The sequence below is a fragment of the Biomphalaria glabrata genome, chromosome 8, assembly GCF_947242115.1.
Source record: "Biomphalaria glabrata chromosome 8, xgBioGlab47.1, whole genome shotgun sequence".
NCBI lineage: Eukaryota > Metazoa > Mollusca > Gastropoda > Planorbidae > Biomphalaria > Biomphalaria glabrata.
Genome location: NC_074718.1, coordinates 34,365,439 through 34,509,617, shown reverse-complemented (window position 1 = coordinate 34,509,617; position 144,179 = coordinate 34,365,439). Strand labels below are relative to the sequence as shown.

The following is a 144,179-nucleotide window of genomic DNA, read 5'->3' as shown; positions in this document are numbered from 1 at the left end:
CTAGTACTGTTTAATTTGAATAAAGTGGAAAATCTCATTATGTTTACATAAAGTTATGTTTGCATAAAGTTTACAGATACGTGGACAAATGACCTTTTTAGTTGTTGTTATTATGAAGTCTTGTTGTTTTAAGGCACGTTCGTTGGGAAAGAAAAGCGATACATTATTGGAAATGAATTTGCTTGGTATAAATCTGTTATGACTGACCTTATTTTTAATCAGCATCAAGCAAAGGAATTGATTAATACTTTATAGCAGCAAACTACTTAAAATGTATGTACTCATGCAGGGCTCTCACCACTGCCGGACCCAAGAATACGCCAGTGTCTGTGGTCCCTATAGTTACGCCACTGTTTCCCTCATGTCCAGTCCTATAATTACACTAATTCATTTCGCTGATGAACTTTCCTTCTAATGTCCACATTTCCCATTGTCCGCTGACCCCCTACCCCATTCCTTGGTTTGCCCACAGATGGCCCAAACGTTGTCCGGCCGAGGACCTTTTTCCTCTCGTATTGTATAGATTCCTCGATGACCACTGCCCACGTGATTCAATAAAGAATTGTTTACGGAAGTCATTTATGACGTTTGTACAGATTACGGGAACACGGAGACGATCTGCTGTGGGAGTAAATCAAATTACAAACACACACGGCGGGAGTGAGTGGCAGCCTAGTATAAGTGTGTGTGTGTGTGTGTGTGTGAATGTGCAAATCATGTGTGTGAGGAGAGGGAGGGTTGCAAACCGTCGACTACACTATATGGGGATTAGGAACTCTGGGAATTGCATGCAGTGTGACTTCAAGTCTCGTGAACAATCGAAGGTCTCTCTTCAGACGAAACTGAAGAACTGCTCTGAAGAATTCAGAAGTAAATAGCAGGATGAGGACTCGCTTAATTGGTAGTGCCAGAGATGAGCTTATGTTTACGATGATAGTAATGTGATGAAGAATATGATTCTACTGACCAGTAAGAGGGCAATACTGCTGCAGGCTCAGTAGATCATAAGGACATTCTTCATCTGACAATAAAAAAAAGTAAGTAAACTTACCCTCACAGACCATGCGGTCTATAGGGCAGATGATGTAAAGGTCTTCTATTTCTTTGGCCTACGGTTAACTAGCAGGGTGTCATGTGACCAGCACAACGACCAATCGCCTTTACTTTTCCCCATCTAATGTCAGGTACCCAGTAGAGCTGTGCGAGTCAGAGGCGCACTAAAGATTCAGAAATGAAAAAAAAAACAGGATTTGAACCCGGGACCCTCCTTTTCGGAAGCCAACCGCTTTTCCACCCAGCCACTGCGCATCCCCGACTTTCAAAAAGCTATAGATGAATGGAAAGAGATGGTTGTCAGGTCATGCGTGGTGCCCCAATGGTTCAACAGACTAAGAGACACGTGAAGCTGGTTATGAAATTTACTTTCTTTGATGAATCTCGATGCTGGTAGTGCCAGAGATAGAGAATGAATGAATGTTTACCCTAACACAGAGATGAAGAACCAAGTCCTTCTATCCATCTGGATGTCAGAAGTGGTTGTCCTCGATAGCGATAGACTGACTTAGTTCTTATCATCCAGAAAAAAAAATATTTTCACCAAAATTTAAAGAAATTAATAAGAATGAATAACCAAATGCACGAGTAACATGTACATCCATGCATATCCACAAATATAATTGTAGACTTGTTGGAATGGACAAACTTGGATTTGATGTAATTCTGAAAATGAGAAAAAAATATGAAGCATACACGACCGAATGCACGGGCAACATGTACACCCATGCATATCCACAAATATAATTGTAGTCTTTCAGTAGGATATCTGAAACACAGTACAAGGGGAAATAATTGAATAAATTACCTAATGTGAGTTCTTCAGTCAGCTTGTGTCTGCTAAGTAAATGTATTTGTCTTATTTCACTTCCAATCTTCACATGACTCTCGGGGTAGCTGTGACGGTAAAAGCCATTAAAGGGTGATTGGCCTTGAAGACTGTATTGCGGGATTTCGAGAATGAAATAAGATTGATATCAATATGTACTAATTATGTTTGCTTTTATAATAACAACAGGGGTATACGTAGCAAAGAGTAAATTAAGGCTTTTAAAAATGAATCCATAGTCTCCAGGAAAAAAAATCTGAACCCCCTCCCTTTAGATTTTTTATTCACACACAAAAAATAATTAAATAAGTTGCCAATCTTTTCCTCCAAAACATTCCCCTTCACCCTTCTGGTCTTTCTCTTTCTCATGCTCTCTAATCTTTTTTTGCTCCTTGTTGTTTTTTTCTCTCTGTTTTTCTTCAATTTTTCTTTTTTCGCTCTATACTCTCTAACACACTCTATCCTCAATATTTTTCAAGCTCTCTCTCTCTCTCTCTCTCTCTCTGTCTCTCGGAATATGACGGGCGAAGATAGAACTGTTAGGGAAAAAAAAAGAAATAGTTTGCCCTTAAATAAACACGAGGTCATTCTAGTCATTTCGTGTGTAAACAGTGGACACAAACTGGACGCTGGAGTGCAGGCAGGTGGACGTGTGTGGACGGCTGGACACTCAAATAGTTGCCACAAATGGCAAGTATTTTTTTTTTTTGAATATTAAAAAAAATGGCTTCTCTTTTCGTCCTTGATGACCGGGTTCAAATAGATCTCCTTTTTTTTTTTTTTGTTGATTAGAAAGACTCAATGGAATGGACAAACTTGGATTGGATTTAATTCTGAAAAATATTCATTTATTTTGTTTACCCTGTCTTATAACAGAACATAAAATAACAACATATGCAAAGTATTTTAAAATTACAAACTAATCTACACATTCTCAAATTACTATTGTAAAACCATAGCTAATATTTGCCATTGGATGGTTGTGACATTATTCTTATCTTCTTATATAATACAGACGTTACTTCAAAAAAGAAGATGATTACGTCCTACGCGTCATGCATTTAGTCATGCATATTAACCAATGACTTAAATTCTGCCAAGTCACTGGTTTTCCTGGCTAGCTCAGGCAACCCATTCTATGCTCTAATAGCATTAGGGAAGAAGGAGTATTTGTACAAATTTGTCCTAGCATATGGAACGAGGAGTGTGCCTTTATCTTTGTGTCTTTCTGAGTATTTTATTAAATTTTGTTTTTGTATTTGAAGATTATGGTTCAGTGTTTTATGTATAATTGCTACTTTACTTTTGAGCCTTCTGTCCTGAAGGCTTTCTAAATTTAGTGATTTTACTAAAGGTGTTACTCTAGTCAAATGTGAATATTCGTTTGTTATGAATCTCACTGCTCTATTTTGTGTCTGTTCCAGTTTCTTAATGTTTTCTTGAGTTGAGGGGTCCCAGACAGAGGATGCATATTCTATTATTGGCCTAACCAAGGTTAAATAACATTTTAATTTTATGTATTTTTGGGTCTAGGCGTTTAGTTGTAGGCCTATACATCGTTTATCAATGCATTACATTTCCAATCTGACCTACTTACTGGCTCGAGCTCTTCAAAGACATACAGTTTATGTAGTACAGTTCATTTACACTAAAATAATAGTGTCCTCAATGTGCAATGTTTACATCTAAGTGAACTATCCCAATGTCACAACCTATAATAGTCAAGTGACTTAAAGCCATATTGTAAATTTTCAATACAACATGCTATTAGAAATAGTAAACTCTGTTCTTTTAGTAAGTAAACTTAACTGCCTCTGTCTAGAGCAGGATCCCAACTTTCTGTATTTGATTAGACTTGATCTGTTCTTTAAATAGTTAACACACTTATTTAATGTAAACTCCTTTTATACAATATAAATAAAATACAAGCGTGGTTTATTTTTTACCAATCTCATAGAAGCCGCACCTGCTAACTGGTGTAAATGTAAAAAAACGTAAGCTAAGACCCTTCTTCAGGGAACAGTACCAGGAAAAAGAAGAGGAGACAGACAGAGAATGGAAGACAACATAAAAGAATGGACTGGCCTGCCATTAGAAAAAGGTTCTATCCAAGGCGAAAGACAGAGAGGAATGGAAAAAGACGGTCGAAAAATCTTGTGTGGTGCCCCAACGGTTCTTCCCCTTAGATATTTTTTTCAAATTATTAAAAAAAAATATTTTGCTTGTTATTTATTGAAAACGCTCGTGGCAGGGGCATGTCGGGAGACTTAAATAAATGTATTTGGAGGGGACTGGGGGGGGATATAAAACAATGGAAAGAAATACAAATGTTTATGAAGTTTTATTTTTAAAACCCATATCATGAGATCCTATCGAAAATGGGGTGGGGGGTGGCATTTCCTCACTATCTCTCTATAACACGACAAGAGAGATCTTTGATTTTCAATTCTTCCTTTGGGCGCTCAGCAAACACAACTCTGCTCGAGTCAAAGCCATTCAAATTTCAATTTTAAAATCCTGGTTGAAATATGGATTCAAACTTCCATCCTCTTGTTAGCTAACCAAACCTCACACCGAAACATCCTACTCTTCTTAAAATAAATACTTTCCACAAATGTTTCCCAATAGAAGCCTTTATCTTGATTATTTAGTAGGCGATGTATTCAGTCTGATAGTTTAATGTATACTATCTGCTGGCTTCAATTTAAATACTTTAACTGCCAATAGAAATGTCGCCAACAGCCGGAGGCAGTTAATGTCGAGGATTATCATTTTGCAAGATAGGAACAATCCTTGTCAGAAAGTTCTTTGAGTTTGATAACTAACCAACCTTCGTGGCTTCAAAGAACTAACATGTGACATAAAGAGGACTAGCTGGTCAGAGTGAGCTTTTATAACAAGATCACTCCCCATTCTTTCCATGACAATAGTCTTATTACAGTGGCCGTCGTTCTCCGCCTAGAGGGGGTCCTACGGACTGCATTCACTGCACTAGGAGGTCACCCTTTTTGGTCAGTCTGCGAAAAACTGTTATTTTAGATGGGCTTTGTTTCCGTCCTCTTGACCGTGATAATAACATAGGGGGCCCCCAGGCTTACAGGGGCGTGCGTGTGAGTGTGTTAGTATAGGCCATAGGGGGGTAACGAGGGTTTGAAATAAAAACTAAAATATTCAAGAGGAGATAATTTCGATGAAAGTGAGCAGACGCCTCGGTATCAGCTAATGAAGATAGCTCGTGATTGGAACGACTATTCGAGAGAAACAATGAAACCGATGACGATAAACGCTTTGGGTATTGATCCTCTGGTCACGGCTGCTCAGTTAACGGTGCATAACGCTCAACACAATGAGAGCTGACCAACTGAGAAGGGAACCAAAAAAATGGTCACTTCAGAATTTTGCTAAAAATGCCCTAGGCAACAGAAAGAATGAGATTGTCTCTTCCCCTCTTGCATAAAGAGCTCTTTGGAAATTGTAATTTCAAAAATATTTCGGAACTATTCAAAACTTGTTTAAAGTAAAAGGGAAAAAAAGAACAATGAAATATTTGTAAAAAATTTTATGTTGAGTGAAAATTTTTAAACTGTCTAGAATATTGTTATGTATTTCTGAATCTTCTGGCTAACTGTATTAGTAGGCACACAAATAAAAACACTGCAAAGAACTTGACGACTCAACTTTCAGCTTCATATAACTTTATTGACTATTAACTCTAACAATTCGCCATGTAGCGTAGAAGACTACAATATCTGACAGTTTATAGTTAGCTATACTTCGTTGCAATTCATCTCTTGTCAACTTGCATCGAGCCGTATTCCACAGAACAGACCAACGACACACTTCCCAGTGTCGCTCCAGGTCTCACAAAGCTGAACCAAGTCGTACTCAAGTCTACCGAATCAGAGCCGCACACGTCTTACATCGACTGTATCGACTGTAACGGCTCAAGTCCACTGTAGTTCGCTGTATAGACTTTAACGACAGTAGTCCACTCCAGTTAACTCTACCCTAGTTAACTTGCATCGAGTCGTACACATCTCTCTTCTACTGTCTCGCACAGTAGACAACAGTAACGACGATTCTACCTATGACTTCCTACGACTCCATACGACTGACTCACATTAACTCTCTGGCTTATATAGAGTCCCTAATCGCTCCTCCAAATTTGCACAAACAGTGCTAGTATCTTCTGGAACAACACGCGAGGAAACGTCACATCCTGTCTTTATTTATACATGTAGATTCCAGAAAACACCCGCTGCAGTGTCATCAAGCCGAGGTCACTATCTGTCACTGTTCATTAGTAAGAGATCACCTTAGCTTATCTTAGCTTATCCTAGATATTATCAAAAACAGACGTTACTTCAAAAAAGAAGACGATTACGTTGTTCGTGTGTCTATCTAGTCAAGCATGTTAATCAATGACTTAAACTTTAAACTCATTCCGTGCTCTAATAGTACTAGGGACGAAGGAGTATATGTATACATTCTTACTAGCATACGAAATAAGGGATCTGCCTTTATCTGTGTCTTTCTGAGCAATTTATTTGGCTTTATGTTGTACTTTAAATTCAGTGTCTTATTTTATTCTTTCATTGTACCATTGCTGTTATACGGTGTAGTCTTTTATCCCGGAACGTTTCAATATTTAATATGTTAAAATCTTACTCTATTCAAATGTGAATATATGTTTTTATATAGATCACAAGGTCTAAAAGAGGAAATTTACTTTATAAATACATAAATAAATAAATATATAAATATGTATATTAGAATGTAAGGAGTATGTTTGTATGTCCCGCATAGAAATCATAACCGTTTTTATATATTTATAATTGTATATATATATATAATTGTTTCCCCTGGTTCAAAGGAAAGTACCCAGGCAGATCTCACATAATAGCTCTGCAGGGGTGACGAGAGTTCTTGTCAAGCCACAGTACACCAGGTATGTCAACTATGCGGCTCGCGGGCTGTGCGACTTTCTTTATGAGCACAGAACCGGCACGCTACGAGAATTATGTATTAGCTAATTAACAGAAAAATCAAGTTTTTTTGTTGTTTTTTTTCATTTTAAAATAAGTAACTTTAATATTGATGTTTGTTTAAAGAAAATTTGAAGTCAATGAAAAGATAGAATATTTTTTCCAGTTTGGGGGGGGGGGGGAATTTAAAAAGAACAACAACAATTATTTAGAAAGTACAAAAAAAGTTTTACAAGATTGCAAATCACGTCCATGTGTCACAAACTCAAATGAGGCCCAAACCAAAGTTCCGACCATATAGTTAAAACAAAAAAACAAACAGTTTGAATTCAGAAGATTGACATTCAAAACATTAAAAAAATATTATTTATATTATTATTATGTTGTGTGGCTTAAATTTCATTTAGGTTTCTTTATTTTGTAACAAATATTCTTTCTGTTTGAAACATAGATAGTGTGGTATCCAGTGAATAAATTCTAATGTCCAAGACTTTAAAGATAAAATAATGAAACTCGTCTACTTCATGTAGTTCAATAAAAATACAAAAAACAACTGAAAAAAAAAACTTCATATTCTGTGTTCATTCAAACATTTTTGTCTTTCAAACGCATTTCATTAATTACTTTCCCACCGAATCAGGGGCGTAGCTAGGAATTTTCCATCATTTTGGAGGCCCGGGGGCTTGAATTCTTTGGGGGCCCCTGCATTTTGCGTATTATTTAATATTTATTGTAAAAAAATACTAATCCCAGGGGGGATTTTCAAATTCTCTCACTCCCTCACTCCCACTCTCCTCCCTCCACCCTAGCTACGCCACTGCACTGAAGTTCTTTACTGAATTTAAATATGGCTAGAGAAAAAAATATAAATATGTTAAAACATTGTAAGTTTTTTTAAAGGAACTACAAACACAGCGACAGAACACACAACAACACACACACAGATACACACACACACACACAAACATGGTCATCTTTTTAAATTCATGAAAGTAACTTTTTTTTTTTTATTTGAAGTCGTTGTGAATCTAAACCCACGACCTAACAGTTTTGCCTCTTTGACTCACTGAGATTTTTAGTCTTTAGTTTGTCGGAAATTCAAACAACAATAGTACGAGTCAAAATGTTCAGTTCCTCTGTTTCATTTTCAATCCTATCACCTCACGGCATCGCTACTAAACCCTCATAAAGTTAAACTTTCGCATCATCCCAGATGTCAGAGGACAAAGCCGGAGATAGGCCGTGTATGACAAGCCGATGACGGGCGAGGCTCCAAACGTGTAGACGCACGCCCGTCGCCTCAATAGTTGAATATATCATTACCACGTCGAGGGCTCAGCCAGGGACGCTGAGGCTCACGGGGGGCGTAGGACACCCCCTTTAAACATATATTTAGCGAACGTTTAAAGCGTTCAATGTTTCCAAACTTTGTGGTAATTGTTGCTTTCAGAGCGAGCAAAACTAGCCAACTGTTGAGAACAGGTGGGTCTTTGAGGGCTGACTGACGACAGATGGGTGCTGAAGGAAGACGAGGAACCAAACCATAGTGTAAATAACACAGTCAACTAAAAACTGCTGAGATCAGTGAGAGAGACAATTCAAGGGCGTTAATATGATCAACATTATATATATATATATATATATACAATTTAATTAACGACAAGTAGTATACATTTTAAAAAATAAAACAACTCCAGCATTACGCATATTTAATTTCCTTTGCATAGGTTTAAAAAAAAAGGACAGGAAAGAATATTGTTAACAATGAGGAAAGTGCGAACTAATTATTAGTAGTAATTAAAAATATGCAGTAAGGTTCTTAAAATGTTTTGATTACTTTTAAAAACATTATTTTGTATGTTGCCTCTTTTTTCTTGTGCCATCAAAATCAAATTTCAACACAGATACTCTGCACTTTAAAGCACACGCACACACAAAGCCATACACACACCCCTTGTTTTATTCTCTAGTGATTTAAATAGGTGGTCACAAGGAAAGGGCCCTACAATTTAGCATTGTCCAGCTCTTCTCGCAACTGACCATCCCGACAGCGAGATAAAATCAGATAAGAGCCTAATGACCGGTTTCCCTACCGCTTTCTTTACAAAATGTGTTTTAGCTACCTTCGACGTCTGGTCCCCCAGATGTAATCGCCAACAATTTAGCCGAGTCTTTGTTTGTTTCGTTGTCTTTCAAACCATTCTTCCTTTTTTTTCCTCTCTCTCTCTCTCTCGCCATCCTTGGATATTGAAAAAGTTGAAGCTGTTTCGTTGATCGTAAAGATGAGGTGAAGTGATAGAGGCTCCTTAGTTGATCTTCTGCTGGGAAGACAGTCTTTACGACTTCCTTCATTAGAAGATGTCGGGACAAGGGAGTTAAGCAATCGACTGAGATCTTCGTCCTTTTAACTTCCGGTGCTAGATTGATATTCTTTTTCAAAGCATCTGAAGAGGTTTGGAGCTAATTTATAGAGCCCACTCGTAGCGGATTTATGGAAGCTTTAAATCTTCAATTAAAACCTCGAGGCTGAGCCAAACATATTTAAAAGAAAATTTGGGAGATTAGGCTCTTCCTTATATATTTTTAGTTTTTTCGGAGCCCATTAAAGAATTTCATAGCATTTTTTGTACATTCACTATTTAGCAATTTTATATTACAGTAATTGAAAAAGACCGTCAATTTTGTCCTTTTGGTGAATATAAACTCTGTGATGTTAAATTATTTTTTTTTAGGTATGTTGAAACTATTTAACTATGCTTAAAAAGAATACAGGTAAACAAGTCATTCCATTTTTGTAACATTTGAAAAAGTGCCATATAACTAGTTCAAACATATGCAGGGCCGGTTTGACCGCTTGTCGAATTTGGGCCCCGAGCCTGGCTAGGGCCCAGCAATATTAAATTTATCATAACACTATCAGCCATATCTCTCCATTGAATTCCCCCCCCCCACCCCACCACCACCACCTTTCGTAAGACAGGCTCTGATTACGAATGCTTAGTATTAATCGCCGTGTGAAGTTAATTAATAACATTTGATACTCATTGATGAAATCTATTTAAGTGATTTTCTGATAGATTTAGTTTACAATTTTATTTCATAAAATGTTTTTCTTTTTGAAAATATTTTCAAATTTGATAAAATCTATAGATAGATCAACCTTTTTTTTTTAATTTAATGTTTGTATATCTGAAAGACAAAATTATTGAAGATGTAATCACTTTTAAAAGGAGAAGTTTTCTGCCCTGGTCTATGTTTATTTCTGAGACAATTATATTATTGTCATAACAACATGGGCATCTCAATATCACAATCATATCAAAGTTACATAAGAGAGCAGAATTATTGGATGGCGTAACAACTAGGTGTTCTGGTTTATCATATTAGATCTACACTAGATCACTAATTTCATAATTTTATTATTACTAGTTTTTAGTATGCCATGCAAAACAACAAACATACAGAATTGTATACCCTGCCTAATAGAATGCCTACATTTCCAAAGTTATGTGCAATTTTAAAACCTACTATATATAAATTGTGTCCAATGTGCTTACTCTATATTTACAATTGCAGTTTTTTAGTTATTTGTACAGGAATTACTTCTTTCTTGTCTATTATTCAGAATGAGCATTTAAAAATGGGTAACTCATTTGTAACCCACTCCTCTTTCTCTTTATTGTTATAAAAAAGTAAAGTAAAGTTTCCCCTTTCAGACCTTTGCGGTCTATGGGCAGATGATGTTAAAGGTCATCTGTTTCTTTAGCAAACGGTTAACGAGCAGGGTGTCATGTGGCCATCACAACGACCTACCGCCTTGACTTTCCCGACTAAAATTCAGGCACCTATTAGAGTTGGGTGAACTCAGGGGCGCTCTAAAAAATCCCGAAATTCAAAATCCCACTCTTCACCGAGATTCGAACCTAGGTCCCCAGGTTCGGAAGCCAAGCTCTTAACCACTCAGCCACCGCGCCCCCTTTATTGTTATAGTTTTCATATCAATTATTCTTGTTAGAGGTCTACACCCATAAAGTCCACCCCCCCCCCTTTTTTTTTTATATTTCCACCAGAAAATCATTAAATCTTTACTTTTCTTTTCCTATTCATATGACATTTTTAATATTTCATTTCTTAGGGGGGACAATTTTATACGAGCTTTTATTTGAAACTAAACACCGTAACATGTGTCGCTGACTACAGCCAACGAGCGTCCAGTTGATCTTTGTGGTCAGTTAAATGATCGTCAGATTGATTCAAACTGTCAGCTAATAGATATTTAATAAAGAAAGTCTGTTATAATTCAGCCTTGTCATTTTTTTTTTTACATCCCCATGTGGTCAGTTGTCGTTGATATTTTTTTTTGGGGGGGGGGCTTGTTTCTTTCAGATTGACAACTAAATCCAAATTACACCCGTCATTTTCCAGCGTGCGGTCCAGTCAGCTGTCGTCTGACCACGAGTATCCATTTCGCAAAACAACCGCCCTCAAGGGCTCCCTTTCTTTACTTTCACGTGTGCCCCTATAGTCGAGCACTCCGGGTCTTCACCTCCCCCCCCCTCCACACTAGGCTCGGTATTTAACAGGTAGACATGAATGTCCCGGGTCAACAGGTGGTAAGTAGGACACAGAGTGTCAGTTTACATATGTCACCCAACTGACGCGAGACTCACACTGACTCTATGGCTTCCCGAGCTGTTGAAAGTAACAGTTCTCAAAAGGGTAGGTGTCGGACGCCACGCCCCCCCCCCACCCGTTACCCATCTTGGTTCAGCAGGTGACAAGTTCGAGTATATTATCCTAGAGTTTCAAAAAAAAAGAGGGAAAGGTTTCATTTAAAAGAAAGTTTCCGAAAAAAAAAATTGAAGTGTCAGATAGTAGTAGAGAAAAGGAGCCACATGGAGCTTCAAGTAGGCAGCATGAGGCATAAAAGAAGACCTGATTACTTGGTGGTATTACAGGGGAAAGTGTGCTACAATAAGCTATCATGCTGTTTAAATTTAACCATTTCTCTACAAAAATAAATAAAATAAAATAAAGATAATAATATAAGGGAGTTTGTGTTAACTCGTTGGCGAGCCCTGTGGGTCTGTCGTGCTCATAATGACTAAACCTATTTACTCACAGATGGGTAAAAGATAAAGTCTCAGATTAGTAGGCACTACTTGGACAATTTCCTTCAGAAATGTAGATTATTACTTCCATGCCCAAACCTGCAAGGCTGCAGGGGCTGACAAGACAAAGAGCAGGGTTCAAACTCGGGCCCATTGTGACGAGAGTTGCAAGACGATAACTTTCGTTTCGCTTCAATAGGTGAATCGTACTTTTTTAAACGTTGTGTTTATAATCACAACGAAACTATTTATTCAATGTTAATTATTATCATAATCTATAATCTACACTAAACAGTCGTTCAAGCCCTAAACACTCAGCAAGCTCTAAAACATTTAAATAAAATGCAATTTGTAAACCTTGAAAACGAAACAATTTCTTAAAACCTTGAAACTATTTCTTAAACACTATGTAATATTAAAACTATTTCTTCATTAAAGCCAAAAAGTAGAGAAATAAGATTCATAGTGAGACATTTGATTAAATCAATGACTTTTATCATTCCACTAGGTTCTCTCTCTCTATTTATTTATGTCTATATCGTTTCTCCTTTAATCTGCCTAGAGATTCTGTCACAACGTAAAAAACCTGTAATTAGCATTTTATTCAACCATCCTTAATGAATGCAGAATCCGTAGAAACTTGCCTACCAACGATCCAGTGTCGTTGCAGATAGGGTCTACTATTGTGACTATTGTTTTCCAGTAAATCTTGGTTAGAGCATCCACACTGCAAGAAGCAAGGTTGTACAATGTGTGAGCAGCCGTAGCTTACGTTTAATTGTAGGTAACTTCCGGATTCTCTTGGTCAACTCTACCCCCAACTGACCATAACTCCACATTCAGGTAATGTTTTCATAAGGACAAATGTACTGGTCTGGATTGAAAGATTGCATTGATTTAGATGGGTTTAAGGTTAGCACAAGGATTGGGATGTGCAGCAGACAAGGTTTCTTATTCTGGAATTTTCTTAATTGTAGCTAGCGTTTTGCTGGGTTTTTTTAAATTCAGTAGTTCAAAAAGTTTTACATTGTCAAAAACAAAGACATTTGCTTTTCAGTACATTGCCAACAACACATAAGACAAAACGCAAATTCTCGGTTTACACAAGAAATAAGGCTAACATTGTTCCAAAACTGTCCAAACTTGACGATCCCTAAGTTGTCCATTGCCCTCTGTTGTAGACACATGTACACGAACGAACTCCTTCACATGTTGTTGTTTTTTTCCGGTAGGATCTATTTTTTTTTTTTTTAAAGGAAACCTCAGAATTTGCGCTATTCAGTTTTAGCTTTAACATCATAGGAATCCTTGGGCCTTAGGCCTGTTTTCTTTGCCTCTTTTTTGGGCTTTATGTGCCTCTTTTATGGGCCATCTTGCCTCTTTTGTGGGCTTTTTTTTTCTTTTTAATATGTTTTTATTTGTAAGTTATCATAATTCACAAGTATTAAATCATAAACAATTGAAAAGTGATTAACCTAAAAATATAATGATAGTAATAGAAATATTATTTAATATCAAAGACATACTACCTAACCAATGAACCCCCTAAAGACAGAAAAATGATACAAGTATCCTCTACTCCAGAACAATCAACACAATATCAGATATCCCTGACCCCCAACACCCTATTTCTGGAAAACTACATGAGCATTGTACAGGTATATGAAAATCAAACTAGATAATTCTCTACCCTAAAGTCCATTATTTTCCTAAATGTTAATTCCAAGTGATTAGGATCAAACACCTTATTATTATGTAGACATTTGAGCCAGCTAGCCCAAACAAGATTCCTGTATTCGGAAACAATAATCAAGTTAAAGTTATGTATCATTTTATTTTTTAGTTTTGGCAGCTTGTTTAAAATAATAGACAAGTTAACATTTACATAATTGCCACAGTTTGCTTCCAATAGGTCCTTTACAGTACTTCTAACTTGAAGGAATAATGGACATTCCAAATACATATGTTTCTCCTTATCAGCATTTTCAAGGTGGCATAATATACATTCACAGTAGGATCTAACTTTACTTTCAAGTATGACTAAGTATGGCAATATTAAATTGTCAATGTTTGATTTTATTAGTTTGTTTTATTTAAACTTAAAATGTGGTGCACATAATCTGCATTATATTTATGATATTGTTTTTAAATAAAACATTTTTTGCCTCAATACTGCAGAAAATTACAATGTTAAGGAGCATTGTACATTTCAAAAGTAGAATCACAAAACACATCAACAAATACTTACTGTTTTTTTTTTTTTTTTTTGTTATTGACCAGTGCAATCAACTTCATAAAAAATTTGTTTGAATCACTAGTTATATATTTTCAGCCTGAGTCAGCTACAAGAAATAATTCGGAAAAATATAACAATCAAGCTGAAACAATCGCAAGTCACAATCAAACTTCAGTTAATTTCTGAAACACTATAAGTTAGTGATGTCTGGGTCTTTATCGATACTAAATATCTTTTTTATATTCCATTTGAGCTGTGGATTATTGGGGCCCTAAGGATTTAGAATAAGAACAGTAAGATAACATGGGCTCTAAACTTGTATAAATCTTTTTTTAAAAATGTCATCTCTATGTTCAGAGTATCATAATTATTTCGTGGATATCTCAAGCTGCTAAAAGGGGGCATGATGGCTGAGAAGGTAGAACACTTGTTTTCCAAACTTATAGGTCTCGGGTTCAAATCCTGGTGAATATTTATCATCTTCAGGACTTTATCTGCCTCCATTATAAATGGTTTGTGTCCTGGCATCTCAATGTCCAGTTCGGCAAGTATTTGGTTGACATTGTCGTCCAGCCTGGGTGATGGATATCAAGATCTTTAGGTGTCATGTTTCAAGTAGTAGGCTAGTGGTCAGACAAGATGCCGGAGGAGTTGAACAAGTAAGTCGTCATCAGTTGTAAAATCTTCTAGAGGCGGAGACATGTGCTAGACAGGAGAACTATTGAAAAAAAAATCAAACTAATTTAGTTAGTGGAGGGAGAGGGGAGACACAGGTAATAGTCCAGCCCAATGGAACTGAGCGTCTGTGACTTAACTATGCACTGCGGACAGGAATTTACGAGGGCCGGATAGCACTGCACCAAACATAATCCGCTGGACGTAATATGGGCGCCATTGGTCTCTATAGAGTATGTATTCGAATCAGTCGATTAAGAAAGCGTGCGTTAATTTATATGGTACTGAAGACCTAAACATGACCTACTTAATTTACTACGTCTTAGGAAGACGAAGAGATTATTAGCTTTAAGTTGACCCTTATTTTTACTTAATTGTTTGTTTTATTTTAATTGTTTCCGGTGTTGCTTTAGAATTAAATTATTTCTTCTTACCAAAATTTTCAACACATCGGTGGGGGGGGGGCGGTGACCAGGGTTCGAACTAAGACCATTGGATTACAGTCTATACGGTTCTTCGATAACTTTTTTTTTTGCTCAGAGATAACGGACAAAGAACAAGTTGGGCTACATTTTCTGTGACACAGTTAGAACAGGCCTGATTTTACATGGCGTCTTTCAGTGATTCATTAAGAGAAGTAACTCTATTTGATTTATATCATATACAGACTTCAGCAGATTATAGAATGCTTATATTCCTTTACAATGGTGATTAACAAATTTAAGTCATTACTACACACTTAAGTAGTGATTTATTATTTATAAATAAATCATTACTTTGTCGTGTGGATATGATGAAGGTAAAAAAAAAAATGTGATCTATTAAATAATATTTTATTTCATTTGGTAGATCTACATTCTTTTTCTACATAATTGTCAGACACAGTGATTGCTTGTAACTTGTAACTCTACATTGTTGCTTGTAACTTGTAACGGGCTTCAATTTTTACTTTTTTTTTAAAAAAATATGCTCTTTTATTTTCTTTTTATTTGACCTTTTTCCTTTTCTGAACTAAATAAACTAGTTTTTTTTTTTTTTTTTACTGCTGTAGACTGACATGTTTATATCTCATTAATTTACTTGTACGAAAATACAACCTAATAAAATACTCTAAAAACAAAAGTGCACATTTCTTGTTCCATATGGCATATTCGAAGTCAAATTCACACAAGGGCTTTTTTTTTCTTAGTGTCATTAGAGCATTAACGGGTTGCCTGAATCAGCCAGGAAAACCAATGACTTAGTTGTGTTTGCCTCTAATTAACATGCATGACTAAATTATCACATGGATAGGAATAGAACGTAATTAAACAAAAGTCGGTAACTTATAATATTATGGTAAACAAATAACCATGTTGCAAAACTTAACACTGTTAATAAATCACAAGAAAGTGAAATATAAGGCCGTGGTTTGACTACTGGTTTGACAGAGCCCTGTGTCTACATACCAGAGCAGCAGGTTAGCGGTCATTTCATGACTTTTGTACGGCGGCAAACTGACACCTATAGAAAACTAGTCAAGTGGAAGCAACTTGTTCGCCTGAGTGACCAACATGGCGATGAAATTGGACAACGGGAAAGACCAAATTGAGCCATAGAGTTAATAGCTCGGACTTCACTGTCTTTCGAGATGTCAAAAAGATCTTCTGTAGCAAGAGTCTGTTAAGGAGTCTGCTGTAGGGAAAGGTTATATGCGAAATTTGTACCGGAACTTGCAATAAACTTGCTACAGAAAACAACTTATCATTCCCATCATACATCGGCGTTGAGGAAATGAAACTTTTCGTTAGATCCATGTTCGCAATTTTTCTCTAAAAAATAATACATAGAGAGTCCAGTGCGAGGCCCAAACCAATCAAAGGTCCTAGGCTGTCTAGAGCGGCTGTGGCTTCTAAATCAGGTTTCCCGGGTTCGAGCACTGGTGAAGATTGGGATTTTAAATTTCTGGATCTTTGGGCGTCCCTGAGTCCACCCAGCTCTAATGGGTACCTGACATTAGTTGGGAAAAAGAAAAGGCGGTTGGTCGGTTTGCTGGTCACAGGACACCCTCATAAATTTAACCGTAGGACACAGAAACAGATGACCTTTACATCATCTGCCCCATAGATCATAAAATAGGCGGCTGCCTAATTTGTCTATGCCCAAGGCCGGCCCTGTCCACAAAAGAGATTAGAGCATAGTGGACGATGTACTAAAGGAAGACAGAATAGGTAAATAAACAAAATAATAATAAAACTTGTGCTTTTATTGCCTATAATATTAGAAAGATAAATTGTGTGTTTGCATCAATGAAGACTTACAAGCTAAACAAAAGAATAATAATACTAAAATTTGTGACTTGTAAATGATTATTTTAAATATTTTTGTTTTGGCTGATAACTCAAGAATTTTGTTTAAAATGAGTTGGAGAAAAAAAAAAGAAGGAGTCAACATGCAAGGCACTTGCTCTAATAAATGTACTAGTTATTAAATAAAAATACCAACTAGATAGAAATATTTAGATCTATATCTAAACATACGAGTGTAGATCTATGTATGAATGTGTGAGTGTTTTTATTGACAGTCAACCCAGAGTCTCTGATCACTCATCTCTAATCTTCCCCTAGAGGGCGCTGCTCCCAAGGGCTCCGCGATCCCACGTCTGTCTTTCTTCTCTCACCGAAAGAGCGTCAAAAGAGCAGGCCGCTCACGTGACCAACATCGCTTCCGCATTTGTTTCTGACTGACGTCCCTCTCATCTCCTTCTCCTCTTCCAATGTCTCCTCCTTTTCTTTGGTCACTCTTTCCGATTTCTTTTCTTCCCTCTTCCCTCCCTCTTTTCATCTTATGGTCGCCCCCTAAACGTATGTAATTAGAGGCTACACGTCCCGAATTATCTCAGCACGACCTCGGACAGTGTTCCCCCTCCGGCTACGCTCCTGAGCCTCCCGCATCTTGGCAACGTCCAATCTTTTTTTTTTCCCCTGAGTGAAGAAAGCAAGGGTGCCTTACTTTTACGACTGATTAGAAAATAAAAACTTTTTAACCCTGGGCAAAGAAAGACAAAAAAAAGAGAGAGGAAATTATTGGACGTTGATAATGATCCAATCAAGTCAAGCTACAGGCTGCTGAATCCAAAGTTTTACGAATTTTTCAAATTTAATTAATCCTACTACATCAAGAAAAAAATATATTTCCAGGAATAAAAAAAAAAATCAAAAGTACCTTTTTTTAAAAAAAGTTTAAGCTTTTAACATTTTTAGCTAATAAAAACATTTTTTTAAAAATAGCATACGATTAAAAAAAAAAGGATTTACAATTTTGCAATAAATGTGCAAGATGAAAAAGTGTAAATATTTGGTTTGGCAAATTAAGTGATTAGAATCTTATTTGATATTGTTTGTGTAGCTTGTGTAGTCATATTGAAAGGATCTACCACACCTAGCTTAGTATTTTATTTTTAAAATAAGCTTTGATAAACGAATAGTTCTACCATAAGACATCTTTACTTCTGCTTCTGTTCAATGAAGCATGAAATAATTAGTATTGAGCACAATGCAAAATCGCTCTTCCAAAGGAAGATAAATCTCTCTGATCCAGCAGACGATATGTTAGTTTTATCAATAGCGTCCCCTTGGGAGAGACCTTGAACAACTTCCGGCCATAAATCCTCTCTTCGTACTAATCAGAAGCCTGACTGATAGATTAAACATCTTTAAGTCCAATCTCTCCATATAATCTGGTCAAGATGTGTTGGTCAGTCAGATCACAGTGGAAAGGCAATACATTGATCTAAGATGACCTCTTTTAGAGCTTCCGCACGTGACACCAGCAGACGAGCGCCCCAGGGAGAAACGTAGCATCAAAGACGCTGAAGATAAAAGAAAGAGAAAAAAAAATATCCTAAATACTTTTAAAAGTAAAAAGCATTCGATATTTGCGATCACTTTACATTTAAGTAAGTATCAAGATAATATTACTAGGCGGCCGGCAAATAAAAGACATGTCTTCCTCTTTATGGTCGCGTCCTCCGTCCGGCAGGTGTTGGCATAAAATGTGAAAATTTCCGGCTGATTAAGAAAAATACTCCTCCTTACTGCAAATAGGTCTACTCACTACAGGAGGTTCTCAAGTCAAACTATTAAATACTATATTGAGATATACCTATTTTAACTAGCAAGACAGATGATTTCAATCGAAAAGTCTGCAATTGTCATTGACATCGCAGTAGGCGACCACTCTGACAACTTTAAAAAAACCAACAAGGTTACAAAGACAGTTTGTATGGTAACACGAACTCGAAGTGGTCCACCAGGCAGGTAAAAAGGCAGGTATCAATATTTTCAAAAAGAATATCAGAATGAAATTCTATCAAAGGCAAATGACAGAGAAAAATGGAGAAAGTTGACAGATCTTGTTTGGTGTCCCAGCGCATCCAGCAGACCAAGGGATAGGTGAAAGTGAAGGTGAAGTTATATGTGAACCTGGCCTAACTGATGTCATATAATGGTTATCTAAATGATCTAATTGTTTGTAAAGGGTCATTGTCTTATTCAAAGCCTCAAGAAAAAAAAAATTTTTGTAAAGAAAAAAATGAAACTAAATATTTCCTTATTTTCCTTTTAGCAAAGTGTTTCATGACAATACAATGTCACTGAGATTCACACGATAATATGAAAAACTACTTATTAATTGTTGTTTTAAATTATGTTCTACTTATATGTATACTAAATAGATTTTTTTCTCTTTAAAAATAAAAGTAAACATTTTGTGTAAACGTAATAGTTAGTATAAAAGAACTTACTTAACTTAGCAATACAATTGTAAAATAAAATGACAAAAATTTTAAACTGTTTGTATAAATGTGTTAAAATATGATATGGGTTTATTGCCCTTACTACATAGGCTACCGTTTTTTGTTACTGTTAGTAGTGAATAGTTGTAAAAATGGTGTACTTTTATGAAAACCTTACATGCATAGTTGATTTTAAAAATTAAATTTTTGGCTTTCAGAAAAGAAAAAAATCATATCATATCATAATGTCGGATTTTCAATATCTTTTCTAGTTCACGAACAGACAGACCACACAAAACTAATAGCGTCTATTCCCCTTTCGGGGGTCGCTAAAAAATAACAAAAAAACATCCTGAAAGTGAAAAAAGAACAAAATATGAAAACATATTTGAACGACTATGAAAGTTAACAAAGGGAAAAGATGCTTCCACTGCTGAGGGCTACAGGCCCATCTCACTCACATCTTGTGTGGGAAAGATGGCTGAAAAAATGGTAAATGAGCGTCTGGTTTGGTACCTTGAGAGTGCCCGTCTTATAGCTCCAGAACAGGCTGGTTTCAGGGCTGGAATGTCCGCTATAGACCAAGTCAACATCTTTGTGCAGAGCGTAGCAGATGGATTCCAAAGGACCGAAAGCACATACGCAGTCTTCATTGACTTAAAACAGGCATATGCTTCATAAGATAAGAGCCGTGGGGGTGCGGGGACGGATATATTACTGAATTAGAGACTTCCTACAAGAGCGTACAATAAGAACAAGGATGTACAGAGAAGTCTCAGGGGAAATGACCCTCGAGCACGGCCTCCCCCAGGGCTCCGTCCTGTCATGCGCCCTTTTCACGGCCTTCATAAATGACCTACCGGCTCAGCTAAAATGCCAAAAGCTGCTATATGCTGATGATATTGTCCTTTGGAAATCCGGAAGGAGCGCATCCTCTATACAAAAAGTGCTACAGGAGGACCTCCATACGCTCTGCTCATACACACAAAAATGGAGGCTAGAAATAAACACCTCCAAGACGGTCTATTCTCTGTTCACTCTTGGGACTGGCATTCTCGGGCAACCTTTCCAGCTCTCCCTCAACGTAGTGGCTCTCAGCATGGAAAAGCTACCCAAGTACCTTGGTGTAACTTTAGATCGCAAACTAAAAATGTGTGAGCACATCCAGGATGTTGTAAGAAAGGCCTCAGGGAAACTTTGCATTGTGCGGAAGCTGGCATCCACGAAGTGGGGAGCCCGAGCAGACATGCTTCGATCCCTGTATTTAGGAGCAGTCCGATCACATATAGACTACAGCCTACCTGTGCAAATTTATGGCTCTAGGACTGCTCTTGAACAACTTGATAAAATACAGTCCCAAGCACTAAGATTTGTCTGTGGAACCTTTAGGACAAGTCCAGTGAATGCGGCTGAAATAATGGCTAATATAGCTCCACTAACACTTAGGAGGGAAAGGTCAGTACTGACCTGCTATGAGCGGTATAAAAGGCTGGATGAATACCTCCCAGCTAGAAAACTAGTGGATGGTTGGAGATGCAGAAGACGTATCCAGATGCAGTCTTTTATGCATCATGCCACTAGACTATCTGATGAAGCTGGCCTCTCCACCAACCGACAAAACATTCAACGCTTTCATCCCCTTCCCCCTTGGTGTCGCCCAACAACCCCAGACATACGCTTGAAATTAGTAGACCCCAATGCCACTCAGCAAAGCCGTTCATCTAACGACCTTCAAATCCTAGCTCTGGAAACCATTAATACCTTCAAGCCCAGTGCTATTTTTGCATACACTGATGGATCGGCATCAATAGATTCTGGAAGAGCAGGCTATGGAGCCTACATCGACTTTCTTGGCTCTCACACAGTCAAAATCTTTGGACCATGTGGTAGTGTTTGCAGTTTTGATGCGGAGACCATGGCAGTCTGTGAAGCCTTAAAAGTCATTGACTCTCAACTCGGCGAGGGAAATTTGAAGCCAACACAGATTGTTGTGGTCACTGACTCAAAATCTGTACTACATGCTTTGCAAAGCCCCGGACCATGGCCCACCAATATCAACACTGTCATCATGGCTTCACATAACATCAAACAACGTTATGGCACCCCTGTAATAATGCAGTGGGTACCGAGTCACATAGGTGTGACTGGCAACACAATCGCAGACTCCTTGGCCCACCAGGGAGGGCAAATTCCACCCACTGATCAGGCTGTAAGCTTTCATCAAGCCCTGGCTATAATACAAAAAACAGAAATGGAAAAGTGGTTTGAGTGCTGGGACAAGTCCCAAAAAGCCCGTGGAGTCTGGGAGCGCATGAGGCGCCCTGACCGCACTTCCCCGTGGTGGAGGCTGTCCAGGCCTGAGCAAGCTATTATAGCACAGTGCAGGACAGGCCACTGTCCTGTTGGCTCATATTTCTCGCGGCTATGGCCAAATTTCGATTCACGGTGCCCTCGCTGCGGGGAAGAAGAGGAAACCGTGCCTCATATTCTGTTTGACTGCCCCAGACTTGCTGATCTCCGTCTCGACAGGTCTGGGAAACCCAAAATTCTCGACCTGTATGGCGACATTCATGCACTACGCAAGACAGCAGGGTTTCTGTCCAGGGCTTTTGCAAGAGAGGATTTGAGCCTCTCAAGCCCTCACTCTAATGGAGTTTGATGATGATGATGATGATGAAAGTTAACAAAAACAATATTATACCCTGCTCTTTTAATAACCGAAGGACAGTGACAACTACCTTGCAAACAATTTTGAGGCCCTAGACATCCCTTGTTGATCGTCCAAGAGCTGAGCCGAAGGCTCTTCGAGCTCAAAGTTTGAAAAAAACAACCTGTTTGAGCGTCAAACATTAAAAAAAACAACAACAACCTGTCTGAACCACCGTTCTGGCTGGGAGAGACCCAAGTCAATGCCTATATAAGGCATTGCTGTTTCCGATGCCTTTGGTCCCGGACGCATGCTTGGCTGGACATGGCCGAGAGCACCGGGAGCCTCCACCATTTTCCTTCGCTATACCAAGCTAACGTGGGGGACTCGCCATTCATGTAACGGCCCCTTGAGGAACGGCGCATGGATTTGTGACAGGGTCGTTGGGACTTTTGTGCAACTCCGCCCGTGCAAGAGGTGGACTCTCGTCTACCCGTGGGCATCCCCACGGGAGTTATGTTTCGCCATTCATTTAGCCTAGTTACCCCCCACACGAGCGCCACGATGAGGCAGAACAGCGTAGCCGGGCCTAGACATCCCTGAGAAGGTTCTCGTTACCCGTCAGAAGGTGGCACAGCGGCACACACACACACACACACTGCCACATCAAAAGAAAATTCCTCGGTGGATACCATTAAGAGGACTGCAATGAAGACCTGGTAGTGTCAAAAAATGAGAATTAGTTAACTTTTAGAATAATAGTAATAATTATATTTCTATAGCGCTGTTAACAAAAAATAATTTTCTCGAGGTGCTTTGATCAAACAGCATAAGAAAACTAAAGGTTAATTACTCTAAATGTTTTAAAACATGTAGGTCTTAATGATCTTGAATGTGGTCAAGCATGTGGTTTTTCTGACCCATGAACTTCGCCAAGACCCTTTTTCGGAAGGGGATTAAGAGAGGGAAGGGTCTCCTAAGGTTTTTTTTTTTTTTTCTTCTGGTCAATATGGGAAGTATTTTCTATCAGTGGAAGGGTGGGCCTCCAAACTTTTCACTGGTTAAGCCCATGGTGTGACCTCAGTGCTGAGCGAACTCTACAACTTTGGTCGATGGACTGAATAACTTCGTAAATCTTATTTTATTTTATTTATCTGACTTAGCCAATATACCTCCAATTTTTTTTTCTTTACATAAATGTTTACAAAAGGGAGAGTAATAAAGAAAAAAATGCTAATTCTTTTCCAACTAAACTTTAACTATAGTAACGTTTTTTTTAAAATAAGAACATTAAACTAAGTTAAAAATATTAATATAAACATTTACAATTTGCTTTCTATAACTCGTAATTATAGTTTAAATATAATTCTTTCCGTAAATATTTATGTTTTTTAAAGCTAGTAATGAGTTACGTCATTATTTTGACCAGGACGACAATTTATACGCTTATCATATTAACTGAAAGAAGGAATGACAACAAAATCTAAATATTTGACAGTGTCTAATTAAATAAGGCACTAATACTTTCTTTAGATGTAGTTAATATAATCGTCTTCTGCCTCTAAGGATTAAAAACCATCATGCCGCCCCATTAAGCCAAGCAAATATTTATTTTAAAAAATGTAAGATCTCTTACCTTTCTTTCAGCTCTCTATTACGTTTGAAAGTTTTACTTTCATGGTTGTATCATATTTTTACAAAGCTATATCAAATCACGCTTGTCTGTCTGTCTGGTAAAAAGTGTGCACGTTAATTCTCCCACACCCATCATCGGATCAAGTTGAAAATTTACAAAATTATTTATTGGCATAGACAAAACATGAATCCATTTAAAAAATTATCAAATTATTAAATTAATTACTGGTAATTAATTATTTTGTTTGATACCACCAAGGGAAATTAATCCTTCATTATTCACAGGTACGACTAAATATGTAAGGTTTTGTCCCCTTAGATAATTGAACACATTATTTCTCCCACACCCAATGGCATCACTAGGCGGGTGCGGGGGTGCGGTTCGCACTAGGTGACACCCGTTAGGAAAGGGGGGGGGGAGGTTGACACCCAAGTAAAAAAGTGTAGCAGATATATTTGAAGCGATCCAACCAAAAATTCTTTTGTTCAACAACCGATGAATTATTGTAGATCTCAGTTTAAAAATATAATGATTTTCCAAAACAGAAATACCATGACTGAGAAAAGATCTAAAGGAAGTAAAGGTTATTCTTGAAAAAAAAAATTGACAGTGCATAATTCATAAGCCAATAAAAGCTTAAAGAATATCTCTGAACCGTTTAATAAAGTCTTCAAACTTTGTTAATAGACGGGGCTATTTATCTTAAAATACGAAAAAGGTTTTTTAATATTAAAATTAGGAACTTTTTTGAGTTATAAGAACAGACGATACTTTCACAAGGGGAAATTTGATTAAAAATGAAATCATTAAAGACATTAACTTCGATCAAGCTAATGATATTTCTTCAAGAATGAAATCCAGGAAAAAAAAAACGATTCCAAAGATTAAGGATGAGTGCAGGGGGGCGACACCCTGAGCTGACCCACCGGGTGACACCCACCCTAGTGACGCCACTGCACACACCTACTCTTGGATAAAGTTGAAACCTTAAAAAAAATGTTCATGTTACGTAACAGAACATGAATCCATTTAAAAATTAACCAATTAATTAATTATTGGTAATTTATTAGTTTGTTTGATATCGAATAAGGGAAATATTTTCTACATTTTTGATATATACAGTTGTAAGTGCGGAGTGCTTCCCCTTAGATAAGCTTAGTTTTGTCTTTTTTTTAAAGATTTTTTTTCTTTTGCTTGTTTTAGTTTAAACCCAAACCAATGATATCGTTAATCAGATTGGTTTTATCCATATCTCAAAAGTCTTTTAGCCCCCGCGTGTATTCACTATACGTTCCATGCTTTGTAATGCACGACATAGTAACGGAGAAAGTTTGCTATTAATCCTTTTCATTTTGGAAGTATTCAGGCGCTGATTGAAACACTCAAGGAGTGCCAATGTAGCCAACCAATCCTCAAGGGACCAGGCATACCATACATACTAAAAGTTGTCAACAGATTTATTTGAAAATTCTCAGTCTCACGACAGCGTCAAAAACTTTTGTCCCCTGAACAGATTTTTTTTTTTACTATCCGGCTACAACAGTCATATGGAAGGTCATTTTCAAGTGGTGTCAATGGTCAACCTATTTTACAGGACAATGGTCAAAGTGGTACAGACCCTTTAACGTTCGTTAATGATCATTTAAAGACCACACACCGAGAATCAGATCAGGGAGCACTGAAATATTTTTAAAAAAGGGGAAATAAAAAATACTAAACTTTGTAGTTTTCTAAGTTGACATGTCTTAGGTGCCAACTTCATCAATTTTATATCCTTCAAAAGAAACATTTGTTTCATTCAAGATTGTCGTCAGTTTAGGGGGTGACATTTGACAAACTGGCATTTCATGACGGCTGCAAATTGCAATTTACATAGTAATGCAATCGATTAGGAATGATTAATGAAGAAAGATTACCTGGCCAAGAGAAATTATTGGGAGACATCATATGCTGCATTAGCATAAATTAGCATGTGGGGGGGGGGGGAGGGGGTAAATTTTAATTGGCTGATCTTTTTTAATTAGAGTTTTTGTTGTAGAGTCTCTATGTCTCAGATATAAGGATGTTCCAGCAGGACGTCAGGGTATGGCAGAGTTCATACTGGGGACCATAGTAATGACAGTCCTAAGCGCATACCTCACGACTAGATAGCTGTCATCTAGGCACTCACAGTCATTGATCTTGAAGCACTTGCCTCATTTGGGTATGTATTGTTATGGTAAGATTAGAAATTAGTTATTTGTTTCATAGAAAGGGAAAGTTTTGACACATAGACAATGATGTGACTTGTAAAAAAAAGGCTATGATTTTAGGAGGAATAGAGAAATATAAACAGACTTCTTTTGACGGCTTTAGAAAGAGGCAGTTTTTTTTTTATGGACGTAGACATTTAGCTTGACGACATTCGACGATTACCTTCATTATTATTAATTTTCTAGTTCAACCTTAACTATCACCGTCGACTTATATTGTTGGCCTTTCGCTTGTGTTATTTGAGCTCGTTATTTAAGTGTTACCTCGTTGGACTTATCAGTATAAGACACATGTGTGTGTATGGCTGAATATCAGTGTAAGCATGCTAGAATTACACTGATTAAAAATAATATTGATAAATTTTCTTTTTGATTATAAATACTGAAAGGTTAAAATGCTAAGCTATTGAATGATAAATATCATGAATGAAAGTATATGCCTGGAAGGAATGCCAGAAAGGGCGGAAGTGTTGAAGAGTTGTTTTGAGAGTTTGAGGTCTGAGGTACATTGGCTTAGAGTGGAATCTAAATGTCAGAATCAAAAATGTTTTTATTCATTATTTTGGCCATCGAAGTTTAGTTCTAGGTTGACCTGGACCAGTTTGGGGTGAGTTGATCACCAGATTTAAGTAACATTATGTCAAAGTGGACCGAGAGATACAGAAAGATTTTTGGACATTTTCATCTCAAGATAAATGTCATCATTTGGATTTAGTTGGTGTATCCGGACAAGTTATGTAACTTACAAGATAGACGACTCATTTCTTTTAGCGCAGTAAAATCAAATGTCTAAGTCTTAATTTGACATGCTCGTTGACATGGTTTAGAATTGATCCATCCAATGGAAGTGTCCCTTCTAATAAAACAAAAATGGCGTTCACGATGTAAATCTAGCAGAACTGACGATACTCGGTGAGAAAGCAAGGATCAACTTCTGTCCCATTTCAATCTTTTTTTTTTTTAATTAAAATTAACGGGCAAATACCTTCGAGCATGCTTCTTTGTGAAGCAAATTTTGTCATGGCCAATTTAGATTCTGTCTTGAGCTCTTGGAAACATCAAATATTGTAGGTTTAGAAAGTAAGCCAAACTCTTTATTTAGAGTTGTAAAAATGAGAGATGCGCCACTTCGGAGTCCTGCATAGACCTAAATAAAGTAATATTGTTTGACATTAAAAACCAAAAAAAAAAAAAAAAACCAGCACGTCCAGTGTATTATGGGATGTCTCATGATCTCTAGGGAAACACCAAAGCTTGATAACTTGGTGACTGTTGGATTCTGCTGCACCTGCTCTGCGGAATGTACATGGTATAAAGCCTGCATTGTTTCTTTGCGCCATTGACACGGGCAGTGGACGTACTTGTGTAAGGTGGGTATTTTGTGAAAAATAGGTCTTACTCAACAGAAACATCTGTACCAGAATAGCGGGTGATTGGGTCATTTCGGAGCTAACGAATCTCTTCATCCGCTATTCTCCCACCCCGCAGTATAGTAAGACTGACCCCGTCTCCTCCCACCCGTTCTAGTGTGCAGTCCTAATGAGGCATATGTAACCAGATACTTTAACGTTTCAACTGACCACTGGTCACCACCAGAGCGATGACAGGATTGAAATCCCCCAAGGCTATCCACCGCCCATTTGATTTTTGGTTTTCTCTAGCCTCCCCCCTCCCAATACTGAAAGGACCCCCACAAAAATTGCTTTTGCCTCCACCACTGCCCTCACCCCCACTTCCCCTCCTGCCGGTCCTTTTAGAAATATGCATTTGACTCCGAGAATGATAAAGTCCGGTCGGGTGTCTAACTAGGCGAGAAATTGCGCCGATATTACAGGTCCCAGGAGGGCTTCATTCAAACTTTATTGACCACGGACGGTCAGTTGAAAAGGTTTTCGGTGTCTAATTTTCACCTTTATGCAATTATAAATATCACCGGACGTTCAAAGGTAGTCATTTTGGCCCCCGCTCGACCCACGCCCCTGTTTATAATGTTATCGTACGACCGCCACTAGGCGTAATGAAACTATTATTGAACGCACGGAAATGGTAGGCCCTATCTCCGGTGTTTCAATCAGAATGGGAAGAGCGGGCGACTTGGCAGGGGAAGCCTAGATTTTCCCCCCACATACAAATGGACAAGAAATGGGTTTCGTACAAATATGAGCTTTTTGTTGCAGACACGAGTGTGTCACTTGGATGAATCTCACTACGACAATCTCTTTTTGGTTGTGTGGTGGCTGCATAGGGGCTGGAGAAGGAAGACTAGGTCCAAACTGAAGAATTTGTTTACATGATGAATAGGGCCGTTTAAAGCAGGCAACGAAAAAATGGGTCGCAACTTAAACATTTCATCAGAAATGAAGGCTATTACGTCACAGCACAGACATGCCATGGGAGGGGGTGAATGAAAGCGGAAGGGTTTGAACTCGGGGCTATCGTGTAGACAGTTGGGAACACATACCAAACTACTAACCAACCATCAATAAAAAAAAAAAAAAAAAAAAAAAAAATGTAATGGGCATAAAGATTAAAAAAAAAAAGATTTGTCTAATTACCATTGTAAAAATAAATACACATTGTGTAATTCATTATTTTTCCCTTTTTGGTGCAATTTTATAGATAAAATATAAATGACAACTAGGCTAGTTTAAACAAACAAACCGCTAAACAAGTAACACATTTTTTTTTAAATTAATACATTTTTCCTTCATGTAGCCAACAGCAAATTTCTTTCCATAATTCTTGCGATGCAAAGAGTCTTTCCAGTGAGCTCAAGAAAGTTCTGCTATTAAAAGTTCATCGACTTTGTACATGATCGAAAATGTCCATGAACTTCTAGTTATGTAGTCAACACTTTCACTGAATTCACAGAAACATTCGAGTCGAGTTCGGAAATATCCGTTAAATGTGTGTTCAAAAAAATAAATAAAAAAGCCAAATTTAATTTTAAGATAATTATATTTTGAAATTATATAACTGTCACATCAGAGTTTTCTACGTGTAGACAATTAGCTAGTCATTGTTTCCCGAAAGATATACATTAACTGTCAAATTTCTAGGAAAATCATTACAGCTATTTTCGAAATCTGAGTAGTAAAAAATTGTGAAAAAATGTTTAATGTGAATACTCATATGTTGCGGATCTCATAATGCTATAATATAACTATTGTTACATGTTAATCGATAAATGTTTCTTTTTTTTTTTTTCTACAAGAAAACGATTTTATTTTTAATTTTGGTATAGACATTGATACAAATAATAATTGATGTCGCAGTGGACAGTTGTTTTTTTTCCTGCACCCTTGTAACGTACCGATTTTCCAAAGTCACATTTTATAACAAACTACTCATTTTGATTTTTCTCTCATTAATACGCCCATTTTTTTTTTCAGGAAAGAGAAAATTGAAGGAATCCTTTCAACCTTTTGTCCCCCCGTCATTCGTATTGCTACGCCCCCCTTTTTCCCTTCGGGTGCATGTTCATTTTCTTTAGCCAACTGCGCACCAACTGTGCATTTTTCTAACACCTTTTTTTTTCTTTCCTTTTCCGTTTACTTCCCCTTTCCTCTCATCAAAAGATCTTCATTAGGACCATTTTTCTTAAGGTTAACACAGAGCAATGAGGGTTCTCTCCCCTCTGACAGGCGCAGTTACAGACAAGTTATCCTTCTTGAATTCCCCTTGAGAGCAAAATCAATAAATTGTGATGTGGAGGTGGGGGGGGGGGGGGAGGGGGTTGAGATGGAAAGAAAAAGAAATGAAACTCAAAGAAAAGAAATGGGGAAAAATGCAGACTTTACTGCAGAAGTTTTCAGATGTCTGTCATTCAGAAGACAAAGATGTTTCCTAGTTGTCTTTTCATCACTCTACTCTTTTATTTTTTTCGTTTCTAATAGGGACGAGAGTGGGCTACATAGGGAGGAGGGAGCTGAAAAGAAGAGGTTTGGGGAGGAGGAGTGAGGAGGTGTCAGTTTCGAAATGATCTGCTAACATTCTTCGAGCGGTTCTGCCACTCCTGCCGCCTGTCTATCCGGAGGCTTTAGAACGCGAAGGCACCCGGCTGTTAGCTGGGAGCCAGGAGTTGTCATTTGTCGCAGAATTGCACCGGTTGATGATGTTACAGCCGAGGAGCCTCACTCATCGCTTGTCACAGCTGACGCCATTAGCGGCCCGCTCAACATGGGGCAGTCTCACTCGAGCCTTCGCACATTTCCTCCTTGCATTCTCTCACTCTCTATTCTCTTTTCTCTAACAAAAAAAAAGTGGGAGAAAGAGAAAGAGAGGAAAGGAGTGGGGAAAAAATAACATGGCACAGAGAATTTGAATGCATTTCAACTGACCCCATCTCTTGGGGGGTGGGGAGGTGAGAGTCTTAGAGAAATGGTCAGAGTGTGCCCTTATTGGTCACCCATGTCCATTTGAATGAGCTTTGCAGTGCCATTCATCTGACAGTGATAATCATGGCTCAATAGTGAGAAAACATATTTTTCATTTTATTATTATTCATATATTATTTCCCCTGACTCACGACCGCAAATCATGACTTGTTTCCCTTTGCGATAAGTTCGAATGTTAATGTAAAATTTGTTTTATTCACATGCACTAATTAAAGTTCACCTTTCAGATCTTGCGATCTATAGGGCAGATGATGTTAAGTTCGTCAGTTTCTTTGGCCAACGGTTAACGAGCAGTGTGTCATGTGGCCAGCACAACGACCAACCGCCTTAAGTCGGATACCTATTAGAGTCGACTCAACGGCCTAAAAATCCTGATATTCAAAACCAAAGTCTTCAAAACCATGACCCCAGATTCGAAAGCCAAGCGCTAAACCACTCAGTCACATACGCAAATTTAGTACATTAAAAACCTTTACCTGTGTGCTTTGATTTCATCCAGGTGTGATTTTTAAATGACCAAAATGTGAATAAGACATCATAAAAAATAGTAATAATATTACAGATATCTATAAGGCTCTAAACATACCTAAGAATATTATTATTCCTTGTACTACTGCAGACCTGACACATTGTCAGAACATTCCTAAATGACCCAGTTAATACCTATCAGTGTCAGACAAGGTCTAGTATTAGTTCAGGATTTTCAAATACTAATAAACGAAGGGGGTATAGAAAAAAAAGATTTTTCCTCAATTTTTGCTACTCATTGTAGTGTAGAAATGAAAACCTTTTTTGTAATATCACTAAGTTCAATTCTTTCGTTGTATAGATATAGCTCTTCGAAATTTGATTAAATTATTTCAAACTTGATTAAATCATTAGTCTTTTTCGAGTGATGTCATTTCTATTACTTTGAACATCCTTTTTGTTCTCTGCTTAGCATCTCATCACACCAGGACGCTGCTGCAGTTAGCTCCAGCCGCCTACAATCCAGAGCTCTTATGTTCCCTTCTAGTTTTGTGCAATGCTTACACCCCTGCTTACATGGTCGTTGTGACAAAGCGTCGGCGTTCTAATCTGTTTTTTCACTTCCGGTGTTGTGTTTCAAAACTAAGTCTGTAACCATTCTAACCATCTCATGATCTTGCTACTTGTCCTTCCAGATTCTTGAAGGAAAATAGCCATTGGAGGGCCGCATTGTCTGTTCTCAAATTAAATCTTAGTCCATAGAGTTACTTGTGAAAAGGCTTAATGCATCCAACAGCTCACGCTTTGTCACACAATAATTCCGTTCTGCTTCTGAAGCAGGCTACGACTTTCTCACTTTTAACCACTTTTAAACAACACCGATCCCTGTATTGCTGGCATTCGTATAAAGTTGAAACACACACACAATACCTGGTATAGGATACGACATAGTCTAATAGTCTTTCTATTGACTTAAGACTGGAGACTATATAATATGTGTGCCAACTAAAAGTTTATTTCAGATTATGCCGGAATTTTGGAACTGTATTGGTTTTCGATGCATGAAAGAGACACACACTGCGTAACCCAACTACACACACTCTCTCTCACACACACAACTACACACTGTCACACACACACACAACTACACACACTCTCTCGCACACAAAGGAGGGAGAGTGAGTTAATCTATCTTGATAGAATGTCTAAATAGGCCTCGTCCACTGGCGTCTACTCACAGAGTTGTCAATTATGGATCTCGAGATACGGATTCAAAGATAAAAGATGGCCTGCGAATGGACCAAAATGGTAGGGTTGATGAACACAGGGCTCGCTCTTCTCTGGCCCAGTTTCCCCTTGGCCAACCCTCCTATCTTTACACATCTTTGCACACACAAAATATATATCACATGGTGTGCTGATGTTTAATAGAGAAGTGTGTAAAAACAAACATGGATCTATGTCTTCAATGTTCTCCTAGGCTAGATCTTCTAACATGTTCTGATATAGTTGTGACTAAATAAAACATTTTGTCATCTAAAAAAAATGTAACTACTTTATTTCTTATTTAAACCCTTCCATGAATTGACTATATCAAACTGTATTACAATCGTACACTGCACTCTGTTCGTGTTTGTTTGTTTTTAAGCATACTCGCAGGTCTAGTAAAAATTGAAGCACAGTTTCAGTGACTTTTGTTCCTATCTAATTCTGTTGTTTTCTTTTCTTTTATGTGCTCTATAGATTTGTAAAATATCTCCTTATAAAACATAGTGAATTACCGGTACTCCTTTCAGAGAATCGAGAATCGATTACAAGGTCGCCACACTTTGTCATCAGTGTATATATAACAATGAGATGCCCTTGTACCTTAGCGAACTGATTACTCCATATGTCCCCCAGAGAGCCCTGCGCTCAATGGACTCAACGCTTTTAGTAGTGCCACGTTTCTCCCTCAAAAGCTACGGTCTGCGTGCTTTTTCAGTTCACGGACCAAAGGTTTGGAACTCACTCCCCATTGATCTCAGACAGACAACATGCTACACCACTTTTAAGAAGAACATTAAGACCTATCTGTTTAAAACTTTTTTAGATTAACTGTCATTTTAGCTCTCGTGTTTTTGTTTGTAGGCTAATGTTGTTACAGCGCCTTGAGCCTACATTTTGTTTGTTAACAGCGCTTTATAAATAAAATTATTATTATTATTATCTTATGAAATATAGGGCAGATGATGTAAAGGTCAACTTTTAATAAGGCCCTTTACTTTCCCAACTATTGTCGGGGTGCCCTTCGGTTCGAACGCAGAAGCACTTTATCTCTAAGCCACCACGCCCCACCTCCTTATATGACTTTGTAATTTTTTTTTATGTGTTGTGAATTTTGAACTAAGGAGGCTAAATTGTTTTTTATTTCTTTTTAAAGGACAGATTTTTGTCAATAAATTGACTCTAGAGTAGTCTCATCCTGATCCCACGGATATATTTAGCACCTGGTGTATTTTGTAATCCCGTCCATTTCTCACGTCATGTATTCAGTCAAAGAAACTTTCAGTATTTACTTGCTTTCGTACAAAGAAGACAGACAAATTTCTCGAGAACAAAACTCTTTCAATTCATCCAATCTTTAAAGATAGTTCATTTCATATGCTATTAATAGCGCACACCTACCTTCTCTGGCTTTGTCTTCTACTTTTCAAGTGAACATTATCACTCATTAATATTAATTGATATAATCTCTCTTTTGTATAAGAGGAGAAGAAGAAATTTTAAAAAAAGTCAGCATGGCCCAACGACCACACGACTTTACAAATCTAGGTAGAGAAAAGGGCAACGCAAGATGTCAAAGCTATTGCCGACAATAGGTAAGCATCTGAGCGTTAAGTATCAAGTAGTCATAAAATGAACAATTTCCTATGTGAACGAGATGCGATTTGTGTGTTTAAAAAAAAATCTGTCTTGCTTTTACTTTCAGCTGAGACTGGGAGCAAAACGCATAATTTGGCAGCTTTCATCAGTGAAGCAGGTTACGAGGCTATTCAACTGTCTCGCATGAGTAACCAAACCACATTCTATTCACACGTTCGTCGTGTTCAGTTTAAATCTATTAAAGTTTGACGTTCGCTCAGCAAAGTGACTCCGCCTCATTATATTTAAGTACTGAACCGCAGGGTTTCAAAGACTTAAAAAAAAAAGGGGGGGGGGGGAGTGCTAGGATCATTTATTTTACTTATATTTCTAAATAATACAGTCCTCGAATTACTGACTATAAAGATCTTGAAAGAAACCAATTGGTAAAGAAATTAACTTCAGCAAATGTCTGATCTTAATAAAACTTCAAAACATCAAACTTTAGTTTGGAAATGAAAAAGTATTGACTTAAAAGAGCAGTACAATAGAATGGAAGGAATAGGTAGAGATTTAATTCTTTTTGACTGATTGGCTCGTTGCCAGCTAACATTGACAGTAGCAAAGCCATATATATATATGGGGGGGGCCTACATATTTTCTATATATATATATATATATATATATAGTCTGTCGTCTGTATGGTCCGGATTCGAACCACACCCACTACCATCCTCCTTCGTCCTGCGGGAGATTTGGGCTTTCAGAACATTCGTAACATGTAAAACAAACAAACTATAAAGAGATAATTACTGTTTAAAACGTTAATAGAAAATAACTTTAACAAAATATTATAATGTACCTTATTTTTTATTTAAGGTAGCTGCAGAGGCGTATCTAAGGTTGGTGTCACCTGATGAAATTATCTAAAGGTGTCAGCACTTTCCAAGGGAAACTTTTCAATACAATCTTTCCTTGCATTTTTTTTTGGTACAACATAATGATGCAAGGAGCTAGTTATCTACATGTATTTATTAGTACACAACTGTGAAAGGTCCGCACATCGGATATACCGCTTAACTTGAAGTTAACCCCCTGATGTGTGTCGCCCTGTGCGATCTGCACCTGTCGACCTCTCTAGTAACACCTCTGGACTGATACTTTTCTTGGTGGTAGATAGACGCCATTCCAGCATGAAACAAGTTGGCCGAGTCATTCCACAATATCTATGACTTCATAGAATTGAAAGCTCTTATGTATATCTAGCATGGGCGTAGCCAGGGGGGGGGTTCTTGGGGTTCAAACCCCCCCCGAAATGAAACCCCCCCCCCGGGGGGACGGAATTAAGTGACTGATTTTTGCTTTCATTTTGTTTATTTTAGGTGAGATTTTAATAATAATTCATCACTTACCACAGCACAGCCGAGGCAGTTTTGAGTTAAAAACCCTCTACCAGGGGGTTTTGAGTTTAAATCCCCCTACCAGGGGGTTTTGAGATTTAAAAAACCCCTATCAGGGGGTTTTGAGATACAAATCCCTCTACCAGGGGGCGATGAGTTTAAAACTCCCTACAGGGGGTTTTGAATTTTAACCCCCCCTACCAGAGGTTTTTGCAGTTAAATCCCCCTCTTCTAGAAAACAAACAAAAAAATGCAAACAACAATCACCAAATTCCAACAGCACAGTTGAGGAAGATTTGGATTTTAAAACCCCCTCCAAAATTTACGATAAACCCCATCTTCAATATAAAAAAAGCAAATTACACACTCAAAATTCTATGAGCGTAGCCAAAGGGGTTTTGAGTTTAACCCCCTCCCCCCCTCCAGTTGGGGTTTGAAGCTAAAAAGTACCTCTTCAATATAAAAAAAAAGCAAATTACACACTATAAAATCTATGAGCGTAGCCAAAGGGGTTTTGAGTTTAAATCCCCCTCCTCCAGATGGCTTTTTCTTTAAAGTTTAAAACCCCTCCAGATGGTTTTGAGTTTAAAGTTCCCCTACAGAGCGTTTAGAGTTGAAAACCTCTCCCTTCAATATTATTTTAAAGCAAACTACAGTCACCAAATTCTAAGATCGTAGCTAAATGGGGTTTTGAATTAAAAACAAAAAAAAAAAAAAAACTCCAGAGATTTCTTAGTTTAAAACCCCTCAACAGATGATTTGACGAAAAAACTTTCCTTTTCGATATAAAATCTAAAGCGAAATACAGGCATGTAATTCCAAGAGCGTAGTCAAGAAAGGTTACAAATTTCTACCAGTGGCTTGGGCTCCATTAATAAAGTGTGAATAGTCTTCTGCCGAAATTGAAAATCATTAAATGTGTCTCAACAAAGATGGCTAAGACAGATTTTAGGAGTCAGTCATAGAGATCGGGTCTAAATCAAAGAAATCATATGCCGAACTGGGAGTCGAATCCTTAGTAAGGTTGTGACAGAGCGTCGCATGAGGTTTTGCGGGACATGTTCTCACACAAAATAAATTACGCAAAATAAGAGTTGCGGAAACAGCTTGCCGGAAAATGCGCCGAACGGCGCGAGAGGGTCTAAGTCAGTAAGAATAGCACATTAGGTTTTTGAAATAAAACTTTTTAATAGCAAGATAATGCACTGTAGATACCTCAGAATATGCATTTTGTTGGCTTTCAATACCAGAAATAGTGCTCGGCGGCGGGGCTTCGCCCCGCGCTGTGGGAGCGCTGCGAACTCCCCCAGACCCCCTTGCTAGCAAGGGCGGGGAGTCTACAATAAACAATAAACGTCTTCCGAAGGGGGTCAGAATGTAATAAAGATTAATTATGTACACATACACACACACACACACACACACATATATATATATATATATATATATATATATATATATATATATATATATATATATATATATATATATATATATATAATTTTTTTCCCGGGGGGGAGGGGTCGGGGGGGATCCCCCCCCCCCCCAAAACCCTCCCCGAAAAAAAATCCTGGCTACGCCCATGATATCTAGTGTTATAAAAGTTCTATTCATTTTAGTTCACAAAAGAGATGTGTTCAAGCTATTTCAAGCTCTGCAAATAAAATTATAAAACATCCGTTTAGTTGTAATAGCAATTAGACGTCTAGGTGCTACAAGTCAACGACCGACCATCAACAACATGGTCCTCAGAGTTCGCAAAGTTCTTTCTGTACGGAAAAGAAGAAGAGGCAGACAGACAAAGCGAATGGAAGATAACATCAAAGGATGGGTCGGTCTACCAAGGAACATATATGAATGGAGAGAGACTGTTGACAGACAGTTTTGTTTGTTTGTTTGTAAAATGTTTTATTTATTTCGGATGTTCCTTCAGAGTTGAAGATAATTACTTCCTAGTCCAAACCTCCCGCAGGACGGCGGGGGATGGGAGCGGGCAGGGTTTGAACCCGGGACCATCGATAAGTCCGAACAACAGTCCAACGTGCAAACCGCACGACCAGGCAGCCATCCATAAGTAAATGTGAAATGTTGGACAATATTATAATTTTAAAGTTTTGATGTGTAAAAAAATGCTTTATTAAGTGACTAGATAAACATATTGGAAAGCGGATGATGCATAACAAAACGAATTTACTTCGGCCTCTAGGTAGAGAAACTAGAGCTTTAACTACCGTCAAGAAAAGACTGTTTACTTTTGGAAATTTTATGAACAGCGAATAGTTTTCTTTTGAAGTCGTCCCCTGCTGAAGCAAATGTCACGTGCTGGTCTGTACATGACCACACCTCCTCACGATATCAGTTTTGCCTGGGGGAGGTCAGGTTCAACTCTAATTGGTAGGTTCTGTAAGTGTACGTGACGTCCAACTGGGACGACTTCTGACTTTCTGTTAGTACTTTGTGGGGTCAACAAGCAATAAGACCCCCCGCCTTCCATCTCTTTTTTTTCCAATGCTGACTTAATGGAGACTTCACAAATGAGTTCTTGAGGAAAACTTGAAAGAGAACGCGGGTAATGCTCGACACTAACAACTAGATTTATCGGTTACAAAGTCACTTGACTACCACAAGATGTAGTTTGTGTACTTTTTGTTTTCTTTTTACTGCTTAATTTGATTTTTTTTTTTTAATTGAAGTTTCTTGGACATGTGCTTACTTTAATTTGAATAATTTCATGCCCAGACCTACTTGTGTTATGAACTGATTAGGAATTGTTCTTTTGCTGATCTCTCTTGAGGGCGCGGTGGCTGAGTGGTTTGGGGCTTGGCTCCCGAAACTGGAGTCCTGGATTTGAATCTCGTTGAAGACTGGGGTTTTGAATTTTGATATTTCTAGGGCGCCCCTGAGTCCACCCAACTCAAGTGGGTGCCCGACTTTAGTTGGGGAAAGTAAAGGAGGTTGGTCGTTGTCATAGTCACATGACATCCTGCTCGTTAACCGTTGGCCAAAGAAGCAGCTGACCTTTAACATCTATAGTATAGATCGCAAGGTCTGAATGGGGAACTTTACTTTTTATCTTTTTTTTTATTCTCTCCTGGCCTACATTAACACCTCTCTCCATTCTGATCTATCCTGGTCTTTACGTCTCCAGACCCGGACTTTTAGCTGTTGTAGATCTGCCTCTGCGTCATCAAGCCACCGTGCTCGTGGTCTGCCTTTGGGGCGACTGCCTTTTGGTTTTTGCTGGTGACCAATCTTTGCTCCTCTGTTCGCTGACTTTCTTTCGAGGTGACCTGACACAACGTGATTTGTTCCCTTTTATTTCCGTCACTATGGAGGTGTCTTCATACAGCGGATTTTTTAATACTTTGGACAATATTTTTTAAAGTAAATGTCTTATTCATATAAGATTCGACGTAGAGCTGGTCTCTCCATGTGATGTAATTATTGTATGAGAGTTGGTTCCCTTAGCGGATTAGGAAGTGTGTATTGTTCGTTATTCAGTATGGTTTATTAAAGCTTGTGTGTGTTTTATCTATTTCTACTAATAGAGTATAGTATTTTAACAATGGACAGTGGCGTGGCTAGGAATTTGCCATCATTTGGGGGACCCTGCTTTTCGCGTAATATTTGATGTGAAAGGCAAGGTGGAGGACTGGGAGAGTTTCAGATTTTTCTCCTCCCTCACCATGCCTCCGATTGCTTTCTGCCAACATTATGTCATCTATTTCTCGTTGATATATACTAAGGAATGTTAGTTTTATAAAAGGTTTGAATAAAAAGTTGTGATTACGACAAGGAGGGCACAGATTTTGAAAACAAGTTCACACTTTGCACGTTAGTCTCTAATAGTCCTCTATAGATGTAAGTCCGAGAGAACACAAAGCTACTAAATCCAGTGACCAAATCAGTCGGACCCATACTTCTATTTAAACAACCTTAGCTCATCACAAAAGCTCATATTATCAACCTATAATGAACATAGGACTAAGTTAAAAAAAAAAAAAAAAGAACCCCTTGCGTTCCCTGCATGACGTTCGATCAATGATCGCTCCAGAATGATGTCAACTTGACTGATTTCTCAGAAAAATGTAATACTCCGCCGAGCTCCTAAAATTTCCTCCACAAACCCTTTATCTGACCCCTGGCATGTCGAGATCTATTTCCAGCCTCCCCACGAGCGCACAATTATTCAAATCCGGGACGTCTTGTGGTATTTGATCGTCTAAGGGTGAGCTTGTTAAGATCAATAACAGTTCGTATAAAAAAAAAAGAAGAGCACTAAGACTTAAACTCTGTTCTACTCTCTGGCTGCCATGTTTTATTCTTGCACGTCCCCACCACCCCCATCACTTCACGGCACATCCGGTTACTTCTTTTGTTGTCGTCAAGCGATGTCTTTTCTTTTTAACCCCTCGTTTCCGTCAAAGGACCCCCCCCCCCATTTTTTTTCACCATGTCGCTACAATAAAAGCTTTTAGTGTATGTGTGATAGTGTTTCCGTGTCGTGGTGACCCATACTAAACTCCTCCAGGCTATTTTCCAAGACAAGCGTCTCGTTATGTTCCAATGAACTCACCTACGGGGTGGCCACGCTCTGAATGGAGTGTGAGCAGACGATAAAGTCGCCCTGCACTCAGCTCCACGCCATGCTGACAGGTAACAAACGTTTGCGTATTGTTAGGTCACAATGGTCCTCGCCCTGGCGGGTATTTGCTTTGCAGCGGACACAAAGGGCGCAAAGAAGTTGTTTGGTGCATGGGGTGGGGGGCGTAAAGGGTAGACGGAGTGGGGTGGGGTAAGTAAGGTGCCAGCCCTCGACATAGAGCAAAGTGTGAGTAATTGGACACACATTGGCATTCAGCGCATTGGTAAACAGTGTCTAACTCGCCGCAGATATTGGCGAACTAGAAAAGCATTCAATCTTGTTGGCAGACTTTTATTTTTTATTGAACACATTAACGCATTCTATACAACAGAAAAATTGGGAACTCAATTGTCTATGAACCGTTTGGTAAATTGTTGGCCTACTATATTTCTATATATATACTATATTACACAAAATAATGTTTTCTTTGTTTTTGAATGCACGACATTTGTATATACGAACAATATTCATAGTATTAAGCTTATGGACAGCCTCATAATGCTGCTCTAACATAACTTTTAGGAACCTTGTGGGAACATTTTAAAAAGAGTTTTCTATAATTTTTGTTTTTGGTCAGTTGTGTGACCAAAACATATTTATTAACTTTCTCCAATGATAGATGAACCTTTTCAATGAAGTATTTCTAACCTCAATACTGAATCTATTTAGGTCTAGGTCTCAAGGCTATATCTGATTTTTTTAACTTCTCGTTCTAGACCTAATATTACAGAGGCGTAGTGAGCAAAACGTGCGCCCGGGACAAGAAAATCTATTTTCAATGAACATCCCATAGAAATATAGGCTTACAAATAAAAAATATTTAATAATAATATAATACAAATAACCTTAGAATCTATTACCTAACAAAAATATCTACAATATTTTTTTTGCGCCTCTCTTCGTGTGACGCCCAGGGCATCATTCCCCCTTGCTCCCGCCACTACGCCTCTGCCTAATAAGGTCTACAAACTACATCATTTTGTAAAATAATATTAATTTCTTTGTTTTGAATAATACTAGAGTAGATATCTATAATCGTGTGAAATAAATGTAATTCTAATAACTTATATAGAGTAGATCAACATTTTATAGATGTATAGATTTAGATCTAGACCTATATAACTGTTCACTTAGATTGACTTAGATCTACTTACAGTACTTGGTAGATATAACAATCCTATCACGTGACCGTTCGTTAATGGTCAACGAGTTCCGTATACGAAAATTGCGTTTGATTACATCAGCGGCTTGTCCACTCCTCTCTTATATATTAAAGAAGTTACTTCAAAAAAGAAGATTATTACGTCATATTCTCTTTCCATATAGGTATATGATTATGCCCTGAACCAAGCTTGTCTTACAAAATTAAAAAAAAAATGTACCCACTGACCTATATAGATAATACATAGACTGGAAAACGATCGTACGTAACTCTTTTTCAAGCTATAAGGGAATTCGCCCTGAATCTGGGAAACTCGCTCTTTTCTGTCTTAGAAAAGTCATGATCTTTAGTTATCAAAGTTTATAAATAATGCAACTCTATTTTGCGGATTTTAAATAGAATGGGCTATCAATCACAGAACTAAATATTTACGCAAATCTATGATATAAAGCCATTTCCTTTTAGTTTCCATGGAGATGACTACATATGTCGCCGTATCATCAATCCTAGATTTGGATTCTAATTATTCTAATTATACTTGTTGTTTTTAAATCATTTTTTTATATTGTACATTTAAATAAAAATAGATTATTGTCTGCCCTCCATATAATTGAACATTATTATAATTTAGACCGTGTATATATTATATGTTACATAGGTTAGGTTTGGAAAATTACTTCTTATAACTACTTTACAAAACAACGTCTTCTTTCAGCTTTTTGACGTTTTTTCATGACATTTTTATGTAGTGCAAAGAAATCTCCTTGTCCAGTCTAGGTTTGATATATATATATATATATATATATATAGGTCTGTTGATATACCATACTGCATATGACGTCATTGATTTTTGCTAGAATTTCCGATTCAACGTACAAGTCTTGGATGCGCATAAATAATTTCAGCTCTTCAATTCATTTGTGTCCCGCCGTTTGCCAACTCGATCATAAAACCGTTTTACAGCTCTCCTTTTCTTTACCCCCCCCCTCTCACCCATACTCCAGTTATTCTTTTCTTTAATTTTTTTCCCCCTGACCTCTCACCCCGCCCCCCTCCACCCGATTGATTCCCTTCATCGCAGAGTTTGATGATTCGACACACAGATCACTGGCCATTTGCTCTGTTCTCATCTCGGACGGGCCAGTGCTCACTCAACGACGATGCTTTGTGACGGGCCTCCCCCGTGCACCCCCTCCCCCACTTTCTAGAAACAGCTCTCCATAAAGCATGGCGGGAAAAGGGGTTACAAATTGGATAAAATATGCCAATGCGCGCTGACGTGCAAACAGAAAGACGAGTAGAGTACCCGGGGAGACCGGAAACAAACTAAATAAATGTCCACCATATTGGAATATTTCTGTGAATCGCTCAAGAGTTCTTGTCAGGCTTCGCTTATGCAAATTATGGATCTCTGCTTTTTTATTACAATCCCTTTCATAGTCTTTCCTTTTAGTGCTCTAAAATGTAGAATAATACATATTATGATCTCATATAGATCTTAGTATGTAACATTTACTAAGCATCAGAAGCGGAGTGGGGGGGGGGTAAGCGGTTTAGTGGGACGCCAAGAATAAAATAAAAAAAAAAAGTAAAAATAAAAAATAAAAAAAAAACTGGTTTAAACCTGCGCTTTTTTTTTTCTTACTCTGAAAAATAGATTGCTGTAGACCAGGGGTAGGCAAATTACGTCCCGCGGGACACATGCGGTCCGCCCGAGTCTTATATGTGGCCCACGAACACCAAAAGAAATCAGGTGTGCCCACAGGTTATACATATAAAAATGCAAATATATTTTAAACAAATAAATAATTCTAAATATCTATATACATTTTAGAAATTTCTGATTCTTATCACTAATGAGGAAGAGGCTAAAGAAACATTGTCTCTACATGTCCTTCTGAAAAGTTTAAAGTAAACGAAGACTATTCTTATTGGAAATATTTCAATACAGTCAAAGGCACAAACTTAGGCCAGTATTTATTCAATGTTATGAAGAACTGTGTTGAAAGTGTTGAGTTGGCTTGGAACAAAATGCCAAGTGTAACAACTGATAGAGCCCATGCTCTGAGAAAATTATAACAATATCCCAACCATTAACTCTTAACCGGAAAGTTTGCGCAAAGTTGCATTGAATATCAAACATATTGCACAGATTGCGGTAGAAATCAAACCAATGTGCGCAATGGGATTTAATAACAAGCAGTTCCTAGAAGTACTTAAACATTTGTTAACAAAACATTCCGATGTTCGGTACCACAGTATTATCCACTGGCCTAGCATATGCAAGATGGTATTGAGAAGAGTACGGAATCTCAAGGAAGAAACTATGTTCTTTGAAAGACATTGACTGTGACTAATATTTCTAATGAAGAGTGGAAGACAGACTTCACTTTTTCCATCGGGAATATTGCAGTGGGTTGTTCCCACATGAAACGTATGTGCATGTAAAATCTTTTCGAACATAGCTATCCCATTTCTCCAGGCTACTAATTGAAAACAGGTTTAGTCACTTTCCTTTGTTGAAAGGTGAAACTATCTCTAGTGAAATGGCTCAAAAGTGCAAGACTTATTTAGATTCCTTGATTGTGAATTCGAAATAAAAGTTTAATACGTCAAGAGCTTGGATTAAGTTTTCAACACCCTCAACTCACCATTTCGTTCAGAAGCAGTTTCAGCTCCAAAGGACATATCTTCAAACAAATTACGACCTAAAAGAGAAGTTCCAGTCAGTTCTTCCGCGGGAGTTTTATGGGTGCCAGAAGCTGTATTTTCACCTTTTAAAAAACTTTGCTGCTAAACTTTCATATTATTTGGGTCCACATACATCAGTGAACAATTTTTTTTTCTTGTTTGAAAAATATAAAAGTCTAATGACAGGTTGATGCTGACTAACTGAAATTTGACTGCAGTGACGAGGATAACAACTAGTAAGCTAGTTCCACAGTTCTGGAACTTTATGCACGAGTGTAAACAGTTAAATACTTCACATTAATTACGACTATACATTTGTGGTAGAATTTTGTGATGTAGAGTGAGCTGTACTTATATTTAAAAAAAATATATTCGTAATAAATTCGTTTTTTAAATTACTCTTATTGTAATTCCTCAATTGAGAGTGTAACAAAAAATGAAATGTAAATGTATAAAACAGTATACGTGTGAATTAAGAGATATAATATACATTTTGCTAGCGTATTTTTCTGATTTGTAATTACATATTTCATATACATATATGCGCCACACCCCCATTCCACAAATTTTTTTAAACGGCCCTCGATGGAAAAAGGTTGCCCACCCCTGCTGTAGACCATTGTTGTGGAGTGTGTTTGTGTGTTTCTATGGTGACGGTGGGAAGAGGTCGGCGATTAGTTGTGAACATAGGCAGTATTGTCGTCTCTTGGTCTTAGGGGAGACGACTCCAAAACGTGAGACTGAAATGTTTTGTTATTGCAGTGAGTTAAAGAATATCATATTACTAAAGTGTACTTTATACATATGAACTTGAATTTGTCTATATTATAAATAAATGTATATTTAGTTGTTCTCACAGAGAAGTTATGCAAGTTATTTGAAGTTTTATTAGTTAAGATATAGATCTATTACGCCTACAACTGTTTAGTTGTCTACCACCAGTTGGGTGTTATGAGTCAACTACGATAATAACAACCATCTACCTTGCTGTTGAACGTGAAAATATACAATACACATACTCCCGAAAGTTTTCATCTTTTCATTAAAAAAAAAGTGTATAACTTTTTGTAAAGTTTCCCCTTTCAGACCTGACCATCTATGACCAGATGATGTAAAGGTCATCTGTTTCTATGACCAGCGGTTAACGAGCAGGGTGTCATGTGGCCAGCACAACGACCAACCGCCTTTACTTTCCCCAGCTTAATTCCCATTAGAGTTGGGTGGACTCAGGGGGGGGGGGGGCTAAAAATTACGAAATTCAAAACACCAGTCAAGCGCTTAACACTCAGCCACAGTGCCACCATAATTTTTTTTTTCTTTAAGATTTCCGGGTAAATCCTGGCCTAATATGGCCGACGTGTCAACATTGCATCTAATTGCTATATTTAAATTTAAGCCAAAATCTTATTGTAAATTTGGTTGTTTTTTTTTTCCAAATACATCTAGTTTTTTATAACTGATAGTAGTACGGCTCAAGGAAACGTTTCTATGGCGACGATTATAATTAGCGTTCACGTCAAAGCATTAATATTGTAAATATTGTATGTGCGCTGTATGACTTCATTTCTAGCATTCTTTATCTTTAAGTCGGGACTGACTCGGGACCAACCTCGTGAAATCATATGTTTTGTTACCCACATACTCAGGACGGTTGTTTAAATACTCTCATAATGTTCATACAATATGAGAACCACTATCAGCTTTGGCGTGTCTGTCATAGATGTTTACTAGTTGTCAGAAACAAGGGCTGATTAGCATAACTCTCCTATTAATCACTCTTGGAAAGCTGCTTTCTCTCCCTTTTCTCTTTCGCTTTTTGTCTTTCCGCTTATTTTGGTGAGGGACTGTTAGGAGTGTGAGACTTAGAAGTCTCCCCGGTGAGACCTCTATGCTAATGGGAGGTAAGATTAAATCAATCGAGCACCTCTCAGCTACAATCCCATTTGATCCGTTAGATTTACCTCGTTTGATAAACAACAGATTCATCTATCCCCTTGTCACATTGAGTCGCCGCGATGGTTCTCAACTGTATCGCAGTCCCTCCCCATTGTTTTGGAGTAAGTAAACAACTTTAATGTGTTACCACCTACGTTTTGAGATTCACCAGCTCTCTAGCATCTAGTCTTAATATTGAAACATTAACTTCATGTTATCATGTTCCATGATTTCTGACACTTTAAATCCTCCCAGATTTTTTTTTTTTTGGTAAAATTATAAGCCCAAAACAATATTTGTTAAATCGTAACATTGTTAATGGGACTTCGTGTTCCAGGGCTGTATTTTGTGTACACCAGTTATTTGTCAGTTTAAAACAAAAAAAAAAAAAAACTTAATGTGAACATACTATGAATGAACAGTTAAATATTATTAGCTATCAAATCAGAACAGGATTTAGAACAAATAAAGCCCCGAGCTGTTTATGAACGACTTCATTGTGAACTTTGGCAGAAGTATTTTTTAGCGGCCCCCGAAAGGGGAAAAGACGCTATTAGTTTTGTGCGAAATGTCTGTCCGTCTGTCCGTCCGTCCCATTTAGATCTCGTAAACTAGAAAAGATATTGAAAATCCGACATCACAATATTTTAGACCATTCAAAGTTCTGATTCAACGGCTACTTTTTTTTTCTGAAAGCGAAAAATCTAATTTTTAAAATCAGTTATGCAAGCAGTTTTTTAAAGAGAAAAAGCTAATTAGTATGCATTATAAGTTAGACCTAATTTAAAACGAATAGTAATCTTGTAAACTTCATTTTCCTGAACTTATTATTAAGGATGCAAATGAAACACGAATTCAAATAAGAGATGAGCCTTTTCAAAACAATTAGATCAATTATAAGACATCAGTTAGGCCAGGGGAGGCGCGGAGGCTAAGTGGTAAAGCGCTTGGCTTCCGAACCGGGAGTCCAGGGTTCGAATCCTGGTGAAGACGTGGAAGACTGGGATTTTCAACTTTGGAAACTTTGGGCGCCTCTGAGTCCACTCAGCTCTAATGGGTACCTGACATTAGTTGGAGAAAAGTAAAGGCGGTTGGTCGTTGTGCTGGCTACATGACACCCTCGTTAACCGTAGACCACAAAAACAGATGAACTTTACATCATCTGCCCTATAGACCACAAGGTCTGAAAGGGGAACTAGTTAGGCCAGGTTCACATCTAAATTTACATTTACTTTTACCTATCCTTTGATCTGCGGGTCCGTTGGGGCACTACACAAGGCCGGCAAACGCCGGCGGTAACTGTGAAATCGTTAGGTTTTATGAACTGATCAGATTAAGATTAGATAACTTCACTAAAAGAGGGAACAAAATCTTTGTAGTCCCTTTAACATTGTCTACACAGACAGAAGAACCGTAATACGTGTCTTTCTTCTTAATCATAAATCTAAACTATGAACAGACAAATGACTACTATATAGTATTAAAAAAATTGAATCGATTTATGTGTTTGTTTAAGCGTGTGTGTGTGTGTGTGCAGTTTGGTGGTTGTGTGTAAAACTATGACAGTGTCCAGAAAGGGAGTCTATTTCATGACCACTCGTGGGAGCCATGACGTAGAGAGTCTCAATTATCTCGATAAAGGATGCTAGTTGGCAGGAGGTCAGTATAATTTGACTTGAAATGCCAACTCAAGTGATTTGTCATTTTCTCTCTAAGTGTATGACCGTTCCGGCTAGTTTGGGCACCACAGCACAACACATGTGCAGCGGAAAGGAAACTATTCGGACTGGTGCCCTTACCTTATCCTTACAGGTGCGAAGGGGCCCATTGTTGGTGGTCAGCAGGGGCGCCACGTCTAACGACATGGGGTCGAATTCAGGTGAGCCAGATTTGAGTGTTCGTGACATTCAGGGACACTGGCATGTGGGGGGGGGGGAGGGGCATTGAAGGGAGGAGTCTGGCGGAGGGATTACACTCTTACGCCACTGAGAGGGGCTATTATAACCCCTTTTATTTTTCACAAGTGGCCTCCCTTACATACTTCGTCGTCTCCCCCCCCCCCCCCTCAGGATATTTTCAGTGGAATTATGGGACGGAGCACATGAAATCAGTGTCATAACGGTATCATGGGTCTACAAGGTCACGTGCTATCGAGATCTGAAGTATGCAAATAATAGAAGGAATACAATGACTCAGAGCACTATTTAGACATAGCATGGACTTAGCAAAAAATTCAGACAAATTAAAGTTAAAGGTACCTCTTTCCGACCTTACGATCTAGAGGGCAGATGACGTAAAGCACATCTGTTATAGGGCCGACAGTTAATAGTGGTGTCATGAGGCCAGTTTAAATAGACTTGCATTGTAATTTGTTTTTAAAGAAAGCGTGCTGACATTTCGAAGTAAGAAAACATACGTGAAGTTTGGAAGATTGAGTGTTGAAACAAGGTATGAATGGACATGACATGTACTGTAATATATAAAAAAGTACCTTGCAATCTATGGGGCAGATGATGTAAAGGTCATCTGTTTCTGTGGCCCACAGTCAACGAGGGTTTCACTTCTCCCAACTAATGTACCCATTAGAGCTGGGTGGACTCAGAGGCGCCTTAAGATTCTGAAATTAAAATAATTAATAATTAAAGTAATATTTTGTTTATGTACAGTAACATATCATATATTCAATAAACTGTTGTTGTTTTTAATCATCTAGGTCTGTGCTTCCCAAACTTATCTTTAACAGAACACTTTGCACATTCTGAGAATTTAGCGGAATACTTTACATATTTTTTTAGAGAGATTAATTCACGTGGTGGCCTACTAGTTAATTTTTCCAGTGGTTCTTGGAACACCTATTCAGGCCTCGCGGAACACTAGGGTTCGTGGAACACAGTTTTGGAAACACTGATCTAGGGTTACTGTCTGTAAGCGCTTTGCACTGTTGATCCAAAAATATTTTTTAAAATCACTTTTATACAGTGCAGCTTTGATGCTTATAGCATGCTCACTGCGCTATGGTCCATTCTCGTTGGTATATCAGTGGTGGGGCTGGGGGGTGGTATCTAAGAGAAGGTTTCCGTGCTGCGTTTAGGTGCTCAGCAAACACAACTCTGATCGAGTCCGGATTGGAACTTGAGCCCCCTTGTTAGGTAGCCAAGCAGTAGCTAAGCGATTTCTGACTCTCGGCTACACATCCACTCGGTTCTGGATTTCGAACCCCTATACGCCGCCACCACCTACCATTTTACCAGACGTTTTGAGGCTAAAAATATATCCCTTATAATGTTGAAGACTATATACAACAAAACCTTGTTTTAAAGTTTATACGGAGACCACCGCTCACAACAGTCCACAACAGACACCGCTCACAACAGTTCTATGGTAATATTCTATGTTAGTTTTTTTACAGTGTGGGCAGACCTTTTTCGGCCGAGGGTCATATAGATTTCCGACACCCGTGACATGAGCTGTATTAGCTTAAAAAGTCGTCCTGTGAACCGAGCCTGGGAGTCTTCATTAGAATTTGTGGGCCAAAAACTTAAGGGGCCGGATATCACCATATCAGGGCAGGAAATGGACTGCGGGTCGTAGTTTTGGCACAACTGAAATCTGGTGCTTCTCAGTTTTATCTGACCTTGTTAAATACGCCCCTGATCCAATCGAGTTCAACTTCACCATTAGTCTGTTAAAGCACTGGGGCTCAACACATGATCTGTCGACCGTTTTTCTCCACTTCTCACCGACTCTGGCATTGGATAGTAACTTACAGTGTCAGGCCCGTCAATTCTTATATGTTGTCTTTCCATCGCTTTCTCTGTCTGCCTCTTCTTTACCTGGCACTGTTCCCCAATGGAAGGTCTTTGTGAGCCCTGAGAACCTTTTGATATGGACATTAAGGTTTCAGTTTGTCGTTGTGATTCTGTTTCTAATCTCTTGGTTTTTATTGCGGTCTTTGTAGGTGATCTAGTTCTGCGGTTAGCGTTTCCAGATTCGCAAGCATACAAGAATGTGGCCAAGACCTTAAATACCTCGGAACTACTGTTTCAGGAGAAGGAACCACACCTGAACTACTGGCCGAGATTGCACAGCCTTTCAAACCAATCTGGAAAGACAAAAGCATTACCCTCGACACTAACATCAGACTGATGCGCTCCTTGGTCATGGCCAAACGAGCTAGCCGACATTTCTCCACCGACATCTCACCTTCCCTTATTATTTTTTGTCCATCACTATTTATAATGAATCTTATAAAAAATGTGAATCTAAGGACAAAAAAGAAACAGAAATATTCAATACCCTGAGAGCCTAGCATGGGATATGGAGACATCGAATAATGTTCTCTTTAGGGCTCTTGATATTTTTTCTGTCTTTTCTAAAAACACTTTCGCCCCTCACTTCTTGTTGTCATTCATTGATTGATGTTTTACCTGGGGAAACTCTCCCGCCTCTCGAGTGTACCTGGCCAAGACAGCTATCTCGGTCTCCACGTGAGCGTGTCAAACTGGCAACCGGTTCACCCTCTCACGACTCCATACTAAATTAACACTTGCCAGGACTGGAGAAAAAATAGAGGAGAAGCAAGGAGAAAAAAATATAATTTGGAAGGTTCTCGAAATATTTTTTTAATTAGAAGTTCAGACTCAAAGTTATTCAAAGTTTCACTGTTCTCTTTTTTTTTTTGTTGTTAATTTTTTATTTTTAATTTGATTTTACAGTGCTAAAACAAAGTAAACAAATTAATACACAATTTCAAAAACTATCACGACTTCCGTACACCGGATACACCAAAAGGATTGCTATTTATGGATTCGCTGACATTTTTGAAAATATAAGTTTATCATGCTTCAAACTTTTGACTCATTTGAATGAAGCGAGAAAAAAAATGAAATTAATTTTAAAAGTTCACTTACAGTAGGGCTTACAAAAGTGGTACCCATTCTTTTTCAGACCGATGCCCTGTGGCCATGTAAATTTTTGACGCTAGTGTCAATGGTTATTTCAGAGACAAAAAAATAATTTAGAAATAAGTGCAAAATGGCTTCATTTTGTAAAGTGAAATTATATGGGGCCCGATAGCTAAGCGTGTCGGGAGCGTAAGCTGAACATAGTCAGTGCACTTAACTTCCAAAAAAAAACAAACTTTGAACTAACTCCCCCTGAACATACAGACTAATTCAGAGTAACAAGTGACATCCCTTGTCCAGCACAGTAGTCTCCCACAACATTATTTATAATCAAATAGGCTGGAATTAATTAAACCTCAACTTTAGTGAGTGGCCTAGCTATGGCCATATTACAAGGTCTTCAGGGCTCGCAAAGACCTTCCTTTCTTAGTGCCAGAAAAAAAAAAGAAGAGGCAGACGGAGAAAGCGATGGGAAGACAACATAAAAGAATGGACTGGCCTGCCATTGAAAGAGGTTCTATTCAAGGCAAGATGGAGAAAGACGGTCGACAAATCTTGTGTGGTGCCCCAACGGTACAACAGACTTAGGGATAGGTGAAGGTTAGCCAGTGGTAGAGGCAATTTAGAAGTAGTTCCGGTCATTGTAGAGTAAGCCGGTATGTAAAAGTCAGTTTACTTTATAATTGCATTCCTTTGAAGGGGTGGTCGACTGTAATAACTAGCTAACCGGCGTCTTTGGTGAAATGGGTGAGGGGGGGGGGTCCTACTTACATTTTTGATTCAATTGAAACTAGACACTGAAATATCTCATGGACATGTCAGTGTGTGTTTAGTGCTGCCGTGCGAACTCTCGATCTCATGTCAAGCTCTAATACGATCTAGACCTATGTAGGTAATAGTTCTGATTCAATCTAGACTGTGTGATTAAGCGAGAGTGTCTCAGAGTAAAGCTTCGTGACTGAAGAGGGGGGGGGGGCACTAGACGGGAGGGAGGGAGGGCAGAAACACTGAATGGGAGTGGCGAATGGAAAAACGATAAATGATAAAAAGAGTTGACAATTAAGGAGGAGGGGGGTAAATTCGAACTTATCTAAAATAGCATCGTTACTTTCAGGGATGAGAGTGTAAGTGACGAGATGTGTGTGTGTGTGTTTATGGGTGGGGGAGCGTGTGTTTGTGAATTAGTGCGTGAGTGTTGTGTGTCTGGATGTGTGTGTGATTAGGTGTCAATGGATCGTGTGTGTTTTTGTGAGTTTTAATGCCACGCTATTGTTAAGAGATTGCATATTCGAGCAACTCTTTCACTGTTAATGTGCGGGCTAAACCAAAACAATTCTCTTTATAAAAGCAGCGACTGCCAACTAGGAAACGAGACTTGAATTAACTACACCAAGCATGCCCTAACATCCAGGATGTATATTAGCGAGTATAATGTATTGGCTATTATTAAATATCAATGATTGCAGGGGTGAAACAAATATATTTAAAGTTAGCAACATTTCTTTAGGCATATTTTTAAATAAAAAGGAAGGATTTTTTTAGATTAAAATGTTGCCTTCCATTTCTTTAAATTAAATTTTTATTATAGTAATTAGCAGTTATTTCCCTTAGAAAAGCTTTGGTTTTAAAAAATATGCTTTTTTGGCGGTCCCGCAAGGGGAAAAAGCCCTATTAGTTTTGTGTGGAATGTCTGTCCGTCCGTCCGTCCCGTTTAGATCTAAGAAACTAGAAAAGATAGTGAAAATCCGACAACATAATATTTTAGACCATTCAAAGTTCTGATGCAACGGCTACTTTTTTCTTTTCTGAAAGTGAAAACCATAATTTTTTAAATCATTTATGCAAGCAGTTTTTTTCATAAAAATACACCACTTTAATAAATATTCACTATTAAAAGTAACAAACACGGGAGTCTCTTTAGTAGGGGAGATGACCATTTACCATAGCTTTAACACATTTATGCAAATGGTTTGAGATTTTTTGTCAAATTTTTTTTTTACAAATGTATTGCTAAGTTAAGCAATACTGTCATATTAATTACTATATTTACACACAAACAAAATTCTTTTTTTTTAAAAGAGAAAAAATCTATTTAGTATGCATATAAGTTGGACATATTTTAAAACAATTATTAAGTTCTTTTTTTATATTATGGCGTGAATTGCTGACATGTTGTAACTATACTACATGTAACTAAAGTAATTTTATTCTTGAAGATCTGAATAAGAGATAGACCTTTTACAAAACAATTAGATCAATTAGATATTCATTATAAGACATAAGTTAGGCCAGGTTCATATGTAACGTCACATTCACTTTCACCTATCTCTGTTTGTTTGTTTTTTCTTTGATAGAATTTCATTCTGATATTCTTTCTGAAAATATTGAAACCTGCCTTTTTACCTGACTGGTGGATCACTTATGAGTTTGTGTTTCCATACAAACTCTCTTTGTAACCTTTTTTTTTCTCTATTGCTTGTTAGGTATTAATATTAAGCTTCACTAAAAGTTGTTCGCCCCTGCAAGCCTCTCAATGTTCTTCAACCACCAAGCCTCCACTCACATCCCCAGCTCTTTTATTTTTCCCTACTAGTGTATGTCTATATCACAGACCTATATATACTATTTGAACAGATCCTTCTCGGTTTAGCACGTCACGACAGTCTGATGTGAAGTCCGTAATTATAGAAACAAAGTCAAAGATCAAATAGAAATACACATGGGCAAACTTTGTTTTCATTTTTCGTTTCGTTTTTATCCACATTTTCACATTTTAAATAAAGTTTTGAACCAAAACATATCTCTTCCCTGTCCACGTTAAACCAATACACGATCCATGAAGACAGGAGGGTATGAGTTAAAGTTATGCACGTAAAAATATTTGTAGCCAACAGAAAATGGATTATGATCCGCCCCCCCCCCCCCGTCTGGCTGTTAAAAACAATTTGTTAGGGAAACTCCACGGCTCCCACCGGAGGGCTTTGTTGATTTTACGTGAAGTTAACATTTTCAATTAACCCTGGCAACCATGGCGGCAACTCTGCGGTGTTGGCCTGCGTGCAACGCTCTCCTGGTGTCTCATGTGGTTTTAACCCCACTTGGAGTATATCAATATTTTTCTTAGTTAAACCGAGAGCAGTTCTGCATTTCACCACCACCCCCCTTCCCCAACCCAGCTTTTCCCGTTAGCAATGTCACTAACTCCCTTCTAATTCTGTTTTGTATTTCCGAGTGTACTTTTGAGTTTATGAATAATAAGTCATTGTCTTCTAGTCTGTAGATTAACGTTAGTGGTGTATTTTATGCGATAACGCAGTCTCAGTTGCGACCTGTATATTTTGACAATATGATGCAGACAAAACCTTTGTCCTCCGATGGCTCTGTCTTCGCCGTCTGCCCCTATTTTGGGTAGAGGCTTTTTCTTTCGGGTCTCAAATTTTTGTCCCGCTATCTTTGTTAAAGCTCTTTTTTTTTGGAAGCCATTAGCTGCATCAGGTTAAGTTGATCAATAGCTAGATTGTTATGTAATGCTCATTAAAATACAATAACGTGGCATTGATTTTAGCTTTTTATTTTGTTTACCATTCTAGAAAGGAGGCAGATATTGAAGACTGCTCTACAAATTACCGCCGGAGATCACCTACGCCCCCTCCCCTTCCCGCACCTCCCCCCCCTCCCCCCCCAAAAAAGATTGATTTCTAGACAATCTGAATGTATGGGGGCACTTGCCGATCCGCATGCAATAAGTTGCTTCCTAAGACTGAGAAAAAAGAGTTTTTATAAATGCGTGTAGCCGAAAGGTGATAACCAATCCTAACTCTATTGGTGTCTTCATGTTAACTGCTCTCTGTGGGTGTAGTCTTCTGAAGGTTCTGGGAAGTCGGAATAAAATGTTTGGCCATTATTGGCATTTTTCACTTTCTCTTTCTCTCTGTCTGTGTCTGTCACAGACTCACTCCATACACACATGTGAATACAGTCTTACAATACAAAACCATTGACTTTCTCTATAGAGAGAAAATCTTTTTAAAAAATGTCCGCCAGAAGATACCAATCAAAGATCAAGAGATCTGAAGAGATAGGCGATCACCGGCATCTTCTTTCATTTCATGAGTATTTCTGTGGATGTTCAAATAAACAACACAGTGAGGAAGTATATAAAGACATTGATTTAATTTTGATACGTAAATTGAAAATCATTAAAATAAACTGGACTTTTGTTAGTTGAATAAGAAATTGTTTAGTCCAAATTGGGAAAAAATGAGTTTAAATAAGAAAATGTAATTAATGTTAAATAACTCATGTTGTACTAAATAACCCATTTTATTTAACACATACTATATAATCCGAGTTACCAACACATATTTAAAATAATCTTATTAAACTATGCTAAGTAAGAGATGTAGGTGTTGTGTGATACTGTAGTAGTGAATACGAATTTATTCTGCATCTCTCTCTTTCTCTCTCTCCCTCTCTCTCTCACCATCGACATCTTCTATTTTGGTCTGTCTCTCTTTCTCACTCCATTATCCTATTCTTCCTCAGACCTTCATTTTCTCCTTCACTCTTTTCTTTCTCTATATATTTCTCTGTCTTTTTGTCACCATATGCTTGTTCTTTCCTTTCTTCTTTTTCGCCCTCGTAGTTCTGTCGTGTCTCTCTCTCGTGATCTTCGTACACTCCGCCTAAACCCAAACTCATTAGCAGGAATCCAAGAGTAATAGCCTCGGATACGAAAAGACATAACCATCCATGAACACTTGTAGACTAAAAGACCTCAATTTACTTTCACTCTCTCCCACAAGATGTAAACCACTGTCTTCTAATTAACACAGCCATCTCTGTTACTCTGCTTATTTACTTTAATCAGCTTTTTGAATTAATTCTGTTTAGAGTGATCCCCGCCGTGAATGGCCCGACATTAAGATAAGTGGCCCGAGAGCCAGGGTAGGGAAAATGAAAAGTCAACAACCGATGAAGAGAGAGAAAAATAAAAATGCCGCGACCTCTCGGACGTGTGTTTATGGAGACAGCTCTGTAACATTGGGGAGCGAAAACACAATAGTGTGAGTGAAACATGGCCCGAGAAATACATTCTGCCTGGGCATATTTTTGCGCTCACACACAGAGACACACAGAGACACGCAGACACAAGACATGCTTGGTGCAGTGCAATGTTTGGAAAGTAAACAAATTTCTTCTTACAGAGCAAATGTTGTCAGAGCGTCTTAGATGTTGACATGAAGATTCTAATGTTTAACCAAAAATTTCTTGTGAGTACGAAACACTACTTAAAATCGCTAAACATTTTTTTAAGAGTACCACCCATTTCTAGGAGTATCAAATACTTCTTAAAAGTGCCAAACATTTTTTAAGAGTAACACCCATTTCTAGGAGTACCAAACACTTCTTAAAAGTGCCAAACATTTTTTAAGAGTAACACCCATTTCTAGGAGTACCAAACACTTCTTAAAAGTGCCAAACATTTTTTAAGAGTACCACCCATTTCTAGGAGTATCAAATACTTCTTAAAAGTGCCAAACATTTTTTAAGAGTACCACCCATTTCTAGGAGTACCAAATACTTCTTAAAAGTGCCAAACATTTTTTAAGATTACCAAACTCTTCTATCTTCTTCTTCTTCTTCGTTCTCATTTTACATGTCGCAGAGTTCAAATCAGTAATCCTATGTTGTCAGGGGTTCAAATTATATATGCTGCTTGGCTCTTGTTCTTGTTGTGTTTCTTAACTTGGTTCCTGTGGCTCACTAGCGGGTTTCTTGAATAGTGAATAATACTTGCTTGATACTTTCTTGGTTACTCAATTTATAATTCATCAATACTTGCTTAACTCAAATACGAACACTTGATATACATCAACTCTCTAACTCCTTATGATCATGAATATCGATAATACTTTAATACTTAATAAAGCACACAATTATATCACTCTTATGAAATAGTAATACACAAAACACCAGTCCATCAACTTATAAATATATAAATGCATAGATACCAGTCCAGGAAGTAAACGTCTAACCTTCCTGGACCGGGATCAAGACCTTACTGACTAACACACTCTCTCGCACATTCAACAAAGACTTAATCACTCAGTTCACAACACGTGCAACACTTTGCATTCATAACAAGGGGATATAACAATCATACCAAAATATAAGACTAACATTCATTCTCGCCATACCTCCACCTGACATATGTCTGAGATGAACCGCGCAGTGGTTTCCAGATCAGGCTGTTCTCCGTATAGTTTTTGCTCTATAAGACTACAAGGAGGGTTTTGGGGCCAGTCTTGTTCGGGCCTCTTGATAATGCAGCTTTGAAGGACATGGTCTGCTTTCTCTGGTGATGCTCCACAAGGGCAGGTTTCGCTCGTCCCGATTTTAAGCTTCCGGAACATATGTTGTCTCATTCTGAGTCGAAAAATTATGTGTTGGAGATTACCAAACATTTCGTAGGAGTACCAAACATTTTCTAAGAGTACCAAACATATCCTAAAGATACCAAACATTACTTAAGAATACCACTCATTTCTAGGAGTACCAGACATTTCCTAAAAGTATCAGTGTTAACTTAATTAGAAGGCGACGCTGAATTTGTCCGTTTCCTAAGAAACTATTGTTTACAAGAACCTTATGCGCCCAATTTATCATAGATTTCTGGTTTATATTTTTTTCTTTCCATATATTACATGTATCAGGGTTATAATTATGCTTTACACGTGTTTCATATCACTGGTTTATTTGTTATGCTTTACATTTTTTTCATATTTCAGGCTTGTGATGAATTGATGTGGACATTCCTTTACGACATAACGCTCTTTGTCCTTTTTTTACGACATTCTCCGCACTATATTTCTCTTTTTACCCATTAGCCAAATATCTATTCCCCCCAGTATCTAATTCCCATTGTATCTATATATCCGCTGTATATGAAATATATTTGCCAGCCAATCCAACCGTTCTTACCGCCTTCACACACACCCGCGCGCGCGCTCATGCCTTGTCACGTGATTGCCCCTTTCATCGACGACAATGGCCAGGCACACGTAACACGACTCAATCAGGCCCTCCCCACATCCCCCCCCCCCCCCGCCTTGGGTCTGGTCCTGGCAGATGTCTGATCGATGAAGTCAAAATCTGATGAATATTTCAAAATTAACTTAATTAAGACCGGTACCAGGCATTCTGGGAAACGTTCTTTGTGAGGCTTATGAATGATTGAGAAATGGTGAGACTAAGAGAGAAAAGTAGTGGGGGGGGGGGAAGGGTTAAAGGAGCGAGAGGGAAACTAGGTGATTGAATGCACTCACCTTCTTAGAATGCATACACATGGAGGATATGGAGTGAGATATTTATTGTGTCAAAACTGATCAGGTCTAGCAAGCAGAACTCGAGTCACTAAAAGATGACTTCAACATGGAAGATCAACGAATTTTTCTGAAAACTACATGAGATTTGTTTGCTTGTTAGTTTTACATGTTTCGGATGTTCCTTCAGAGTTGAAGATAATTTAATTCCTGGTCCAAACCTCCAGCAGGACGAAGGGGGGTGGTAGCGGGCAGGGTTTGAAACCGGGACCATCGATAAATCCGAACGACAGTCCAGCATACAAACCACACGACCAGGCAGCCAGATGGTCGCAAAACGAAAGCTTGACGTTGATTAAATCTCATCAAAGACAAAAGTAGATCAGTCTTGAATGGAGAACACTTATAACACCTTCAAAAACGCTTTTTAAGGTTTGTATAAATTGGTTTGCGCCCCTGGGTAGAATGTGTACAAAGTTAAAGGAGCGCCTTCATCCCTTTGAAACAAAATGTACAGAAATAAGGTTTTCTTTATAAGAAAGCATATAATTTAATAAATAAATATAATACAAGAAATAAAACCGTGGAATCATAACAACAAGAACAACAGTAGCATCAACAACATCAGCAACAACAGTGTAAACAGCAATAGCAGCAACAGCAAGAACAATAACAGCAACATCAGTAACAACAAAGGCATCAGTAATAGTAACAACAACAGCATCTACTTCAGTAACAACTACAGCAGTAACAACTGCAACAGTAACAATACAAATAAAGTAGCAACAACAGAAGCAACAACAACAGCAACAAAAATAACAGTAGCATCAACAGCAACAACAAAAATAATAGCTGCAACAACAGCAAGAACAGAACTAGCAGTAGCAACAACATCAGCAACAACAAAAATAATAGTTGCAACAACAGCAACAAAAAACAACAACAGCAACAACAGCATAACAGCAGAAGCAACAACAAAAATAACAGCAGTAACACCAGCAACATTGACAGCAACAACAAAGGTAGCCACAACAACAACGCTTTGTGCATTGTTAGTGCCTGATATACGTGAGATTATTTGTTTCACCACTAAAGCATCCAACTTATTTATATTTATATACATATATATATATATGGCTCCTTTTGTCTCGAAAGGCAATGGATGCGCCCAAGTGAGTCACTGGTTTTGGCTTAATCTTGAGACGGGGCAGAATCTGGTGTGGCTAATCAAGCCAATTCTAGAACGGCAGACTTTGCCACAATTCGTACATTTGTATGCCTCTGATTTAGGGCTAGCAGACAGGGCAGCTTTCTTTTTTTCCCTCTTGATTAAAGCCGCTTCAATTCTTTTGTTCTCAGCAAGGGTTATCCCAGCACGCACAGTCTGTCTCCATGCACTCCGGTCTTTGGCTATGTTTTCCCACATACTTTCACTGATGCCTGAGGCTCTCATGTCTCGCTTGCAGACATCTCTATATGTTAGTCTTGGGCGGCCCTTGGGTCTGACTCCTTCCACAAGCTCAGCATATAAGATATCTTTCGGGATTCTACCATCTGGCATGCGGGTGACATGTCCGAGCCAGCGTAATCTCCTTTGTGTCAGGAGAGCATACATGCTGTTCATATTGGCCAATCTCAAAACTTCCTGATTGGAGACATGGTCCCTCCAAGAGATGCCCATTATGCGTCTCAGGCAGCGCAAGTGGAAACTATTCAATCTGTGCTCTTGGTACATGTATGTTGACCAGCTTTCACTGCCATAAAGGAGAGTGCTCACAACACAGGCGTTGTAGACTAGGATTTTGGTCGCTGTGGTCAATTTACCATTTTCCCAGACGCGCTTGGAGAGTTTTGCCAATGCTGTGGTAGCTTTTCCTATCCTTTTTGTCAGCTCGATGTCTAAGTCTAGGTTACTGACAATTGTTGAACCCAAGTAGGTAAATTCCTGCACCACTGAAAGGGTGTGGTTCCCAATTTGTATTATAGGTATTTCTGCAACGTCTTGTGCCAGGATTTCGGTCTTGGAGAGACTTATAGTAAGGCTAAACTCTTGACAAGCAGCTGCTAAGGCGTTCACTAGCTTCTGTAGACCTCCTTGTGAGTGAGATACGAGTGCCGCGTCATCGGCAAACAGCAGCTCCCTTATCAAGATACGACGCCTTTTCGTTTTGGCTTTAAGACGTGCCAGGTTAAAGAGCCTTCCATCGGATCTGCTATGGATGTATATTCCGTCTTCCAGGGATTTAAAAGCACTGGATAGTACGACTGAGAAGAAGATGCCAAATAGTGTAGGGGCCAGTACACATCCTTGTGTACATTTATATACAGGTATAGAGTTATTGTATAAAATTTTTAGGAGATGTAATATGGTATTATTTAAAATAGGAAGTGGGTAGAGTTTAGAACTCTGAGTAACAAGGACCACAAGTACCTTTAGCTTTCCAGGTCATGACATCATGAAACCCACAGATAGCAATCAGTTGAAACATTTAACTCCTTGTCAAGTTCAATTACCAACATTGACCAACACTGACCAACACTAACACTGACCAGCAGTGCTCTAACCTTTTCATTACAATATTCCAAATGGACAGCGACATTCGTTTTCATTTGCGATGGGGGCGGCTCACACGGCGGTCATCAGGAGTCATCTATGATCACTCTGTAACTTCCAATGATGTGGGGGCATGGCGGACGGGAGACAGGACGACCGTTGAACGAGGCCTGGCTTAGTCCCATGACATTTATCTTAATAAGACCTTGCATTAATCATATAATAATCTCTAGTTTGCTCTCTTCTATCAAGCAACTCTCTCTCCCTCTCTCTCTCCCTCTGTATAGATTTTTATCTCTCTTTCACTCTTCCCTCCTCATCCTTTACTCTTTCAATGACTTGCATGTTCATTCATTCTCTCTCCCTCTCTCTCTCCCTCTGTATAGATTTTTATCTCTCTTTCACTCTTCCCTCCTCATCCTTTACTCTTTCAATGACTTGCATGTTCATTCATTCTCTTGGGAGGGGGAGAAAAACTCCGAGTGGAAGTGTCAATGGTCACGTGTTTGTCCATTGGTCAGATAACGAGGTTATTTATGTACAGTTCGCTACAATTAACTGCCATTACCGTTACACAGTAGTCCAGCTTGTAGCCTATGGACTATTCAAACTCAAATCAAACTGAACACAAAGATACAACTAGCGATGTCAAGACAGAACAAGCTGAACACAAAGATACAACTAGCAATGTCAAGACTGAACACCAGGACAAGCTTGTGTGAGTAGGTCAAAGCACATGGGTCACGTGACAGGAGCAGTCTTTGTGCGCCCTTAAAATAACATCTTCCATTGGAGCGCAGTTACATTTAGATCCAGTGTTACTAGATGTGATATAGATTACAACATTGGAACGCAGTTACATTTAGATCCAGTGTTACTAGATGTGATATAGATTACAACATTGGAAATAACTGATGAAGATCTGCACCTAAAAATAATCTGAACTTGGTGTGGCTACTTAGTTACCGTTTCTTCTATGAAATGATTAACTACCAAGCACCCCCCCCCCCCCCGATTCAAATGATTTTGTGAATTAAATTTTTTTTAAAGTTTGTTCCATAGTGAATTGACGGAGATAATGTGAGGACCTAAACGTGTACATGTGTTGATGTTATGATGTGGACCAAGTGGTGTGGCCTACTTAGTGGACATGTCTTGAGTACAATTGATTGATATTGACAAGTGTAGATTTAGTATTGGGCGTACAGCGACAACGACTTTTGTAATAAATATTTAAGACCTATAGATTGAGAAACATGATCTTCATGATCTTTACTTCTCTTGAAATTAAACAACTTAAAACCACTTCGTTAAATGCAGAAAATCTGCAGATTCTGGTGAAACATAAACCCAACAAACTAGATCTAAAAAAAGCAGCCAATTAATGTTGAAGCTTGGTGTGGCCATATATATAGTTGGGCAAAAAGTAGTATAGTTACAAAGCTTATATCAATTCACTCTGTCAGTCTGTCTGTCTGGTAAAAAGTTTGTCCACGTTATTTCTCCGATAACCTATTTAATTTAAAGCGAAAATTTTGCCCAATTAATTCTTTTACCTGACAACACAAGAATTGATTTAAAAAAACACACAATTAGTTTATTAACTATTGGTAATTATTTTGTTTCTTTCGTATCTTCAACAAGGGAAAGAAATTGTATTTGACTGAAGTGGTGGTATAAGCTGAATAAGTCCCATCTATGAGTCGCGGCTTTAAAGTAAGGTTGAAACAAAAATACTTAAAAATACAATCTTCGATAGTCATAAGCACGTAAATAGCAGAGTGGTTAGTGTGTCGGCTTGAGGAGTCGTGAGCTATGAGTTCAAATTAAGATCCTTTTTTTTTTAATAAAGAGAGAGCGAGGGAGAGTGACAAAGAGAGATATAGAGAGATAGACGAGAGTTAGTGATCTCTAGAGAAAGTGATACATAAAGAGAGGGGGAAAGATATAAAAGAGAGAAGCGAGAAAAAAAAAGAAAGAAGAGAGGTAGAGGTAGAGGCAGAGATAGAAAGAGAAGTGAGAGAAAGAAAGAAAAAGAGAACGTTTAATTTTGAATATCATTGACAGTAGTTGCAAATGTGTAGCTTGACAAAGCAACAGAAAGAAGTCAGAATGAAAGATTGATCAAATCAAGTTTGTTCTATGTCTACACATATATCTACACTCATCCTCTTGATTCCTATTGTCAAACTTGATCAATAGCATTGTGACTTGTCAACAACTTCACTTAGAATACTGATTAGGAAATAATAAACAACAGCAAACATAATTATATAAATCCAACAATATTAATCAGACTTCCATCAGGCTGACAAGGTCGATTCCTTTAGCATTAAATCCCCCCCCCCCCCCCCCATATCCCCACATAGTGGCTAGACTTGAAAAGGAACTCTTTTAAACTTCCTTAAGGGCAATGATGAAGAGTATAAAAAAAAAGGGGGGGGGGGTTAAAATGTAATTACTGTAATTAAAAGGAGAGCACAACATTACAGATGTACTGACACGGGAGGGGGGGATATGGCTGCGCTGGGTGGGGTGAACAAACAGGTGCATCTTCAAAGAGAAATAACTCTACACGAGAAATTTCAAAGATAGGATAATTCGAAATGATCCTGATAGCAAACAGATCAGATAAAATTACTTTTCAAATAAATTAAATTAATTCTGGTAGTTTTTTTTCCCTCTTTCGTCTTTTATGAATAATCTTGGCTCTTTTTATAAATGATTTAATTATCTTTTTTTTTGTGTGTAGATTTCATCATTTAAGACATAGAAACAAAGAAGAATGTTTACCGGATGTAAATTCATCTAAAATAGTTTTTCCAAATAGTGGAAACATCATTCACTTAAATTCACTATTTATAATCACTATAATTACTATACAAAATTGAAACGATCACATTAAAGCTTAGCAGTAATGAGCTATACATCACAATTAGAAGTTCAAGCAACTAACATGACTATTAAAAAAATTGAAGCTGAACTCTACAAGATTCCATAACTGTAATTGATTATATTTGTTCGCATGAAAGAAACCCAAGTTTGTTAGAAGTATTAGAAGTCAGATCAAAGAGTGAAAGGAGAACCAAAAGCTGTTCTAAGATACCAGAAAGACATCCAGTTTTTGTCATTTTAAGATACTAGAGAAACATTAATTTTTTGTCATTCTAAGTTTCCAGATAAACATTCAGTTTTTATCATTTTAAGGGAACATTTGACTCTAGAGACAACACGGAAACCCTTTCGGCAGAGACCACTCACCACTACTTCACAAAAGAGATTGGACTAGAGCGCACTGAGCATGCTATAAGTTTGACAGTAGTGCTATGCAATAGAAATTGTAATATATAGTATATATATTTTATAAGTATATGTAGACAACTGGGCGTTTATACAACTGGCCACAAAACGATTCCAGTAATCGAATCTAAATATCTGTTATATTTTTGTTATATTCTATTTATACTTTAGACAAAGATTGAAAGGTGACCGATGATGTTCAGTAATAGAAAGCAGATAGACGAACCAAGAAACATGGACATCTGTTACGAAAGGGGCAGCCACTCTGTTCCTCTCTATTATCTCCTAATGTTCACTTTTCTGACACCCCTTAGAAATTCTTTTTTTTTTTTTAAATATATTTTTTTTTTACTTTTATGATTTGTATGTAGGCCTAACTATGACTTAATACTATGTCTGGACGCTCCATCAAATCATCTTGTTATGTTTCGTTAATTAGATGTAACCAAAAAAAAAATGGTATCACACGAAGATGGAGTGTTACTCAGAAAGGGAAAAGTTCTCTAAATACCGCGAGATGTGAAAAGAAATGAGCGAATGAGATCTAATTGGCAGATCTTCAAGTGTGTAGCTCTAGAATATCAAAAAGGCAAAAGAAACGAAAAGAAAAAAAATGGCATGTTTAATTACGAAGTTTGTAAAGCTTGAAAGAAGATCCCCGTCAGTGGAATTAATGTGAGACAGGCTCCAAAATGAGACACTTGACAAATTGTGATACAGTACCACGTGTAAGACGCCATTGTTTCCGGCCAGCGTTTTGACATGCGCAGTGCAGGGGAGCGTTAAATTAATTTGTCCTTTGTGCGTGTGGAGGAAAGGAAGCGAAGAGAACAGGAAAGCTGGAGAGAAGTGGTGATTACAGAGAGAGAGAGAGACAGAGAGAGAGAGTGAGAGACAGAAAGAGAGACAGAGAGAGCGTGAGAGACAAGACAGAGAGACAGACATACAGACAGAGAGATACAGAGAGAGACACACAAAAAGATAGGCAGAGAGAGAGAGTGCGAGACAGAAAGAGATTGAGAGAGAGAGAGAGTGAGAGAGACAGATATACAGACAGAGAGAGACACAAAAAGATAGAGAGAGAGTACGAGACAGAAAGAGAGCGAGAGGGAGAAATAATATGAATCTATTTAAATCTATAAAGGCAACCTAATGCAAAATAGGCCTAAATATCTTTATTTATTTCTATCTATATATCTATCTATCTATCTATCTATCTATCTATCTATCTATCTATCTATCTATCTATCTATCTATCTATCTATCTATCTATCTATCTATCTATCTATCTAGCTATCTATCTAGCTAGCTATGTATGTATGTATGTATGTATGTATGTATGTATGTATGTATGTATGTATGTATGTATGTATGTATGTATGTATGTATGTATGTATGTATGTATATAATAGTATGTATGTATGTATGTTTGTCCGGTATGTATGTATGTATGTATGTAGCCTATGTTTGTATGAATCTATCTATCTATCTATCTATCTATCTATCTATCTATCTATCTATCTATCTATCTATCTATCTATCTATCTATCTATCTATCTATCTATCTATCTATCTATCTATCTATCTATCTATCTGTATGTAGGACGTAATCATCTTCTTTTTTGAAGTAACGTCTGTATCATATCAGATAAGAAGATAAGATGTATGTCTGTCTATCTATTGTTAGAAGTAATGAGAAGAGAGAATGTGAGATAGAATTCAAAAACTGGGCCAATAATGGTCAAAGTGACCCGAATAAAATCGATGAGATCGATAAATAGACCGGAGAAATGACAAAGAATTTATAAGACTAACACCATCATGAAAAGGAAAGGGGGTACATCCAGAGAGAGAGAGATAGAGAGAGAGAAAGAGAGAGGGGGGGGGAGGGAGAGAGAGAGAGAGAGAGAGAGACGATAAGAAAGGGGTGAAGAAAAAGAACAAAAAATCTGGAAAAGGGGGGGGGGAGTGTAAGGTAACAGAAAAAGAGCCAAGAGAACAGGGGAGACAAGCCAACACAATCCAACAATGACAGATGAAGGCCAACGTTAAGTCAAAGGGCGGGGCTGATTCGCGCATCTTCTCTAATTGGACGCAGTCAGCTTTAAAGCAATGTGGCGCTCACGGGGCTCTAATATGGTGGAGCGAGAAGCAGCAAAAACGGGATGGGGAGGGGGGTGTAGCTGCATGCGGATGCAACATGGATGGCGTGGTTAAGGCCCTCTCTAACAGGTCCATGTATGACGAAAAATGCTAAGCACGAGTGTAAAGGGGAGAGCAAATGTGGGGGTGTGTGTGTGGGGGGGGGCGAGGGCGAGGTAGTAGCAGAAGAATGATGTTGATAACGCGATGAGAAAATTGTCTAGCCGGAAGAACCAGGTGAAACGTAATGGCTGCCATTTTGTTAATTAATGGAAGGGTGCCACAGTGGCGGATTAAACCAGGATTTGAAGGGAGAACACATTGAACAGTTCTTTCTCTTATTTCCTGTCATTTAAATTAACCTCTACATCTCATTTCAATTTTTTTTAAAAAATCGACATACCCAGGATCGGTGTCCACCTGAATGTATGCGGTGGGTGCCGATGTGAGGCTGGAACCCGGCTTCCTCGCATCTTACCATTACAAATAAATTCCTTGTGTCTGCGTGTGTGATTAAAATTTAAATCTTTCTTCTTACACCACCTGGCCTTCATTAGGCCGAGACCTATCCATAACGTGAACATCGAGCTCAAGGACAAATGGCTGATGAAGTCTGTAACAGAGAAGGAAACTGGTAGGCTTGATCATTTATATTACAAGTATCTGTTAACAAACACAACATAGACTCAATAAATACAGTATTTCTAAACTAAAGAGTGTTTACTGACTGTATGTCCCTCAGGATTGACCTCTCTGGTCACGTAAGAAGTAGCGAAGGTAAAGGATCGTCTCTCGAGACCTAAAATGCCACAGGTATGTCCCTCAATTTGACTGAAACATGTCTATGAATGATTTTAACTTCAAAGCAAGTAAAAATCGGAATCTAAACCAATTGCAAAAATAAAGTCAAAATGTTGCCAAATGATATCCAAAAACAGACAAAATTTAGCCAAAAAAAAAAGCCAAGACATAGCAAATGAATAGTCAAACACATCACTATCAAGGTCAAAATATTGTCAAGATATAGCCAAAACGTAGCTAAAATACAGTGGAACATAGCCAAAATATTGCAAAATCATAGTTAAAATACTGTCGGTAAAATAAGTTACGACCTATGGTTGAGTTTCTTATTTTCTCAAAAGTCAAATGTTCCATTAAGATCTCAATAACCATTAATAAATGTATATTATTGAAAATATTGTTAATGGAATCTATTTCGACACTGCTGCTGACGAATGCATATAAAGAGAATAAAAGACTCTAGGCACTGGTGGCCTGAACTTACAGTAACCTACCAGCCTGATGAGGAATGGACCTCATTCACCAATCGTAAACAAACAACACTGAGTCATGTACCTCTATCTCTTCTATACAAATTACGATCATATTTTAATCAACAATGTTTATCACGTGACAGTTTTTACCGTTGTTTTATCAATATTATCACGTGACCGTTCATTTTGGTGAATGAGGTCCATTCGCGCCCACTGTAATTAACTTCTGATTAAGGAGAAGATATCGTTATATATACACATTATTGTTGTAATATTCCCTGAATTTTCATGACATTTGTATCCTCGAGTGACCTAAATTACAACACTTGAACTAAAGTAAAAACGTCAACTTCCCCTTTCAGACCTTGCAATCTATAGGGCAGATGATGTTAAGGTCATCTGTTTCTGTGGCCCACGGTTAACGAGGGTTTCATGTGGCCAGCACAACGATCAACCTCCTTTACTTTTTCCCAACTAATGTCAAATACCCATTAAAGCTGGGTAGCTCAGAGGCGCCCTAAAGATTCCGAAAGTAAAAATGCTAGTCTTCACCAGACTTCGAACCCGGGACCTGTCGGTTCGTAAGCCAAGCGCTTTACCACTCAGCCACCATGCCTCCAGATACTTTGAACGCTGAACAGACTAAAAGAACGAATATTGTAAATGAGATAAATAAAGAGGAAATATAAAACTATTCAGTCACAATGCCGACATTTCCGACCGGGTATCCCATCATTCCCATGAGACTGATACCGGAAACGCCAGAAGCATTTCTTTTAGAGTTAACTTTCTTGAAACTCACCTGAGCGATTCCTACCAACCAGATTGAAATACTCTCTAAATAGCGCCAGGGGAGAGGAAGGCGTTGTAGGACGTCCCTCGCAAGGGGAAGGCACGTGGAAGCCGAGCGGGCCTTTTGATCTCGTGATGGTACATGTCCTGGAAGTCGAAACACGCGCCAGGTACAACTACATGGAACTATAGGTGAGTACATCAAGGAACTAGTGATCTGTCTCAAGGTGAGACTTCCCCCAGCCCTCTTTCACACATTTCCCCCATGGTGTTTAAGAAGAACGCAGGGGAAAAAAGGGGGCAGGTGGTGAGGGTTTTTTTTTTTTTGGGGGGGGGGGGGTTTGAAAACGAGTAACAATAAAGAATGTTTTGAATGATGATGCATTTTGTTTCCAAAGGTAATACAATGGGGGAGGCGTGACCGAATGGGATCGTTTCTAATAGAGCATTTATGGCAAAGAAGATCTTTATGATTATCAGCCATAATAGGTTAATAAGGCTGTCACAAGGAAAGATAAATTTGTCTCAGAGGCTGCTCGCTCCCCCATGCGACGCCCTCGTTTACACAACAGGGATTGAGCTTCAGTTAACTCCAGAGGCGTAGTGAGGGGAGGGCAAGGGGACACGATGCCCCGGGCGCAACCCTCACGGGGCGCCACACGCAGAGAGGCGCGTAAATAAATAAAACTTATTGTAGATATTTTAGTAAGGTAATACATTCTAAGGATATTTGATATTATTAAATACTTTTTATTTATAAGCCTATGTGATGTTCATGGAAATTGGAGGGTGAGGGGGGGGGGCGCCAATAAGGTTTCTTGCCCCGGACGTACGTTTTGCTCACTACTTCTCTGGTTAACTCCTAGTTTGCTATAAGACTGAAATATATCCAAGTGGCTGAGGTGTCCAACATTCAAATACAATGAATTCCGTATATTAGGCTTTTATTATTACTGTCATGTCATTTTGATCCTAAGAATGTACGATCTATTGCATAATTGACAATACAGTTTTGGTACTCTGGGGTTTGAATATTTTGTCAATAGCTTAAAAAGAAGTCTTATAATTATGATTAGAATTCCTCCATCACTCATACCCTCTTTCTTTCTTCTACCCACACTGCCCACACACACACAGCTCAAGGGCGACTTTTTCTTGTATCATCTTAAAGCTGATACCCGCCACTGTCTCCACTTTCCCATAACGCGGTTGCACGGAAACGTTTATCTAAGCTTAACGCCCCAATGACACCGGCGCCCCGTGATTACAGAGAACCCGGGATGACGCCGAACACCAGCCTGTTATTACAACCTCTTCAGTTTTCTGGAGGGCGGTAAGAACTAAAAAGTCTTACCCCAGGTCTATCTCTGACTCGCGGTGAGCTCTGGTGGTAAAGAATTAGGGGGAAAAAAGGACAGAGAGAGATGGGAAAGGGGGGGGGGGGTGGCTGCAGACGAAGTACCTATAGAACACGATCCCTGAAGATATCCAGTTCGAAGGTAAAGTAATGTTGAAAACATGGACAACAATTCCTCCCTTGCGATACCTCGACAACAGCCTCTCGTTCAGGGCCGTTTAAGGACCTCTGGGGAGTAATTTTACCTGTCTATTGTCCCTCCTCACGCCTAGCGTCCCGGCTGATCTCACAGTTTCCCCTCAACAGTGAATCAAGTTTTGTTGCTCCGTGTGTAAAGTTCCGGTTCTCTTCGTCTCTTAATCAATGTCACGTCTCGCGAGAAGAACAGAACGAGATTTGTGTATCTTTTTTTTTTCTCTCTCTCTCTCTCTTTCTCCTCCTTTCTTCCTCCTTATTTTAGTTTATACTGTTTTAAAACTTGGCATTGCTCGCTCTACCCCCTTACCTTTCCCGCAGGCTCTCTCTTTTGTTGTCACCTCAGGCACCCAATGGTGACCTAGTCTTCTGTTTCAAACAGTAACGGGACAATGGCATCCTGGGTGTTGATCGTATTTAAAGGGGGGATGCTAGATTGACCATTTGTGAAGGGAAATAAAATATTGGTTCTATTCACCTGGCCTATCTGATGATGTTTACCTTGGAGACAATGCTGGATACATCCTGCAAGAACTAGGGGAGAGAATTAGATATCAATCCAGTTCACACCTCTGTGACATCGTCCTGCCATCTCCCTCTCTTGTTTTGTAGCCGTCTCCGGTCATTGATGAGTGATGACTCCGAAGGACAATCTTTTGTTGCCTTGACCAGTTGATGTTACAAATCTCTTGTGTCACCGCCAGTCCCACGAACTAATCAAGGTCCTCGAGAGAAATGAATCAATACAATTATTGCAAGTCTTACCCACATAGAGTATTTTCGTCAATGAATACTTCATTGTATCCAGTGTACAGAATACGGATATGCTGTCACTCTATGCATTTTGATAATCGAGCGTGCACTCTACAGAACTGTATCATTAAATTTCTAATCATATTTCTAATCTGTTCCTCTAGTAGCCGGAAATATTTGTTTTTTGTTTTAGTTGGCAAAATGGCTATTTCAATAGAGCGCCATGATTTTTTAATAATTTCTCATTTTATTTTTACAAAGCTTATATCAACTCACTCCGTCTGTCTGTCTGTCTGTCTGGTTAAAAGTTTGTACACGTTATTTCTCCCACACCCATTCTCGGATCAAGCTGAAACATCGTACAATTATTTATGGCATAGACAAGACATGAATCATTTTTAAAAAAGTATCCAATTAGACAATTAATTACTGGTAATTCATTACTTTGTTTACTAGCAACAAGGAAACTGATACTTCAGTATTCACAGCTATGGGTAAATTTTGTGGATTTAGTCCTTGAATAATCTTGAAAGCTATTTCTCTCTCACGTTTTTGTTACTTTAAACAATTATTCAGTGCATATTATTAGATATTTTTGTAAGGGCGGAGTTCTTCCCCTTTAGATAAGCTTTGTATTTGTAAATAAGGAGATTGTTTTTTTATTTTGCTTGTTTTTCTTATTCTTCCTTTTTTTTTCTGTTTTAAAATCTCTCAATCTTTCGATATTTTTTTTATGTTACTTAGAAAAAAATATGTTTCATTATACCCCCCCCCCTCCACTGTACTAGACACACTAAAACAATATGAGCTTCAATAAACACAATGATTTTATTCGTCTCTATTTATGTTCTTTACTCCAGCCACTTGTTCTCTAAACTGACCTCCTTTTACACACAGTCCTGACACACTGCTGTTCACTCAACCATGTACACTCAAGGTCCACTGGTCATTTCATACACAGCCACTCAAAACACATACACTTACTATCACACCCACTTTATTTATGTTTCCATATCGCTCTCTTTTTCTGACGTTACTGATTTATTTTTTATTGTTTAAATAGTGTCAACATGTTCTTTAGCCAAGAAAAACATTAAGAAATATTTTTTTAAAAACAAATCAGAGCTTATGTTAAGTGTAATTGTATCAATTAGTTTGGATCAGTCGTGTAATTAAGTCTCACAACAGTGGAGTCGCATTGTTTGACGTGCTTAACTACTTCAAGAAATGGACGAGCTTTGCCGAGGCAACGAGCTATTGGTCTCCACTGCCCACAGGTTGCGACGATGCCGATCCTTGTTGAGGCCTTCTGTAACGATTGGTCTCGGCTTGGCACGACGCAGAACATAAAGATGGTAAGATCTTTTGTAGTCACTAGGTGACCACTGGGCAATTAGAGAGGCGTGTGAAGTATAATTGTATAGATTAATAACAAATGAAATCACAGTCTATATACTTTAACTTTTAATAACAAATGAAATCACAGTCTATATACTTTAACTTTTAATAACAAATGAAATCACAGTCTATATACTTTAACTTTTAATAACAAATGAAATCACAGTCTATATACTTTAACTTTTAATAACAAATGAAATCACAGTTTATATACTTTAACTTTTAACAACACATGAAATCACAGTTTATATACTTTAACTTTTAATAACAAATGAAATCACAGTCTATATACTTTAACTTTTAATAACAAATGAAATCACAGTCTATATACTTTAACTTTTAATAACAAATGAAATCACAGTCTATATACTTTAATTTTTAATAACACATGAAATCACAGTTTATATACTTTAACTTTTAACAACACATGAAATCACAGTTTATATACTTTAACTTTTAACAACACATGAAATCACTGGCGCGAATACATCAAATCTGATACTTTATAGAGATTTTTTACAATAAACTTAACAATGCAAAGGATTCTAAATGAAACGCCACTTTTGCCAACAAAATTAAAAAAAAAATAAAAAAAATTGAACTATAATTTTAACATCATCTCAATACGTGAAAGTTCATCTCCATTGAACTCTCTTTTATTACCGCCAGTTAGTTGAACATTTGTTTTTAATTTTTGTAAAGTTATTGAGTCAAAGTCTACTGCTACCTTCATGTTGAAATTAGTTCGTGCTACAAACATAAGAGGTTAGAAAATCTGGTTCTCTAGTGCTACAAAGTGCACAGAAGTGAATCATCTACTTTTAATAAAACAAAGTTTATGAACTCTTCCTTTATTCTGTACACCGGAGACACCAAAAAGCTAGCTATTTATAGATTTTCCGCCATGTATGGAAATCCCCAATATAAGTTTGCAATAAATTTCACATACGTTGTATAACGTAAACTATTCAGTACATAGCATTCACTACATAGGGATCGCCTAAATTATGATTAATCAAATAGTTATTTATTTATTTATTTTTTAGATGGTGTCAGTTACTTTGACAGAAACAGAGTGAATTTAGAGGGGGTGGGGGGAGATAGAAAAAGGCAAGGAGTGCTTGACAGGCCAGCTCCATTTCTTTTCTACGCCGGACAATGCAAAGTAAAAACAAACAGCTCACTCCATGTGGTGTTGTCTGAAGTAATCCTATCTGACCAGGGCTGGACCTCAGACAACGGTCCTGCTTTGCAACTTCTCCCCCTCGACACCCCCCTCCCCCCATCGAAATTGATCCACGTGGTGTAGGTTCATTTCTGCACTGATTACCTGGACGCAGGTTTCCCCCCTCCCTCCTCCCTGGGGGGGGGGGGGGGGAGCATGGTCCTTAAGGTCAAGCTTCCACTGTTAGCCCCTCACGTAGAGATGCAGACGCGTGTTGATCAAAGTTTCCAGTTATTTACCACCATTAGTTTGTTTTCTTTTTAAAGAAGCGCCTGAACTGACCACGTTCGGCCAACAAATAGGGCCCCGGGGCAGCTCCCTCTACAGCCCCTCTCTCCCTTGCCCCCTTCCTTGTAGTCTACAACTTCCAGGTCGCGCTCTTGATGTTCCGATATAACTGACCACAGGAACCCGTGCCCATCTTTAGTACCGGAGATTAAGTTACGCCGTTACGGTCATCTGCATTCTCTACCACAAGAAATAATTCCTTTGTCTTTATTTACACGCAGACGATTCTCTTTGAACCTATTTTATAAGTGCGCGACAAGAAGGAGACCAGCGAAAAGACGCGTGTCTCTCTACAGTCAGAGAGATTCACTTCAGTGGAGTCGCATTGTTTCATGTTCTAAGTTATTTAGCATTTAAAAAAAAATCTTTTGCAATTCGTTTTGACAGCATTGCGAAAACCATAAAAAATTAATCACATTGATTTAATACAGTGTTTTCCAAACTGTGTTCCGCGGAATCCTAGCGTTCCACTATGCCTTGATAGATATTCCATGAATTACAGGAATAATTAACTAGTTGGCCACCACGTGAATTAATCTCTATAAAAAAATAAGTAAATGCGAAGTGATCCGTTAAGGAATAAGTTTGGGATACATTGATTTAATGAATTATTTCCGTTTCTTTAATACACATCGCTAAAGTGTTTTTTTTTATATACTTATAACAGTGATGCCCAAGCGTTGGTCCGCGGGCCATATCCGGCCCGTAACATGGTGCTATCCTGGTCTCGAAACTTTCGACTACAGGGCATTGTTTTCATCTCGACGATTTTACGCAATGAGGCAGCGCGTGACCTTTAATGTCCACCGGAAGGTATTGGTCATAATTGCCTTAAACAAGAAAAACCAGGGGCGTAGCTAGGAATTTTCCATCGTTTGGGGGCCTGAGGAGGGGGGGGGGGCTTGACCTCTTTAGGGGGGCCTCTGCATTTTGCGTAATATTTAATTTTTAACGTAAAAAAACACTCATTTGGGGTCCCCCCTCAAGTAGGGGCTCGAGGGGATTTTCAAATTCTCCCCTATCCTCAACCACCCTATCTACGCCACTGAGAAAAACATTTTAAAAAATACATTTTCGAAAAAGACAATGCCACTATTATTATTAAAATATAATACAATAAAAATAAATTATAAATAAAAAATATTTTGTTCAGGGTGGAAGTCGAACCTGTGATGTTGAAACAGTCAGCATCGTGAACATACGTCTTTAAGAAATCGGCCAGTGGGCACTACATAGTTTAGAGGTGATTTATTAGTATCATTATATGAACATCTAGATTCTAGATCTAACACTAGACTGTAGACCTAGAATTCTGATTTGGAACTCTTTAAGCAACTTTAAATTTACTCAGTTATCGCATAATAAGTACACTATGGCTGACTACGCCATGTTGTTTTAAAGTATTGAATACTTCCAATGATAAGCCTTTAAATCATTAAATGTGTGGCCAACGAGCTAGTAATTCTTTTCTCAGCGATATACATCATCTGTTAAATTTATAGAAAAGTCGTTAGAATAGAACCGTTTTTTTGTGTTTTTTTTTTTTTAGATCAGCTGTCCAGGTTCCAGGAAGTTCTGACCTTGAGATATTGTAAAAACACAAGAAGAACAGAGAAACCAAATCGTTTCAAGAACATGTCTATAACTAAGACCTGTAGTGACGTACATTTAAATCTAGGTCCTAGAACAGCGTTAGAGTGGGCTTAATTTCTTTTCAGATTTGAACCATTTCCTAACGATCCATATTTTCGAGCGGGTTGACCAGTGGACGAAGCTTTTTCGCTCACTCCCCCTATTTTTTTTTTTTAATGCGCCTGATTCTACCAATTCTCTGACTACATAATTGTTTTGGGCCCTCTTTGGTGCGTTGCTCTTTGTTTTTGTTTGTTTGTTTCCGTTTTGCAACTAACCTCGATCTAGGACAGAGGCGCAGCTAGGGAGGGGGAGAGAGAGGGAGAATTTGAATATCCCCCTGTGTCCCCACTTGAAGGGGGCCCAAATGAGTGGGGTTTTTTTTACATTAAATATTAAATATTACGCAAAACGCAGGAGCCCCCGACGAAGTCAAGCCCCAAATGATGGCGAATTCCTTGCTACGCCACTGATCTAGGATTTGTGAAGAAGAACTACAGCTACACACTGAGAATCTATTGGATATTTCCAGAGTATAACTAGCAAGCTTTTGGTGTTTCCGGTGTCCAGAGACTAGACAGGCGTTGATCATCTGTGTGAGTACAGAGACTAGACAGCGTTGATCATCTGTGTGAGTACAGAGACTAGACAGGCGTTGATCATCTGTGTGAGTACAGAGACTAGACAGGCGTTGATCATCTGTGTGAGTACAGAGACTAGACAGGCGTTGATCATCTGTGTGAGTACAGAGACTAGACAGGGGTTGATCATCTGTGTGAGTACAGAGACTAGACAGGCGTTGATCATCTGTGTGAGTACAGAGACTAGACAGGCGTTGATCATCTGTGTGAGTACAGAGACTAGACAGGCGTTGATCATCTGTGTGAGTACAGAGACTAGACAGGCGTTGATCATCTGTGTGAGTACAGAGACTAGACAGGCGTTGATCATCTGTGTGAGTACAGAGACTAGACAGGCGTTGATCATCTCTGTGAGTACAGAGACTAGACAGGCGTTGATCATCTCTGTGAGTACAGAGACTAGACAGGCGTTGATCATCTGTGTGATCCAAAAGCCTGTGTGTGTGACGTCGTCTTCAATAGGCTTCAGGTCACATTCGAAGCAAGAGTTAGGCGCAATCCTAATCAACTAAATATGATTTGGTCAGCGTTTACTTGACATTCCATTTCCCTGAATATAACTGCTTGTACATATAATGTTGATGAAATTATGTATCTATCCTATATTGTAAGTAAAAAGGTTCGTCCTTCGAACTTCTCAGTGACAGATTGTTGTTTTTAAAGCTAATGACCAACAAGAGTGACATGGACTTTCTTCCTTCTTCCGCTGTCCACTTTCCATGTGTCCAGTAGCGTCATGGAGTAGGATCACGCTCCCCGTTGCCCCCCTGCCCTCACACGGTTTGGCCAAGTTAACGTCAAAAACCCATTAAGGCCACTCACGTTGACTGCATAAGTTGTCTCCCTTTAATTGGGTTATTTTCCTCCACGCCAAAAAGAGTCTAGGAAGAGAATATGTACCCTCCCAACACACACACGCACACAACACACTATTTTTTTCTGTCTCTCCCTAAACTCATTCCCTCAATTTCTCGCCTCTTCTCTGTTTCTTTATTTCTTTCCATGTTTTTTTTCTTTCTCTTTCTTTCTCACTCTTTCTCTCTCGTTCTCTCTCTCTCTCTCTCTCTCTCTCTCTCTTTATCCCTCTCTCTGTATTTCAGTCTCTCTCTTTCTTTCTCTCAGGCTATAAAATTGTTAATGTCTTTGAGCTGTTTTAAAACTATTAATTTTCACTTTTCTTTGCCTTTAACTAACTCTTTCCCACAATCCAATCTTTTAGTTTCAGTACAATTACATGCACTTACAATCATACTAAGCCCAATCAAAACTGACTTCAATATTATTAACTTCCATACGGTTTTCGATTCTCCTCCTTATGGTTCCTACTGGATATTATATCAACTTATCATTGGCCACTTATCCTGGTTATCAAGGCATGTCGCATTGTTCAAATAAATATTGACAGCTAAATCAAGCAAATGTTATCTGGTGAACTAGGAGGGCTCAACTGTGATAAATTGTTCTGCTAGTGTTGACCTCCCTTTGTTTTGGTCCAATCGAACTCCTACAGTTAGTCCAGGACTGTGAAGATAAGGGCTGAGAGTGGAGGCACCTGAACCCTGACAGTTGGGTGAAAACATTTCAAAGGCGGATATTAGTTGTGCGTGTAGGTGGTCTATTATCTATCTATCTATCTATCTATCTATCTATCTATCTATCTATCTATCTATCTGTAACTATGTAATAGTATATATATATATATATATATTAGAGAGAGAGAGACAGACAGACAAGTAGACAGACAGAGAGAGACTGTTGACATTAATAATAAGTTGTACATTGTTAATACATCATCATCATTGTACCCAGTGCTTTTTTTTGTGACGGTACTCACCGGTACGGCGTACCGGCACCTTTTTCAATGTGGGGAAAAAAATATTACTTTTCTTGTATTTTAACGTTTATTATTAATTTATTGGTAGTTAAAAGCTAGGCAATCCATCACAGAGTACCGGCACCTATTTTTTTTTTTTTTTTACAAAAAAGCACTGAGTGTAGTTAACCCTTCTTTTTAAACATGTATCGTGATTTTGTATTTTTGTTATACATTTATTAATTTAGACGTTAAACAATTGATCCTAAGTGTAGTGCGTACCCCGATAACAAGATATCAAACGTAGGCCTAGTCAGCCACAAGGTTAATGTCCCAAAGGAGTCTCTAAATAGGATTTTATTTTTACAGAAATATTTGGGTACATCTCGTTGTTATAATGATCGTCTTCTGTCTGCAGGTTGTTTTTTTTTTATTCAGTTCATTTTTTCCCCCAGGGCATCGTCTGGTTCGCCTCTAGGTAAGGATCAGACACCCGCTTGTTAATTTACTTCTTGGTTATTTCTGTTAAAAACAGTCAATACAAGTTATTACAAGGATATACTCTCAGTAAGATGTAGAGCAGTAGAGTTTTACCATTTTTTTTTGTTTTTTTTACAAAGCGTCTATCCACTCTGTCTGTCTGGTCAAAAGTTTGAACATGTTTCTCCTGTTTCCCATTTTCTGATCAAGTTAAAACTTTGCACAATTAATCATTGACCCTTACAAGACATGAATCAATCATAAAAATGTGTTACCAATTAATTATTGGTGATTAATTATTTTGTTTGATATCGAAATTAGGGAAATAAATGCTACTTAATGAGAGATGTGGAGGTATCTATGGATTTAATTTCCGTATTACGTTTTGACATGTTCATTCTTCTCTCACTTCCCAATCTCTTGAAATTTGGCATAATTATTCATAGTCAATGACATTACACGAATCAATCCTAACATTAACCAATCAGTTAATTATTTACTACTTATTAATTAATTCTGTTTTATATAGCAGAAAAAGGGGGGGGGGGTTAAACACTGTAATTCTCAGTAAATGGCAGTAATTAGCAGTTCCTTCCTTTAGAAAAAGCTTTGTTTTTTAAAGAATTCTTTTTTCTATTGCTTGTTTAATTCAGGTCGTATCTTCCCTTCCCACTTTTACATGTTCCTGTATGTCGCTCTATACTGTTTCAGCCAATGATTCTCATACAACCGTAAATTCAATTAAAATCCTCATAAAATATTTTCATTAAACCGTAACTAATGAATTAAGATCCCTATAGAGTATTTACATAAAACCGTAGCTTAAAGAATTAAAATCCCCATTATGTATTTTCATGGAACCGTGACTAAACAATTAAGATCCCCATATAGTATTTATTTTACACAATGTTAATTAATGAATAATTATTTGAATATTCCTATTTAAATAAAAGGACCGTCCCTCTTGCATTATTAATTAGGTTAAAATTCTTCCACTTCAAAGCCAGTCCATTTTTCTGACCAAACCAGCCTCCTAAGGGGCAGCCGCGCGGTCATCAGCGCGAGAGAATCGCAAATAGGTGTCCCTTCCTAGCGTAGGGGGGAGGCTACTCCTGCGTCTCTTCGATCTCGACAGCCTTGCGGTGGTGGCGCGTTATTGCACGCGGCGAACCACGTCTGCTACTCCTTCCTCGCGACCGCGAAATCTTCTAAAGACGGGGGGAGCTATCGCTTGGGGAAGGGACAAAAAAATACGGAAGGGGAAAGTTGTGAAAGTGACTTGTGTGAGACAGACGAGACGTCAAAGCAGGCGCTTGAAGAGGGACAAACTAGATCCCCGCTACCTGTGATATCGTGAGAGTGAGAGAGTACCGTCTCAGAACAGATTGTCATAGATCTAGTTGCTAAGTTAATCTACTTGTGGTGATAGCATTCTTTATTCCAGACATTTGAAGTTACTTTATAGATGAGAGTTTGTGGATATATCTAGCTTCAGTTACATTGGAGCTTATTCAAATAGCTATGGGACTCTAAGCAACAATTGTTCTTTTGGTTCTTCATTAAACGAACTGTACTTACGCTTGGATTAATTTAGGACAGAACAGTTTGAAGTAAGTATATTAACAATGTTAACAAATTGATTAGAAGTATGTAAATAAAAATAATGTTTACATTTAGGATTTAGTATTACAATTAGTTTTATTAGATGTATTGATTGAAATCAGTCACACAAAACATTGACTTTTAGATAATATTGTTTGAGTTGTAATCGATCAACTGATTTCCAAGTTATATTAAGTCGTGTTTCTCAAAAGTATTTTTTTTTTAATGATGATTTTAATCTGTGCATAAAATTTGCCATCAACTGTATTAAAGCGATCACACATCTGCTTTTCAGAACTCTATTTGTCTCTAGAAGACATAACATTTCGTTGTCATGATTTTTTTTTAAAAAAAGATAAGAATAAATTGTGAGAAGTAATGGATATCATCATCTTATCACGGATAGTATCAACACATTTTATAGAATGTGCTTAGCTTAGTTCACTTCTTTATTGTCTTATTGTCTATGACGTCTATGTTAACATTTTCTTTACTGTCTATGTTAACATTTTCTTTACTGTCTATGTTAACATTTTCATAAGAAAGATTCAAGGAACTGTTCTGTATAAAACTGGAACTGTATAAAAATCGTGGAAAAAATAAACAAACTTTTCATTAATTGTTCTTATCAATACAAGAATGACACCTACATTTAATTCAGTCTTATTCTCAGCATTATTGAAAGTCCAATTCCTCCATCACGATGGTAGAGTTCTTATTAAAAAAAAAAAAAAAACACCAACACAATATATTCGTACTCTAGACAGGCTGCTGAAATGGAAGAAGTGATGATAGGTTAAAGGTAGTTTGGCTGGCCACATAGCATCCTTGTACTCCGTCTGCTATAGAGATTGCTAGATCTATAACCCATGCTATAAGTGCTCTTTAATGAACGGGCAGTGTGGCATGTAAGTTATCATGGTTTCAAAATATCATAATAATTATATAGGTCTGTGACTTGTTAATTCTTGATAGTGCTTTTTTTCAAAACTAAATCATAATTTTGAAAAGATCAGTTCTTGAAGTTATGTCATTTCAAATTATCTTCTTTTATTATTACGTATTGAAATAAGTGTTGTAAATCGGTTAACTTTTAAATTGAAACATATTTAATTTAATATATAAATGTATTGTTCATTAGTCATTAATCGATAATTGTATTTATTTTCGTATTTACAAAAATGGGATTGTTTCATTATATATATTGTTGCTCGTGAACAAGTTCAACATAAAATCTAGATCTACATTTTAACTTATAATTAAATTTTAAAATATAAAAAAACAAAAAGACACACGAAAATTAGCAGCAAACAAAAAACAGCCTACAAATATTTTTAAAAACTACAACTTACTTATTTTGTCCTTTTAATACAAAATTTCAATGAATGTGTTCATATTGCAGACGCCTATTCATGTCTTATCAGTGAGTCTTTTTAAAAACTTTTGTTTACAAAGCTTATTTCAACTCACTCATCTCTCTGTCTGTCTGTTTAGTGCAATTGTCAAGCACGTTATTTCTCCCATACAATTCTAGTAACTATTTTAAGCTTTGCACAATTATTAATTGTTGCTAACAAAAAAAAAAAGTTAATCAAAACAATTAACAAATTATACTCAATTAAATAGCGGGGATTAGTTAAATGTGTTTGATATTGAAAAAGGCAAATGCTGTATTGAGATACATTTCTGTAAATGTGGAGCTCTGCCCATTAGATAAGCTCCTTTTTTATTTTTTAAAAATTACTTTATATATTTTTTCCACATTTTTTTTTGGAGACAACTATTCATATCATATCAGTCATCGTTAGCTTATGGTGTCATATCCATTACCAAGCCATCAGGAACCATTACAGTCCATGGTGAAATTTTAAGGGCTGCCGCTGGATATGGGATTGCATTAGACGGAGATTATTCAAATGAACATGCATCAATTATCCGGCCTAAAGAGCCGCCCATCGGGGGCTTCATTGTCCTCGATCCCCCCTTGAGATTAGCACGTCAGTGTCTTGCCTCGAATGTCAGCGCCCATCTAATCGCGATGTTCATCTGATAGTCACACACACAGGACCCCATCGACTTAATATGAGGTGTATTAGACTCAAACCACGTAGTGTCTAGCTAATGATAGACCAATTGTTTCTTATCCATATTAAAGATAGGGAATTTTCCAAAACATATCTCTCTCTCTCTCTGTCACACACACACTCACTCATTATCATGCTATTTCTTTGTATATTATTCTATTTAAGATTTTCCCTACAAAAACATAATTAGAACCCATATGTTACTAACTTAATAAAAGCTACAAACGAAGCTCGTTGAGAATTCAATTCTTATACACTAAAAAATTGCTCATAAAAGAAAAAAAGCAAACACAAACACAACAAACAAACAAAAAACAGCTAGTTTATCAACCCTTCCTTTATTCAGTACACCGGATACACCAAAGAGCTGTCTATTTATACTTCACCGACCTATACAAAAATCTCTAACAATTGTATTTCTCTTTTCTCTCTATTAAATAAATACGAATGTTCATTTTCTAAACTTCAGACGGTAAAGATGAAACTTAAAATCTTGACATGAAAATAAAAAACAATAAATAGCTGGTGTTTAAAGCCCCAGATCTAAGTTGATACAAACAGAAGCGAAGCTCTGATCCATTTCAAGTGTTCGTTTTGATGTGATGGCATTGTAAAGTGGCTGGGGAGAAGGTGTGGATCTGTTAACTCCATGTATTTCGGAAATCTAAGATCACTGCAGCATATCACGATGGTTTAAAACAAAGCGCGACATGTAGTTCAATGCCTTATTAATTATGAATACACTATGAGGCGCTAGACCAAAACACTTCCTGTTGGTAATGATGGACCTTGTAGAAATAAAGGACATCAAAACAATTGGAATAGAGCAACTTTGAAGAACAAACATATGGTCCACAAACATATGGTCCACTAATGTATGGAAATGGTCCACTAATATATGGATATGGTCCACTGGTCCACTAATATATAGTCCACAAATAACATCAACTAATAGAGTGACCTTGACGGCTTTACAGAAAAAGGCGTTGACATGGAGTTTTGAACACCACGCATGCAGGCGCGCGCACACACACATACACACATACATAACACACACACACATACATATATATATATATATATATATATATATATATATATATATATATATATATATATATATAAACCAATGACGATACGTGATACGTCTATAGTCTATGGGATCGCACTTTCTGTAAGCTCCCACAGTCCGACAACTTTACACAGAAAAAAAAAATGGATGTCGCTTCACGTGATGAGACTGTGTGAAGTCAAACTCAGTTCCCTTAACCATTTCAAATGTACAACACTTTGTTTCAATATTTGCAATGCCTTTCCATTTAGACCTGAGATGATTATTTTCATATTTTCTTTCTGATTGTGTAAACATCTTTTTTTTTTTTTTTTTTTTTAAATAACCGCGATTGACTGAAAAGGGTCATGTGAATTGCATCAACGCTCTAGGCGATGGAAAATCGTACCAAAGGTTGTGTTTTGGGAACCTTCTGATCTTACGCGACGTTGGGCCTATCACAATCAACGCCACCTGCTGGTTCCCACGGTACAAGACCAAGGATTCACAAGTTTCTTTTGCTACTTTATATCTACATTCGAAGTGTTAGATCCAAGGGTTAAATATAGTCCACGACTATCTGATGGATGAAAGAACGCAGTTATTTTTATTCTAAAGTTTCACGAATATTCAATGTATACTGACTATATACCGGTCAAGATTTCAACTCGTAGATAATTTTCTCGACCGTCCAAATAAACTTATAGCAAGAACTAGAAGTGATAAAAATAAATTTGGCCTTAAAAATGATTAAACTAATTAACTTTACTCGATTGTTAAGGGCATCGTGACATTTTTTAGGGGCAGGTAAACTAACCTTCTTCCGGTTCCTTTCGCTCATTATCTTATTCTTTGTTTAATTTTTCGGGAAGGTCATGAAATAAAAAAAAAATGATGATTACAAATGAGAATGGGGATTTCTATGTGGAATCATGTGTTATGGAGGGAGGGGGAGGCCTCAGCTGACAGTACCCGGAAGTGAATCAATCGATGTCTTCCTTAGGGGATGAGACTAACTATTTTAGCGTGTGAGATAATTGAAACCAGCTGCGCTAACAAAACACCCACAGCGCTCATGTGCTGGCAATCGTAAAATATTGTGCATGCTTCTATTGCCTATTAGGACACTATCTTGTAATATATCGCTTTTCAATCTAAAACAATCATGACTCTTATTGAGCTTTTTAAAAAATGAATATGAATCCCAAGTCTGGTCTTGACAGCGTCTGCATCTTCGATTCTGACAGTGAGCAGTGCAGAAATAATACGAATTGCCCATTCATTTCATTGGCGATATCATGATGTATTATTGAGTCATTGATTAAGAAGAACGAATAGAAACAAGAAGCCTTTAATGTGGATTTTTTTTTTTTTGTTAATTTCAAGAACACTTATTTAAATTAATCATTCCTTCATGGCATTAAGGTATTGGATAAGGAAAGTTTCCATAATGAACAGAGTTATAATGTATTTATGTATACAGTGTGGCATTTAATGGCTGGCGTTTTTGTTATTCTCTAGAAACTTGAGTCTGTTGCATGTCAGGAATCGAATATTACCCACTAACACAAGCAATGAAAGAATAGGCCTACGTATAATTTTAATAATTCGAAATGCAATAGTTAATATGAAAATAAACAATAGCTTCTGCATATACAATGATTTAACACCACAGGGATCCTTATTCTAGTATCACTCTGATTGGTCCACATAATTTTTTTATCTTCCCTTAAGTGCTCTACCAACATATATGTCTTAAAGCACACTCTACACTGATTTTTTAAAAAAAGTTTTTTTTTAGGAATTCCCGCTGTGTGACGTGAGAGCTATTTAGAGATTTTCATCTATGGCGGAAAGTCTCTAAAAAAATCTAGCTTTTTGGTGTATCCGGTGTACGAAATTAACTTTGATAAGCTCTTCCGTTTGTAGCACAACATAATTTCAACATGGCGGATTTTTACGTTATGAATTATCGCTCATTAAAAGAAATAGGAAATTAGCTTAGAGGTAATAAAGGGAGAAAAAATACGAAGATCAGCTAATGCTGAATGTAATGTTATAAAGAGTGTTTTATTTAGTATAGAATATACTAGTGAACATCCAAAACATCTTCTGTTAGTCACCTTTTGGAAGAAGGCACTACTGTATGCAGGTTACATTGTAAGAAGCAACAGGAAACAATGAACCACAAATTCAGTTGACCCCAAAATACTTTCTTTGTTAACTTTTGCATCTCGAAAACCCATTTTTCCGCCCCCTGCCATTATAGTATAGGCTTACTCCCTAAAGCAAGACTCGCTGATATTGAATGGTTATGGTTATAAATGTAGGATGCTAAATGCCTGCACTGGAACAAAACAAAACCTGTATTTAACAAACGCATTGACCCGGGACTCCATGGAGTATACAATTGTAATAGACGGCTGGGATGTAACAGTGGAGATAATGAAAGGAGCTCAGGTCTATCTTAACAACTAGGTAATTGCAGCGTTTATGTAAATTAGTGGTAATAAAAGATGTGGGTATGTAAGCTCAACATTCCAAGACGTTTTATTTTCGCGAAAACCTATTCTGTTTCATTTCTTCTTTGGAGCATGCCAGAAAGTAATCAGACATACTTAGAAGTACAGAAACGACAATAAAGTCTGTAGATATGAAAACTTTAAGAATATACAATTTCGTTTTATTAACTCTTTCTCTCCGTAATTATTTACCACATTCTGGTGGAACCAACGCTGGTAGCGTCTGTTAGGAGAGAAAGAGTTAAATCAAAAAAAAATAACTATACTGTTACATGAAGTGAAGAGCAGCCAGCTTAGGTGTTTGTTTGTTTTTTGTTTTTTTTTTAACATCAGCAATTATTCTATTACTAACATGTTCAGATTATTAATATAATAATGGGTCAATGTCTTCGATTCTTAAGATGACCGGATGATGGCTGTGTTTTACATCGCCACTATAACTCAGCTGCATATTTGTATACATACAATTTTAATCAACAAAAAGTGTAATAGCTTAAGAAAAATAGTCTAGGACAGATAACGCTTTCAGCAATCCTAGTGTGGACACTCCTGTAGCGCTATGCGTACGACTTCACTTTCCAAAAGTGAGATAGTGTTCTGAGCCCTAAATCCGCCTTTATTTTGACAATTTAAAATTATTATAATTAGAGTATATTTCCAATATCAGACCTTAGATGATGTATAGATCATATTTTTTTATGGGCAACCGTTTACGAGGGTGTCATGTGGGCAACATAACGATCAACTGCCTCTACTTTCCCCAACCCGAGTTTAGTGGACTCAGGAGCGCCCTAGAAATCTAGAAACTAAAAACACTTCTTCACCGATATTCGAACCCTGAACCTCTCAATTCGGAAGCCAAGCTCTCTACCATTCAGCCACTAAGCCTTTTAACCTAAATACATAGAATTAATCTAATTCAACGAGTGTAAATTATACATTAATAAGACTATTAGTTGTTTTTTTTTAAAGCGTTTTCTTGGACTTAACAGAAAAAAACAACAAAATAAAAAAAACACCTAATGTCAGGGGAGTTTCCAAATGGAAAAAAAAGTGGAAGGTGCGAATTCCACTTATGTAACAGCTTATCGATTATGAATCAATAAATTTCAACAAAAGACATGTCTCTGCTCAACTGACTGCCACAAGTTCATAGTACTAAGTAGTCTTCGTGATTATAGTTTCCTGTCGTCTGCTAGCAATGTCCCTCTACTCCAACTCTGTGTTCTCTCCCTTTCACCTGCACTCGTAGTTTTTCCTCTTTAGTCCCTGCCTCGCTCCGCTGACCCTCTGCGATTCTTATCAGTTTATTATAAAGAATTGAAATAAAAAAGAAAATGAATAAAATACAAAACTACTTTCATGACTCTTATCATAGAACTGAGAGTCTCCACGACAAGGGAAGGCAACCCCCCCTCTCTCTCTTTCTTCTATTCTTTCCCTTTTCTTTACAGTCGATATTTTCTCAGCATTCAAATAAATCTCTTTTCATTGATTTCCCTTGCTGTTTGTAAACCCCCCCCCCCCCTTCTCGGCCTTCATTTTGGGAAATGGGGGTTTCATGAATGGGTGTGTTATATACACTTTTATGGGTAATAACTCTTGAACATACTGGCTGAAATAGAACATTCTTCTCTCCCCTTTCGACAAGAGTTTTGTTGAGTGAGATATGATTCATTTGTTCGCTCGTTAAAGTTAGCTTTGTCATATCTGTAATCATAGGCTGGCAATAAAAAAATGTAAATATTATTGAGTAGTTCATAACTGAAGGGGGGGGGTATCCTTCTTTTCCCATTCATAGAAACTTTATAATGTACTGTAGTTATATGTGGAGTGGCTACAAACACCAATACAAGTTGATATTATTTAGATGTAAGTTATCATAACGTGGTAGTGACCTATATTAATATTAAACAAAGAGAAGTTTAAGGACATATAAGAGAAGTTTAAGGACATATATAGAACAATGGGCAAATACTACTAGCGAATGAGTAGGTAGATACAGTGGAACATTTTAGTAAGTGCAGGTCCTGGGCAGTGTTTTGGTGCAGACAACATACATGCTTCTAATAATATTAATACATATAAAAATAGAAACGTCATATTTGTCAAGAAAGAAATAGATTGCTTATTAATTAAATTTAATATTTGCCTAAATTTATTTTATTTTAGGTATATTTTGTTTTAATTTTTTTTTTCAATGTGATAGCCCTTTTAAAGGCGATGCCCTGTGCAAAGCAATTGTGCATTTGTAGCACTTGTGCTTTGTGACAAAACAAATAAACTGTTGTACAGCCTTACACGCGCGTAGATCCGGCCTTGGGTCTTTATGTACAAAGTAAATGTTTCTTGGACGCGTGGTGGCTGATCGATCCCGGGTTCGAATCCTGGAGAAGACTAAGAGTTTTAATTTCGGGATCTTTGCGTGCCTCTGAGTTCACCCAGCTCTAATGGGTACCTGACATTAGTTGGGGAAGTAAAGGTGATTGGTCGTTGTGCTGGCCACATAACACCCTCGTTAACCGTTGGCCACATAGACAGATGCAGGGGCGTAACTAGGGATTTGGGGGCCCGGGGGGATTGACCTCTTTGGGGGCCCCTTGCATTTTGACATTCGACATATGACATGGAATAATGTACGCAAAAATATATAAGCCCCAAATCAAATTGGTTCAGTATATCAGTAAACTTAACAAAAAGTAATCAAGACTCTTTTAATGAATAAAAGCCTTGTTTATTAGTTAAATAATGCACAAGTGACAAATCTCAATTGATATCGCTTCACGTCGTGCATTCTGTGCAGCAAAGACATCTATAACATCAACTACATCGATACTTTCTAGTATTGGTGACTTCACTGACATTAAAGCCATGATAAGCCTTTCTTGTGTCATTGTGCTCCTGAGATAGCTTTTGATGAACTTGAGCTTTGAGAATGATCTCTCACATGACGTAATGGAAGTGGCCTGAGTTAGCGGTATTCGGAGGAGGTTGCAAGGTTTGAGCACACGTAATTACCATATGAAGCCTGTTTCCTCAATATGTCTATTGGTGATTGTATTACTGGTTTGTTGATGAAAAGTGCTCGTGCATCAATGACATCATTGAAAAAGCGATTTTCCATTTATTTCATCATACAAACAGGAAAAGTAGCACAGTTTGTAACAGGTGTCTTGGTTCAAGAAGAAACCCAAAGGTATCCATTTTCTTTCCAGCCTTTGAAATCTTCCCTTCATCTCCATGTGAAATCTGTCCAGCACTTCTGTCGCAACACGTTTGAATTGCAGTTCTATTGACAGTCCTACATTAGAACTCAACTTCCCATCAAGTCTTTTCTTTCTTCTGGTTGTTTTGATTATTATTATTATAGCTTTTATATAGCGTTACTTTCATGCTTATAGCATGCTCAGGGCGCTTTGGTCCAATCTAGGAGTTGGTTTTCCGTTCTGCCTTTAGGCGCTCAGTAAACGTAACTCTGCCCGAGTCGGGTGTCTAACCTCGAGTCCCCTTCTAGGTAGCCAAGACAAGCCAAGTTCAAGCGCACTTAGCCTCTCGACCACGCTTCCCACAGGGATTACAGGGAATCCATAGTATTCACTACCTTCTTTTGCTTTTTTGATGGATTGGGTTTTTGTCAGTTTCTCATCATTTTGCAGAAAGCATGAAAGGGTACTCATTTCTTTAGCAGCTTTCCATATTTGCAGTCCAGACTTTTGTAGTTTCTTCCGAACTTTATTAATTGGGAGCAAGAGCTTTGACCAGAATTCAAGATAGGCAAAAAATTCTTAATTTTCCACTGCATGAAGAAGATTCTGTCCTAATATTATATGGTACTACGTCATTGTTGGTTGTTTATGTTTTGTGCGCAAGCAAAAGGATTCAGAGCATACAAAAGTGGGAAAGATCCATATCTCGTTATGCTCGAGTATAGAAATACTCCGATAAGTGGACTGCCGTATTCACCATCACAACTGGTGACGAGTAGAATACTCAGGGAATCATTCGAACTGATCCCAAACTATTGAAACCATCGGTAGCTGAAAATGCAGAGACATTACTCAACGAACGACAGATGAAAAAGCAAAAGCAAGACTACCTAAAGATTATTCTGTCGGAGAGTTCGTCTAGGTCAAACATGGCAGAAAGCAGTTGTCATAAAAAACATTCAGCACCCAGATCTTACATCATAAAGACAACGGAAAAACATACAGAAGAAATCAACGCTTTTTGAATAAGAGTTTCGATGAAGACATCTCTGGGTACTATGATACCGATGGAGACAATGAACTGCAAACTGTTGGAACAAACGAAATAGACAGTTATAGACCAACGTCTAGAGAACTTGTTGTGCCAGTCAAGACAACCAGAAGTGAACGAATTGTTAAAGTTCCTAGTAGACAGGGCCGGCCTTAGGCCACTGCAGCCTATGCGGTCGCAGTGGGCCCCGCGCTTTCATAGGACACGCGCTAATTCTAAGTGTACATTATTAAATTAAAACATTATAACGTATATAAAATAACAGGGTTTACGTGACCTCCTGATTTTCCAGGGCCTCTAGGAAATCTCATGAAAAGGCAAAATATACGATAAAGTCCTGAACCTTTTTTGAATTTATTCAAATCTCCTGAAGAATAGACGAAATTGACATTTTGGGGTGCCAATAAATAAAAAGTGGCATTGCGAGCTTTCATTTGATAAAAATTTATTGCAAAGACGAAAGTAGGCCTATTTTCTAATTTAAAAAAATAATATTGACATTATGCTCATCCCTACCCAGACTAGGCCCCGCGCGATCCGTTTTGCATAGGGCCCCGCAAATGGTAGATATCACTCTTAAGAACTTTAAAAGGAAGGGTGTGATAATAACTTCAAAAGGAAGGATGTGCTAATATTATATGATATTACGTTATTGTTTGTTGTTTATGTTTTGTACAAAAGCAAAAGGATTAGATGGAAATAAAAATAGAGTTTCCATTGGATTGAGGAAAGATGAATAGAGGGGTAATAACTCGAGTGTGAAGTTTAATTCTGAAATTATAGACACCAAACCCTAATAATGGACTATTCTTGCATTATTAAGAATAACTTTTGGATCTGTTATACTCGATTCTGTAAATTTTGCTTCAAGGTTAATTAGAGTAGCCATTTAGATCTATTATTAGTAAAGGTAACAAGATACCTGGAATTCGCTGTATATCATGCAGTTTTATTCCTGGCAACAAAGTTTAAAATGTAAAACTAACTTTAAAAAAAACTTTGATCTCTGTGGGAAAAAATATTTTTTAAATGTCAACAAAGTCAACGTACTGATAGACCTAGATCTAGGTTTAGTCTTTGTGATAAATTTTTAATCCATAAATGTTGAAAAAAAAGACACCCGTTGACACTATTTGTCAATCAAATATATTAATTTATGTATTTACAAATAAATTTCGGACACCCATTTGGGGGACCCCCTAGGTGGGGGCCCGGGGGGATTTTAAATTTCTCCCCCCCCCCTCCCCCCCCCCTTAGTTACGCCACTGGACAGATGCCCTCTACATCATTTGCCCTGTAGATCGCAAGGCCTGAAAGGGGAAACTTACTTAAACGCTTCTTAATTAAATGTAGAGCAGAGTGGAAAAGAGAGAAAATAAACTATCCTATCTATCTATCTACTTTTCTAGAAAATCTTGTATAATCTTTCGAGTCAAATTAGCTTGCTATTTTAATGTTGGGGCCTACAAAATTTCCTAGCTGTATATATTTTTTAACTGCCCCACTCCTTGTACATTTTCCTCTTCATGTATTCACCAATGGCAGTATCCTAAAGAAGTACTTTAGCTTTCTTTCACCTGTGCTAGTTTTTACGTTTGACTGTCTGTAACATGTTCAACGAATGTAAAAATTACAGTCTCCGGTCCACCAGTGATAAGACCGACCACCTATTTAACATTTCCTTGTTTAACGACTCTATAATTATGTTGTAGGCGGCGAACAGAATTTTGTTTTAATGGATAATTTTCAGTTGTATTTATCTCCCTCTCTTTCTCTAACAGTGCTATAAAATATGTGACTACACTAATTGTTCTTTTATAGACGCGTCCATAATTGCCTTACCTTGTCGCAAGTATTAGATTACAGGATACCATACGGTATACGGTGGAACGCTTGTAAAGGGGAAGGGGGTGTTACACTTTATAACCCCTTCCGCCTTCTCCACCCCAGGAGGGCGCTCTTCCACTTTCATCATTGTTCTAATGACTAGGTTCGTTTCCCTAAGGAAGAAACAACAAAGAAAAGACGCGTGTTAAATAGTTTCGTATTTCTGATGAGGGGGCGCGATAAATGAGAGGTAAAGCGTTTGGCTTCCCAACCGACGGTTCCGGGTTCGAATCCTGGTGAAGTCTGGGATTTCGAATTTAGGGATTTTAGGGCGCCTCTGAGTCCACCCAGCTCTTAGGGTTACCTACATTAGTTGGCGGTTGGTCGTTGTGCTGGCCACATGACACCCTCGTTAACCGTGGGGCCACAGAAACAGATGACCTTTACATCATCTGCCCCATAAACCGTAACTTCTGAAAGGGAAACTACTTTTTAGAAAAAAATTTCGGATGAAGCGAAACCTTAAAGCCTGCGATCCACACAAGTTTAATCAGAACAATATGTTGTTGTTGTTTTGTTTTTATTATTGATGTTGATGTTCTTGTTGTGTTTTTGTCGTTGTTCTTTTGATTTTGTTGGTTCTTTCTGGAATGAAAATCAACGACAGATGCACTCAAAAACTATTCATATGCTAAGAAATGAAGCAGTTTGTACGTGTACTTTCTATAAAGGCAAACGTTTTCTGAAACCTGCTGGTTGTATTCAGTTGCTTACCTAGAAATACATTACATTAGAACGTTGAATTAAAGGATTAGACAACTCAGGACTTTTGTAGAATCACACATATCGCTTGAAGTTTCTCTCTTTCCCTTTGTTTACAATCGAACATGAAATTTTAGTGGGTTTTTATTTCCTGTTTGCTTACACATGGAAAAAGTTTATTTTAAACTAGTCTTGATGCTAGACAAAAAACACAACAAAACACAGCATTGTTCACTGTGTTACTAAATTGAATCAAAGTGGCAAACATTGCGAGACTTGGAGGTTATATTTGTCCTTAGTTTTCCATGCGCCAGGATTTTTTGAAAGACAATCATATTTTCTGTTGACCAAAAAAATTACATCATTGGGTTTTCGCCAATTTTTCTTTGTTTCCCTTGACTTTTTGTTTAGCTCTACAAATTGGACGCTAAAAAAAAGAACCCAACATAATGAAGGCCTGGCTTCAGAACTTCCGAGCTGCTTATGTGAGAGAAATAAAGGTTAATGGAAAAGTGCTTGTGCTTCCGAACCAAAGAATATTAAGTTCGAATCCTGGGGGAAGATTTTGAATTTTGAGGGGTCTCCCAGCGATTATTATAATTATCATTGGTAGAGGGGAGAATTCACCTATCAACTTTAACAAAAGGTTTCATTCAAGAGTGTCATATAATCAATATCTAGGAAATGTATTTGGAGCTTTGCAATTAAAACATTTCTTAAGGTTGTCGACACAGGAGGTATAATGATGCCTTCAAGAACTCTCCAAACAATTTGGAATCAACGCACATGAATTGGAAAAACTAGCTCATGATCATTCGTGGCACTGAGACGCCAGTTTCTGTGTTCTAGGCTACTAAGTGAAGAGTGTAGCAGACAGGAAAGAGAAAAAGACAAGCCGAAAAAAAAAAACAAAAAACAACTGAGTAGATGTAGGCTATTGTAGAAATACTGCAATAAGCCCAAGCCATGCTACATTTCGTGTAATCGGATTTTCAAAGCGAAAATCGGACTTCTTCAGAGTTCATAGAAAATAAGATTGTGCTAATCTTCGACCACGAAGTAGGAGCTAATGATCACCCAGAACGTAAATCTATTTTCATTGAATGTGAAAGCATCCTCCATTTTTTTTCTTTCTGACGCCGGACGTGACGTGTGAGTAGGGATAGTAAAACAACATCAGGTCTGACTGGTCTGTGGGCTAAAAAACTCTGACGTCATCGTTGTTGGATAACAGATTATCAGATACGTGAAGTTTGGTCCCAAGCCAAGCTCCCGGGTAACGGTGACCGTTGTCCATTTAACCGTTTTATAAAGTACCAGTATTTAAGGTCATATTTCTAAATGGCCATCAAAGCTTCAATGCGACATGACGATTTTACTACAACAAAAAAAACACTTTTTGAAGAAACTGAAAAAAAGCGTAAAAGGAAAAGAATCTGAAGTCATGCTTTTCAGAGAGTTCCCGGGACTAAAGGACAGAATAGCTAAATGACAAATAGGGATGTGTGGTAGCCAAAGATTTTTCCCCCCAACTGTTCTCATAAAATGTTTGGCTTGATCTTTTGAGCACATTAGACGAGGCCGGTTAAACGATTGATCAAAGCGGGCTACTTTGAACCGCTGCTTTAAGGTTGGACTTTTCGCGGCTCACTAGTTTTAAGATAGGGAACAAAAGGAGTTTTTTTTTTTTTTTAACTTGTAGATACTTTTTCCACGTGAGTCAAAAATATTTTATGCGTGTTTACCCGCATGTGCTGGAGGATTCGTGTGTATGTATGTGTTTGTGTGTGAGAGAGAGTGTATGTGTAATGATCGTAGGTGATATTTTTTCACAATGTATTATGTACCACTTTTGTGTAGTTTGTTATGAGTATTGTACAATGGTTTGTTATGTGGATTGTAGCCTATCGTGTTTGTTAGATGTATTGTACACGAATTTGTTACATATATTGTACAATTGTTTTTTATATGTATTGTACAAGTAATTGTTACATATATTGTACAATTGTTTGTTATATGTATTTTACAATGTTCATCTGTCCACATCATACGTTCCAAAAACATTAGAATAATCATTAGATGGAATGAACAAGATAATGTCATATTTTGTTACGATATGTTACATTTTGTTTATGTAAAGGAATCTTAGTCAATGTGTGACCAACTTATTATATACATCCCTTTCTACACCACAGATTCCTTTCTTTTATTTATATTAATAATTAACAATATAAAGTATTCATTGTGTTTGCCTAGTTCACCCCATTCCCTAGGACTAATTCCTACTTTCCAGGATGAAGCTAAGGTAAATAACACATACACTGAGCTTTGTCTTTCTTTATTTTTTTCCGCCAATAAATTTAGTGTAACAAAGATGATAAATGCGAGGATCTATTTATAACTTTAAGATGTCAGGTTTCACTTTGCCCAAGAGTCAGCTTCCTCTGAAATAAATCATAAAGGTACCATGCGTTGTGATAGCTACCCCTCAGCGTTACCAAATGGCGATTGATTGGCAGTACTGCTAGACCCACTTGACTGACACTAGTATAACTTGTATTGAATCTGTTTCTGAAGAACTCTACTAGTCAACCATTCTGACTTCTATTCTCTTTGTCTTTCCGTTAAATTCTATGTAAAAATCTTGGAAGCTGAAGAGCGCATGTGTTCTTCATCAGATTTACTAACTGGCTCATTCCCCCCCCCCCTCCCCACCAATTTATCTTTGTATTAAGTTCAACTACTCTCCCCACCTCTAACACACACACACCACACACTCGACATACACACGTAAAAAAGTGTCCCACTGTTTGCTAGCCACTGTCAACTCACTTTCTGACAGCAGACATCTTCTCTCCAGAGGAATAATTTGACGGACAAATGTCAGCGTTACTGGCAAATACCCTGTGCGTGTCTGTGTCTCGACCAGTGTCCACGTTCAAATTAAAACACGAAACGGAGGTGGGGGCGAGGGCGGAAAAGACTTTTCGGTTCAAACTAGAACAACAGCTAAACAGTGACTCCCATTGTTGATGACGTGGTCACTCTAACAACAGGTGAAGAGGACAAAACGACGTCGAGGGGAGAGAGAGAGAAGAAGGTGTGCCTGCGAAAGAAAAAAAAAATAAAGGGACACCACCGATTGTTTTAGTCACCCGACTTGTTTGCCTTTCTCTTAAAGAGTCAAACAGGGGAAACTAAACAGGACAACATCAACTAGGGGAAATAACTCCGTTGGACTCAAGGTTGTCATGCTTTTGGATTAGAAATTTCAACAAAGGGTGAGACAGGCTGGACTCCCCTTTACACCCACTCCACCTATATTTATTTTTGTCTATTTGGTGTTATCAGAATGTTTGTTTTTTTAATGGCTTCCCTCCCTTTCCATCTCAAGCTCAGAGCATAGCGTCCATAAGCATAAAATCTTGCCTCCATATCTCTCTGTATTATCTATTACAAATATGCAAGTATTATACTCATTGATTATTTCCTATGACAGATATCACTCACCCAGTCTGTCTGTTAAAAAGTTTGTACACATTTCTCCACACCCATTCTGGGGTCAAGTTAAAACTCCGCACAATTTTGTATTGTGGATTTAAACTTCGGGACTTTAGACTCCAAATCCACCAAACTTTAATGGGTACCTGGCATACGTTTGGAAAACAAGGGAATTTTCCTTCATAAACCGTCGGCCATAGAATCGGCGAAGGTGTTTGTATTATTCAGATTTCATCACCTCCAATTAAGTTACACCATCTGCCCTGGTATATTGTTTGATTCTACACATGTAGATTATCACATAATAATGTATTATCACATTCTATTTGAAATTCATTGTTACATTATTATGCATTTTCAACTTCGTTTTCTAAAGGCGCGATGACACTTTAATATATTGTTTTAACACAACCTTCTAAATTCAGTTATTACTGTTTTGTTTATTGTTACTATTCTTTCAGATTTATACGAACTTAACTCCCTTTGCAACTTTTTAAAAAACTCTTCGATGCCATCTTTTATTTATAGATTATTTTTTTTTACTGTTCTGTGAATAGACTACATCCCTGACAATATCTTGCCATTGTGTTTTGATCCCCGTGAAAGAATATGACATTATATATGTATTAGAATGGTATAAACTATTTTGTAATTTTATAATTGCCTTGAGGTCACCCAGTCCAAGTTATACACGAATACAATTGAGTCTTAAGAAAATGTTCTTTCTGGGTCTAGGTTCTAACCACTCATAAAACTTGTGGCTTAAATAATTTATTGTACTCTGTGTGTTATGTCCAACGCTGGTTCACTGCCGGTATAGAGAGGCAGTGCGCTGAAGTCTACCGATGGGGATTGGTCGATCGCCAATGTGTTTGTTTTACCGCCCCACCCTCTTCCTCATCATCATCCGACCCCAGGTCTTTCTGTGATGTCGAGGGTGCGTCCATTTAATTAGTGATATGAGTACCGGGGATAAGTAGAAATCAATAACGCAGGAAGCACTATCCAGTTAGCTTTGTTCATTTTCCTTTCATTCTGTGTCTCTGTCGTAGTCTCTCCCAATCAGCACGAGAAGTCAGAACGAGGCTTACCTTATGTCAAGGTTAAATATGATAGCACACATGTTGCACTGTGAAGCGAAGCTGGCTAACCATGACAAACCAAAAGAGCCAGGGTTCGAATCCCTAGTTTTAATATTTTTCTATATAATTTCTTGTATAAACAACCCGATCTAGGGCACTCGAAATTTGTAATGTAATACTAGCCGGACATTACCCGCGGCCTGCGGGCCTTAGTTTGTGAATTGATGTAGTGGATTGGATTTAGATGTATGTTAAACTTAGCTAATGTTCCTTCCAAGTTTTTCTCTTTCGCCACGAAAATTAGTTTTGCGAAAATGGGTTAACCCGTTTAGCGGATACATTCATATCTATTAAAATTGGAAGTAGCGCGAGATGAATGGGATATAATGTACAATTAAAACGGATTTACCCGATTTGTTAAATGAATGGAATTATAAAGTACGTCAGGACTTCTAACTTCGCAGATATAAGGGATGAATTTATGTAAAAATGCTTTTGAAAGAGAAATTTGAAGCTTAATTTTATTATTAATGAAATCAATAGACTATATTTTGTAATTTTCATGTGTCAAAGTGAAAAACTATCTGTGCAAAGTGTAGTTTTAAAAATTAGATCTAGATCTAGAGATCTCATGTAAACATGGACTAGATCCATAAACAGGAATACTTTCAAAAAGTTGGACAACTTTTTTTAAGGGTCTTAAGTTTGTTTTAAGGCTACTATACATACGTCACGGTTCCAGTTAGTACCCAAGGAACATTTATGCCAAGTTTTATCAAGATTGGTCAAACGGTTTTGATTTCTATTCGTATCATACATATGTACATACATACATCCACACGCCTTACTTTCTACTTTATAGTATAGATTTTACATTCAACAAAAACGAACATCAGATCTTCTGTACGTGTGCTTTTCACACTGAATTATTTTCAGACCAAGATTATCTTATGTTTATATAGAAAACTCTACTTTTAAAATAAATGAACAATAAGAAAACACTGAAAAGTTCAAACTTCTAAGATCACTTTGCCGTGACATTCTAATGCAGTTAGTTTCTGAACAAATTTGGACTTGGAGTCGCCGAGGCTGAGTGGTAAAGCGCTTGGCCTCCAAACCGAGGGATCCCGAGTTCGAATCCTGGTGAAGACTGGGATTTTTTAAAATTATGGGATCATTAGGGCGCACAGTTCCAATGGGTACCTAAAGGTATCTAATGGGTACGTTGGGAAGATGAAAGGTAGTTAGTTGTTGTGCTTGCCACATAACACTTTCGTTAACCGTGGGCCATAGAAACATGTGCCCTATAGATCGCAAGGTAAGAAGAGGGTACTTTATTGTATCTGTTTCTCTCCACTCATGCCGATCCCTAATGTAGCCAGCACACATAGAAACACGTTCAATTCTCGAGTTTAATGCATACAGTCGTTATTAGTGTAGTACATATATTACGTAACATTCGAAAGTACAACCCCTTTGTCCCCCCTCCCCAGATGTCCGCACAAAGTAAATAAAAGAACGAAAGCTATCTGTAGAATAACATTGTAAAATAAAAGGTAGGCACCTTCTCTTTTAAAAATGGTCACTATATAGAATACATGGCTCACGTCTCACTGTGAACTATAAACACGATGCGGTATAATCTTGGCTATGTAGAGAGGCGCACATCCAAGAACAACAAGCGAGACGTCTAGCATGTCCTTGTCCATTCAGCGCCCCAGAGATGGAAGCATCAATATTTGGGCGGAAATGAACAGGGCAAGGGTCAGCGTGTCTAGCAACATAAAGCGTACCATCCCTAAAGGACGTAGGTTTTCCTTTCAAATATTTTAACAGATGGTACTCGCCAAAATTGTTATCGGGCTGTTCCTACAGGCACGGAAATGAAAAAACACAACGAAAATTCCAACCAACCGGAACGAGCGTAACAAAAGGTAAAAAGTCAATAACCACCGTCCGCACCCCTTTCCATTCTTTTGATTCTTTCCGACGATGGTCTATTGCGCATGACTTCGAAACAAATTCTAACTATTGGTACAATCTATGTGCCTCTACATTACTAGATTACAAGAGTGAAGTTTGAAAACTTTTCATATTTCAAGGATTATAATTTTGTGTTTCTTTCAGACTCTCATTTCGGGTAGATTTTTTAAAGTGAAAACGTGATTTCAACCAGTGAATTTTCATTAATCAGATCATCAGAAGCTGATATATATGTAAGTATTTTTAAAAATAACTTTTACAGTGTACAGAGTATAGTACGTGTTTGATTTATATATATATATTAAAATACAATTTCTAATCAATTTCCTTATCGATCTGTCTTAAACCTCCCAATCCTGTGATTTTAACTGTTCATTTAGGTTACCTTATATCTGCCTCTCGTTGACTTCTTTGGGGGCCCCTGCATTTTGCGTAATGTTTAATTTTTAATGTGAAAAAAAAACCCACTCATTGGGGGGAGGGGGGCGGGATTTTTAAATTCTCCTCCCTCCTCCCCCCATCCTAGCTACGCCACTGGTTATGTAAATTGTTCACTTAGGATACCATCAGCAAGATGTATATTTCGAATAGTGTTTAGGCTTTGCAAAGTTTCCATGTTACTTTGCCAGTCAGTTCTAGGAGCCTGGTCTCAAGTTTCAAGTCATCGCCATCACTTCTCAAGTTTTCATTAACCCTCACATTCCGCAGACTTCTCATTATCGTCAAGCATTCTGTTCTCTCGTCTCATTTTTACTTCATCATTACCTTTTTTTCTTTGACGTCTTTGTAGTTTTCATCACTCGGTAGCTCATTTACACTTGTCATCTCATCGATTCATCCTCGAAACATCTTCTTTAAGCCATTTATACAGCTTTCTCCTCATGCGTCTTTTTGTTAGGTGTAATGTTATTCCAATAGACTTTTTGTTTTTATTTCACGATGTCGTGGTTGAGAGTGTTTAGATGAAGCTGTTCGCCGAGAAAGAATGGGTTATTTGAAAATATGTTGATGACATTGGTTAATTCATGACAGGTTTAGCTTCTATTAGAGAGCTAACTATATTCTTTCTATTGCTTTGCGCACTCTTGTGTCTTTCTCTATCCTCTGTTATTTCTTTGTGTTGTTGCTCTGATTCTGTGCCTCTGATTGGAAAGTCTTATATGTAACTATTTTCTTCATTCCTCTCTGTATTTCTACTTCTCGTCTTTTCTCCATTACTTTCTCTCACTTCCGTTCTCTCTGTATCTCTTTCTCCCTTTTTTCTCTTCCTTCCATTTCTCCCTCTCTCTCTCTCTTCCGTTCTCTCTGTATCTCTTTCTCCGTTTTTCTCTTTCTTTCTCTTTCTCCCTCTTTCTTCCGTTCTCTCTGTCTCCTTCCCCCCTCTTTCCATTTTCTCTTTCTTTCTCTTTCTCCCTCTTTCTTCCGTTCTCTCTGTCTCCTTCCCCCCTCTTTCCATTTTCTCTTTCTTTCTCTTTCTCCCTCTTTCTTCCGTTCTCTCTGTCTCCTTCCTCCCTCTTTCCATTTTCTCTTTCTATTTCTCTCTCTGTCTCTCTCTTGCTATTACTTTCTCTCCCCTCTCTCTGTCTCTCTCTATATATATACTACATTTCGTAATTTCTTCCTTACTTTTCATCTTTTACTCTCTCTCTCTCTTTTCTTTCTCTCTTCCGCTCTTTCTGTGTCCCTGTCTATTTCTCCCTTTCTCTATCTCACTTTGTCTATCCCCTCTCTCCTTTTCTCTCTTTTGCCCTCTTACTTTTGCTGTTTCTCGCTCTCTCTCTCCCTCTCTCCCCCTCCCTCTCTTTTGTTTTCCCTCACTCTAGATTCTAATCCTATCACATCAAAAGACATGTTGATTATGCTTCAAGCATCCCTGTGTGTCACCAGCGCATAAATCATGTACGTGTTAGCTCTTGAGTTATCTACCTTTAAGCTTTTAATTGAGTAGTCTCCCCTCACCCCCGTGCTGACGACCAAAGTCGGCAACGGTTCTCAAATTTCCAAACTCATCTCGCCTCCAGCGTTGGTACTACAGCGGCATGACAGTTCATTATATTTATGTCCTTACAAGAATGCCATTGTTTTTTAGTTTTTTTTTTTTTTGTTTTTTGTCTTGAAGAATCTACTTTTGATTTAAGATTGTGACATTCCATTGTGAGTTGATGAAGGACTTCATTGTTCACGTTTAGATTGGTTTCAGTGTAGGCTTGAAGGCAGCCAGACATGACATTAAAGGGGCAGGGGCAATGTTTTGTAACGGGCCATGACATTATTCTGTTCGTGTTGGAGGTTCTCTTGGCTTTTAGTGCTATTTTCAGTCCATAGGGAAAAGGAAAAAAAAAAAAGACGGAAGAAAAGATAAGCCGATCATAGGCGTACATAGAATAGGGATCAATGGAATCTTTCAAGAGAACAAAACATGTATATACTATATTTGAAAGACTACTCTTATTGGGGATAGTTCAAAAAGATATTTAGCTAATTTATTAGTGTTCTCTCATTGTCTCTCTCTCTCTCTCTCTCTTTTATTACTCTCTCGTTTTCCTCTTTCTCTTTTCGACTTTTCTCTCTCTCTCTTTTCTCTCTCTCTCTCTCGTTGTCCTCTTTCTCTCTCTCTTTCTTTCTCTCTATTTCCCTCTCTCTTTCTGTTTCTTTCTATTTATCTATTTTTTTCTTTCTATGACTTTTTTTTTCTCACTCATTTTCTATCTTTTCTTGCAGACACAAACACACACACTTGTAAACCTATATGCAACACCACACTTTTATCTAGCCGAATCCCATTCCATAGCCTCCCCCCCTGGCCGCTGCTGTACGCTCCTTCTTGCGAGCAGACGATCTAGATCACCTTTCAGGTGAAGGGCGTTTTTTTAATACCATGTCAAATTTGAGGAGGTGTACCAGAGGCAGACGTCACATTAAAACTGTCTGTGACCACTTCCCGAAGTCCCTAATACACACTTTGTTCTTGAATATCGTCTGCCACTTCCTTTGCCAAGGTCATACAATATCCTGAAAATAGATCATAAATTATTGGGGAATACAAAACACAAGTTCAAAGCGAGGCAGAGTTGAAGTCCATGACATGTATGGAAGAACATGGACATTTTTATAAAATTATGTACTTCCCCTTTCAGACCTTGCGATCTATAGGGCAGATGATGTAAAGGTCACCTGTTTCTGTGGCCCACTGTTAACAAGGGTGTCATACGGCCAGCGCAACGACCAACTGCCTTTACTTTCCCCAAATAATGTCAGGTACTCATTAGAGCTGGGTGGACTCAGGAGCGCCCAAATACCCCGAGTTAAAAATCCCAGTCTTCACCAGGATTCGAACCAGGGAACTCGGTTCGGAAGCCAAGCGCTTTACCGCCATCGCGTCACATGAAAATTGTGCAATATTATTTATTTGGTTGAAAGTCCCCTGGATTGGTACTGATTCTGTTACGTGATTCTTATAATCGACACCCTTGCTTCGAACAAAAATAGTTACTGAGCCAAAATTGTTAAAACATTGAGAATTGTTGTATTTGAAAGGAGTCTCCTGTTAGACATGTTTTTGATGCTCCTTTAGACTTGAAGATTTATTACATCTTAGACTAGTCGAATATACATTTTGAATTTTTTTAATTAAAAAAAGTATTCAAATGAGCAAGAAAACAGAATGAAAGTAGCATTTCTAGAATAATCTAAAAGATAATGATAATAATAATAATAATAATAATCTTTATTGTCCGTAAGGAAATACAGAAGAACCCTATTGAATTCATACGTCCTGATTATGAGGTTATTACCTTATGATGTTATTTGGTCTCCCAATTTGTCCTACTTCTAATTGACAAAAACCTGTTACTGCGATTGGCTCTGATAAACGCTGAAATGTCAGTTTGTTTCATTGAGGGCAGATAACTGTCTATTGCACGCAGTGCTTCGAATAACTTGGCCCCAGAGTTATGCTCACTCTGACTTCTCTCGTGGTGCTAAATACTTTTAGCATACCTCCTAGTTTCTTGTTCATCGTTTTTTATTTCTTCCTCGTTCCATCTTTCAGCTAACAGCTAACTAGGGGGCTTGCTTCTGGCATTCTAATCAAACATAACCATTTCTTTTAACACTCGCTATTAGACTGATGGGCTGTCAGAACGCTAGCATTGGGGGGTTACACCAGGTTACCAAGCATAAAAATATAAAGAAAGAAAAAATGGAATGTCAAAGGTTACTGGTGAATGTGTCGTAAATTATCACCAGCTGTAACTACTGATGTGAGTACAGGGAGCGATGACGACAACGCCAGACTGCTAGAGCTACATCGCAATAAAACGCGCGAGATTTGGTTTTATTGATAGTAAACGCCATCGTCTGACTCCGCAACCAATCGCCACGGGCTGCTTTTATTACAGCCAATCAAATCGAGTTTTATGAATAACGTCCTTGTCCTTCAACTTCCTCCATTTTCTCTCCCCCCCCCCCCTCCAGTTTTCCTTTACGTTCAATACAATATATGAATTTTCTATGAACTATAAATAAGCTTTTGTGCAACTATATATGAACTGTAAGCTGTAGAACTTTGACATTGTTACATTTTGGTTAATGTGTGTTACTTTTAAATTGGTCTATGATGTTGCAGCTGTTATGGAATGAGGTGCTGGATTTACCTATAGGCAACATAAGCTACGCTTTAGGGCTCCCACTTGCTTGGGCCCACTAAGAAATGGTTCCAGATAATTTTATTTTAAAGAAAGAGCCGCCTTTACTTTTCCCCAACTAATGCCAGGTACCCATTAGGGTCGCTCAAGAATCCTGAAATTAAAGATCCCATACTTCACCAGGATTCGAACTGTTGTGGATTTTAGATGTAGGCCTATAAAGTGCAATTGGTTTTATTCTGAACTAATAGTTTTTTTTTTTTTTTTTTTTTTATGTTTGCGATATCATGCAGGAGGCGCGGTGGCTGGCGGTAAAGCGCTTGATTTCTGAACCAGGAGTTCCGGGTTCGAAACCTGGGATTTTTAAATTTCTGAACCTTTGGGCGCCTTTTTCCACCCAGCTCTATTGGCTACCTGACAATAGTTGGGGCTAAGTAAGGCCGTTGTGCTGGCCACGTGACACCCTCGTTAACCGTAGGCCACAGAATCAGATGACTTTTACATCATCTGCCCTATAGGTCTGAAAGGGGAATATTAATCTGTCTGCATATCGGTGTCTGGGATGTTAATCTAGTATCCAACTGATCATTTGCATACGATATATGCTTTAAAAAAGGTTTCCCCTCTTTGCATATAATATGTATCTTTCACATGCCTGCACGTTTCTTTTAGAAATGGATAAAAAAAATTCTTAGAAGACAAACTTTATTTTTGTTTAGACGATTAAATCTTGGCACGCTGTGAATTGTGTTAAAAAGAGTATAGAATTGGGGAACCCTATCTGGGTGTTGACAAGCTTCTTTCACGGTATATTAGTGAACACATTTGGCAAAGTAGTTGATTTGAGCGAAATGGTAGGTGCAGACCTCACACGTTCTGTCTTACCACCACCCCATTTTTGTACCCCGTCCCCTCGCGCCTCACCCGTTAATGCGCATTTGATCCGCCCATGTTGTGACTCAAAGAGGTCTCCTATAACAAAGAGTGAAGCTGAGATTGTGTCTCCCCCTTTTGTTTTCTTTACCCTCAACTTCCAGGACATGCTATAAGTTCCACATGCTGCTTGATACGTCAGACACCCCCACCCCCCTTCCCAAATGCCTCCTGGAAACAATTAACATCTCATAGAGGAGGTGTAAAGTATAATACAAGGGAGGATAGGGACCGAGCGATTGATCCCAAAGTTTGACAAGAAAGGTTTTTAAACTAATGAGATATGGCTGCCATCTTTAACTATGCGCGCCTGTGATCCATCAGGAAAATCAAAGGAAGTTCCTTATTTTTTTGTTTCTTGTCGAGGGCTTTAGAAAGTCACGTGATATGATATTACTTTGGTAATGTGAATAAGAGAGAGCGTGTTGGAGATAATTGGTTCAATCAATTTCAACCATTGTGTAATTATGCACCTACCGCCGTTGGCCACTTTCAATTAATATTTTTAAAGCTGTAAATCACGCCAAGGAAAGAGGGTCTTCGTTTTAAACGCGAGGATATTAAATACGTTTCCTGTATAAAGTTAATTGTTGATAATGTGGTTAATTATATTTCTTTCTTAGGCACCTGTCTGCTCCTGTGGAGGTGTCAGGGTCTATTAGGTAGGGGGGCATTGAAGGGCAAGCGACCTTGGGGAGGAGGGCGGGGATTAGGAGGGAAATACAAATATCTGTGAAGAAATATGCAACAAAACATAAAAGAAAGAAAAAAAAAAAAGAACTCATCAATTTGGAACATGTCCTGTTAGTCGTCTCAACAGAGCTGTTTACCGCTCTTCTTTTGATGAGACAAGTAAGTTCAAGTATTTCTCCCTGATATTTTCTGCTGAGTCTTTTTTTTTTTTGGGGGGGGGAGGGGGGTCGAAACTTGATCTTGGATGGAACTCAGTGCTGGAGGCAGAGAACGCGAGTTCGAAAACAAAGGTCTTCAGTTACCTGTGATTGATTTGTTCTGTTACTTTTAGTTTTTTTGACTACAGTACTACCCGCCCCTCCACATCCAACATTTGGGCTTTCATTGCCTCTCCTCACCCTGCTCACCGAGGTCTGACCTGTTCAACAAGCTCTCGTACAGCCGTTCCGTGTTGCCTGTCACTCTCGGGCTACAACTTCGCTCCTGACCAAGCCGGACTTTTTGGAACAGTCAGGATCTTTTAGATACTGTTTTAATGTAGGATGGATGTCGGAATCCATTGACTGTGTGTGTGTTGATGGTAAGAGTCTAGTTACGGTTATCTTCACTTAGTGGAGTCTTTATTTGTCTTCCGTCCGAGGCACTGGAGGACCTGATGGGCTCATGAGGAGGAAAGAGGAAACTTTTTTTTTTTTTTTTTTTTTTAATATCTTTCATTTACAATAACACACAAGACAAACAGGTTGACGCTTCCACGTCCAGGCCATATAATACTGTTCAGCAGTTATTGAGAAGTTGTATATAGGTCATGATCAAATACACTGTTCATTGTAATAAACCTCTTGAGTTCTTTCATTATAAAGCAGCGGTTCTCAACCTTTTAGGCTCGGCGACCAGACAAACCTCACTATTTAGAATAGATAAAGAAAGACTATGATTTGAAGAAGAAAGTTTAAGATAAAGATGGTAAATAATAAAACCATTCAATTTAGAAAAGGTGTGTATTTATTTAAATGCTCCAACTACATGCCATGTTTTCTGGCCCTATTAGAGTTCAGTTTAGCAGCATCAAGTCTTCGCTTTAAAGTTAAGACGAAAACACCACAAATGCAAATGCGGTTCGACAAATCTTAAGGTCTTGGTTACGGCTTGATGAGGGCGGACATGAAAAATATTTATAATACTATATACATATACCTAATACTTTACTAAAGTCACAATCATTGTTTTAATATGAGCCATCGGTAATAGTGATGTAAGATGTAATAATCTACTTGGATCTTTCCCAGGCACAAGTTTACTGGCATATGGAGACAAGCTTCCATAGACCTAGAGCTCCAAGAGTCATAGACTCTTATGACAATTAGAAAGAAGAGGAAACAATCGCTTCCAATACGTCCAAAGAACTACGATTGCCTACCTTTGTTTGTTGTAGACGGTATGACCTCCCATTCCCCGATCCCTTTCATGTTCGCTCCCCGGATTCATATACAAACTCCCCTCCCCGGCCGCATGTCATCCATAGCTTGTCAGGGGCCTGTACTCCACACGGCTAACAATCCGGTACGCGCATGTTGGAAGCAGGCGGCCGGCGGACGAAATTGGCCAAAGTTTAAATATTATTTTAACTCGGCAATAAAGTAAACACATCGCGGACTTATTTTTTTTTCTCCCTGGGCTTTTAGCCTTTAAACTATTTATAAAGGGTACGGTGAAGGGGAGGGGCTTACAAATAAGGGAGCTGGTAGAGTATTAAAAGGATTCGTCATAAAACCGCTTATCCCCCTTCCATACACAGACTTTTTCCGTTTCACTGCCACCCCTCCCTTCCCTCTTCCCCCAGTAATTTGTCTGTTCAGGTTTACACTGAAGGGGAGGTAAATGGCAATAAAGAAAATCTAGATGTAAACTGTACATGCTCTGTCCGGCCGTATGGTATGGTCAGGTGTTCCAGAGCCCAGCTAAGGGTTAAATTGAGCTAAGGATCCTGACACGACTGGCAGCGTCTCTCGATTCTACCCCCCACCTCCTTTGTACATTTTATTGCATTAAAATACACAAACCAGGTTTTGAGCACAAAATGGTTTGGGGGGGGGGGGGGGGGAAATGATGCGGCGGTGAAGAAAACAAAGAGAAATGGAATATAAAATGTCTTTAAATACAGGAGCGGTTGTCTAATAGGTGAGGGCCTTTTACTAGAGATGCTGAGCTTCGATACAGCTGGCCGAAGAAATATACAAGCCCGTAGTGTAATCAATGCCTCTTGGTACCTGGTGGACTGAAATGCCTCGCGTGTTTGTTTATAAATTTTATGGTAAACAACTTTGCGAATGAAAGACGTACCATTAACTTTCTACAAAGTATACAATGCCTTTAAATTCGCGGGATGGGTATAGAGAGATCTATACAAAGATGGCATTTTACAAAATTGAGTTTAACCAGCGGGTACAAATGTACGTACCAATGGACTTTGGTTCAAGACTTTTATGGCGCCAACTTCATTTCTCCAAACATAAGCAGAAGGTTGAGTGAAAAAACCAAACAAAACAAAAGCAGTGTTTAGCTCTATGGCTGTATGTACTATTACGTTTACAAAGAAAGGTCTTCTAATGTCAACCTATCTCTTGCCTTTTAGAAGTAATAGTGTCATTACACTCAATTCAACGTAACTTAGAAATAATAACAATCAATGCTGGTCTATATTCTAAAAATTAATAAAAAAAAAATATCATTCATGGCCTGTGGGGTCCTTTTAGTCAATAGCCAGGGCACAATTAACCACATTAACCCTGTGCCATGGTTGAAACGCCACTAGGATAAACTTTGGCTTTTTTTTTTTCCAGATTTCCACACACAATTCGTCGTTTTACTGAGTTAAAAAAAAAAAAGAAAACGCTGAAGTGTGGAGTTTTCTTTTTAATCACAGATATGGCAAAGACCAAAATATAAATATATAATCTTAAGGTGCCGAAATTAAGAATTCGTCTTTATCAATTGCATTGTGCTCCTGGATATAGAGCTCTTAACATTACAATGAGCAGGTAAACTCAACCCAATTTAACAGTGAACCCCGGCTCAGACCGTTTTGGCATGTTTTTCCTAGATCTAGCAGCTATCTGGCAATGGGACCGTTGAAAATCTGGAGAAATGTCATTCGTGACAACCGCGTCCTTAGCAACGCACTGTTCTCATTATTTCCCGTTTAAACTCTCGTTGTATTTAGGTTTACCTTGTTTGTTTTTGCTTCAACGCGCTGCCTGTGTTTTTCATTAGCGATGTTTCCTGAGATACTGGGATAAAGTAATGGGGGGGGGGGTGCAGGAGGAAGCTGGGTGGAGGAGATACGCAGAGGAGCTCCACATGTGGTAAATGGCAGCAGAGGTCCTATAGTTGTCATCAAAAAAGTATTGGCACTTGTCGGCCTGTTCGCTCCGTTTACCAAAGGATGTCGCAAGAACAATAACCGCTCTTCGTACTAAGTGCAGCCGAGAAAGTGAAGGCCAGATTTCTTTCGTGAGATTTTTTGTTTACCACCACACCAATTTCTAAATACATTTTTTAACCTTTCGATTATAACAGGCCACTATTCTTGATAATATCTTAGACACAATCAGCCAGTGGCGTAGCAAGGTGCACGTGAGGTCGAGTTCAATAATGTTATCGGGGTTCCCTTCCCTAAAAGCTTGAGTGAGACTGAACATTAAAAGGAGACATCGTGTATGTATCGGCACTTTTACAAAAAGACATTGCAATGAATGTACCACATTTTACGTGCGATAGTTCCCTTAAACTAGATCCAGTGAGACTTCTCTCTACAATGATTAATTTCACGACACTAAATAACATGTTTTTAATTCAGGCTAATAAGCGACTTTTTCAAAGGCCCCTAAGATCCCTGCATTGTCATAAGCCCGGGCGCAATGAACACTTTCGTACCATGGTTGCTACACAACTGAAACCTATATAAAAACACTCGGCATTTCGTTAGTTATTTTTTTACGTTGCAAATTCAGTCGCAACTTGGTCTGCAGTAGTCAATCGAAAATACTACACTCATTCTTCACGTGCTCGCGTTATTATTACAAATTCTACAAGACTTTCACCTTATTATAATTACACATTCTTCTAGACATTCGCCTTATTATTACAAATATTATTAATGCTACGAAGGTATTTAACAAATAGCATTCACCTTATTGGATACTTCTCTTGCTAGAATCAGTTGTTTTTTTTTATATTATTAATACATGCTTCACTTTCTCTTTTCAGATTCACTAATGTATTAGACACACGTCCTTGGTTTATCAGCAACTTTCTGTTCACTTCTTCAACTATGAAGCTGCACATTGTCTTAGTCTTGGCTGCTTTGGGCTCTCAGATGCTTCCAGTCGAGTCGCAAAGCAGAAAGAGCATCACTTTCAACTTGGAGGAAGAGAAGGAGGTTGGCACGCTCGTTGGTAACGTAGCAGACGAGAGCGGGCTTAGGAACGAGGTGACACAGGACGTCTTTGACCGGTTCAAGTATCAAATTTTGAGCTCGGATGGCATCAGAGTAACGTCCCTTCTGAGCATAAACAACAAAACGGGGGCTCTGAACACGATCGCCCGAATCGACAGGGAAAAAGTGTGTGACTCGTCTGCTCCGACTTGCGCTTTGACGTTCGACGTTACCGTCCAGCAGGAAGTGTCCATCTACAAGTTCATCAGCGTCACAGTGGTGATCGAGGACATCAACGACAACGCCCCGAGCTTCCCATCACCCCAGCTCTCTCTGAGTATGTCTGAAGCCGAGCAGATAGGAAGCGAGTTGACCATTCCGCCGGCTACTGACAAGGACGTTGGTGTCAACGCCAACCTTTCGTACTGGATGGACAAAAGCAATGTCTTTGAGCTAAAGGTAGAGAAACTCGTGGACGCTTCGTCCCTGAAGCTAATCCTTCAGCAGAACCTTGACAGGGAGACTCAATCCACGTACAATTTAGTCATCTATGCCAAAGACGGAACCACCAGCTCTGCTTTAACGGGCACTCTTTCAGTTATGGTAAGCGTATTGGACGTCAATGACAATAGTCCAATCTTTATCCAACCTTTGTTCAATTTTTCTATTTGGGAGACCACTACAGTCGCAAGCGTAGTCGGATCAATAAACGCAACAGATTCTGATGCTGGAGAAAACGGTCGGGTCTCTTACCAATTTAGCTCTCTGACTTCGAGTAAAGTTCTGCAGATGTTCGCCCTGAATGCCGACACTGGCGCCGTCAGTGTTAAATCGGACCTTATGTATGAGACGATGAAGTTCCAAGCTGTGGTTGAAGCCAGAGACCACGGAGCATCGCCCAGATCTTCTCAAGCAATGCTGGTTATCAATGTGCTAGATGTCGGGAATAAGCCTCCAAAGCTTTCTCTTACACTAGCTGAGACTTTAGTAAATGGCAGTCTCTTACTGCCGGAAGACATCCCCATAGGATCTTTCGTAGGGACTTTGAAATATGTAGACAATGATGAAGGCAATAACGGGGATGTGGCTTGCACATCTATGAACCCACAGTTTCTATTGCAGGTAATCGAGGATCATGGTTACGCCATCGAAGTCAGAAGCCAGCTGGACAGGGAGAGCCAGCCCGAGATAAACGTGGTTCTCAAATGCTCAGATCGAGGCTCGCCCATCTTGTCCGCGTTTGTCAATCTCACTGTTAGGTTGAAGGATGTGAATGACAACAGTCCGCAGTTTACTGACACTTCCAGCAAGGTCAAAATAGCAGAGAACATTCCAAAGAGGGCAAATCTGATCAGGGTCTCCGCCAATGACGCGGACGAGGGTGTAAATAAGGACTTCTTTTACCAGCTCGCTGTAAACTCGAGCAACGCTTTCTCTGTCGATCCATCATCTGGATGGGTATCGACCATAGCTCCACTGGATAGAGAAATGACGCCAGTTATTTTTCTGACAGTTTTGGCCATCGATCGTGGGGTTCCACCCCTTACTGGAAGTACTACAGTGACCGTTTTTGTTGACGACGTCAATGATAACACGCCGTCTATCACCAGGACAGAGTATCAACTTAAAGAGAACGAACCCCAAGGCTCTTTCGTAGGACAAATTATGGCTGAAGATGACGATGATGGTCTTAATGCTCAGTACACTTTTAGCCTCGTTTCCGATCCGTCCAGCAGTTTCTTGGTGTCCGAGTCCGGCGTTATATCCACTACAAAATCATTTGACAGAGAAGAAGTTGACCAGTACACGATACTCGTTTCTGTTAAAGACGGAGGCAGTCCGTCTCTCAGCAGCACCTCCACCTTGACCATAGCCATAACGGACGATAATGACCATTCCCCTTATATCCTATACCCTACCCCTACGAACGACTCCATCAACATCAGCGCCAACCTTTCCCCAGGAAGCGTCATTGCTAGAGTCGTTGCATCAGACGCTGACTTGGACAATAACGCTAAGCTGCTCTACATCATCGCCGAAGGAAACCCCAACAACCTTTTCAGCATTGACAACGCAACGGGCACAATCTTCGTGGCCAAGAGGCTCTCCCAGAACCGAGGCAGTGAGTTGAGGCTGACCATCTCTGTCCAAGACGGAGGCAATCCTCGTCTTAACAATGAAACCTCTCTTCACATCAGTATAGACTTCTCCAACGCCACTCTGCTCAGCGATGCAGCGGTCATGGATCAGAAGTATGTCATCATCGCGGGCATCATTGCTGGAATCACAGTCATCATCACCATCATAATCGTCACCATCATTATAATTCTCAAACGCACGGATCTCGGCAGATGTTCAGAGCCTAATCTAAAAGCCAAAGATCCTAACCACAGACATTGCCCTCTTCCCAAAGACGCTACGGAAGTCGGCCTTCATAGTATTCCCAATTACTTAATTGGATCCTCGGACAAAGAGACGGGGTTTGGAGACGGGAACGTCAAATCACGTGACCCGAACATGTCCTTCGAGAGCTTTAAGACGACCGGAAGTGGAAACACATTCAAACAGGCTCCCACAATGTTGACCAAAGATATTCTGGATACAGCCAGTTTCACCTTGTATTCTGAGGTAGGTAAAATCTGTCAGAACAATGTCATAAGTATATCTGTTTTTTTGTCATAATTTAAAGCAGGCTTTTGCAAATGTCATTCTGAGAAACATTCTAGGTTTTGCACTATAGTACTACATACTTTCATTAATGGCACTCAGCTCAGGTTTCGTTTTGTAAAAATGCTAGAACTAGACAATCTGACAACTTAACAGATACTATTGGCTTCTAAAAAACTCATTTATTGACTTCCCAGCTTCTAAAAGTGATAGAAACTACATATTCACTTTAAGAGACATCCGGCAGTTAAAACAAATACAGAGAGTCTGCAATACAAAATTCAATCAAGCACGAACTAGTATGCCCAAGAAGCTATTTAAATAACCTTAATTAGCTTTGCAAGAAGAGTAACCTGTAAAGACAATGAAAATTTCCAGAGGAATCAAGAATGTAGAATTTAGTCCCAATTATCTACTTTATAATTAATTTTAACAAGATCAGTGCCAGATTTTACAAAGTGGAGGCTTAAATATAAACGCATTTAATACTATTAATAAATTTATAAGCATATCGATTATACATATATATATATATATATATATATATATATATATATATATATATATATATATATATATATATATATATATATATATATATACACACAGAGAGAGAGAGAGAGAGAGAGAGAGAGAGAGATCATATTGTATACACTTATGTTTAGTATACACATTTGGTTGAGAATTTTATTCCTGCCATGATAACATCTGCATCCAAATTATAAGTTAGAATTATTCAATAATCAAAATCTGTACTTTCCATGAAATAAAAACATGATTATAACCCCAAACAAAATTGGACCCACTCATATTCTGCTAGACCCACGCATATTTTATAACAATTTTGAGACCACAACGATTGTAGGCTCAAATTATCTCCAGTCATTCCGATGAATATTTTTTCTTTCGTTGTGTATGTAGGGGCCTATGTCTGTGTGCGTGTGTTTGTGTGTCATTTTTAGCATTAATTAAAGACGACAACCACCGATATCCGTGGACGCCAAATTCTGGCTTTGTTTACAAACGTCCCACGCCACCTCACCTAAAAAAAAACAACATTCTTCCCCCTCCCCAAGCACTCTTAACAAAGTTAAACACATTCGCTCTGGTCTCACGTGAGTGGCCTAGGCTTCACAAGGGGCACCAAGGTTTAGAGAAAACCCTTCGACATCCCTGAAGATTTACCCAAGCATTCTACAAGGCGAAACAAATCACCGCGACGGCCCGCCACAAAACAAAAAAAAAACGCTTTCTTCTCCGCGGCTCAAAACATCTCATTATGTAGGTGGAGCTGTTTACACTGTTGTCAACGACAACCCAGCGTTCGATGATCCAATCGGGACCAGCGTCTTACATTTCAAGTAAATAAAGATTAGCATCTCTTTTGTTCACTGCACAGACATTTAAATAAAAAAAAAAAAAAAAAGTATTTTTGGCTTGGTAAGAAAGAAGAAAACAACTTTCAAAGCCCCACTTCCTGATTGAGTGAATGGCTCATTTTCTGCAGCTTTCTATATCTTGGGGCAAATTCTTAATAGGCCATCATTTTTGTTTCTATTGATTTATAGTACTTTGTACGTATAACGATCTAAACATTATTACACTGTGTAAATGTTATATGTGTCCCTACTGTTTAGTCTACAATCAACTCTAGTCTTTAATTTAGGTTCTTCTTACGCATAATTGCTACACATATTTCTTTTAAATATTTCGTTAGGCCAGTGATGCCCGAACTAAGACACGCGGACCTCATCCGGCCTTTCGAAACATCTTCCTACAGTGGACAATAAAACCGCTGAGGGGTCAGTCCCAATGAACTTAATTCATTTGTCGTGATGCGGCTCGCGACACTTGTGTCGTTAATTTGTTAGACCCTTGTGCTAAAATAGGTTGTCTACCCTGGCACTGCTAGGTTTTTCTTTTCATCCAAGTTGTCGAATAGGTTTACTGTAGCACTAACATGGCCAGAACTGGATTAAATATTAGGTAAACCCTTGAGGCTTTTTGAGGCCTTTTCATAAGTCCAGAGGTAAACCCTTGAGGCTTTTTGAGGCCTTTTAATAAGTCCAGAGGTAAACCCTTAGGCTTTTTGAGGCCTTTTAATAAGTCCAGAGGTAAACCCTTGAGGCTTTTTGAGGCCTTTTCATAAGTCCAGAGGTAAACCCTTGAGGCTTTTTGAGGCCTTTTCATAAGTCCAGAGGTAAACCCTTGAGGCTTTTTGAGGCCTTTTCATAAGTCCAGAGGTAAACCCTTGAGGCTTTTTGAGGCCTTTTCATAAGTCCAGATATCAGTGCCAAATAGGATTGGTAGATACCGAGATGGTTAAACTGATTTACTTTTTAGAAGTATATCTAGAGTTAGAAGGAGTATTAGTAACTTCAAATCAATATTATTCATAATAAATCGTCGTACATTTTGTGTGTGTGTGTGCCCTAAACGAGTGCTTGTGTAGCTTATAAGTAAATCCTGCATTGCAAATGGCGACCGAAAGCTTCTGTAAGAAATGTTAATTTTATTGTTTTACATTCTCAGTAAAGGAAAGGAGAAGAGAGATCTTGAAAAGATTTTCCGGGGGGGGGGGGGTTCTTTTCCGTGCTGGTTAGCATTGGCATTATTTCCATTTTTTTTTTTTGTTCTTGACTTGATGCTAGTTATACATCAAAGATGCCTGATAGCTAGAACCTATACTGCAGTTCCGGGCACAGTTTGTTTGCAACAAAAAGCTAAATGGTCCTATCGATGAAAGTATAGTCGTCTTCGAACTGAACAAAATATTCTCAGGCCATGATACGATTCATTTCTTAGTTATTTCTACCAACTGGTGGTGGCGGCAATTACAAAGCGTTTCCGTAGCACTGCCTTGCAGTAGAGCTTATCTGCTAATTAACCTCAGTGCGTGGCGTTATGATTATAGCGAACTGTTGCCTCTACGAAGTGTCAGCATTAAGAAAAAGAAACAAAGAATTTCCCGACCGTTTAATCTTAACATCTTGGCGTCTTTGTGATTAAACTGAAGGGTTAACTACTTGAACACTGAAGATATCACTTTTTAGAACAAACTGAAATCGATTTGTGGTAGGTCACTGTGACATAGTAGTGTTTTGGGTTGGGGGGGGGGGCAGAAAAGAAAATGGAGAGGGCGGAAAGCATAAAAAAACACATTCAAAATTAAACACAATTTTATTTGTATAGTTATTTATACAGCTATTGATCTAACACAAGCCATTAAAACTGAGCCCAGGGGCCATTTCTATAAAATCGATCTAGCTAGCCTTTTTGTCACGTGGTATCATCATTTGTTCAAGTCCGTTTGAAACGTTGTGTGTGTTGATATGTGTGTGTGTGTGTGTTTGTTTAATATCGCCATCAACAATGACACTGGTATCGCTCAAGCGATATTTCTCCTTACCGCCTAAGTTGAATTCCACGGCCTTTATTTTCTTAATTGAAAACTCAAGTTGCACAATCAGAAACGAGAGCGGGAAGAACAGCATCGATTACATTCGGAATCGATATTTTGCTCACTTGTATTCGATGTTTTCTTTAATCATCACTTAACTTGAATACAAAAAAAAAAGAAGAAAAAAAAAAGGGTGCAACGGGCCATATCGATACTGATCACCCTGGGAAAAAACACACGCCCGCACCACGATTGCTTGGACTAATGGCTTTTGATACTAAGGGCGAAAAAAAAAATGGTTGCTTCAAAGGAAGGGAAAAGCGAGTGATTGATGATTGTCATTAACGCCCTTTGGGTTTCAGAACTTAAACGTTTTAAAATATCATTTTAAAGTGTGTTGTACAGGGGAAAGCACTCATTACAGTCACATCCCAGCATCATCTCTTGGATGTTATCACATTTATCCAGTGGCACTCTGGTGGTCTCTAAGTAAAGCAGAAATAAAGACACCCGTTGCATATGCCTTTCTCGCGCAATATGACAGAAGAAAAAGCCTCTTCATTTCTTCAACTATAATTTTGGTCTCAAGCCCAAGTATGTCATTACAGAGTCGTTCTATATAGACACCTTTGAGACCCAAAAGAAAAGCACTCGCCGTAGCGTAGACAAACGAGGAGAACTGGGATCTATAGTGGACGACTTGGTCTGCATTAGATCTGACAAAATATGCAGGTCGCAACTGGGTTTGCACTCCTCTTTAATATTCGGAATTGAACAAATTGCCATTATTTTATAGAAAAGACACGTCATATCTTTTTTTTTTAAATAAATTTTATTTTTACTTGAATATTTAAAAAAAAATTCTTTAAAAACTTAAGCTGGGTATCGTGGGTTGACAAACCGTAAGTTCCATGTTCTCACAACACTTAAGGTTAACATCGTCAGAAATGTTCAAACTTGACAATCATTATGTTGTCTATTGTCCTCTGTTCTGTGTAGTGTTGCCACTCTAACATGTGTTTAGCTTTTATAATACAATTTGCTAAATTTCGTTTAATAAATGGTCAATGTTTGCTTTAATATGCGTATACTTTTTTTTTTCTCAGACAAGGAAAAGAGCAGCCAGCGATGATCATCACAGCGATTCATCAGGTGATGTCACTACCAGTGACAGTGGGAAAGGTGCTAGTGATGTGGAAGAGGTCTCACAAGGAGGTAAGTTTGATTGATATCTTTCAAAGAAAAACACCTAAAGTATTGAAATATTTCATTTCATAATATTGTAGTCTACGTTGGATATTAATCTTTTTTATGCTCATTTCTTTAGGAACCCCACCTATCAATAACTACAGCAATGGGAACTTGGCTCCGAACCTTTTGGCTCCTCGCGTGCCTCCTAGGGAACCTGTGACTGCTGGGGCCCTTCCCCTAACGCAGCGATCAACGTTTGGTCTTATGCAAACACGTGACTACAGCAGCCTGGGAGATCTGACTCGCTCGGACCGTGTCTACGTGGCTCAGAACGACTTAGACAAGTCTAGAAAGATAGCCAACAAAGTCCGATTTACATTGGACGACGAGCACCAAGGCTCTAAACCATCTCACGCTTTTGCCGACCTGCACAGAAATATTCCGGTGAACCAGCCTGGCTATGGCACCCCCTACATGATGAACATTGGACCCAAAAGTGACAACGTCTCGGGGCTGACCCACATTCCTCCCACAGCGCATCAGAACGGGAGGATCCACGGGCAGCCTCGCTACGACCTGCGCGATCGTGCTAACAAATCAGCCATTTCAGTCCCCTTGAGCAGAGACGCCATAGCCAGACACGACCGTCTTCAGAATCAACCGCTGAAGCAGCATTCACTCTTGTCGCCTAATGGATACCCTCCAATGCATCAGCAGCAGCCACACCAGCAGTATTCACACAGACACCTGCCACTGGCTGCGCTCAACCACAGCATTGATGAGGATGATGACGATGGCTCCACCACAACGTCTGGCAGTTACGCGATAGATCATGTCGATGAAAACCTCAGCAACTCAGTGGAATGTTAGAACTTACATTTGGAGTGGCAGAACTTACATTTGGAGTGTTAGAACTTCATGACTTAAGCTGCTTCAGAGTTTTAGCTTTCATAATTCGCTCGCAATCCAGTGACGGTCACAGCGTCCAACTTCACGGCATCCAAGGAAAATAATAGTTCACTATGTGCCATTGACGTTGGGTGACAATTTTAAATGCTTTGAATATGTTCTAACCGTTTCAGGGGGTGTAACCTGCCATCGTAAACTCATATGTGCATTATGTATGCGGGAGGAAATCTCTGAAGATGATAGTTCAAGAATTAAGCACAAAAAGTGTTGTTTGTCCCTTATGTGAGTCACTGGACAAGTCCTAGCAGTATTACTGGACGATGCCTAGCCATATCACTGGACAAGACCTAGCACTATCCCTGGTATGTCATGGTTACTTATGTAACTGGACAAGGACTAACAGTGCTTCTGGCCGATACCTAGCAATGTCTTTAGACAAAATTGCGCTATTAAGGAAACACAAATCATTTAACATACAATCACAAGGCCAAGTTCAATGGTAAAAGACAAATAGAAATTGACTGTAGACAATTTTTTTCTATAGTGGTTCATTTAACTAACAGTGATCAATTATTTTAATTTTAATAAAGTGTCGAAACCTACAAAGTATTTATTATATTTCCTTTAGACACACATTCTGAACTATTTTATTTACTTTTCATTGTCACTCCCACACCATGTGACATTTGCAGCACTGAAGAAATTTAAACTGTATTGCTTTAGAATGAGAATCAAATATCCAAAGTTCACAACCCAAACCCCAACTCATCATGACTTTTTATTTTTTTTTTTTTTTTTTGGAAAGAATGTTTTAATAGGAGCAATTTTAAGACTTAGGGGTCCAAAACTTACCCAAAAATACTTGAACTTGTCTTTGGCTGTACTTTGTCTACTAGTTTTCAGTTGAACTGATTAAACAGTTGTAAGATTTGACTAAATGAATGACTGTATGTGACAAGACGATAAGAAGATTATGTGATGTGTCTCATAGTTAATCAAAGGTAAATGCAAGTATTATAACCGTGTACGGTCTGAATACGTGGTTTCCTTTCTTCTACACCGATTTAATAAAAATACTTTTTTTTTAAATACATGGTTAAGTGTTGAAGAGAGGATTCATCCTATTCGCACATCGGCTTTGTCTGCGTCAGATGCGACATAATATGCAGGTCGCAGCAGGGTCTGACACAGTCATATGAAATACTACGCACGAGACATTCGCCTTATTTTGCTATTAGTATCACCGAGTTGAAGTGAACAGCGAATTGATTTTTCGGTGTTCAAATAGTAAGACTTTTTATTTTGTCTCACGTAATTATATCAACCAATCTAGATGAATCTTGATGATGTCATCGCAAGATAAAATCATACATCACGTGTTCTAAATATGCCAGATTTCTAGTGTTCCGTGGGCGCGTATAAATGAATTATGGTTTGAGTGTTATTGATATGTGCTGATGTTCGAAGATAAACGTGATTGTGAAGAAGATAAGATTAATTCTATACGCGATTGGAGTGTTCTTATTTTTAGTTTGAGTCAAAGTAACCCGCTATATTATTGATGCCATGTTCAATGTACACAGCTATCCAATTATTTGATATATTTGACTTTAAACTAAACTGTTAAGCTGTATACTAAACTATTAAAAATTGTTAACTTGAGTTTAACAAATGAGATCTATTTTTGTATATTGTTAGATCAAGAAACAAATGTTGTGCTATACTATTGCTAATGTTAAAGAAATAATTTCATGCTTGTCCTTGCCTTAACAATGTTTAATTTATTCTCAATAATAAATTGAAATATTTCTTTTACAATATTATGAATGCGTTGTCGAATGTGTCTGCCTGTGTTGCAATGAAGTCTGTAGCCTATGTGCTTGGGGGAAAGATCTGACTGGTTTATTTATATTTTAAAACCACTTTGTAAATACTGTACAATTAGGTGTTCTTTAAGTTCATTGATTTATTCTTTGTTTTTATACAATAAATTTACAAAATTATTTACAAATAATCTGTTTTTATTTCATCATTTTGGCTTACAGATGTGTGTGTGTATGTGTTGTCTTTTTTTTTTAAACGTAATTTAATGGCAGGTTCAGCTAATTGCAATATAAAAAAAAATTAATAAAATACTCAGAAAGACACAAAGATAAAGGCACATTCCTAACCCTAACCCTGATAGATTAGGTATTTGTCAATGAACGTTGAATGGTGTAATACTGAGTTCTTACTTCCTGAAGTACTCCAGACACGTGACAAGACAGACACTATACGACTGACTCAAGTCCGTTCAGCAGACAACATGAAGTTTATTTTACTAAAATAATAATAATATACTGCACTCCTTGTTAGTGCTACAAGTCCAGAAATAATAACAATCCTATCCGCATAGCAGCGGTATCAAATGTATCAATCACGTCCGCATCTCAGCGGGTAACAATAAGAACAATTACTACTAGTGACACTGGAGCTTCAACTATAGATATCCATTGAAATACGAATAATACCTTAATATTCAATAAGCACATAATGAAATCAACTCTCAAATATTATTAAGCAACAATCACTAGTCCATCGACTTTCATGCTATATACATATATACACACCAGTCCAGGAAGCAACGTCCAACCTTCCTGGACCGGGAGCAAAACCTTACTGACTTGATTTGACTTGACTGAACTCAAAGTCAACTTTATTCATTCTACTTCCTGTTTTCTACATCAGGAATTCCACGTGTCTTTTAAACTCTTAACATGACGTGAACTTTAGATCATGCAATGTCAACTAAGACTGTGACAGTATTACAAGTTTGCATAAAACGTAGAAGCCAAAAAGTCTCTTTCACACCTTGCGATGTATAGTGCAGATGGTGCTATGGTAATCTATTTGTCTATTTTTGGCCGATGGTTAATCTTTTCTTTCCCTAACAAATGTCAGGTACCCAGTAGAGCTTGGTGCACTCAAGGGTTCCTTAATAATCTGGAAATTATAAATACCAGTCTTTACCGAGATTCGAACCCAGGACCTCAGGTTCGGAAGCCAATCGCTTAACCACTCAGCCACCTAGCATTAAACTTACGGCATAAATTATACAGTTGCCATTTTTTATTAATATATAATCAAAAGAATCAAAGTTACCATTTCAAGATCTAGCTGTATCATGAGGAAAGGGCCCATCTTTGGGAGGTTAAAGAGGAGGATCTTTGTCCAGGACAACGACCAATGAAATTAAAAATGCCATAATTACTCGAAATAAAAAACTCCTCATTCAGAGGGATTCGAACTCGAGTCTCATCTATCTATCTATCTATCTATCTATCTATCTATCTATCTATCTATCTATCTATCTATCTATCTATCTATCTATCTATCTATCTATCTATCTATCTATCTATCTATCTATCTATCTATCTATCTATCTATCTATCTATCTATCTATCTATCTATCTATCTATCTATCTATCTATCTATCTATCTATCTATCTATCTATCTATCTATCTATCTATCTATCTATCTATCTATCTATCTATCTATCTATCTATCTATCTATCTATCTATCTATCTATCTATCTATCTATCTATCTATCTATCTATCTATCTATCTATCTATCTATCTATCTATCTATCTATCTATCTATCTATCTATCTATCTATCTATCTATCTATCTATCTATCTATCTATCTATCTATCTATCTATCTATCTATCTATCTATCTATCTATCTATCTATCTATCTATCTATCTATCTATCTATCTATCTATCTATCTATCTATCTATCTATCTATCTATCTATCTATCTATCTATCTATCTATCTATCTATCTATCTATCTATCTATCTATCTATCTATCTATCTATCTATCTATCTATCTATCTATCTATCTATCTATCTATCTATCTATCTATCTATCTATCTATCTATCTATCTATCTATCTATCTATCTATCTATCTATCTATCTATCTATCTATCTATCTATCTATCTATCTATCTATCTATCTATCTATCTATCTATCTATCTATCTATCTATCTATCTATCTATCTATCTATCTATCTATCTATCTATCTATCGTCATTGACTTGTTTTATTTAAAAAAATAATTGGCAATTTGCGTGAGAGTCTCTCCAAGAGTTTCAAGACAATGCCAGGACAGATGCGAAACGACAACATGAAACAGAGAAGACAAAAAAAAAAAAAGGACAGCATTAGAAACCAAGGCGATAATCATAAATGACACTTGCGTTTCATTTCCTGGCGACATCAAAGCATACGATCTTACTCTTTGAGAAAAAAAAAGACTAGAAAGTTCTGTAGAGCCTTTGACCCACAGAGTTAAGTCTGTTTAGTTTTCATTATGACAAGTGTAGAAAAATATTTCGAGTGACATGGTGCCCTAATGATTGATTTACACGCGAGCGGGAGAAGAGAGAGAGAGGAGGGGAGAGAGAGATAGAGTGAGGGAGGAGATAGGGGAGGGAGGCAGGGAGTGAGTGCTTCTACCGCACGGGCGCAGAAAAATGTCACTCAACATGAGCGAGTAGATTTCCCAGCCTTTGTTTTAGTGCTAAAGTATATTTAGATGGATGAGCAGTTGGGTGTTTACACATAAACTCGGGTTTATATGTATGGTAGGCTAATGTTGTTTTTTTTAAATCGAACTCTATTGCTATTCATCATAATCTTTCCTTTGCGTTCCACGTGGAACATGGGGCTTCGGTACAAACACGCCACTCTCCACAGTCTCTTGCTCTTTCCTGTCCTCTCGGCTTCATCTATTGAACTACGTCGCCACGTTTTTTTTTTTTTTGGTCTTCCTCTATGTCTTGTGCCCTGGTGGTTCCACTGTAAGCCCTGTCTAGCTTTTATATTTTATCTTTTCTAAGGTATAACCAATTCATCTCCACTTTCTAAGATCTCTATTAATCCCACGAAATTGTGTTTGATACTTGGTTATCGGTCATACCCTGATAAGTGTGATGCAGGAAACATGAAACTTCTTTATTTACATTTTGATTTTTAATGGAGGACCTCAAAATGTCAATAATTTTAGCTTATATGCCAGGTACTAAGGAATGAGTCATGGAGATATCGCAATCAAACAACTGTTGCCCATAGAAGTTTCATTTGCCCAGTATCACACTTATCAGGGTATGACGATTGAGATATGCACCCACTAAAGCAATGACTTAGATTTAGATCCTCCGCGCTGTTCGGCGCATTGGGCGGTAAGCTGTCTCCACAAAGCTCTGTTACTGGCAATGTCTGAAGACTCTTCCCACAGGGTGACCACTGCACTAAGGTCCTTCATGAATGTGTGGCGCCAAGTTATAGGTCTACGAGGACGTCCCTGTTTGCGCTTTCCTCGTATTGGCCTCCGTGTCTTCAAAACTCTTGGTATGCGTAGTTCATTTTTTCGGAGAATATGTCCCGCAAACCTCTCTAAGCTTAACTTTATACTCACAAAGGAGCCTCTATCATTTGTCTGAGAAGAAGACCCTTAGGAAGAGATAAAATGCTAGAGTGAATGAGGCTGAAAGAAGGATTCTAGCCTCTGTGAGTAGACGCCACACAAAACTGCTGGGCATCAGATACCAGGAAAAGAAAACAAATGGGTTTGTACACTTACAAGTCAAGACTCTGGCTGGTAAAAGAAGGAACTCCTCAGAACCAATACACTCAAGCTGAGCTGTTTCAGTCCTACTGTAAGACAAAGACTCACTGTCAAAAGTCATTCTTCAAGGTCCAGTGGAGGGAGCATAACGAAAGGGACGTCCAAAGAAAAAAAAGTGTCTGGACAACGTGATAAAAATGGACCGGACTTTCTAATGCTATTCTGCTAAAGGGCAGCTGCTGACCGCAGAGAGTGGCAGTGGAAGGATATGATTACGCCAGACGTCACAGCACGACACTAAAAAATAACGTAGCACTAATCATAACTTATACATATTTTAAAAAAAAAACACAACCTAATGAAATAATCCGACGCAAAAGTAAATGCACATTTCTTTTTTCCATATGTTAGTTCTAATTCTTATAAATGCTCTTTCTTTTTTAGTAGGCTACCAAAAGAGCATGTAATGGGTTGACTGAATCAGTCATGAAAACCAAGCAGAGTTTTAGCTATCTGATTAATAAACACAACTAGACTAGCATTTGGATACGCGTAAGATGTTCTCTATCAAAGTAGTTTTCTGTAATGGATAAGATCAAGCAAGAAAAAGTGATCATTGAGATTGGAACTAGGATGCACTCATGAAGTACACAATGTATGAATGAATTCTCCGGCACGCAAAGAAAGTTGTGGAATTATGGGCGGCATACAAACAATCGCTACTTTTTATATATATATTTTTTTACACAGTTTATATCAACTCACTCTGTCTGTCTGTCTTGTCTGGTCAAAAGTTTGTACTCGTTATTTCTCACACTTGCCGTTTTCGGATCAAGTTGAAACTTTACACAATTATTCATTGTACCTGCTACCTGTTACCTAACAAACAGGAATCAATATAAAAAAGTAAAAATGGAAAACACGCATACCACATAGAAGGTATTCTATATAATACAGACGTTACTTCAAAAAAGAAGATAATTACGTCCTATGTGTTTGATATCGAAAATACAAATTAATTCTACAATACTGAGATATATGGCTGTTAATGTTGCGTTTCCCCCTTTAGATACGCTTTTTTTTTTAATGAGATTTTTTAAAAAGTGTATGTATAAATGATGTGTGTGTGTGTTTCTGTGTGTGTGTGATAATGTTTTAATACAGTGGTTTTTCAACTTTTTTTACCCGAGACCCCTCAGAGAGATACAGAGATAAAGGCACATTCCTAGTTCCATATGCTAGGACAAATGTGTATAAATGCTCATTCTTCCCTAGTGCTATTAGAGCATGGAATGGGTTGCCTGAGCCAGCCAGGAAAACCAGTGACTTGGCAGAATTTAAGTCTTTGGTTAACATGCATGACTAAGATATATAATCAATGGGGTACCAACGGACCCCTAAGTGAAAAAGCTACAGAAATGCATAATATACATCTAACAAATGTAAAACACATTTTGTTGGAGTGTTGTTTTTTTTTTTGTTTGTTTTTTTTTAGATTATAATTTTTGTTAAAAATAAAATTTAAAAAAATAAATGACTTGAATGAGCTTGATGAGATTTTATAAGTGTATTTATGTTCGGTGCAACGAGCACACATTTCGAGAAGGTTTTGTTTATTTGTGATGAAGTTCATTGCGGCAATGAATCCACGTTGTACCAAACAAGAAGACGGGGAAGCAGTCAACAACTTCTGTGCAATGACCCATAATGCAGGATTTAAATTTAAATATGTTTTTGTAACCAGACTTTGTGGTAACTATCTAACTAACTATCTTTGTTCAAACATTGGTTTAAGTTCCTAATACTCTGCGCAGGCTGGAGGCAATACAGTAATTAGCCCACAAATGACTAGTCCGAAACAAGTCGATAAAAGGATATCTAAATCGACCACCTGCGGACAATGGTTATGCTTGCCCTGGATGTGGCAAAATATGCAGGTCACAGCTGGGGCTGCGCAGCCACGGGAAATACTGTATTCCTCACTAATCTTCGGACTCGAAGACAAGCCTTATTTATGTGGATATTTCAATACTCTGCAATGATCCTGCATTAGTATGATTGGGATCTGAGTTTGTCCATGCGCAAAAGAGTTTAATACTCAGTCGGGAATAGCCAAGTGGAGAATGTTTTTAAATATGTGGTTTAGGTCGTCATTATAGATCTATATATGTGAGTGGCGAGTTGATTATTATTGAAATTATCCTATAAGATATACTAGCTTTTATCGAAGACGTTATGTAATCGACCACCTGCGGACAATTGTTATGCTTGCCCTGGATGTGGCAAAACATGTAGGTCACAGCTGGGACTGCGCAGCCACGGGAAATACTGCATTACTCAATCATCTTCGGACTCGAAGACAAGCCTTATTATTATAATAATTATTATGTTAGTTGTATACAATTTACATCTTTTTGCCGACCACTACGGTGGTCTCATGACACGTGTGGTCCAATGACAGCAGTTTGAGAACCAATGTTTTAATCCACAGGAGGGAATAGTGCGGATAAAATAGTACAAGGGAAGCTATTCAATATTTTAAGTTAAAATTCTTTTTAACCAAGTTATCTACCTTGATGGTTCTTTTTAAATATAAAACTTCAATTCATTTAATCAGAGCCTATATCAGGTCTTAATTTAAGATTCAATCTAGAGGCTAAATCTATTTCAGACCAATAGTTTAACTCATGATACAGATAATCTAGATCTAATATAAATAGGGCTGGTTAAAAACAAAGCTACCTTAGGCTAGTGACGATAACAGACCAACATCCAACATTGGCCCAATAAATAATAGGCTAATAAGATGTGTATTTTTACAACTAGATTTCGTAATTCTTGAAGCCTGAGACAAACACTATAACTCAGTATAAATAATTTAAATAATATACATAAATCAAAACTATACAGGTTTGCACTTTAACGAATGTTTACATTAACTTTCAATCACATTTTCAACTTTGACCTACTTTAGTCGTTCTCAGCCCTTACAACGTACAGAAAAACCACACTCCCAAAATGATCATGTGACAAGTTATTGAAACATGGAGTACAACATGGCAACTCTTTGAATGTGCTTTTCGTTTTTTTAAAGGTTCCATAACTAACTAATTTCATACGTTTTATCTAAAGAATAAATTGTGTAACTGGGATTAAAATCTATACAAAATATTAAGCCTTTTCTGATTTTTGTTTCTGTGTTAAACCGGTGAATCAGAAACAAATCGTAATTGCGACGTACACAATAAAATTTATTGTTTAATAAAAATACGAAGCGGTAGGTTTATTTTGTTACACATCGTACTGGAACGCACATAGAGTCTACCAAGGCCCTATTTAGAATCTTGTCTAGTTCCTGATAAAAGGTCACATTGTATGTGAACTAGGGGAAGTCTTCTGCTTATCATTTGCTTTTCAAATGATCACGTTTCTAAAATTAGAACTCTAGACTAGATCTAAATCTCAGTACACTGTATTACTGAAAGAGCTAAGCTACACTACAGCCTTGCCTTTGCGTATAAATAATCTATACTACATTGTCTACATACTAGATCTAGATCTATATGTATAACCGTTAGGGCTAGGGCTATGCCTATGGTAATTTTTAATTAGTTCTAGATCTATACTATAATATTATGAAATCTAGATCTAGATTACATACATATCTTGATTGATCTAGATCTATATATCTAGATAGATTCTAATTAGATCTAGCCTAGTGGCTAATTTTTATTATAAAATTTTGTTCCACCTTTTAGCCCAAGTGACGCCAATGTCAAAAAATGTAATAACAAAAAATCCTGGCAAAATAAGCTTTTCAGCTTAAGTTTAAAGTCTCTATAATATCTATATAGACTATATAGATTTTATAGATAGATCTAGACTGAAGACTCTAGAGATTCTCTAAATCTAAAAGTAATCTTTAATTAAGTTGACTAACTAATCACTTAAATACAAGCCTTATTTATAAAGTTTCAACTTATTAGATCTAGATCTCTTGATCTAGATCTAGATTCTATATAAATAATTTAGATCTCTAGACTAAGAATCTATATTATATCTAGACTCTATATATTTATAGATCTAAACTCTGTCTCTGGAAAGGAATCTGGACTAGATCTAGATCTAGACTCTACTACTCTAGACCTCAGGAAATTTAAATTATGATATCTTAAATATCTAGATCTAGACTCAACAGTCTATGTCTATGTAGTCTAGAATAAACTAGATCAGTATATAATAATAATATATGTACTATCTAGTGACTAGTGACTAGATTCTAGTCTAGATTTCTTCTAGATTTAGTTAGGGTTAGGGTCAGACGGTTAGATCTAGAAGATAGTAGATTCTGTACATACTAAATTAGATTATTAGATCTAGATCTAGAGATCTAATATTAGTCAAGGTTAGTGAGTTCAAGTTTAAATATGTCTTTTAAGACTAGTCTAGTTATAATCAATTAACTAGACTAGACTCTAATTAAGACACAATTAAGTCATTAATTACTGTGATTACTCTGACATTTGATAACTCACATTAAATCATTAATGATTAGAGTTGGATCATCTCTCTATTATAAATTATTAGATTATTATTAGAGTAGTATAGACTCATTGGTCTTGGTTATTTAAGTAGATCTAGAATATAAATCTAGATGTCTATATTAACTATAATTATATAGATTTACTTGTTACTTTGACTAGTATCATAGAATCTAGATCTTTATTTTATTAGACTTGACTAGTGAGTAATAGAATAATTATACTCTTTATAAGGTATATTCTTAGATCTACATGTAATGTATATCTATCTCTCTCTCACTCTCTATCTCTCTCTCTCTCTTTATATATATATATATATCATGGACGTAAACCATCACATGGCCCATCGTAGCCAAGGGGGTTTGGAATTTAAAACCCCCTGTTAAGGGGTTTTGCAGTCAAATCCCCCTCTTCTATAAAACAAAACCAAAAAAAAAAGAATGCAAACGACAATCCCCAAATTCTAAGAGCGTAGCTAAGAAGGAAGATTTTTATTTTTAAACCCCCTCCAAAATGTATGGCAAAACCCCCTCTTCAATATAAGACTATCCATACATCAGTCACCAGATTCTATGAGCATAGCCAAGAACGGTTTTGTGTTTAAAACCCACCTCCAGCTGGGTTTATAGCTAAAAAAAAACACCTCTTCAATATAAAAAATGCAAATTACGCACTCAAAATTCTATGAGAGTGGCTAAAGGGGGTTTTGAGCTAAAACCCCCCTTCAGCGGGGTTTGAAGCTAAAAAAATACCTCTTCAATATAAAAAAAAAAGCAAATTGCACACTAAAAAGTCTATGACCGTAGCCAAAGGGTTTTGAGTTTAAACTCCCCTTCAGCGAGATTTGAAGCTAAAAAATACCTCTTCGTTATAAAATAAAAGCAAATTGCACACTAAAACGTCTATGACCGTAGCCAAAGGGGTTTTGAGTTTAAACCCCCTTCTTCAGAGTTTTTTTTTTTAAAGTTTAAAACCCCTCCTGATAGTTTTGAGTTTAAATACCCCATACAGAGAGTTTTGAGGTTGAAAACCTCTCTCTTCAATTTTATTCTAAAGCAAACTACAGTCACCAAATTCTATGACCGTAGCTAATGGGGGATTTGAATTAAAAAAAAAACAACTCCTCATACTTTTTATGTTACACCCCCCCCCCCCCCAATAAAATGATTTTGACGATAAAACTTCCCTTTTTGATATAAAATCTAAAGCAAACTACAGTCACCTAATTCCAAGAGCATAGCCATTGAGGTTACAAATTTCTACCAGTGGCTGGTCTCCATTTATAAAGTGCAGTGAATAGTCATCTGCCGAAATTGGAAAAGTCTAAATGTGGCTCAACAAAGATGGCTAAGACTGATTTTAGGAGTCCGTTATAGAGATTGGGTCTTAATCAAGGAAATCCTATGCCAAACTGGGAGTCGACTCCTTAGTAAGGTTGTGACAGAGCTTCGCATGAGGTTTGAGGGACATGTTCTCCGACAAAATGAATTACGCATAGTAAGAGTTGCGATGACAAGGAGGCCATTACGAGGAAAGCGCAAACTGAGTCATTCTAGTACAACTTGGCGCTACACTTTCATGGAGGTCCTCAGAGCAGGTGGGAAGAGAATTCAGAAATTGCCAGTGACAGATTTTTGTGGAAGCAGCTTGCCGCCCAATGCACAGAACGACGCGGTTTGATCTAAGTTAGTAAGAAGAGTACATAAGGTTTTTAAAATAAAACTTTTTAATAGCAGGATAATGCACTGCAGATACCTCAGAATATGCATTTTGTTGGCTTTTAATACCGGAAATAGTGCTTGGCGGTGGAACTCTGCCCCGCGCTGGGGAATTTTACGCCCATGATATATTATATGTTATATAATAGATAATAAATATATATATAAATAGACTCATTAGATCTATGAATGGCTAGATTCTATATCTATCAAGATCGGTAAGTAGCCTATACTCTAGAGTAGTGATACTCAACCGTCTCAGTCTAGTCTTCGCGCCGAATATAAATCTAAATTCCCCACCCACTCTTGTTGTGGATTGCATCATGCAAAAAAATAGAAAAGAAATAGAGCAGACACCATTATTATTAGAATAGGGTTGTTTACAAAATTGTTTCCCTAGTAATTGGCTGTGTTTTATGTTGTTTCCCATATTCTGAATGTCCGGATGCATTGAAAATATTCCAGGTCAGAGCAATGAAGTATGATACAACTGTTTATGACAGGCTTAGAACGTTTCACAATTGAAAACTTTTATGCGCACGCAAAAGTACTTTTAAACAACCTTGTTTTCATAGATTTGGTAAATGTCTGTGAAAACAACACAACATAGAAAAGCAATTGTCTGCATCACTCAAAAGTTTGGTCAAGTGGGTATGTCTGGTATGAAAGTCAATCAATTCCAATTCAGGTCTGTCGTGGCATTTGACACATAGATTTCAAATGATAAACAACAAATCTTTCATTGAATATACCATTCAGGACATGAATCAATCATTTTTTTAAACAATTGGTAATCTATTAGTCTTACTTAATTTTGTTTTATATGGGAAATGTACTTAAGCTAATGGGAGATAAACCTTGCAATAATGAGAGCAAATTGAACTCTTGTCAATTCTAAGATAGAAGACATGTAAAAGTCAGAAGACTGAGAGAGAAGCTTTCTTAATTGTGTACAGTTATAATTGATTCAAAATAATTGATGCAATTTCACTCAAAATAAGCTAGGTTTTTAGTATTTAAAAAAATGTATTGTTTTGTCATGCAGCTTGCAGAATGGGCCGAAAAAGAAAACAGGTAGACACTGAGACTGGTTCCAAGACCAACCTTCCTCCATGTCGAGTTTGTGATGCTCCAGGGGCTGGTTTTCATTATGGAGCGAACACATGTGAGGCCTGCAAGGTAACATGCACATTTTACAAGTTGTATGTATGTGTATACATGTATATGAAATTGGAGTTTCTTAATTTGGATAGCATTGTGGATGATTGTCCGAAGATTAATGTGGAATCCAGTATTTCCTGTGACTACATATTTTGCCACATCCAGGGCATACCATAAAAATGCAAGATATTGCATGTTGAAATAGAATCCACCATGACATTCTACACATGAGGCTATTTTCTACATCTCTACAATGGTCATTCTTCTATTTTAATTTAGTTAGTGGTTAAGGAGAATTCAGGTTTCAATTTCAAAGTATTCTGTCCTAATACAATTAAAACTTGGTAAAACTTTTGGAATGATACTTTATCTTATTTATAAAATTTATTATCACTTTTTTTTCTTTTCCAGGGTTTCTTCCACAGGAGTCTAAAGCTCCATGAACAGTACAGATGTGATGGAGAGGGACACTGTACTATAGAGCATGGTCTAGACAAGCTGTGTCAGTTGTGTCGCTATCAAAAATGTCTTTCAGTGGGCATGGGGAAAGACGGTATTGTTTATAATTGTTAATGCTTTTAATTTTACTATAATAATTTGTATGCATTTTCTCATTCCATTTCATGATGCAGAAATCGATATGTAATGTATTTAAAAAAAATATTATATATTATATTGTTATGGATAGTAACTTTTTTTTTTCTTTATAATACAGCAAACATAATTTCTTAACATTTATATATGTCTTTGTTTGTTTAGCTATTAAAACTGGTAGATACACCTCAGTGAAAAGAACAAATGACATTTTAGAAGTGAAGAAACTCCAACAGACAGGCAAACGTAAAGAGCCTGACAGTGCTAATGCCAGTTCCAGCCAAATATTAAAACTTCTGACAAGTCCTCGTATTGACAGTAATTCAGGCAGCCAAAGTTCTTGTGATAACCAATTCAGTCAGTGCAACTCATTTTCTCCCAGCAATGTGAATGTTTCACAATTCAAAGGGAATTTTCCAGACAATCAAAGTTTTTCTTCTGGTACTGACCATGGTTTAGTCCAGCTTTCAGAGTATAGTCCCCAGACTGCTGTTATTGATATTAACCCTACTCACACAGGATATCTTATTAGTGAACCTTTAATGTCTCAGATCTCCCAAAGTGAATTGTGCTTTCCTGAAAAGTCGTCTCTGCTAATGGAGGTGGCTGCTGCATCACCAAACATGTCCCCATTAGCCGTTTTATCAGCCACAGCTACAGCTGTGCTGACAAGTGAACACAGATATTCACCGCTTACCCCTTCTGAACAACCGCAGCCATCTGAATCTCAGTTGCAGTCAGAAAATGCTTTTGATGTTTCTCCTCTGGTATCAGTCAACGATGCTCTCAACACACCCATGTCTCCATTATCTGTGGGCACAGGTGGTCCATCTTCAAATTCATCAGCAGCCTCATCAACATGTCTTAATTCACAGGCTACAAGTCTAGACTGTATGAGCTCATTCTGTGACTCCTGCGGTTGTCACTTGAAGGACAAAGACATCTCACTCATGTATGAGGATTATAGTAAAGTGGTAGAGACTTTGATGGAGGCACATGAATGCTTTGTGGTGCCAGTGTTTGGCAGATTATCTCCAGAGGAGCAGCTAAGACAGCAGTTGGAACATTTGGTAAAAATATTTTTTTTTTCTTATACTGTTTAATCTGCATAGCTATTAAATTTATTGCAAGTTTTACACAGTTACATTTATCGTAGTAAATAAATTTATTTATTCTTTTTTTTTTAAGAAGGTATTTCTCCCAGACCTAAAGGTCTATTATGCAGTAAATTTCATCTCTTTCCATGGCAATTTGCTATGGGACCGACAGTGGTCAACTTCACTTTAATATTTTTCATAATTGTAAATTTTAATTATAATAGTCGCATGGCTCTTCATTAATAGCAATAATATTTTCATTGTGGCCCTCTGAGAAAAAAGTTTCATCACCCTTACTGTGTGAATGTTGGCAGTGCCTTTTTTTTTTATTTGTGCAGTGGATGACTCAGTGATTGGTATCAAATTGTGCTAACTGGAGATATTAGTAGAAAGTTTGTTTGGATATTTGCAGGCTGAAACATATGTAGCAAAAACATAAAGTAACATAATTTACCAAGATAGCTATATATTGCTTTTGCTTTCAAAAGATAGATCTTGGAGTTTGTGAATTATTCAGACCAATATTTCTTTACTAACCCTCACCACCTTCATCTTCTGACCTGTAGTATGTTGGATCATTGGGGCAGCACACATGATCTTTTCAATTTGACTGTCTCTCAGTTCATGTGTAGTTTTTTTTTAATCTCTTACTTCCATCCATTCCTTGATTTTTTTCTTTTGCTTCCTTTCTTTTCCCTGGTACTGTTCCCTGTAGAAAGGTCTTCATGAGCCCTTGAGGTCTCGTGATATTATTTTTTTATGCAGTGAGTCACACCTTCAATTTCATTATTTCAATTTCTCATTATTATTGTTATAGAATAAGTTCTAACTTCTGTGTTATACAGAGTGGCCTCTTGACTTTCCGGGACAACTTTTGCTGGAGGGCTATACCACAGTTTTTAAAAATATTAATGGAAAAATACTCCACCCCATTTTCTTTCTATAGCTTACTATAGTAACAATATATACTGTTTGTTCCAATTCATTTAATACTGTAATGTGACATAGAGTACAGTACTGTATGTCAATTGTTAAAAATTTGTGAACATTTAAGGAGTGTTTTCAAAGAAAAAGCATGTAAGGTTACTAATGGAATGGGAAATTGTTATTTAGGGATTTAAAGTAATATGGGATGTCCTGTGATATTGTTCATATCCAAAAAATAGTGCATACGTATATGAAATTAAATTCTGCATCTCCACTTCACAGAAATGTTACTTTTGCAGGTAGTTTTGGAACATATCCTTGCAAAAGTCAAGTGAACGCTTTATACCTGTATATTAATTTTTGAATAACTGTACACTGTATCACATATCAAACTTGTTTCCTTAAATTTACAGATAGACCAAGTGATATTTTGACCATAGGTTCCTGCATAAAGTATTTAATGTATACATAAGTTAAATGTCATTCTAGACCACTATAGTGTTTAGAAGAATAGAGTGCTTTGAAAAGAAAATCTATTGAAGAGTTATTAATACATTTTGTTATTACCTCCATCCAGGAAAATTGTAGACTACATACTGAAATATTTGGGACCCTCCCTCGGCTCCCAGACAATGAGTATGACTACATTTATGAAACTACTGGCTTGGACACTGATGGACGCAAACATAAGTATTACCGAGCCAGCATTTGGTTGGAGAACATGATTCGAGGCATGGTGAAGTTTGCTAAGGCCATCCCAGGGTTTGGGAAAGTGATCACGCCTGACAAAGTGAACCTAATTAAATGTAAGTCTTTTGATTTGTTTAGTTTGTGGAGAAAGTATATTTTTTTTTGTGTGCAGTTTCTTGTGAAATGTTTTTTTTTATATTGTTTTTTTTTGGTAACATAATTAAACATATCTTGATTTCTTGACTAGTTCAGTTTATTTGGACATGTTGAGGTTATGACATTCTAATAGTCAAGGTAAGCAGAACGACATAACATTGTGTGCTTAAAAAATCTCATGGTCCATACAGTCGTAACGTTGATATTTGTTGGGGTAAACAATGTAATTGGTAATTAGAGCTGATGGTATGACTGACTTGCAAACTGTGGACATTGTAATTGAGATTTTCATTTCACTATTTTTGTTTTTGTGTTTCACTTGCCAGTGAAAAAGTGTACAATGGAATGGGCTGCCTGAGCCAGCCAGGAAAACCGGTGACTTGGCAGAATTTAAATTTAAGTCATTGGTTAATATGCATGACTAGATGCATGACACGTAGGACATAATCATCTTCTTTTTTGATGTAACGTCTGTATTATATAAGATAAAAGATAAGACTGTTGGTGCACATTATTATACTTTTTATCCAAACTCAGAAGAGAGAGAAAAAAAAAATAGTTATAAATTCTGAACCATTTTGTAACTTCACAAAGTGGAGTTTTTGACTTGCCCAAGTTGAGATTTCATTATTTTAATCTCTAACCCACACTGTTGGTAAAGAGGCTGTAAATGGTTTTGGGGGCTGATCTCTATGAAGACAGTTTCCTGCCTAATGCATGCTGAATGGCACCAAAGGATCTAAGTGAGCTTAGCCCACATAGAGGCTCACCAGAAAAATCAAATTTAAGATCAAAACATAACCTAAATTAATATGTTTTCATTTTCATTGAAATGATTGATTGGAATGATCAAGAAAAAAGAATATCAAATTAGTTAGGCCAGCGATAAGTTTACTTTTTTAAGGACAAATATGAAATCGGGTTATAATACATTTTTTATTTTAAAAATTTTGAGAGCTTAACATTATAGTTTACTCATCCCTGAGCTTGGGTCTGCATTGAGCCATTTATGTTAAGGTGATAGAAGTTTGATATTTTAGATATTTATTAAGACTTACGTGTTATATTAATAACATATTTCAGACTCACGCCAGGAATTCTGTGTCTTTAGTATTTACACAACACTCAACTGCGAACTTCGTGTGATGAGAGGTGGAGATAACGAGTGGAAGTGTGAATACGACATCGCCAAGGCTGGAAGTTTCACCGCTTTTAAAGAATTCATTGAGAAAAACTTCAATTTTTGTAAAACTTTACAAAATCTGAAATTGACAGAACAAGAGCAAGTTGTGATCAAAGCAATTCTAATTATGGCTCCAGGTTAGTTCAGAAATAATGTTTAATGTTGATTAGTTTCTTTTCCAAATTCTCTTTAAAAATCACAACTTGTGGCTTTTATTTTATTTTTGAGCAAGAAACTATTGACTTATTTAGTGTATCAATAATTAATTCATAAAGTAAATTTACTATCTTTATCTCTAGATCGCTTCCCACCAGTTGAGTCCAGCCTAGCTCATGAAATCTACTGGTACTTGATCAAGTGTCTTTTACACCTTCTTTCACTGAATGACCCAAAGCCCAATTTGAAGTTTGCAAAGATCATAAGCAGGTTAACTGAAGCCAGAACTATGACAGAGAATGCTATCAGCTTCTTGAAGAATCTGAAAATAGAAAAGTACTCCAACATCCTGGAGAACCCTCTGCTGAGAGAGATGATGGCAGGAATCATCTTTGACTTCAAGGATGATGAAACATGATCAAATCCCTGACTTCAGGGAAAACACGATCAGATGATCACTGACTTCAGGAAGAAACATGTTTGGGTCACTGATCAGGGTAAGAAACATGATCAGATCATTGACTTAGGGGAGGAGTTGAAGTGTTGTTTCTTTATCTATTAACTAAGCACTAGTGTATTTTCTGATCTCTTGGTGATGGACTTCTCAGGTTCTGCAGACCACATTGTCTTTCATTGTATGATACAGCTGGTGTCAGCTGGATCACTTAGAAGGAGACTTCATATCATGCTATTGCAAAGGATCACTTTTTATCAGTGTTTCAAAACTTGATTTAGTTTGTTATCATTCAGTGGAGAATATATTGTTTCATTCAGTGGAGGATATATTGTTTCATTCAGTGGAGGATATATTGTTTCATTCAGTGGAGTATTTAAAACAAAAAGGAAACACAAAAATAAATCAGTGTATTTATTCTGTATCTTAAGTTCCATATTCAAGCATTGAATTTTGAGTTTTCTGTTTGCATACTCTTCAAAAAATAAGTTACAAAATTAATTAATATGCTTTATACATGTGATTGCATTATAATATTGTTTAAAATTAATAGGACATTTTATCAATGTATTCTCTTAATAACTTTGTAATGCTTCCATGTTAAGAAATTATTTTAATACTGAAGTACTACTACTAACATTAAAAGGAAAAGAATGTTTTTATAAGTCTTGTTATCAAAATATCAACACTAACAGTTACTAGAATAACAAAGAACTTAGGGCAAGATAAAGCATGTGAGTGTCTTTTGTACAGCGTTGGTTAGTTAGGGAGCAGTCTCTTTCTTTAAAGTATAAAATGAAATTTTTTAGATTGCCTCCTTGAAAGTTATGTAAGGAAAAAAAATAGCATCAATGTTAACTTGTGTTAGAACCAGTGGCGTCACTAGGGTTGAGACTTTATGGAAATAGCCTTTCTTTCCACAAAGATTATAAGTAGCATCACAAGTTGGCCACATGAATCGTTGGTGTATGTTTCCACAAAAGTTGCTGCACTGACTTCATGTTCTACAGTTTGCTCTTTGACTATCTCTGTAGCTTTGGATAAAGCCTGTCTCCGTCAGCACGCACTCCGTTTCCGCAAGGAACTTCAGCTCAAGCATTGTAGGCTGTAGTATGGAATTGTTTGCATGCTTACGCTGTATAGCCTCGTACGCGCTAGGTAGTGTTATGATAGACTTTTCTAGAAATCTTAATCTAATGTTGTCAAAGTTAGTTCTGTTATAAAAGCGTCTGTCACGAAAACATCTCCATGTTCTTCTGCCATCACTGCCCTAAACACATATTCTCTGGTCATGTTCCTAAGCGTTAATTTGTTTGTCCATTTTCTTGTAAGCATAGAAAATCATGTGCCTCATTAAAATTTCATTCATGGGTTTGACATAGATGTTTTGATAGTCGTCAATGATTTGCATTCACTAATATACTGGAACACACCAGAGAATGCATCAGTTTCTTATTGTCAAATCTCACAGGATAAGACCAAATACATCAAATCCTCAAAAGTTCTTAACTATTGAAGCCACTTCTCAGTAGCCTAGGCTCTATGTCAAACCCAAAAGAAAGATTGGTAAAATCACAGACACTGGCAATAGTCCTTAAGCTGCACTACTAGTGGCTATATTTTCATTTAGAAAGAATTCTTTCAGTTGTACCAAAAAATGCTGTGCAAGAAGCATTTTCTGAAAAAGAATATTGACCACTTAGATTAAGTGAACACCTTCATCTGATTGTTCTTTCAATTACCTGTACTACTTCATGGATTCCAGACATTGAAGCTGCATTGACATCCCTGAGCTTAACACATCTTAAGTCAAGCTCATTCCTTTCCAGGCATTATAAAATATCAGAACTGATCTCATCAGCTTTTTTCTCTAAGAAATCACTGGTTTAAGTTTCTTCTTGAGTGTGGACGATTCTGGAGGGGCAAAGTTTACCACAGTTCATGCATGTGAATGCATCTGTTTTATGGAAATTGCTTTTTAGCTCTTGCTTTTTGTGTGCAACTCTCAAGTTGAAGCAGCACTTAAAATATTGAAGGAAATCTCATGGACTTTTCCTTTGTCTTGGCTAAAGCCTTACAGTCTTCTGAAATAGATGCCTTACTTTTATTACATCATTATCTCTATAATCTCCATTGCTTCTTGCATACTTTGTGATTGAACTGAATTCACTTTGAGATTTGGGGATAACTTGATGTCTCAAGACTGTTGTCATTTGATCAACATTGACTATCTTTTGGTCTTCTGATATAACTGTGCTAATGCAACTATTTAAAATATCTTGGTTGAAAACAGTTCTTTAAATCAAAGCAGTCCTCATATCTTTGTAAATGATACATACTTGAAAGTATGGTTTAAAATTTTGTTGGTGATATAAAGAATGGTGTAATGTTAAGGACATTTTGATGAAATAAAAAAAAAATTATACAAAAAATATAGGCTCTATATATTTATTGTGTATAAATATGTTCATGTATCTATCTACTGACACAATATTTTTTTCATATCGTCTGCTATTGAAAAATTACTTTTTCCTGGTGGGTATCTCCTGGTCTGACATGTAGTCCTTAGTGAAGCCACTGGTTAGAACTATAATATGTAAACCACATTTACAAGTTACTAACAGTAGTTTAATTGATAGACATTGTATTTGTCTGTTCTTATGAGTTCTTTATTTGCACATTTATATTTGTTTATTACATAGCTACTTTATTTTTTTTTAAGACCACCACCCAAAAATGTAAATTTTTTGTCCATCTCCAAACAGTTTTTTGAACTGAACATGGTTTTTCAAACTATGAACATGTTAACTTTATTATCTTATCTTATAATAAGCTAATCTCTTTATTACACAAGGCACAAAGCTGACCTCAATAAAATAAACTGTGAAACTTCTAGCAAACAATAAAGTTACACAAAAAGTTTGAAACCCATAAGACCCCAGAACAATTGTATTACTACCCAGCACAAATGTAAAATGCTTGTCATGGTTGATTGAGCAAACATGTAGACTGTGCTCTTCCATCCTTCCAAACTTGATCAGGGTGTGAACTCAACATTTGAAAACAAAACATCTGCCATTCTGAACTATTGAAATTTGAGTCACAATTTCATTGTGTGTGTTCTGTTATCATAAAGAAGAATGTTACTTCAATGTTTTAGCATCAGTTTCATTAGGTCGCTTTGTGCATGGAAATCACACTGTTGGCGGAACACATTGGCATATGTCTTTCATTTCTGTTATCTTTGTACAGTTCCGAAAGCTAAAAGTTGGGATTAGTGAAATTTTCCATCTAGGACTACTCATCAAAACACCCTCCAAAATTAAAAATAAGAACAATGAAGTTTCTCTCTTTTAGTTTCATGTGTGTTTTCTTTGTGATTCTATAGTTACTGCTGAAACTTTCACCTTCCAGACAGAGCAGTCTAATATTTCAAGGTTGAAATCTAAATCTCATGTAGTGGATGTGTTGCATTCATTACAAGAGCTGATTGTTTACCAGTTAATATTAATATCTTGACTTTAAAGTGAAATGGGCCATCACTTCCAGTGTAATTCTGAGTAAACAATTGAGAGCATCCCTGGGATTTGTGTTTAAAGGTCCATCTTACAAGTTGTTTTGTTTTTAGGTCAGCCTAGGAAAGTAGATCACATTGTTGTATGATCTCCTACTTTGCTTTTGTACAATGTTTAAATGAAATATCACAGCTTTATTTTACTTGTTTTTTTTTTTTTTATGTGTACAAAAGTTATTGCAACACTAATGCAGTGTATTCAAACATATATTGTAATTTAAAGACAAAATAGAATTTATATCAGAGCTGCTGAAATCTTCCAAAGTCTATAGAGTTTAAAGAATTTTGTTCAATGTTTTTGTTTCCCATTGAAGAATTGATCAGGTTGAGAACTACTTTTGAAAGTTCCTTTATAATTTATTTATTTTCATTCTTTCCTTTTATTTTACTCTCAGTATTTTTACAGTATTCTTATGTGACAGCATTCCATGATATAATAGTTTTCCATTATGGCTTCCTGGTATTTTTTTTTTTATCTATTTGGACCAGTGACTTGGTGGTCAGAGTTAGGTTACATAAACCTCTTTTTCTATGATATCTGTTCTATGCCATGAATATTTCATCATCTACCTAACTAGCCAGCCACCCAACCAGCAACATAATCAATTTCATGTTTCTAGATAAGCCCAAAAATATATTTGAATGTGAACCTATTAATGTCAAGCACATTTACATGGTGAACTATGAAAAAATGCAATTTCTCTAAGTTAATGGCTGGCATTATACTAATAATTTCTAATTATATAACCTTTTAATTATTCAGATTTTTTGTTTGTTTGTTTGCTTTGCTCTGTCTTATAATTATTGTTCTCATTGATGTATTTACCTAGGCTATAACTTACCACCAAAAAAATGTTTCCAGGGATATATTGAATCATTTTGAAAAAAAAAAAAGAGGTAAGGAAACATTGTCTTACAAGGGTCCCCTTATCTCAAATAGCTTCTAGGGCCTTTTAAAATCTGAATCTGGTCCTGATTGTTCTTTCTTCCTTCTATTAAATCTTTTCAAGCATCTTGTCAGTACTTCATACACAGCCACTGCGCTTCGAATGTTCACCTTATCATATTATTTATCTTATTATTTGTGTGTATTAAATATCTGTACATAGTTATTCTGAAATGTTATACACATTATAGAGATGGTTATCAGCAATCAAGAGTGAACTGTCTGTTGTGTTTTGTTGCTAAAATGACTGTTTCTTAAACATGACAAATTAAAATAGTTTGTTATACTGTGTTGTTTGTCTATTGTTACAAAGCTTATATCAACTCACTCTTGTCTGCCTGTCTGGTAAAAAGTGTGTACATGTTATTTCTCCCACACCCATTCTTGGATCAAGTTGAAATTTTGCACAATTATTCATTGACATAGTATCAAGACATGAATCAATAAAAAAAAAAGTAACCAATTCGACTATTAATTACTGGTAATTCATTATTTCGTTTAATAGCAACAAGGGAAATACTTCAGTATTCACACATATATGACTAAATTTGTTAGGTTTAGCCCCCTTAAATAATTGTTAATGCTATTCCCCTTTCACACATTCTCCTATAAAGTTGATACTTAAAACAATTATAAAATGTACCTAACAAAACATGAATCAATAAACAAATAAACTCAATTAGTCAATTAATTATTGGTAATTAATTTTTTTTATATTAATAAGGGAAATAGCTTACAAGTACATTTTTGGTAGATATAGTTTTAAGAATGGAGTTCTTCCCCTTTAGATAAGTTTTTTTTTTTTTTTTAGGATTTTTAAAGATATTTTGCTTGTTTATTTGGTGTTGATGTAAATGTAGTGAGTTGGTGCAATGATCAAAGTGCTGTCATGTGATATTGACTAGTAAGTGGTTAGAACATAGCACACTGATTTGGTACATGAGCATCATATATCTCTGCAATACAAAATTGTCTGTTAGTGTGTATATTTATATGTATATAACTTCTTCATGGTCAAGTCTGTTAGTGTGTATATATGTATATAGCTTCCTCATGGTCAAGTCTGTTAGTGTATATATATATGTATATAGCTTCTCATGGTCAAGTCTGTTAGTGTGTATATTTATATGTATATAGCTTCCTCATGGTCAAGTCTGTTAGTGTGTATATATGTATATAGCTTCTTCATGGTCAAGTCTGTTAGTGTGTGTATATATGTATATAGCTTCTTCATGGTCAATTCTGTTAGTGTGTATATTTATATGTATATAGCTTCTTCATGGTCAAGTCTGTTAGTGTGTATATATGTATATAGCTTCTTCATGGTCAAGTCTGTTAGTGTGTATATATGTATATAACTTCTTCATGGTCAAGTCTGTTAGTGTGTATATGTATATAGCTTCTCATGGTCAAGTCTGTTAGTGTGTATATTTATATGTATATAGCTTCCTCATGGTCAAGTCTGTTAGTGTGTATATATGTATATAGCTTCTTCATGGTCAAGTCTGTTAGTGTGTGTATATATGTATATAGCTTCTTCATAGTCAATTCTGTTAGTGTGTATATTTATATGTATATAGCTTCCTCATGGTCAAGTCTGTTAGTGTGTATATATGTATATAGCTTCTTCATGGTCAAGTCTGTTAGTGTGTATATGTATATAGCTTCTCATGGTCAAGTCTGTTAGTGTGTATATATGTATATAACTTCTTCATGGTCAAGTCTGTTAGTGTGTATATATGTATATAACTTCTTCATGGTCAAGTCTGTTAGTGTGTATATTTATATGTATATAGCTTCTTCATGGTCAAGTCTGTTAGTGTGTATATATGTATATAACTTCTTCATGGTCAAGTCTGTTAGTGTGTTTATTTATATGTATATAACTTCTTCATGGTCAAGTCTGTTAGTGTGTATATATGTATATAGCTTCTTCATGGTCAAGTCTGTTAGTGTGTATATTTATATGTATATAACTTCTTCATGGTCATGTCTGTTAGTGTGTATATATGTATATAGCTTCTTCATGGTCAAGTCTATTAGTGTGTATATATGTATATAACTTCTTCATGGTCAAGTCTGTTAGTGTGTATATTTATATGTATATAACTTATTCATGGTCATGTCTGTTAGTGTGTATATATGTATATAGCTTCTTCATGGTCAAGTCTGTTATTGTGTATATATGTATATAGCTTCTTCATGGTCAAGTCTATTAGTGTGTATATATGTATATAACTTCTTCATGGTCAAGTCTGTTAGTGTGTATATTTATATGTATATAGCTTCTTCATGGTCAAGTCTGTTTGTGTGTATATATGTATATAGCTTCCTCATGGTCAAGTCTGTTAGTGTGTATATATGTCTAGTTTCACAAAGAAGACAGACAAAATGAAATTGAATATCCTTATTTTCATGTAAAATAAACAGATTTATTAGCAAAAGAAACATTATTTGACTAGAGTGACAAGAAAGATAATGAAATGTGAGCACTAATCAAGGGAAGTAATGTAATATCTTCTTTAGTTTATTTTCATGGATTGTCCTCCATTCCTTATGACTGAAGCATTTTGAAAGATGGATTATAGACGCGATAACTTCAACAAAATGTATTAAATAGACATAAAAACGATAAATTATAATCTGAACAAATAATTTCATCATTTAATGATATTACCATTCTGCACCATAGTCCTTGTCTTTGGCAGCACATGACATAGAGATGTTGCATATGGCATTTATTCAATGACGAACTTTTTACAATCATATACATTTAATAAACTCACCTTGTTTCTATGTGCTTTCATTGCACTGGCGGATCCAGGGGGGGGGGGGCGGTAGGGGCGATCGCCCCCCCCACTCGGCCGCCCTCCCCCCCCCCCGAAGGGGGCGGACGAATTATAGTATAGAATTCACACAATTTGTATGCGAATTTATTACTTATGTTAATAATATATACTAATTATTTATATTTCAACCTATTTTTAGATTATTTCGCCCCCCCCCTTCTAGTATTTTGGCCGATTTGGTAGGGTCGGGAGGGGGCGATGGCATCAATCCGCCCCCCCCCCCCCCCACCATAAACTTTCGAGTGGGGGGCGGTCCTATTTATTTGTAGAAATCACAGTTTGCTAAGAGAATCAATTAAATATCTATATGATTAAAACTTGTTATTGGTATTTTAACCGGTCTTTATATAATTTCGTTCACCTGTTGGCCGATTGAAAGGGGAAGAGAAAATACCTCCACCGCCCTTCCCATCTAAACCCTTTGAGTGGGGGGGGGGGTGTCCTACATTTATGGAGAAATCATAGTATGTGAACAAAATTAGTCGAATATCTATATAATATAAACAGGTGGAAGTGCGATACATGCAATCCCCTTCCCTGCATCGGACAAATCAATACTTTTTCTTTTTGTATTATAGTAAGAAATTACAAAATTACAAAAATCTGTCACTAATATAATTTATATATGCTATAAAGTAAATTCTTATATCGAGTCGCCCAACCCCTATTCTTTAATGCAAAATGCAATCAATAGCAGAAATTATAAAAAGGAGCGAGAATTAATTGTTTTCATTTTACCGCCCTTGCCCTTTCCAGACAGAGTTTGTGTAATTTGACATGAATTTATCATAACTATTTTAAGAAAGACTTTGCTTTGGAAAAGTTATAATTCAAACGAAATTTTTCAATATAACAGTCACGGTTGAGATGAGTTCAAAAGCCAGATAATCTTTTCCTAGTCGACTTTTTCCAACCTTTACTCTATCTCATATTTTTCTAGTTAAATAAATTTAGGACTATAACTCACAATGTATGCTAGAATTTTATTGAATATTATTAATCGAATATTTTTTTTTTCGAGATCCTCAAAACCTTAATCTAAATATGTGGGGTATGTAATCTTTTCAAAGAACAAATCGGTTTTATTTGCAATGTATTAAGGGACTATAAATTCATATTAGAATATTTTTCTCATTATTCAAAAGGCACTTTATAA

The 144,179-nt window shown here is 37.5% G+C and overlaps 2 protein-coding genes across 3 annotated transcripts; both read left to right on the top strand.

Annotated features, from left to right (window-relative positions):
- Positions 1 to 79,018: 79,018 nt before the first annotated feature.
- On the top strand, positions 79,019 to 119,375 carry LOC106052485 (protocadherin alpha-13-like). The gene is made up of 5 exons (XM_013207878.2): positions 79,019 to 79,423; positions 98,629 to 98,717; positions 109,026 to 111,822; positions 116,368 to 116,476; positions 116,589 to 119,375. Exons 3-5 carry the CDS (start codon positions 109,090 to 109,092, stop codon positions 117,320 to 117,322), a joined length of 3,576 nt encoding a protein of 1,191 aa, XP_013063332.2. The 5' UTR covers positions 79,019 to 79,423; positions 98,629 to 98,717; positions 109,026 to 109,089; the 3' UTR covers positions 117,323 to 119,375.
- Positions 119,376 to 125,987: 6,612 nt separating this feature from the next.
- On the top strand, positions 125,988 to 140,463 carry LOC106052489 (nuclear receptor ROR-beta-like). 2 transcript variants are annotated; one of them, XM_013207883.2, is made up of 7 exons: positions 125,988 to 126,071; positions 130,282 to 130,415; positions 130,809 to 130,950; positions 131,157 to 132,061; positions 133,593 to 133,821; positions 134,945 to 135,181; positions 135,344 to 140,463. In XM_013207883.2, exons 2-7 carry the CDS (start codon positions 130,290 to 130,292, stop codon positions 135,616 to 135,618), a joined length of 1,914 nt encoding a protein of 637 aa, XP_013063337.2. In that variant the 5' UTR covers positions 125,988 to 126,071; positions 130,282 to 130,289; the 3' UTR covers positions 135,619 to 140,463. The 2 variants fall into 2 exon arrangements, with proteins under 2 accessions (XP_013063337.2, XP_013063338.1); XM_013207884.2 differs by lacking the exon at positions 125,988 to 126,071 and adding an exon at positions 126,143 to 126,574.
- Positions 140,464 to 144,179: the final 3,716 nt, after the last annotated feature.

Coding starts and splice junctions, on each gene's coding strand:
- LOC106052485 (XM_013207878.2), top strand. CDS start 109,090: ATGAAGCTGCACATTGTCTTAGTCTTGGCTGCTTTGGGCTCTCAGATG. Junction 111,823..116,367: donor GTTTCACCTTGTATTCTGAG/GTAGGTAAAATC, acceptor TTTTTTTCTCAG/ACAAGGAAAAGAGCAGCCAG. Junction 116,477..116,588: donor GGAAGAGGTCTCACAAGGAG/GTAAGTTTGATT, acceptor TCATTTCTTTAG/GAACCCCACCTATCAATAAC.
- LOC106052489 (XM_013207883.2), top strand. CDS start 130,290: ATGGGCCGAAAAAGAAAACAGGTAGACACTGAGACTGGTTCCAAGACC. Junction 130,951..131,156: donor AGTGGGCATGGGGAAAGACG/GTATTGTTTATA, acceptor TTGTTTGTTTAG/CTATTAAAACTGGTAGATAC. Junction 135,182..135,343: donor AATTCTAATTATGGCTCCAG/GTTAGTTCAGAA, acceptor CTTTATCTCTAG/ATCGCTTCCCACCAGTTGAG.